The following is a 144,179-nucleotide window of genomic DNA, read 5'->3' as shown; positions in this document are numbered from 1 at the left end:
GATACTGCCTGATAAGAATGAAGCTATCCCCACTTACAAGTTTCTCCTCTCCTAAAATAAAGGAAAACAGTGGAGAGGAGCTTATGGCACCTGAAGTTTACTGATGACGACTCTGCTTTGAGAAAAGCTAGTTCTAATAAGGGATGGAAAAGAGGAAAAAATACAAATATTGCCAACCCAGGCACTGGGTGGTTAAATAATAAGAGGTCCACATTTGAACCTTCCCAACCTTTACCAACAGCCAATACTTGCAATATTTACTCATTTTTAAAGAAAAGTTGGTATAAAGTAAGGAAGTAGAAAATGATAAGATTTGAGCAGAAAGGAGAGGGCCAATAGAGAGAGATAGCAAAGTCTCATTGAATTCTTTAACAAAAAAATTTGACAGAAAATTGCGAAAATGTTGTAAGGTCAGAAATCCAACTTTTTTGTTCCTGAGATTAACTTTTGTCCAAAACAGCATTACAATAAGTGATACTTAGTGTTCCAATCCACATTCTAGCTATCCTCATTCTCTTCATTCTAATCAGAAAGAAAATAAAGCACTAGAAATGTAAGGGAAAAATACAAAACCCTCTCCTCCTCCACAGGTGCCCAGGAAGAGAACCCATGTGGGTTTTTCAGCAGGGGAGCTGCACACATTAATCTGACAGGAGCCAGCAGGAGACCCAGGGACGGTGTGTGTGATGTTGGCCTGTGACACCAGGAATCTTACCTCTCCAGAAAATAGCACAGCAATTACTGCAAATAATTACTTTCAGAAACAAAGCTTCTTCGCCAAGTCAGAGTTAATTTTTAAGTTTAAAAGTTTTTGCTGCCACAGTGCACATTACCAAAAATCATGAAGTAGAATGAAAATAAAATACTGGGTTGAATACAAAAGAACTTGAAAATTTCAGCTTCAAGAAATACTGAAGTCGTTCAGTATAAAGTTGCTGCTCTAATTAAACGCAGCTCTCAAATTACCATAAAGCAAGACACAAAATAGTATAATTTCTAAAATAAAATAAAAAAAGACAAGCCCAAAATACGTAAATTAGGTAATTCTCAGTATATAAACAATTATGTCACAAAGCACTTCCATATAAGTCTATAGCCCCATCTCCTCATAGGTAGAGTTCTTTTATCTTTTGATTCTGAACAACTGCTGAGTGGTTGTCCTGAGACACCCTTTCTATCATGTACATACAGAACTGGGTTGAGCAAAAAAAAAGTTCCTTGATAGTTCCTGAGTACATCCACGAACCTACCCACAGTGAAGCCCGGCTCTGCATCAATGCTGGGCATGGCTGCTACTATTGAGAGAGAAAGGCTTAGAATTAAGAAAGCAATTATCTCTTATAAATAATGGCACAGCTGGTGGCTAGATGTATTTTGAAATAATTCCAATACATTTAGGTACCTTACATGTTAAAGTTACTTGCAAGACTGGTCAGGGTACATCATAATCATTCCTTATGCCATTTGTATAGGAAATGTCTTCCAAGATATAGAGCAACTCACTTACAAATGATTTTTGGAATGGTACTCACTCATCGCTTGAGAAGAGTCTATTTAGATAATAACCGAATGGCTTGGAACAAAAGAAATGATTCAGGATGGTTCCCTGCTGGCAAAGAGTTATACTAATATATCTCGATCATTCTTCTTCATTTGAAATGTTCTAATTTCCTTTGAGGAAAAGTTTGACATAGTTTCTTTCTTTCTCCTTTAGTTCTAAATATGTACCAAGTTTGTTTTAAAAAATTTAATGACAGGTAAGCAAAGTGAGAGACAAAGCAAGTGGTATCATTGAGATGAATTTTCATAGTGCAGGGGGCTCTGCCCTAGAGACATCTCACTGGGCAAGTGTCGGGGCTTGATCCTCTTCATGTATTAGCTGAATCATATAAACATTACATTTTAAAAGTCAAAACTGATCAAATATTGGTCATTTTATTCATTTCTGCACTAATGAATTAAGATTTTATTAGAAAGACTCTATTATCCTTCCCAGCCCTGATAATCTGCAGTTCTGAGCCCATTCATGGTGAAATCTAAATAATTCTGAGAGCCATAGAGATTGTTTTGCACTTTCTGGGGAAGAGGGTTAATCAATGCACAAGCAACTTTTTCAGAATGCATTCTTTCCAATTGTTCTATACTTATTGATCTTCACTCATACTCAGGATAAGAAGATGAACCCCAGAAAAGGGATCTCTTAGCATGTATGATTCATACAGTAGTGTAACATGGACATTAATAAACCATCTGCTGTTGAAAAAAAAAAAGATAACTGGGCCATAGCTTCAGTAGATCTAGAAAACTGTGAAAGAAGGTACTAGAAGTAAGGTTATCATGGAACCCACGTAAATACATAAAAATTTAAACCCTGAACTAAGGCATGAATGCTTTATGATTAAAGGCAATAGGACTGCAATATTCCTACAACAATAAAGAAATAATAAGGCAGCTATTCTATTGCCAATTAGTAGGAAATACTGTAGATATCTTCTGAAGAAGAGTGAAGCAGGAACATTTTAACATAGGCCATATCTACAAGTGTGCCAAATCAAAAATTACAATGGTGCAGTTGTCACATTTTTTTACTCTCATATTGTCCAAGTGTGAAGCAATAGGTCATTTGCAGTTGAATTATTTTAGGTCATATTAATCATCAAATTAAAGCAATCATTAAAACAATAAAAATTAATAACTGGGCATTCAACATGAGCAATTGATTATCAGGATGCAGGCTCTAGTACAAAAAAAAGAAATAAAAGGGAGCAATGCCTATAAAATATAAATATTGGCCTTTTCATTTGGAAAAATCTACCAGAAAAATTACAGAATTGGATGATCACTCATAGGGGTAAGTGAAAGTCAAGGGGAGGCAAGTTTGTTAAGGATAAGTTAAAAATTAGCAGTAAAGTAGTAGTTCTAAAACAAATGATCCTCTGGAGTCTGTGCACTGCCAAATATCAAGGAATAAAATAAGTAAGAACAGAAAAGAAATAAGTAAAAAATAAAGTGAACCCAAATACCAGAGGGCAAGTATGGCCAAACCAAACCAAAGTCAGAAGTCAAGAGTTCAGGAGATGATCTTAAGCTGAAACAGAAAAACAGTTCAGGTTGGTGGTAACACCAATGTGATGGACTTTAATCATCACAGAGGGAGGCTTTTTTGCTCTCTATGAACCAAGCTGAACAATAATGGAGAATAGCACTGGAGAGGGAGATGGAAGAACCTAGAGTAAGACATTTCCTGATTGTATGCTTACTTAAGAATAACTCAAAGGAAATGTTGGGTGCACTCGTTTCTATTTAAAATGAAGTTTAGGCATTTGTAAAAAAGAAAGATATTACAAAGTTGATCTTAACATAAACTTGTTTTATTTATTTTAGAAATTAAATAACTGTTAGAATCACCAAACCAAGAATAATAGTGTGGGAGAATAAACACTTACAATGGGTACTCCAGGACCATCTCTCAAAGAACATACACTTTTCTGGTCAACCAAGATAGAGACCCTCAATAAATTTACAAACATGGATCCAGTGAAAACAGAAAGTGATTTAGGGATTAAAAAGGAGATATTCTGTTATTTTCAACTACAGGAATAAGCACTATTGCTACATAACAAACCTCTGCAAATCTCAATGGTTTAAAAGAGTATTTATTAATACACATATGTCTTTGTTGCTCTTTAACAGTATAACTGCTAGGACAGAAATAAACAAGTAGGAAAAACAGGACAAAGAAAAATAAATTGTGCTGTGTTCATGCAATGGAATCTGTGTACAGTGAAAATGAATGCACTATACCTACAAGTATTAATAAGAAAAAACCTTAAAAAATAATGTGAAAAAATTATTTCAAAGAAATAAATATATTGTTATTGTATTTATATGCTTTAACAACATAAAAAATATTATTTCAGAATATGCATATATGTGATAAAAGTATAAATATCATTTTGATAAATAACAAAGATGTCAGTTACTTTTAGAAGAAGAAGAAATTGGAAGAAGTAATAATTGAGCAGAGGGAGTTAAATGAATCTTTGTTTAATTAAAATATCACAAGTATATATGACAAAATATTATGACTGGACAAAGTTGGGTGGTGGTAGGTATTCATTATTATTTTCAGTATACTTTTCTCTATGCTTAAAACACTTCTTAATAAACAAGATGTAAAGTATACAGAAACATTTTTATTCAAAGAACAGTATTATTAACAGAATAAGAAACTTAATTAAATCTGTTAAAAGTGCTGTTAATGAAACTGGTATGTTTTTACTTAGACTGGCACTTCTCTTGATATAGGCGTAGCTATTGTTTTCTGTGAAAATCAAACATGTCGTAGAATTTTTTTTTTTTTTGAGAGAATTCTAAGATGTATAGAGAGCTTAAAATCAAGTACTGAAGATAATACATTCCAAGCTGCTGCAGATGTCCTCAGTTCGAATAACATTTTAATGAAAAATTGTGTGTTGGCTAGAGCCTGAAGCAAAAAAGGATGGAATGGATTTGCATCATGACTTTAAAATAAATAAATAAATCAATGCAGTGGTGTCTGTCCCTGTGCTTTTATTTTAACAGATATTTTAAATTTAATATAACTATAAATTAAACAGGATGCTTCAGATGAGGCAAAATTCTGTCATCTGTACAATTTAGTGTGAATATTGAGAAAATGCAATGGCTATCAGGCTATTAAAGAAACAAGGAAACAAGACTATTATTATTATTATTATTATTATTATTATTATTATTATTTTTCTAAGACAGAGTCTCTCTCTGTCACCCAGGCTGGAGTGCAGTGGTGCGATCTCAGCTCACTGCAACCACTGCCTCCTGGGTTCAAGAGAGTCTCCTGCCTCAGCCTCTAGAGTAGTTGGGATTACAGGCACCCAGCACTATGCCCGGCTAATTTTTTTTGTATTTTTAGTAGAGACTGGGTTTCACCATGTTGGTCAGGCTGGTCTCGAACTCCAGACCTGAAATGATCCGCCCATCTCGGCCTCCCAAAGTGCTAGTATCACAGACATGAGCCACTGTGCCTGGCCGAGATTTTGTTCTAAATGCTTAGCTTTGAGAAAACACCACATTCTAATATATTCTTTATGTTAAATAGAAACTTTAAATATAGTATACTCTACTTATTCTCAGAAGTGTTTGGATCTCTAAGGCAGGCCTTAAACATGAGTGAAATATCATAAATATGAGGCATAATATGAGCAGCACTCCCTGAAGAGGTCCTGTACTAAATATTCTCCTCTGTTGGCTGGTACCAGCTCTGAAAATCCCTTCAAGCTATCAGTACCTTTGGGATTGGTGGTGGTAGAGTGAGGAGACCCCTGAGAGGAAATCTGTGTTCTACAAAAAAAAAAAAAAAAAAAAAAAAGCGAAGTCTAATGGAAATAGGAAAAAGAGAAATACTTGGAAAGGGTGCTAGAGAAGGGGAATAAAAATAAAAGTGCCCTTGTAATGATGAGGTCTGAACATTTCAGAGGGGAAAGATAGCACAAGTATTTAACTCACTCAAGAAGCACAACAACCATCTATAGTTACTTCTGCCACTAAGGAAGAGGGTTAATTTCCTCCAGGATGGATGACCTTATATCCAGCAGAACAGGTTACTTTAAATGAGAAATTACAGGGTTTCAGCTGGAGATGTGAAACTTTCTAAATTGCTTTCCATAAGAAAAAATAAAACAATAAGGAATTTATGGGTGGAGAAAGTCTAGTCGAGACTGGAGTTCAGGGGTTAGGAGGCCCAGAGGCTTGCAGAATCATGAGGAACTTGGAAGCAAGATCTAAAATAGGACGATGAAAGCGCTTCATCTCATTATTTTGACACCAACAGGTTTGCCCTGGAGGAATTCTGACACTACTGTGTGTTTCATAAGAGCTATTTAGCCAGAGAAGTAGCAAGTCTTTATTCCTCAGTGATCCTGTTTCTGTACCTCCCTTTTTGTTCCCCAGCTGCTGGTTCTGTATCCATGTGTGCGCCTTCTCTTTCATTTGAAACCACAATAAACAGTAGGAATATTCCAGCCAAAGTCTTATATTATTTACATTTGTAAAACAGTAATGGTGTCAGTTATTAAAATTGATAACTATTTTAATGTTAAATGCAAGCCCTTACTCAAATTAAAATAAATATTCTGCATAAACAATCAATAAAAAGCTTGACAATGACCAACAGTGCATATATCAAAACATGTTATTCATTAAAAACTGTTGAAAAACTCAATTTTTGAACAAATTTAAATTTGGAAAATTTGGCTTGGGAAAATTGAAATTATTATTAAACATAAAGAGCCACAAAGGAAAAACAAGGAGCTGAATAAAAAAATGATCAAAATAGGCTGTATAGAAAAGAGATCATTTACAATTACATTTTATTAATTAATTTTCTCTATTTTACTGCAGAAAAATACTAAGTAAAAATCAATTAGCATTAAAATAATTCTGACAAAATAATTTTATTCAAAAGATTTTCAAAAACACTGAAGTCAAAATATTCTACGCCCAAAGGAAGCCATGAAGGAATGTTGCCAATTGGAAATTTCTGGGTGTTGGTGCAAAGAATGCAGTGATAAGAAAAGAACTTCAAAGATAGGCATATCTACCACTCACTTTTAAAATGAATTGCTATATATTACTGCAATGCACCCTCTACCATCCCTATCACTTTAAATCTTCAGTATAATCTACTATGTCTACAAATGCTTTCCATGAGTGGTATATGAGAGAACTTAAACACGTGGGGAATGTTCCTTATTTGAGTAGATTATGGAGAAAGAAGCTAGAAGTAACATACAGATAGGTTAAATTCAAAGTAAACCAGAAATTGAAATTAGAAGTGACTGTGAGAAGGAACACTCCGGGGAATTCACAGAAATGTTGGAGAAAGCATTGGATTTCTTATTGGACATAAAATAGGAGATGCAAATCAATTTTATATGCATCTCAAACGAGAGAGTAATCTCTAATGAAGTCATGATTGTAGTCTGGACCAAGAAAATCTATCTACTTCCCAAAGTAGACCTAATGGGCTCCAAAAATATAACTATAAAAATAAATAATAGTCCTATTTTGTAAATGTTACTTATAGCATAGCTACTTTTGGAAGGAAAAATTATAAGTTTCTCTACATAACCAAGTCTTTTTCCATATCCCAATAGGAAAACATCATAAATATGTAAGAGTTCTATGTTTCTGAAATAATTAAAACTTTACCACTGAGACTACAGCCCATATGAGGATCATAAATAAGCAAAGTAGCTATACAATCTTTGTGTTCAGGAAAAGAACTAAACCCAACAAAGGGTCTTATTAATTTGGTATTTCCTTTTAAACAAAAGAGCGACACTCAGTTTTATCAATACTCAATATCCAGTCCTTTAACAGTGTTATAAGAACACATTTTATGGAGAATGTCTCCTTTGATTTTAAGGTTGGAAGGCTGATATTTTAAGATTTACAAATCTTACATCATATTCTCAAATAAAAATGGTATTAGTTCTTAGGAAAGATCTCCCTTTGATCTGCTTAGGGGGTCACTTAATTGAACCCTTTAGTTTATACATATAGGTAAGAAATAACACTTTCAAATTTCTTTCATTGTTCTTGAAAAGAAAAATTGAAATAGAGGGACTTGGTCTTGGTCTATTAACTTAAGCAGATATCCTCAGCAGAACACTACCTGTAAATATTTCAAGAAATGTTTTTGTTGTTGTTTTTTTTTTTAACTTTTATTTTAGGTTCAGGGGTATATGTGCAGGTTTGTTATATATGTAAATTGTGTGTCACGATGGTTTGGTGTACAGATTATTTTGTCACCCAGGTAATAAGCATAGTACCCAATAGGTAGTTTTTGAATCCTCATCTTTCTTCCTTCCTCCACCCTCAAGTAGACCCAGTGTCTGTTGTTCCCCAAACTCAATGTTTAGCTCCCACTTTTAAGTTAGAACATGCAGTATTTACTTTTGTGTTCCTGTGTTACTTTGCTTAGGATAATAGACTCCAGCTCCATCCATGTTGCTACAAAGGACATGATCTCATTCTCTTTTGTGCCTACATAGTATTCCATGATCTATATATCACATTTCCTTTATCCAGTCTATCACTGATGTGCATTTAGGTTGAGTCCATGTCTTTGCTATTGCGAATAGTGCTGCAATGAACATACACATGCATGTATCTTTATAATAGAATGATTTCTATTCCTCTGGGTATATAACCTGTAATGAGATTGCTAGGTCTAATGATTATTCTGCTTTGAGTAATATGAAAAATCATGAAACTGCTTTCCACAATGGCTGAAGTAGTTACGCACCCACCAGCAGTATATAAGCATTCTCCTTCTTCCACAACCTAGTGAGCATCTATTGTTTTTCGACTTTTTAATAATAACCATTCTGACTGTCAGGAGATGGTATCTAACTGCAGTTTTGATTTGCATTTCTGTAATGATTAGTGGTGTTGAACATTTTTTCATATACTTGTTGGCCATGTGTATGTCTTCTTTTGAAAAGTGATTGCAACAAAAACAAAAATTGACAAATGGGACCTAATTAAACTAAAGAGTTTCCACACAGGAAAATAAACTATCATCAGAGTAAACAGACAACCTACAGAATGGGAGAAAATATTTGCAAACTATGTATCTAAAAAAGGTCTAATATCCAGAATCTATAAGGAACTTAAAAAGCAAAAAAACAATCCCATTAAAAAGTGGGCAAAATCCTGAGGCAAAACAAAATAGACAAGTTTTATTAAATTATTAATTTATTTTATGATTCCTTCTCAAATAAATCTGGATTCTGTAAAGCATCTCTACATGGGGCATATCTGTGTCTTTTGGAGGAAGAATATGTATGCATATTAGCACCCAAGATTAGGTTTTGTCCAAAGATATAATCGTGATGATACTTTCATCTCATGTAATGGAAAAAGTTGTGTGAAGGAATAGGCATGAGCTTGGCACAGATCCAAACTAGACTAAGACACAATGAATAACATAATTTAGGATTCTATAACTCAATTTTGCTAAATATACTATAGAAAAAGATGCTTAGTTTATCTGATGAATAAAACCCACTCCACATATTTGTATTAAAAGGCAATAAGAGGCATGAAGAAATTGGGGAAATTTCTCCAAGAGAATATGTCAGTTTCCTGTGACCGGAGAGGAAATGGAACTTAGACTAGAGGAGGAAAGAACTTCTGTGTTTCTCAGAAACACAGAAAACAAGCATATACAAGAACTGAGATGTGTGAGTCTCAGGAGATTCCCATTGTGGGGGTTGAGCTTGCTCCCACAAGCACAAGGAAACATTGTAAGAGCTGAGCAGAGATCCTGACAACAGATTTGAACAGGTGGGTTATTATGAGTAATTATGTCTAGGACAAATTTCAAGTTACTCTGTGCATTGTCCAGTACTGCAGCTTCAGTAGTCTTGTTGAAATTCTTATCCTAGTCACATCTGTGCTGTAGTTTAAAAGAAAGGGAATGAAATTCTCTTCCTTGAGATCAGGCAATGTCTGAGGTAAAGAGACAGGATTGAAGGAGTTGAATAACCCAGAAGGCTATCTCATATATCAAATTGGGTGGAACAGGTGAGGATAATGCAGATCGTAGGTCATGTATTGTCAAAGGCAGCATATCAGAATAACTACCAATGGTTTAGCTTTGCTCACACAAAAGCTTACTCACAGAATCAGCAGTAGTTGAAGCCATTGGTCAGTGACACAATTAGAAGATATAAGACCAGATCAGAGGAAATGGATGGTCTTTTTCAGAGCACAGTAGGGTCATTACTCCAGGAAACTTCTAGAAATAAAATAGCAATATCATTAAAAGGGTGCTACTTTCCCAGAACGAGATCAAGGATGAATCATTCCCTAACCATTTGGTGTAAAATAGAAACATAATCTCATTTTATAATACCAGGCTGGTGAAACAGAAGCAGATGGTTAAACAAGGAAAGGTGAGCACAAACCATCCCTGTTTGTGCATTTGCTTTGAATTGACACATTGCTCCCACAACAGGACTGAGTACTTCTACAACGAATGGTCACATTTTACTCTTATCTGACAACTCTCCATACCTCCCCCTTCCCTACCCTATGGGGAATCCTCCTGGATCAGGCATCCATCCCCAAGTGGCCCTTTGAACTCAAGACATGAGTTTACTTCTAGCTTTCTCGGTTTTCCAATTATGCTACTCCTTCCTGGGTATTCTTCCAGAGTGACTTCCCTTTACTTCAAACTCCAGGGATCCTTGGATGTAGATAATATCCCTAACAGTAGGGACCCAGCCCAAACAGAAGAACCCAAACCAAAATCATAACAGACCCATATCAGAGCTTTCCAAATAAAAAAATCTGTATAATTCTCATTTTTATTATAAATTCATTACTAAACAAATATAATGAATATAAATTCATTAATAAATACACTGATATAACTAGAATATGGAGTTTTCCATACAAATCAATTCCAGTGACTCTATCTTTAGGAGATCAGATAGAAAGAAAGGCAATAGGGCAGGAAGCCCATCAGCACACTGCCATCCATAAATCAGTCTCTTTAAATGATGATTTCACTCATGAAGAGTGGGTATTTCTACAACTTTTGACAGAAATCTCATTGAATCCCTGACTGAATTCTCAGATTAATTCTAATGCTTAACTTCATAAATATTCTGAAGCAAAGTTTTACTTTATATGTTTGTATTTAATTTTGGAGTAAAAAAAATCTGATATTTGTTCCTGAATATTGTTTGCACTGGTTTTGTTTTTAATCCTCTTTTCTTTAGCCTAAATGCTCTTGGCTTATTTCCCTCATCTTTATAGTTATGATTTTTAATGTTAAATCATCCTTATGTCTCTTTTTCTGTGCTCAAATACATTTAGCCACTTTTCCAAGGATGTTGACCATAATTAAATGTATTATTTTCTGTTAGATCAGTGATAAATAATCCTCACCTCAATTATTTAGTTAAGTTCTATCACTTAAAGGGTACAGCATTAAATCAATTTGGTCTTAGAATGAATTTTTTAAAGAAATCTACTGATATCTAGTAAACAAGAAATACTTTTATAGAATGCCACTTCTAAGAAAGTGTTAGCAACAAACACCAATGCCTTACTGTTTGACTTTATTTGTTCTTACTAAATCCATGTTGTTTCTTGGTTGACTTTTCAACACCATTAGATAATCAGAGATTTTCTCTTCTGTGCAGTCTGAATGGGATCCCAGGAGAGCCTCAAGAAGTGTATAAACTCATGGAAGGGAGCAGGAAGCAAGAGGAATTGTGCAAATAAACTATTGGTAAGAAAAGTAGGAGGAAACCTTCTGTCAAAGGGAATTTATTGAGCAATTTATCGGCAAGATTTGACTTGAGTCATTTAAGAGTTAGACCAAAAAAATGTTTTAGAGACAAAAACAATAAAGGTGAACAATATGAGGAGATAGCCAAACAAAAAATGTAACTCAATCTTAGGCTACACTAATTTAAGGACAGTGTCAAGTACAGAAAGTTAACAGCCCTAATGCCTTTTGCAACAGGTAGATCCTACTTGAAGTATCTTCAGTCCCAAGTCTCTAAGTCATTTTATAAGGGTGAGATAGGGTGGGGAAAGAATTAAAGTTTATTTCTTCTATGCATCAGGCACTAAGCTAGATATTTGCACAAACTACCACATGGAATATAATATTTATATTAACCATTTGACATAGAAATTACTTTTTAGGGTATAAGGAAATTCAAAGAGGTTAGGTACAGAGCTTGTAACTGAACTAAAATCTAATGATCAAATCCATGTTATTCCTTTTTTCTAGAAGTACAGGAAAATTAAAGCAACTCACATGTCCGAAAATGAATAAGTAAAACAATTATTATAAATGTGTGTAATAGACAAATTAACAGATCCTCCTTTTTAAGAATTACTCTTCTCTAATATCCACTACAAAACAAAAGCAAATTCTCATGTCCCTCTTGATTGGTGGACTTAGAAGTCATTGGGTGTCTTTGAGCAGTGGTTTGTAGTTCTCCTTGAAGAGGTCCTTCACATCCCTTGTAAGTTGGATTCCTAGGTATTTTATTCTCTTTGAAGCAATGGGAGTTCACTCATGATTTGGCTCTCTGTTTGTTATTGGTGTACAAGAATGCTTGTGATTTTTGCACATTGATTTTGTATCCTGAGACTTTGCTGAAGTTGCTTATCAGCTTAAGGAGATTTTGGGCTGAGACGATGGGATTTTCTAGATACACAATCATGTCATCTGCAAACAGGGACAGTTTGACTTCCTCTTTTCCTAATTGAATACCCTTTATTTCTTTCTCCTGCCTGATTGCCCTCACCAGAACTTCCAACACTATGTTGAATAGGAGTGGTGAGAGAGGGCATCCCTGTCTTGTGCCAGTTTTCAAAGGGAATGCTTCCAGTTTTTGTCCATTCAGTATGATATTGGCTGTGGGTTTGTCATAAATAGCTGTTATTATTTTGAGATACATCCCATCAATACCTAATTTATTGAGAGTTTTTAGCTTGAAGTGTTGCTGAATTTTGTCGAAGGCCTTTTCTGCATCTATTGAGATAATCATGTAAGAGGACACAAACAAATGGAAGAACATTCCATGCTCATGCGTAGGAACAATCAATATCATGCAAATAGCCATATTGCCCAAGGTAATTTATAGATTCAATGTCATCCCCATCAAGCTACAAATTACTTTCTTCACAGAATTGGAAAAAACTACTTTAAAGTTCATATGGAAACAAAAAAGAGCCTGCATTGCCAAGTCAATCCTAAGCCAAAAAAACAAAGCTGGAGGCATCATGCTACCTGACTTCAAACTACACTACAAGGCTACAGTAACCAAAACAGCATGGTACTGGTACCAAAACAGAGATATAGACCAATGGAACAGAACGGAGCCCTCAGAAATAATACCACACATCTACAACTATCTGATCTTTGACAAACCTGACAAAAACAAGAAATGGGGAAAGGATTCCCTATTTAATAAATGGTGCTGGGAAAACTGGCTAGCCATATGTAGAAAGCTGAAACTGGAACCCTTCCTTACACCTTATACAAAAATTAATTCAAGATGGATCAAAGACTTAAATGTTAGACCTAAAACCATAAAAACCCTAGAAGAAAACCTAGGCAATATCATTCAGGACATAGGCATGGGCAAGGACTTCATGTCTAAAACACCAAAAGCAATGACAACAAAAGCCAAAATTGACAAAGGGGATCTAATTAAACTAAAGAGCTCCTGCACAGCAAAAGAAACTACCATCAGAGTGAACAGGCAACCTACAGAATGGGAGAAAGTTTCTGCAATCTACTCATCTGACAAAGGGCTAATATCCAGAATCTACAATGAACTCAAACAAATTTACAAGAAAAAAAAACAACCCCATCAAAAAGTGGGTGAAGGATATGAACAGACATTTCTCAAAAGAAGACATTTATGCAGCCAAAAGACATATGAAAAAAATACTCATCATCACTGGCCATCAGAGAAATGCAAATCAAAACCACAATGAGATACCATCTCACACCAGTTAGAATGGCAATCATTAAAAAGTCAGGAAACAACAGGTGCTGGAGAGGATGTGGAGAAATAGGAACACTTTTACACTGTTGGTGGGACTGTAAACTAGTTCAACCATTGTGGAAGACAGTGTGGCGATTCCTCAAGGATCTAGAACTAGAAATACCATTTGACTCAGCCATCCCATTACTGTATATATACCCAAAGGATTATAAATCATGCTGCTTTAAAGACACATGTACACGTATGTTTATAGTGGCACTACTCACAACAGCAAAGACTTGGAACCAACCCAAATGTCCAACAATCATAAACTACACCATGGAATACTATGCAGCCATAAAAATTGATGAGTTCATTTCCTCTGTAGGGACATGGATGAAGCTGGAAACCCTCATTCTCAGCAAACTATCACAAGGACAAAAAAACAAACACCACATGTTCTCACTCATAGGTGGGAATTGAACAACGGGAACACTTGGACACAGGAAGGGGAACATCACACACCGGGGCCTATTGTGGGGTGGGGTAAGGGGGAGGGATAGCATTAGGAGATATACCTAATGTAAATGACAAGTTAATGGGTGCAGCACACCAATATGGCACATGTATACATATGTAACAAACCTGCACGTTGTGCACATATAACCTAGAACTCAAAGAATAATAAAAAATATATATATACATATATATTAAAAAAAGAAGTCACTGGGCGTCTTGATGGTACATCCTAGCACTGCAGCCACTTGCTGTGTGATAGTCAGCCACCAACCTGGTTCTTCTAAACTTCTACCTACTGGTCCTTTCCCCCAATGGGTAACAGCAAAGGATAGGTGAAGAGCAAGCTGCACAGTATTAAGAAGAAATGAGCCATTTTAATAAAAGATTCGGCAATGGAACTCTAAGAGGAAAACGTTAAAGGTAGTTGTTCAATATTACTATTTCTATATTATAAAGGAAAAGAACCTCCTAAGTTAAACATATTTCACTATACATTCAAGCATGAGCAACCCTTCCTGGGAAGGGTGTATGGGTACAAGAGCTAAACTTCAGAAATAAATTTATTTTGGCAGCTCAGTTGACTAATGTATTCTGGACACAATACAGTTTGTTATACTTCCATCATAGTAATAGTGAATAAAAGCTTGTGATATAAAGATTTCTAAGGTAGCCCTAAATATAATGAATATTTCTATTTAAATGTCTTTGGTAATCTGTTGTTAGCTTTAAAAAAGAAAGTGATTTCCAAAGAGGTCTTTTATTGAGGCAGGGAGCATTGAAATAATATTTTATACCATCTTTTTAAGTTCTTTTTTCCTTTAGATTTACTTTTTCTGAATTTATATTACTTCTCAGTTTTATAATTCATAAGACTTGATGATAGTTTATAAAAGTTCAATATTCTCTCTACTATAAATTACAACTGCTTCCATTTCTAATTATTCTTTATCAATTTCTATGGTTACCATATCCAATTTCATCTAAAAAGATCCATTTCATCTTTCTCGTATCTTGTTCCTCTTAAACTATTTTAAAACGCCCTTCATATTCTCTTTAACCTCTTTCCTGGCATTTTCTTTTTCCTACCAGCTATAAAGGATATCAGCTATTTTTAAATTACCTATGTAGCTTTACTATCTTCTGTCATCATCATTCAAGTTAATCTTTACATTTTTGTCAATGCAGATATTTATTCTCCTGTTGATTTCTGATAATTTCATGGTAGAGACGTATTGGAAGTTTTCGGCCCTTTATTGGCAGAATTGTAATCTGCTCTGCTTTCATTATGGTGTCCTTTAGCATACTCATGAATTTTAATATTTCTTCTCAGTGAAACATAATAACTTGATGCTTTAATTCCTGCAAATTTGATTTATTGGAAGCTAATGGCATTGAAAAGCTGTTGTATGTGATCTTATTATTTAATATCCGAAATTTTAATATCTTGTAGGCTCCAAGAGCAAAGCTTGCCTGATTGCAATAAAAGTATCCTGACGTGAGAGGCTTTAGAGGTCATCTGTTCTCTTTTCCTGCTTTGGTAGGATGATAATGATACCATACTGGACAAACAAAAGCTACCTTATCCCTTCAGCTCTCCAAAGGACATCCAAATTGTAACTGGGTGGTTTAAAATCTCTGTGTGTGCTAGTGAATTATTTAGAATTTGACACAATAATCCCTAAAACTCTTTCACACTAAAATATCTAGTTAATTCAGATGGCACCTTGTAATATCGATATTGACATTGTAAATAGAAAATAGCCAAGTCATGCACTTTTGCATTTATATCCGCTCGAATTTTCTTGTGTCTGTTCAATCCATATAAGTTGTATTTTTGTGTCTATATTATACATAATACGTGTCTTTCTCACTTCTGTTTGGTACATCTTGAAATCCTTCTGAAGTCCTCTGCCGAAGAAACATCAACATTAAAAATGAGTAAATACATATGTAACTAACCTGCACAATGTGCACATGTACCCTAAAACTTAAAGTATAATTAAAAAAAAAAAAGAAAGAAAGAAAGAAAAAAAAATAGTTAAACTGAAAAAAAAAAATGAGTAAAGTAGGATATTTACTTTCATTATATTGATGAACAGTATTTCTTCCTTCACTGCACCTCCAAAAGCTGATATATGATGTATTAATCAGGCTTCTCCAAAGAAACAGAACTAATAGGATGTGTGTATATGTATATAGGAGATTTATTATTAGGAATTGGCTCACGCAATTCTGGAAGCTAGCTAATTCAAATCTACAGTGTGGCCTAGCAGATTGGAGACCCAGGAGAGCCAATGGTGCAGATGAAGTCCAAAGGCAGTCTGCTGGATAGTCACCACTTGCCTGGAAAAAACAGTCTTTTTATTCTATTCAGGCTTTCAATTCATTGAATGAGGCCCATTTATATTTTGGAGGATAACCTGCATACTCAAAATTCTCCAATTTAAATGTTAATCTCATCCATAAACACAGGTCAACACATAAATTAGCCATCATACATACACTAAGATATTAATGACAGATGGTATCTATCTCAGATGTGATTTATCTCAATGTTATCTCAGATGATAAAGATAAAATTGCAGATATGATCTATAATTTTTCATCGTGGCATCATTTGTGGTAATCTGGGACGATTTCCCAGTCCAGACAATGTCATAGTATACAATCCAACCATTCTATCACATTATCATCAGTTCAGATTTCAGACTGACATTAGTGCCTTAATCCAGAAATGAGTAAAATTCATCAATATAGAACCTTGGAAAAAAGAATATTCTTAGAAACAGATACTTTTTAAATTAGTCTATAGAAAACTTTATTCTTCCTGTTAAAAATTGTTTATAATTTTTTTGTTATATCTGTAACAAATGTTACATCATATTTTACTTCATACTCAAGCCTGAATATTCACATTGCCTCATTTGGTTTTCACAGCAATTACATAAGGTAAGCAAGGAAAAAAAATGGGATTATCACTGCTTTAGTTTCTAGAAAATGGAAACATGAAAGTCTAATAATTTTGTCAATTTTATATATCTGGTGACAGAAGCATAACTAGAACCAAGGGTCTTGACTATTAGTTTAGTTATCCCTTTTGACTACATTATACAGAATGTCAACTGATCAGTTGAGTTTTAATACATTGGTCAGGTGGACTTGCTTTTTTACCCTGTACTCTATACGAAAAATAAGTGGTTTAAGAAATTGAGTTTCCATCTTACCTTCTAATCATCAATCAAAAACAATTTAATATATTCAGCATCTACCTTGCACAAAGCATTGGGTTATATCAACTATTTAATGGCCACCCCAAAATATTTTGAAGTTCTGATGAAATTCCAACAGTCAGGTCTCTACAGATAAACGGGAAACTAAATTGGGAATACAGAAGTGATTACCACCAGAAAGCGAGTCTGCTTGGCTCAGCTTTCTCAGAGTATTGTTCCAGAATTTTCAATGAAATGCTCAGTCAGAAGAATTTATCTACGGTAGCATATTTCATCGCAAATTTTAGAAAGTGATTTATTAATATAGTAATTGTATATGTATATCTGTGTTCCCACTGCATTTCACCCACCCACAAATTCCAACAAGTAGTCATATATTATATTTCCTGGCTTCAGGAAGTTTTTGAAGGACTGAAAAAGCAGAGGCTGTCTCATGGCAGAATTAATTTATGTATTTAGTTAAAGCCTATTCTCATTAAAAACAGGATGCCGGGTTTTGAGGAGGGGAGGAAAAAGTGAAAATTGTCTCTAAGGATAGCAATGTGGAAACAAGCCTTCCTAGAATGGAAATAAAGGAGGGAAATTCTCATCATAGTGAAGAACTCTCTATGTCAACTCCCTCAGAACGTGAGCAAACCTCCGCGAGAACTGAGTCCATAGTGGGGCAAGGGAGTTTGGAGCCTAAAAGTCTGATTTATCTGCTCTGTGCATATGAACAGCAGAAAAGCAAAAGCTGTTGAACTGTAAGGGACTCTGTGACCATGGACTGAGCTGCAGTTGATGTTACAGTGCATAGAGTAGATCATATAGACCGTACGAGCTCTCCATAATCAATTCCAAAGTTGAGAAAGAAAGGAGACCCGAATATTAACTGAGATGGAAGATGCATCCAGCATCGAATCAATTTAAACCAAATAAGTCTAAATTTCCTGCACATCTGAGTGGAACAGTTACAATTCAGTCCCATTCTCCAAATTGGACTCTGGGTAATATTGCAATTCCATAGAATGAGAATAAAAAACTTGGTGAGTGTCTCTAGTTTTCTTTATTTTTAGCTTAACTGTTTGAGAGTGGGAAATGAATATTAGGTTTCTGGACTTGTATTATGTATTTCACTCTTAGTTATCCCATTTGGTATACACAGAGGAACTTTGAGATGTCTGCTGGTGTTTCAGCTTTACAAATGAGGAGAGGGGCTTAGAGTAGATAATTAAGTCATAGAGCTTGTAAGTGACTGAGATGTGAGGTGAAGTCAGACCCAAGTATCTCTGGAGTCCAGATTCCCTTCATAAAGCTCTGCTGCCTCACTCCGAGACTTTTAAACAACCAGTGCCTGTGTTCCAACAAGGTCTGGCCTTGACTGAGGCTGAGCTTTCATGGTGTGGCTTGACAAGATCTCTTTTGATTCTTTTTAAATACCAAAATTTTCCAAGCACTGTGAATGCAGACCTCATGCCCATGAACACAGCTCCATACTATCTATCTGGCTATCTGCTTTGTAGACTATTTCTGCTTTTTTCATTTTCCTTCAAAATTTATGTCACTCACAATAGCATCTGTAAATAGAAAAGAATGACATTGTCTATCCACAGAGACAGAAATAACGAAGCTATTTGGTGAACCTGGATTAAATAGCCACTTTTTTACAATGTTTATTGATATATAATTCACATACAGTAAAACCTATTGTTATTTTCCAAAGTTTCAAAAAATCAATTTTGACCAATTTTGCTAGTGTCTTCATTGCTTTTATGGAGGCATGAATTTTTGGATATCCTTACTTTGCCACACCTGACACCTTGTTTTGAAATGGACAATTATAGGTATTTTCCTGTCTGCTTTTCCTTAGTAGGTTGGAGGGGAAAAAAAGCATTCCTAATCTCAAAGAGCTAATGAGACAACTTACTTTTTAATCACTAAGGAATGTAATATTTAAATTCCCTGAGACTCAGCTTGGAAAAGTATAGCACAAAATGTTGATAATTGTATAATTATAATATTATATGATTATAATACTGTAATTAATTTGTTATTCACTATATAGATGTGTAAATAACTTATCAAATAGTATTAATAATATAAAATGCCAAGTAGTGAAAAATGTAAAATCACTTTGTATAGCTTATTTTTTGAGCTTAAATTTACAAAATAGTTAAATTATACAATGGGCACATAAACTAAAATTTCTGGTTGCCTTGTCATGTTATTCTAATGTACTGTAAAGATAGTAAGTGTTGTAAGATGGCTGCCTTCTCTGAATCACACAGACAGACGGGATACCTTATTATGACCAATGAATGAGAACTGAAAACCTGTGGACCTAAACACAGCCTAGAAAAATTTTATCCTAATATCTTCTACATAAGTTAAAGTTATTAAAATCTCATTTTCCAAAATATTAATAAACAATTTGAAAAATTTGAATATTATTATCATTTAATAATTGAGTTCACCAAATATAATGGGATTAAAAATTGGAACAGTTTTAATCTTTTTTAATTTTTACTTTAGGTTGAGGGGTACATGTGCAGGTGTGTTATATAGATAAACTGCGGGGAACATTTCTTCGTTGTTTCTTTCCAATATCAGCAGCCCCAGGAAAATAAGCTCATAACAAAATCAGTAAAATTGTCAAATGCTAAATCCTAACATAAAACTAGGTAGCATTAAATCTTTTGATACAGAAGCTATAATGCGCTCAACAGGTTTTATTTTTGACTTCAAATATAACGTTTCTTACTTAAGGTTAAAATGAATATAGAGGTACCTCATTGTATTGTGCTTCATTTTATTACATACTTCCAGGTACTGCATTTTTTTTATTTTTATTTTTTTACAAATTAAAGGTTTCGAAGGTTTGTACCAACTTTTCATCAAGCAAGCCTATTAACGTCATTTTTCAACAGCATGTGCTCACTCATGTTTCTGTGTCACATTTTGGTAATTCTTGCAATATTTCAAATGTTTTTGTTATTAGATCTGTTATCGTGATATATGATCAGTGACCTTTGATGTTATTAATACTATTGTAATTGTTTTGGGGCACTACAAACCTCACCCATCTAAGATAGCAAACTTAATAAGTGCTGTGTGCATTCTCACTGATCCACTGACTGGTCTTTTCCCTATTTCTTTTCTTCTTCTAGGGCCTCCATATTTCCTAAAACACAACAATATTGAAGTTAGACCATTACAATACCATTTAGGACACAGGCATGGGCAAAGATTTCATGACAAAAATGCCAGAAGCAATTGGAACAAAAGCAAACTTGACCAATGATATCTAATCAAACTAAAGAGCTCCTGCACAGCAAAAGAAACTATCAGAGTGAACAAACAACCTACTGAATGGGAGAGAATTTTTGCAATCTAACCATCTGACAAAGGTCTAATATCCAGAGTCTACAAGCAACTTAAACAAATTTACAAGAAAAAAAAACATTAAAAAGTGGGCAAAGGGTATGAAAAGACACTTCTCAAAAGAAGACATTCATGCAGCCAACAAACATGAAAAAAGCTCAATATCACTGATCATTAGAGAAATGCAAATCAAAGTGACAATGAGATACCATCTCACACCAGTCAGAATGGCAATTACTAAAAAGTCAAGAAAAAACAGTTGCTGGCAAAGTTGCAGAAAAAAAGGAATGATTTTACAGTATTGGTGGGAATGTAAATTAGTTTAACCATTGTGGAAGACAGCGTGGTGATTCCTCAAAGAGTTGGAAGCAGAAATACCATCTGACCCAGCCACCCTACTACAGGGTATATACCCAAAGGAATACAAATCATTCTATTATAAAGGTACATGCACATGGATTTCACTGCAGCAGTATTCACAACAGTAAAGACATGGAATCAAACCAAATGCCCCTCAATGATAGACTGGATAAAGAAAATATGGCACTATACACCATGGAATACTATGCAGCCATAAAAATAAATGGAATAACGTCTTTTGCAGGGACAAGGATGGAGCTGGAAGCCATTATCCTTAGCAAACTAATGCAGGAAGAGAACACCAAACACTGCATATTCTCACTTATAAGTGGGAGCTGAATGATGAGAATATGTGGACACATGATGGGAAACTACACACTGGGGCCTATCAAGGGGAGAGGGTGAGGGAGAACATCGGGAAGAATAGTTAATGGATGTTGGGCTTAACACCTAGGTGATGGGTTGATCTATTGCAGCAAACCAACATAGCACACTTTTACCTATGTAACAAACCTGCATATCCTGCACACGTACCCCAGAATTTAAAATAAAAATGATGGAAAGTAAAAGACTGAGAAAGAATAAATAATATAAAGAATTCAAGGAAGGAGAAGATTCTCATAGGAATGCAGGTTTACAATGTATTAAACATTACAGAGCCTTAAGGGTATATAATTATTTTGTTTTAAGTTATTTCTAAATGCATTCTAATTTTATGTAAGAAGATGAGATGAAAAAGAATTATTATTTAAAACCAAAAAACAAAAAAGAGAAAGTAGGCCATTATTTAATAGCACTACAATGGCATCTAAGGGTTCAAGTGAAAGGAAGAGTCACAAGTGTCTCACTTTAAATCAAAAGCTAGAAATGATCAGGCTTAGTAAGGAAGGCATGCCAAAAGTCAAGAGAGACCAAAAGCTATGCCTCTTGCACCAAATAGCCAAGTTGTGAAAGCAAAGAAAAAGTTCTTAAAGGAAATTAAAAGTGCTACTCCAGTAAACAGACAAATAAGAAAGCAAAATAGCCTTAATACTGATGTAAATAAAGTTTTAGTATCTGGATAGCAGATCAAAGCAGCCACAACATTCCCTTAAGCCAAAGCCTAATCCAGAGCAAGATCCTAAATCCCTTCAATTCTATGAAGGCTAGGAGAGGTAAATAACAACAACAATAATAATAATAAGCTACAGAACAAAAATTTGAAGTTGGAAATTGGCAGGGATTGGTTCATGAGGCTTAAGGAAAGAAACCATCTCTATAATCTAAAAATACAAGATTAAGCGCAAGTGCCGATGTAGAAGTTGAAGCGAGTTTCCCAGAAAACCTAAGATTAAATGCTGAAATTGGCTACTACACAGCAGATTTTCAATGTAAGCAAAACAAAACAACGTTCTATTGAAAGAAGATGCCATTTAGGACTTTCAGAGCTGGGGTAAAGAAGTCAACGCCTGGCTTAAAAGCTTCAAAGGACAGCCTGGCTTTCTTGTTGGGGAGTGACACCTGGTGATTTTAGGTTCAAGTCAATGCACATTTGCCATTCGAAAAATCTTAAGAGTCCTCAAGAATTATAAGAAATCTACTCTTCCTTTGCTCTAGAAATAAAGCAACAAAGCCTGGATGACAACACATCTGTTTACACATGCTTTACTGAATATTTTAACCCCACTCTTGAGACCTGGTGCTCAGCAAAAAAGATTCCTTTCAAAATATTACTGCTCATGACAACGCATTTGGTTACACAAGAGCTCTGATGAAGATGTGCTAGGAAATTAACGTTCTTTTATGCCTACTAACACAGCATCCATTCTGCAGCCCACGGGTCAAGAAGTAATTTTGACTTTCAAGTTTTATTATTTAAGAAATACATTTTATAAGGGTATACCTGTCATAGATGGTGATTCCTCTAATAGATGTGGGCAAAGTCCATTGAAAACCTTCTAGAAAGAATTCACCACTCTAGATGCCATTAAGAACATGTGTGATTCAGGGGAGGAAGTCAAAATATCCACATTAACAGGAGTTTGGAAGAAATTGATTCCAACCCTCCTGAGTGATTTTGAGGGGTCTGAAACTTCAGCGGAGAAAGTAACTGTAGATGTGGTAGAGATTATAAGAAAATGGAATTAGAAGTGGGGCCTCAAAATGTGACTGAATTGCTGCATTCTCATGGCAAAACTTCAATGGATAAGGAGTAGCTTCTTAATGAGCAAAGATGGTGGTTTCTGGAGATAGAATCTTACTTCTGGTGAAGATGCTATAAACGTTCATAAGATGACAAGAAAAGATTTAGAATATTGCATAAACTTAGTTGATAAAGCAGCAGCAGGGTTACAGATGACTGACTCCAATTTTGAAAGAAGTTCTACTGTGGGTAACATGCTATCAAATAGCATCACATGCTACAGATAATTCTTTCATGAAAGGAGGAGTCAGTTGATAACACAAACTTCAATGTCGTCTTATTTTAAGAAATTGCCACCTCCATTCTAACCATCAGCAACCACCACGCCAATCAGTCAGCAGCCACAGACATTGAGGCAAGACCCTCTACCAGCTAAAATATTATGACTCGCTGAAAGTTAAGATGATAGTTAGCATTTTTTAGCAATATTTTAAATTAAGGATGGTATATTGGTATTTTTAGACATAATGCTATTGCCCACTTACTAGACTACAGTATAGTGTAAACACAACTTTTACATGCACCAGGAAACAAAAAAAATTTATGTGACTCACTTTACTGTGTTGGTCTGGTACCAACCCCACAATATCTCTGAGGTATACCTGTATAAGAGAATGTAAATTAGCTATGTAAATATAATATAGTCTCCCTACTCAAAGAAACTGGGGAAATCAACAAATATAATTTCACCCCGGCACCCTAATTTAGACTCAGTTTGTGCGAGTTATTTCTCATTTTCAATAACACAGAATTGCGAAGCTAAGATAATGGAAAGAAAATTGCTCTAATAGTAACAAAATATCTGTAAACTAAAAAACATTCATTTTGACTGCAGAAGAGACATTTAAATAACTTAACTTCTGTGAGTAAAATTGAAATAGGGCTGTAATTACTCAGATTTTCAACATCCCTTCCTTTATGAAGAGAAAGAACTGCTGCTGGTTTCCCCATCACAAATACTTCTATCCTGCCAAATACAAAGATTAGAAATATGTGCCAGCCATAGGGAGAGTGAGCCTGCAGCAAATTAACAAAATACAGGTGACACTTTTCCCAATCACTCTTTCTTATTAATGTGGTGTCTTGCAAATATGTATTTCATTAACTCTATAAGCATATACAGGAGGAATATATCAGCCTTAGGTGAAAGCTGGAAAACAGCTAATATTTTTCAATTTTGAGAATCCTTCTTCATTGGCTTGTTAGAAAATACTAAAAATAATTTTGAATCAACTCTACAAACACATGGTCCCAAAGTTACCTTACTAGTTTTCCTACTTTTCACTGAGACACCTCCCCAGTAATCTGGAAACCATGAATATCAAACTCAGGGTCAAGATAGGGAAACAAAGTGAATAATAATAATAACTATTATTATTTTTGAGACAGGGTCTCATTCTGTTGCCCAGGCTGGAGTGCAAAGGCATAATCTCTGCGTACTGTAGCCTCAACAACATGGGCTCAAGCAATTCTCCCACTTCAGCCTCCTGAGGAGCTGGGACCATAGGCATGTGCTACCACGACTGGCTAATTTTCATACTTTTTGTAGAGGCAGGGTTTTGCCATGTTGCCCAGGCTAATCTCAAACTCCTGAGCTCAAGCAATCCACCCACCTCGGCCTCCCAAAGTGCTAGGATTAAAGGCATAAGCCACCGCACTTAGCCAAATAATTTTAAATATCATTGTAATGCTTTTCTTCTGATATTTCCACTCTTCTGATCACAAAAAAGTTTTTTCCTTAAAATATGCTTTATATGAATGACTATTATCTTGTAGTCTTTATTCCTTATCCTTCCTCTAGCCATTGACATTTTCTTTCCCTTCTTCATGTTAAAGGCAAGTCTGTCTCCCAAATCTTTGCCACATGCAAGCAGCAAAGGATAACTGTTATTTTAATAGCCACTGATTTCTTCATTGTTTAATCTGATCTCTCTTAAATTCAGGTGGCTAACTTAAACCTCAGAAAGTTAAGAATGTATACATTACTCAGCCTCCCATAAATAGAATTACTGAGGGAATTCACCAAAGCTGATCCAAATCAGGAAAAATGTTTATCATCATCTACCCACGAGTTGGTGGGGTCCAGATGTCAGTCTTCCAGATATCAGACATGTCAGGGATAAAACTGGGAGATCCTGAGCTACACTCCACTAGCAACAATTTGTAACCTACAAGATCAATATGAATACCCTTAACTTATCAGTACATATAACTAGATTTCCAACTCAATTTTCCAAACCTGCTGCTGATACAGAACTGATTCTGATCCATTTTGCTGGTACCTGACCTCTAGCTCTTGCCAACTCCTCCTCCTAGGTGATCTATCCACTACTTTCCTCCCCTTAATCAAACACTGCCTTATGGAAACTCGTCATGCAGAATTAAAGGGCCAGAGCGGCTTCACTTAAAATAGCACATAAATTATTTGTCCTTCCCAGTATTCCACTCGTTTTTGGAGGAAATAAACACTTCCCTCTGATAAATGGCTTTTTCTGTTCTAATACAATTATGTGGTTCCAGTGGTGGCTTCCAATTATTATGTTTTTCTATGATGCAGCCATGATGTTCCTACATATCCCATGCTGACCTAATCATAATTACACTATCCCCAAGCCTACAGCATTAGTCAAATAGGTGAACACTTCCTTAAACTGATCCAATCAGAGCCATTTTCCAAGGTTTATTTTGTTTCAATATTTGTTGCGCTTGTTTTGTTTGTGTGAGTTTTGTGTTTTCGAAAAAAATCTTTGGGAAGGTCACTTAATCATAAAGCCATGAGATTTGAGCTCAGGAACCGCCAGCTGACACACTTCTGTTTTCTGTAGCTTAGTGTCAAGAGGTGTTGAAGCCACTAAGGAAAGAAAGAGAAAAGAGATAGAGGAGATACTGACTATTGTCCCTGAGGTCCTTAGATACATTATGGCACTTGCCTACCTTAAAAATATATGGAATGGTCACCTGTATTACTACAGCAGTGATGGTATACAATATTCAGTTTGGAGACAAATTGATCATTCCCAATATTCAAATAGGGCTAATACCAGGTACTGTTTGCTTTCAAGTACCAAAATTAGTCCAATTCAAATCATTGGTGTTAGTCATAAAACAATATTTAAATAATTAAAGCCATACTGAAAAATTATTAAACTTATATATATCATGCCTCAACTAGGGATTAAAAATCCATTGTCAACTCTGACTCATTCCTAAAACTGTTGTATAACGAGGGTTTCTATATGGTTAATTTATATTATGAGGCAGTCTTACTAATTTTATACAAATGAATCCATAGCTAACTTACTCTAAAACATAGTATTTCACCAATTATATCTTAGGCATAATTTAAGCCTTTCACAGTAAACTATGAGTGAGATAAAAAAAAAAAGAGCATTATCTTGCATTTTTCTTTGCTAGTTTCTGTAATAACTATTGCTTAAAGCCCCCACAACTAGCAAAGTCTTTTCAAGATATTTTGTTAGTGTTTATAATTTTAGATAAACAATACTAACTACCAAAATGTTTGCAAATAAAGGCTTTTTTTTGACAGCCTTAATGGCCTTCCCATAAGGATCTACATAAATGGCCAAGAAATTTTATTTTTATTTTATTTGGCATTTGTTTTAATTGTCTACATGTAATACCATGTATACTAAGTATTGCATAAATTCACAGAATCAGATGATTTCATGGAATAAGGGGAATGTTAAATTTGACATTTGCCACGTGGGTAGAATCCTGTTGGATATACTTTAGAAATGGCATGGACAAAGATACAAAAGCCAAGTTCAATGAATTGTAAGCACATGAGTTTGGTTGGAATGGATCAATTTGTTATATATGGACATACTGAAGAAATAAGGCTAAAAAGATGAGCACAATTCAAATTGTGCTGGGAGCAGAATACCAGATGTCAATCATTCTATTAGTCAATCAAAGTCAGTCTTCAACACATATCTACTGAGTATAACCATGTGCCAGGTGTTGTGTTTAACACTGATAATACAAAGCTAAATATGGTTTCTCACACTATTAGTAGAATTACAAGTAGCTATCATGTGATGAAGTATATTGAGGACTGGGAAGGTTTTCTGGAGGAAATAGTGACTGAGATGAGTATTGAAAAATGATAACAACCAAGTAAATAAGAGGCAAGATTAGAAGTGAGAGAGATGTGTATAATAATTGAGTATCAGGAAAAGGACAAAAGGAAAGACTCAGAGAGAACATGACATAAAAAGAAGTGCTAATAGTTCCATAAGCTTGAAGTTTAAGTGTAGAAACAAAATTCAAGAGCTACATTTAGAAATTAAATTATTATACACCACTATTAATAGCAAATGAAAACATAAATATCAGCTCACAATATTTTATTATTACAAAAATAGAAATCATTCTGTGAATTTTCTTTATGTAATTATTTTGCATAAACAACACATTTCTCATGATACTCTTGAGTCTAGTTCATAGTCACATTACCACAAGTTGTTAATTAACTTAGTTTATGTGGTACATAAGCATCAAGAGGGCAGGATCTTTATCTCTTCTGCTCACTAATGTATCTCAAGATCCTGGAACAGTACCTGGCACAGATACAGTATTTAGAAAATACTTATTAATAAAATTGATGATATATTAATATATTATCAGAAATAATTTTTTTACTTAATAAGTGCATAGAAATAAAAGAAAGCCTATCATTGATTTTCTAAGTTCTGAGATTCATAAGTTTGAACTCTGTGGGAGAATAATGGTTTCATATGTCCTTCTGAAATTACCTTTTGGAAATGATTCTAGGGAGCAAAACTCCTTCCCACTCTGATTGTTCCATATTGTCTGGGAAAGACTTCTCACAGAAACACACTGAATAAAAATCTGAATTGCATAAGAGCTCAGCCATCTCTCAGCTTTGAACACATTTAAATTAGTCAAACGCTTCCTCTAAAAAGCCCTTACGTGGGAGTACTCAACTTCTGATACATTTTGGTTGAGCACTATCAGCTGCTAGACTTTTGCTGCTAGTGATCCTTCGTTTTTCATAGGAATACAAGCTTAAAATTTGTAGACGTTCATATATCAAATTTCTGCCATTATCTTAACCTCAAACTCAATATATTTAAACTCTGAGAGTGGGGAAAATGAAACTATAATTTTGCATTTGTTCCTGAAAATTTAAAATCATCACAATATTTATGATGGGTGAGAGAGCTGTACAATGTGTAGAACTGCCAAACAACCAAAGTCCTATGGTATACATGGTAAAATTTTCTGAGAAATATAATGAACATGTTCAAGACTAAACTATCTGAAAGGTCAAAATAAACTTTACTGTAGCAAGGATATATCTTTTACAAGAAAAATCAATTTCTGTACTTCTTGTCCTCTTTTCTTTAGTTAACTAAAACACTTCAAGCACTTATTATGAGTAAAGTACTATTCATTTTCTCTTTCTCAAATATAGAAGAAATCCTTTCACAAATAACATGTCAATCAAGGGACACCCCTTTGAAGAATTGGTTGTCATAGCTGTTGTTTTCTATTTATTTTCTTTTTCCTAAATCAGTCAATAGAATCCAACCTATCCTCTGCCTCTATTTAACCTATGATTATATTATACTTGGTTTTTGATGTCCATTTGTTTATAATAACATAATTATGACTTAATACACTCTTTTTTTTTATTTTTGAGAGGGAGTCTCCTCTGTCGCCCAGGCTGGAGCGCAATAGCGCAATCTCGGCTCACTACAACCTCCGCTTCCTGGGTTCAAACGATTCTCCTGCCTCAGCCTCCCAAGTAGCTAGAATTACAGATGCCTGCCACCACGCCAAGCTAATTTTTGTATTTTTAGTAGAGACAGGGTTTCACCATGTTGGCCAGGCTGGTCTCAAACTCCTGACCTCAAGTGATCTGCCCACCTCGGCCTCCCAAAGTGCAGGGATTACAGGCATGAGCCACCACGCTCTTAGATGTAGGATCCATATATATACCTTCTCCACTGAGCCTTAATGGTCTCTAGGTAAGTACATTGATATTTACTGATTACCTACTATGTGATCCAAACTGGAAAATAGCATTTAATAACTGATTTATAAAGCCTCTGTGCATAGTTCCAAATTTTATAGGTGAGATGAGATAAGATGAAATGAGGAGATGAAATAAACTTCTTTTAATTGGGGAGCAATATTATGTTCTGATCAAACTAGATTGTGTGAGCTTGAATAACTCTTAGACTTACTGTCTGTCTTTGAACAAGTTTTTTAAATTTCTTAGAGTGTCCCAGTGTCTCAGCTTTCTCATCTGTAAAATGGAGCTAATAACAGTAAAGAGTTAATACATTAACCAGCTGATTTATTCAGTTTAGGCTTTTATAAGAAAATACTACATATTTAGTAATTTATCAACAATATAAATTTGTTCTCATAGTTCTGGAGACTGGGAAGTCCAAGGTCAAGGTATGGCATGTTCAATGCCTGGTAAGGGCTGTTCTGTACTTCCAAGGTGGCATATTGTAGCTGTATACTCCAGAGGAGAGTAAGCTATGTCTTCACATAGCAGAAAGGACAACAGGGCAAAAAGGGACCTATCTCATTCTCTCCAGACCTTTTACAAGTGACTAATCCCATCCATGAGGGTACAGCCCTCATGACCTCATCAACTCCTAAAGGCCCCACCTCTTAATACTATCACATTGGCAATTAAGTTTCAAGCCATGAATTTTGGAAGACAGTCAAACAAAAGCATTTCATCCCTGGACTTCAAAATGCATGTTCTTCTCACATTCAAAATACATTCAAGCCATCCCAACAGCCCCCCAAGTCTTAACTTGTTCCAGCGTCAACTCAAAATCTACAGTTCTGAGTCTTATCTAAATCAAATACGGGTGAGAGTCAAGGTATACTTCATCCTGAGATGAGTTCTCCTGCTGTGAGCTTATGTAATCAAACAAGTTATGTAATTTGAAAATACAATTGTGGTATAGGCATAGGATAGACTTCTCATTACAGGAAGGGAGAAATAGACAAGAGAAAAGAGGTAACAGGTCCCAAGTAAGTCCAAAACACAGGTCAAACAACATCAAATCTTTAAGTATGAGAATAATCTTCCATATCTGGCTTTTCATACACACTGGGTTGAGGGTTGGGCCCCCATCGCTTTGGGGGGCCCCACTTTCACAGCTTTACTGTGGGTACAGCTCACACAGCCACTCTTCAGGAGTTGCAGTTGAGTGCCTGTGGCTGTCCTGGGCTGGTGTTACACTACACACTGGTGGCTCTACAGGTCTAGGGTCTTGGAAGTTGCCCTCTCCCCATGGCTTCACTAAGTACTGTCCTAGTAGGGGCTCTCTGAGGTGGCCTGTCCTATGGCAGCTCTATGCCTGGACCTGGAGGCTATCCAGGACATCATTTGGAATCTGGGTGGATATAGCCATGCTTCCACAGCTTGTACACTCTGTATCCCTGCAGAGTTAGCAGGACATACCCAGGTTTTCCGGAATCCTCTCTGGAGTGGAGGCCTGAGCCATATCTGAGCCCAGCTGAGCCACAGCTGAGGTGACCAAGGAGCACTGCAGAGAGATGCAGGGAGTGGAAGCTCAAGGTGGCCCTTCCAAGAAGGTGCATTGCTGCTGCATCCTCCAGAGAGAACCAATAATATGCCCTCACATGGGAGAAGGGAAGAAAGGGGTGAACTCATCCCCTTCAAAGTCTTTTATAAGGTCACTAATCCTATTCAGAAGGGCTCCTTTCTCATGACTTAATCACATCCTAAAGACCCCACTTCTTAGTACTATTGATATGGACAGGAGACAGGTAAATACTGGGTAGAAGAGAGCAGTTCCACGGCAAAGGCCCCACCCTCAAGCATGGATACCCACAGCCCTAAATGGGAACAGGCATTCCTGTTTTCACACCCAGAAAGTTGCTTTTTGGCCCACCACGCCCACCTATCCTGTACCCATATAAACCCCAAATCCCCAGCTCCAGGTGAATAGAAGAGCATAAGAGTGGCAGAAAAGGAGAGAAAAGTAGAAATCTCAGGAGCAGTTCTGCTGGGGACCATTGGCAAATCGGCCGCTGGATGGCCAAACTCCAGGGGAAGATCATCTTACCACTCCATCCCCTTTCCAGCTCCCCATCCATCTCACTGAGAGCTAACTCACCACCCAATAAAACCCCTGCATTCACCATCCTTCAAGTTCGTGTGTGACCTGATTTTTCCAGGATGCTGGACAAGAGCTCGGGATACAGACAGCTGTCACATTGGCCCCCTGCCCTTGCAGAAAGGCAGAGGGTCCACTGAGGTGGTTAAGACTTAAGCCATCCATGCACATCAAGGCTAAAAGAGCACACTGTAACACATGCCTACTTGGGATCTGGGAGTCTCAGACTCCTACCACTGGATGTTGCTGTGGGGATGGAGCCCAGGGGTGCTCGCCCCAGCTCCTGCACCTGTTCATCTGCGTGTTACCCCTCCCATAAGGGGTTTGAGCAGCAGCAGCAACTGAACAGATGAGCCACACCCCTGTCACGTCCAGTGAGGGGGATAATCTCATTGGTGATTAAGTTTCAACACATGAATTTGGGGAGACTTTCAGACCATAGCACTTGCTTAGAACATTGCTGCCACATAGGAAGGAATTAATAAGAAGTAGCTACTATTAACAAGGTTATTCCCACTGAAAAAACCCAGAGCTCCTGATTGAACTTTGCTCATAGTACGTTACAAATATTTGGGGAAAAAAAATCAATCAATCCTTTCTCAGGTGATATAACTATCAGTTACACAATTCACAATTTTAAATAGCTATAATAAAGCAATTGCTCAGAATATGAACAATTGATCTTGGTGGTCAGATCAGATGACAATTTCTTTTAAGTCTCCTGATATTGTATGACCATTGTATGATGAAATAAGCAGTATTCTCCATAATAGCCAAATAAATACAATGACAGCTTCAATTCTCAGTATAGGATGATGGCATCATACCAGAACCCAATTCAGAGAAGCAATTCAGAAGAAGCAATTTTGCAAAGGGTGCTAATGATCTAGATGACCTGATTTCTGCTGCTCTGGCTTCTTCTAGGAACATAATTTATATTTTCTGTAAAAAGGAGAGGGAGTGCTTGACCTTAAGCAATCCTCCTTGAATATTCCTTCCTTCAAATTATATTTTGAAAAATGAGTGTCAGAATTCCATTTTACTCTTGGCAAAGAAACCTAGTGGGGAAGTATTCTGTATGGCCATATGAGCATAATTTTTTTTAACCAAACAAAACTGTGAAGTAAAATTATTTGGTAGAAACTAGGTTGTCTAATAGAGATAGCTACGTAAATATAAGGCCATCCCATCCTTATTCTGTTGTAATAATGACAAGGGTCCCCTACAGAAATGTAAATTAAATACAGCCCAATTCATAGGCAAATTGGAGGTCAAGTGTCCAAGATTCTACTCCATAAACATAAAGTAAGCTTTCTTAAAAAAATGAGGTAATTATAAACAGAGAACTGCCTCAGGCAAAGTAAACTCTCAGTAGTATATCCATAGAATGCCTGCTTTTGAGCAAAATCACTTTAGATAAACTGCTTATGAGAGAAAACCAAAGTAACCAAATGAGGCAATTTATTTTACAGCTTTGTCTTTTACAAACCTGTTAAAAGCAGGGGAAAGTCTATCAAAGGTAATTGGCTCTGTTTTAAAATCATTTGTGTGTTTTTCCTGAAAAAAAAAAAAAGAAGCAGGGTAGATTATTTCTGAACAAATAAAATTCAATCTGATAAAGTTATAATAGACATTTATGTGTCTACTAATCAAAAAGTGGTGTACAAAGAAACACAATTTTAAGAAGGGAGAACAGAACATATTTTTTACCCCTTTGAAAACTTAACTATTTTATAGGATATCAGAGGACTGGTTCCTATGATCTGTAACTATTGCATCACCCCTAAAGTACAACTTACCATAAGAAGCAATTAAGTCCGCAAGTATAACCGCAGCCAACCTACAACTAAGTGTTGGCTGCAGAGGTAAAGGTTTAAAACAAACAAAAAAAGATTTCATTTTCTGGCAGATGTTCCCATGAGGTGATAAGAAATGCAATGAGAGTAAAAGTTGTCACTAAAGCCTGCCTACTCCTTGGATAAATATTAACGTGAATATTTAAGATTAGACTAGTATTAAACAAGCAGAATCATCTGTTGGGGATATCCGATCAATTGCTGTGTACTTCATTTGGAGCAGAAGGCTGCCCTTTGAAGGACAGACTTTTTGAAATAACTGTACTCTTGAATGGTCAATCAGATTATTCCTGTTGAGTTAATAAATATAAAACAATTAATAATGACCTGCAAAATTATTTTTCAGTCATGTAGGGATAGAATGAGTTTTGCTTGGATGCTTTAGCCAGCCAAATATTTTAAGATCAGAACGAGGACGTTAATGGGATCCACTGGAAATTTCTATTGAATTTATGAAAATGTATACCCCTTTATCTTATTTTGTAAAACTATAAAAAGTCTTCATGGTATAATTAGAAATGTAAAATTCCATACTCTCAACTTCTAGTTTTAATGCCATGTTTAAAATCTCCAATCATATTATCCAAAAATAATTTGTTCTAGCTAAATTTTTGAAGCACTCTGATACATGCAATAAGTATTAAATGTTATAAGGCTACGTTTTAATTTTATTTTTTGCATGATGCTTTGCTAACCTCACTAAAATATTTTGGCCATCTGGTGGTCCTTGTCAAATTAAATATCCATTAAAGTCTTGAAGGAAAGCCTATGTATTGTTCAGTGTTTCATCTCCAACACATTGGCTAACAATAGTAGAGTCTCTATGTATCTATCCTTTAGGACCAAAAACTACGATAATGGGATTTATGCTTGTCCTGAACTTTTGGAATTAAGAATTGTTTCAGTGCATATGACATTCGAAGAAAAGAAACTTCATTGTCATGTCACCCAAATAGAGTTTTCCATGATCCTCAAACCAACAAAGCAGTCAGAAACCTGCAGGACATTATACCAAGTGAAATAAGCCAGTCACCAAAGGACAGACACTACATTATTCCACTTCCATAAAGAATCTATAATAGTCAATACAGCATAGAGCATAATAGTGGTTTCCAGGGCCTGAGACGCAAAGGAAATGGGAAGTTGTTTGATGGGTATAAAGTTTCACTTGTGCTAGATAAATATCTTCTAAAGATCTGCTATACAACATAATGTCTATAGTTAACAATACAGAATTTTGCACCACAAATTTTGTCAAGACAGTAGATCTCAAGTTAAGTGTTCTTATCAAAGAAAAGCCAAACATACAAACAAAGGGTCTTAGAGAAACTTTGGGAGATGTTGAATATGCCTATTACCTTGATTGGAATGATGGTATCACAGGTGCTTGCCTATGCTGAAACTCAGAATTGTACATGTTAGACATGTGCAGTCCGTTGTATATCAATCATTTCCCTTATATCTATCCTATAGAATATTTTATACCACTGCCAGTATCAATAAAAAATGAACTTGCCGAGAAATTTCCTATCGATAATAAATATATATGCTTCTCTGAATGTATACCTTACAGTGAAGCAATACTTCCATTCCTGCCCAAAGCGGAGCACTTTCAAACCTGACACCAATCCTGGTACTTAGAATGATACCTCAGTAAAGCTGTTTTCCAAAAAAAGAAAACACTGCTTGCTTCATTTGGCAGCAGATATACTGAAATTGGAAGGATACTGAGAAGATTAGCATGGTCCCTGTGCAAGGATGACAGGCAAATTCACAAAGCATTACATATAAAAATTTCTTATTTAAAAAAATGTAAAAAGAAAAATGATAATTGGAAAAATTATGACAATTCCATGACCTTTAAAATTTTTTGTCACAGTATTAAAAATTATCTTACTGTTGATTATAAATGTATATTAAATAAAAAATTAGTAAAACTAATATATATTTAATATGTTATAATTTAAAACATTATAAACATGAAAAGTTAATGTTTTACTTCTTTGTTTAAAAAAATAGTCCAGCCTGGGCAACATGGTGACACCCCATCTCTACAAAATACAAAAATTAGCTGGGTGTGGTGGCACATACCTCTAGTCCCAGCTACTCAGGAGGCTGAGGTGGGAGCATTGCTTGAGGCCAGGAGGTGAAGGTTGAAGTGAGCCAAGATCATGCCACTGCACTGCAGTCTGGGCAACAGGGGAAGACCCTGTCTCAAAATAAAAAAAAAACAGGAGTCACCAATAGAGGTGAATACTACTTCTAATTCTAATCATTACTTTAATCATTATTTTTCCTAGCTTCTATCATTTATTTATTTGTCCTGGTGGTACTCTGATATAGAAATGAGAAAGCTTAAAATAAGAGTAAAATAATCTTTTTAAAACTCAATACAATATGCCTTTTAAAAGTGGCATGGAGTAATAATGCACAGGATGGCTGTCTATAATATAATCTATAAGGCTGCCTTTCTAAATCAATACGTGGGTAACATTTCCCTTACATCTATCCTATAGAGTATTTTATACCACTGCCAGTACCAATAAAAAAAAAACTTGCTGAGAAGTTTCCTATTGATAATAATATATATGCTTCTCTGAATGTATGCTTTACAGTGAAGCAATACTTCCATTACTGCCCAAATCAGAGCACTTTCAAACCTGACACCAATCCTGGTACTTAGAAACCTATAAATGATTATCTCAGCCATGGGCTACATAAAATAAATTAAGTTTTAAAGATCATAAAAGTAAAACTATGTGTCTAAACATATGGCATGTTCATTGGCAGTGTGAATGCTCATTATATGAGAAATCTCATCCAGTTTGTCAGGAAACTGAATTAAATATTTCCTGCCGTGTAAGCCAAAGAGCTCAAAGCAGTCCCCCTAAGGCTTATGGTGAATTCACCTGCTGAAAATACTTAATGTTAAGGATAATACAGAGGTAAGAAGCTAAAACCACAAATGGGGAAAAGTAAAAATTCTAAAATCAGTATTTATAAGTCCAAACCTCAAATGGATGCTCTTACCCTACTAGGAAAAAAATTGAACAATCCTGGTAATTAGCAGGTTGGATGAAGACTAGAATAAAAATGGTGCCAGGCATTTAGCCACAGAATATCTGTACATCCTCCTATTAATGTTTCTTGGTTGTCTTAAAACCATCTCGTTCCACAGCTAGGTCAATCCAGGAGGGAAGAAGCTTGGACTTCTACTTGCCACTTCTAAAATGTTTCCACCCTAGAAGTGATACATCACATTTTCCATTTATATTTTATTACCCACGTCAAGTCACCTGTGATTATCATCTTCCCACATGTGTGAAGTAGAACAGAACTGGATATTGGTGCACAGTTTGATGCAACGACTAGATAGGACTTTGAGACAGTGGAATTAGATAAATCCACCTCCTCCCCGTAAAAGTACTTAGCTACACCCTTGATTTATAAGAAAGTGGAGTAGCCTCTTTGCGAAAATATTCAAACTATGTCCACAATTGTATACAAACTCAGTGGACTTAAAAAGACTTAAATTGTGTAGGTTGGGAAGGACTCAACTTGTGGTGAGGGACAATGAAAGGGGTATAAAGCACATGGCATGTTTGAGTAAATCTCAGCAGTCAGGCCTAAGGACTGGGGGCAAGTGATGGCTCCACAAATAGTTTATGGTTATCCAATAATGAACATGATTTTCTTCTATAATAAAAAAGGTTTTCTTTAAGTTTCCTAGTAGCATAAATTTCTGTGGAGACAAATATCCGTGTTTCCCATCCTTATATCAAGAAGTCTTTAAAGATACTGCCTTCTATAACTTCAGAGCAGTCAATAAGTATTTGCCCTTCCTTATCAAGAATTCAATATCAGCAGCTTATCAGTACTGATCTAGCATGCTCTCAAATACAAGAAAACATGTTAAAATCCCCTTCAGCTCATGTTCCTTCAAAATAGACACCAAGTTATCTTTATTTTTAATTTATTTATAGTTCTTTTCAAAATTGAAAACTAATGTAATTCTGAAAATAAAATAGAATATTATTTTTCTAAGTGTGAAAACCATGTTAAACTTAAAACACAGTAGAAGACTTATTTTCTCAAACTGCTCTGAAGTTCACATTACTGTTTTTTCTTTTAAAAGCCAATATAAGAATCCTAAAAGAATTAAAATAATCAAATGAGTAGATAAATATTATAATCCTCTTAGGGGAATTTTATGTCCAACCTTCTCTAAAATATAATTTCATGAGAAAATAGCTCAAATTCTAACCTACTACAAGAAAGTTGTAGCATAGCTGTTTACATCACAAGAAATCAACCTAATCAGTCTCAGAAGATAAGAAGATTTGTAAATCTCTTAGTTCCTGTTTAAAATTCCATCCCTCATATTTTAATGACCTTGAGTTTTCAAATGCAAAAGATAAAATTAAGCTGTTTGAAACTTCACACAAATAACTAACTAAATAAATAGAATAAACAATAAATGCTAAATTTCTGCAAAGTACTGCAGCCTTTAGGGTTGAATCTAAGTTCTCATCTCATAAAATTCAAGTAATGCAAGCAGAATTAAAATTATATCTCCCATGCATGCAATCATAAATAGCATGATAAATATGCTACTGTATTCCTTTTTTTTCTCTCTCTCTCTCTCTCTTTCTTAAAGACTTAGTTCAGAAAACAGTTGGGAACTGAAACAAATGATAGTGTCTCAGCAGGAAAAAGATGGAGAAAGGAAGAAAGGAAGGAAGATGGTAATAGCTAACAGTCCAGCACAGTGACTCTCAAATGGTCTCATTTATAATTCATTTAAGAAGATCATCTTGATAGCCATACTATGCTGAAACATGTATATTTGTTCTATTTTCCATGATGCTACCACCCTCAAAAATCTTTACTGCAGCCTTTAAAATTCTGTCCTTTTAAAAAATATGGTGGAGGTCCATAATTTAGTGGTACTTTTACAAAAAGAGTTAAAGATTGAACAGCGAAAAACTTCTATAGATTAAGATAAGAGAGGGATAGTTCCAGTTTGTGAATATTACTTGTCATTTGTTCTTCCTCGAAATTGTACTACTTTTTTTTATTAAAAGTCATTATAAAAAGTTATTTTCTCTATGTTCAAACTGGAACAAATGGGCTTACATTAAAGCTTATGGGATTTAAGTTAGATACCTGGAAGGAGCTGCTGACAAAGGAGTCTGTTAAGCCCTGAATTGTAAACTTGGAAAATCTTTTTATCTGCTAGCCTTTAAAAGAAATACAGGGTGGTTTTCTCAACTAAGTTTGTTGAAAGACAGAGAATCTAGGCTAGCTAACATTTCTTGGAACATTTTCAGCACTGATTTTCTCTGATTTGGTGATTATGTAATGAGATCCTCATCATAAATATTTCCTTTAGTGACCTTCCTATATTTTCACCCATCACCACCATTATTCCCCACCTCTGCCAAGTCTCAGATTTTTTTTTTCCAAAAACAGCTCCAGTGTAGAAAAGATGACAAATTTCAATTATTCTGATAGGGAATGTATTATATAAGGTATACATATTTTCAATAAGGGAAATTAATAAGATTTTCTATGACTATCAATATTTAGAGACATATAAATTAATAATCTCCAATGATTAAAATAATTGAGGAGCCTCATTCATTTTTTTGTAACTGTAGTTTTTTTTTTATTACTCTTTGCACCGCTTGGCCATCCTATCCATATTTTTTAAATAATATATGTATGAATTGGGAGATTTTGCTTTGCACTTCACAGCAACCGATTTCCAAACGCACCCGAGTGATTTTGTATACAAACAAAGTTGCTGCCTGTGTATTTCACTTGAGGAGTATTTTGGAAAATCTTTTGTAATGCTGAGTTGAGTTGGGCCTATTTAATTTGGTCTGGTCTCAGCTTTCATGAATTTTCTATTTGAGTCAGTGATTTTCAAAGCCCTTTTAGGGTTTGTGTAACCTTCTCATAAACCTTGGAAAGAAATCTTGTTTGCTAAAGCTTTATATATAACTTTATTTCACACTCAGATTGCTAAAGATTTTTACCAGGCAGAAAGATCAAACCTATAGTCACTCAGACTACATTTGATTTCAACAAGAAAAGAAATTTTAACTTTTATTTTGTATATGATTGACTAAGTGTAAATTATCTTTTCCAAAGAGTTCTCAGGTAGCCAGTTGCAATGCAGTTTGTAATGGGATGTTGTATTATTTTAAATATCCTTTATAATCCTTTAACATGATTAAGTGCTTATTTCTGATCTAGGTAAATAAATCTATTCCACAAATTTCTGCTGTAATCTAGAAGTTGGTGATATTTCCTTTTCTTCTAAAATTTGATAAAGCTGACACATCATATTTAAACTCAAAATCTACTTTCTTCTCTCACTCGATAAAATAATCATGCCCTCAAATGATATTTCTCAGTTTCTTTTTCATAATCCACAATGAATCTTTCTGTGTACTTCCTATTTAACAAGTTTTCAGCAAACAGGTTCAATTCATCATTATTTAAATCCAGTGAGCTGCATTTACACTTATGTGGATTTAACACACCTGCACTGACTATTCCCAGCCTGAATTCTACATCTATCTTTAATTCATTTTTAAACTTCAATTTTTGGTGTCCTTGTCGTAATTCTAAAAGTGAATGCTAGTTTTTGGTGCCTTGTTTACATTTAGGTTCATGCAATTTGTCAGTCATTGTATATTTTCATGTGTAAATTTGAACCCAAGCAAATCACAAAGCCTGGATGTCAGCTATAGAATGGTCCCCAAGCAGAAGGGGAAAATAAAGAATGGTGTATCTTTCACCTCTTTCTGAAAACCCTGTACATTGTCATCAAATGCAACTCTTCAGTCTAGAATGTTACTCCTGAGACCATATAGCCCTGATAATGATAGGGACAAATTGGATTGGAGAAGCCTAGAAAAGGAAGGGGAGAAGCCAAAGATACTGAGTCTGTTATAACATGCCTCCTTGGCTTCCTCTCCTGCCATGGACTTCAACTGGTATTTCATCAATTAGCCTAAGTACACAGAGGGAAAATATAAATCTGGGCATAGCAAAAAAAATGCAGTCATGGGGATAACTGAGTAATTCCCTGAGTGTCAAATGACTTTAGGCAACAGAGGAGGCTGTTAAAAGTAACTCTGCCCCACATCCTCTCCCAGGTCCTCTAGCTGTGGATGAAGTCTGCACTTAGTGCTACAACATAGTATCAGGTGCATTATGTGTGCTTCTACATTCCTTAGGACATCAGAAGAATCTTGACTCAATCCTAATCTCTAGTTTGTTAAAATAATTAATCTTTTTATTTATAGCAAACATATTCTGTGAATGTCAAAATAATAAATTGAATCACTGACTGGCTGGTAAAAATTTGAAATAGATTTTATAGTAAATTTTCTATTTGCTTGACCAGGTACTACCTGATGTTTTCAATTAATCAAACAAATTGCATACCTGCAGACACTATTAAAAAACAGAGAGCCTTGAATATTTCCCCAATACCCAATATCTATTAAATAATGCCTATGTGACTTTTGTTTGGTATAAGAAAGACGAAGGTATCTTGGTTATACTAGATATCTAATAGGAAAGGTTACAAATTTAATTACTTTATGGAACTAATGTACAGATATGTATTCATCTTCAGTTCATCATTTTGGTTTGGGCTACAAATGAAATAAATTTATTGCAACTCTAATTTGAATGGCTAATCTTAGCCAACCCAAAGAATCTGTTCTTTCCCTTAGCATCTGATTGTTAAGGAAAAAAAATTTTTATACCCAAGGTTGACAAACTTTTCCAGTAAAGAACCAGAGAGCACACATTTAACTGTATAGAACACCTGTAGATTCTATCAGTGATGCTGCTCATCTTCTTCATCTTCCTTCTTTTCCTCCTCCTCTTTCTTTTCTCAACAACTCTTTAAAAATGTAAAATCCACACTTAGCTTGCTAGCCATATGAAAACAAGACTCAGGCCACATTTGTCTTGCCAGTACAGCTGAAGCTTGTTGACCCCTGCGTCAGAACATGATTGTTTCTATTCAGCTTGCCTTCCTCCTTAAGAAGCTTATAGATACTTAACTGGAGAAGCTAATACTATTTCTTGTTATCCTAGAGTAAGTAATTTCTCATATTTTGGGAGAGCAGGAAAATATTTTTAACAGTTTTAACTCATGAATATGTCCAGAGAATGAACTGTTCCTTCCTCATTTACCACATAAAACATTCTTATGTTACTTCCCTGTTAATTAAGAATTCTATTAAAAACTTTTGTGTTAACTTGACCATTCCATAAAAAGCTTACATAAACTGACAAAGGGATTCGCAGACAAAAGGACTATGAAATATATTAGTTTCTAATATCTGATCCTTCACTCAGCACAGTGTAAGGTACTAGACAAATTAGAAAAAAATATAACCTAGTTTCTGCTTCAATAGAGTTAATAGGTCAGTAGAAAGGACAGGCAAGTAAATAATTTAAATATTTAAGCCAAAGAATTTAAAATTTGAGCAGGACTTGGATGCATTTCCAAGTCACAAATTTCAGAAAATAGAAACAGATAGTTGTCAAAGACCCAGGAAATAGATGTGGCCTGGAGAGATGTATTTGAGACTCATCAGTACATAAATGCACTGAAAATTTAGGTCTACACAAGACCTTTCAAAAACAGCACGAAGACAAAGAGTGGCTGGAAGAACAGCAGTAAAAGGAATAGAGAAAAAATATTGCAAAGAAATCATGATCCCAGACTGGCCAACATGGTGAAACCCCGTCTCCACTAAAAATACAAAAATCAGCCGGGTGTAGTGGCACGCACCTGTAGTCCCAGCTACTTCGGAAGCTGAGGCAGGAGAATCGGTTGAACCTGGGAGGCGGAAGTTGCAGTGAGCCAAGATCCTGCCACTGCACTCCAGCCTGGGGGACAGAGTGAGACTCTGTCAAAAAAAAAAAAAAAAAAAAAAGACAGAGAGAGAGAAAACATGGTCAACAAATTCAAAGGCTTCAGGGAACTCCGCTAAGATAAGCCTGAAAAGTAGCATTAGAATTTGCCAATTGGAAGCCGTTTAGTGAAAGAACTCAGAGAATTATGTTAGCTAGGAGGCACTGACAAAGATAGTGATTCTCATATGATAATCAGGTCAGAGGTATTTTTCAAAATTAAAGTACCTCTTTCCCAAAGGAAATGTCAAAGTAGATTATGGTAAAAGAAGTGTGTACTTTGAAATAAGGTTTTTGTTTTTCTAATACCTATCCTCCTCACAAGCTGAAAATTAATGGAAAGTGAAAGATTTGAGACAGCAAGGGTATTTTATTTTTCAAGAACAATGGTTTTGTTAGAAAGGAGAATAAAAAACATTATGAAAAAAAAGATGGGGTTTAGGAAGAGCTTGTTTTTGTTGTTGTTTAGGATAAGAAAAGATTGGAGAAAGTTATAGACCAACAGCTAATACAAGAACAGAAGCTAAAGATGATAGAGAAAAAAGACTGAATGTCTTGCCCTGTCCCAGGGGCAGTGAGATATGATAGGACCCAGAGAAAACATGGGAGAGCAAGTAAAGAGGTTTTCATAAGAGAAGGCAGTTTCTTAGGCAAGCAAAGTGGCCCAGACACCTCCTTCTTTTCTTTCCTTCCTTCCTTCCTTCCTTCCTTCCTTCCTTTCTTTTTTGTTTCTTTCCTTCCTTCCTTCCTTCTTTCTTTCTTTCCTTCTTTCTTTCTTCCTCTCTCTCGCTCTTTCTTTTTTTCTGAGACAGGATCTCACTCTACCTCTCAGGCTGGAGTACAATAGTGCAATCATGGCTCACTGCAGCCTCGCCCACTTCAGCTCAAGCAATGCTCCTACCCCAGCTTCCCAAGTAGTAGGGACCATAGGCATACATCACAGCACCCAACTAAATTTTTAAACTTTTTGTAGAAACAGGGTCTCACTATGTTTGCCAGGCTGGTCTTGGATGTTTGGGCTCATGGGAGCCTTCTGCCTCAGCCTCCCCACAGGCATGAGCCACCACACCCAGACCCAAACACCTTCTATACAGCTTCAATACTAACCAATTTCCTCCACTTTGTCATACCTGTACTTGAGGGAGAAAAATAAAAGGGAATGGTGGAAGGGACCAAAAGCTAATGACCAGTTGGTCTGTATAAAGGATTTCTACCCATTATTTTTCACTGAACAGCAGCCTTTTAGGATTATGAGATGCTATTATGATCCTAATTCTTGGTTGCATTTGAAAGCTGAAACAGAGAAAAGGCAGAGATGAAGTTCACAGTATGGATACCAATAATAAAATTGATAGGAATATCTCATGTGTACTCCAAATATTTAATTAACTAAATGAAAGGAAAGCTGCAAGTCCTGATGCAGCAGGCTTGGTGACAAGTGTGGCACTCTGCTGTGCCACTGAGGATGTATAAACAGGCAGATGCTGATTGATAGAAGTATTTCTAACCAAAGAAAATAGAATCATTTTTTGTCTGTTGTTTCATTTGTTTCTCATTGACTGAGAATCGAAACTTTACATGGAAAGTGGAATGGCAAGCGTTAACACTTAATAATTTTCTCATTCTAAATTTTTGTCCTTGGGAGAAAAATCTCACTTTAAATGAAATTCCAGGATCTGGCATATATTTGAGATACGTGTATTTCGCCTATCAATTGTCGATACACTTGAGAAAATGGTATACATGTTTTTGTGTCACCCACAAGTATATTCATGGAAAAAACAAGCCATTAATATCATGATCAAGAATGTAAAAGTGCCATCTAGAGGCTGGTGGAGCACCTTATAGGTCTATGATCCTTAAAATTCTTGTAGTTTGGAGTTATAGGGAAGATGTAAGAAGGGCCTCCACCTGATTTAAGTCATATGACATATATGCTTATTCAATGCTCCCACACTGCAATCCAACAAACTACTTGAAAGTAGAAATGCTACTCCAGTTCTACTTACTTTGAAACATTAACTCATGTTTTCAGCCAAGTGGCAGCACTGAATCTGCTTGTGATTATGGACATTCAACATTTTATGTGCCATTTAAGTACCTTCAGCATCAATTTTGCAGCTGGCAAACTATTGCTATTTATGTTTTCAGTGCATTTGAAATAATCTAGAAGTTATTTTACCACCATTAGACATTAAGAAAAGAACCAAATGTAAAATCATTACTTTGCCAATTTACTGTGAAACCCAAAGGAAATATCTCAAATGTATCATTTGTTAAATGTAAAAATGAAAATAAAAAGCAGTTCTTGGAACTTGTTAACAACATTTTGGTCAAGTAGATTTATCTAAAATATATTAAAGACTTTGAGACTTTTCCCATTTATATTGCTATAAAAATAATATAAAATAACTGATTAAATATCTCCTATATGGCAAATACTAGCAGTAATATTATATGCCTTTTAATTCTAAATACCCAGTAAGTTAATCATAAACTCTCTTTTACGCATAAGGAAACTAAGGCTGCAATTTTTTTTAAGTTACATGACTAGCTAATTAGTGATAGCCAGAATTCCAATACAGGAATGTCTTCATTCAAAGAGAGAATTCAGAGTCAATACTCTTATATTCTCAAATTATTGAGCCCTTTCAGAAATTCAGATATATATTTGTAAAACTCTGGAGCTAATAGATCTGTATATACAAACTATAATTATAAAATAGAGCTGCAATCCTCTAATTGAACTGCTAAATTTTCTTAATTCCTAATGTGTGAGGACCTGACAAAGAACAGTATGTAAAACTTCAGTACTCTGATTATCAGCATATTATAAGGTACTTAGGCCATTCATCAAAGCACTTCAAATCGGTTATCATCCCTCCATCTCTCCTGAGTGCTCTTTTCCTATTTTCTCCTTGAGCTGAGCATTGTTGAAGGAGTATTTTGAACCATGAAGATTTGACCCACTACACATTTATGCTATTATTATCAGGATTCTGAGTGTTATTAGTCATCCCCTTATGCATCCTTTTTAAAATTCTCCAAGCCCCCAAATGCTGTTGAAGACTACCTGCCACCTGGAGCCTCCCACCCCACACCTCTTCACCCTACACTGGCTCCTTCAGTGATGGGACATTCTGAGCTTCAACTTGTACCTTTACTTTCCATTTTAATAATTCAGTGTCTATGTTCTGCCTTCCTTCTTTCCATTGACAGAAAAGATGACCTACTGCTTCTGATTCAAGTTAATTTATCCTTCTTGACTGCTGAAGCAACTTGTTACTATACTTAAATTTCCCCTTTTCAGCAATTCAGTCTGTTTGTCTTTGCCAAATTCTTCTGCCTCAGTTTAGACACTGCTGTAGGTTTTGTTGCAGACAGAATAATGGCTTCTGTAAGATGTCCACATCTTAATCCCACAACCTGTTAGTGTTACCTTGCACAGCAGAAGGGACTTTATAGATGGGATTAAATTAAGAACCTTGAGATGAGAAATTTATCCTGGATCAAACAGGCAGTCCAGGTGTGCCCAACATAATCACAGGGGTCCTTAAAAGTGACAGAAGGAGATGGTAGAGGAGGCCCAGAGAAAAAGATGTGACAACACAAGCAAGGTCAGAGCAATACCACGTTAAAGAGACTTGACTTGCCTTTGCTAGCTCTGCAGATAAAGGAAGGGGGCCACAAGTGAGGAAATGCCAATGGCCTCTAGAACTGGAAAAGGCAAGGAAATTGATCCTTCCCAGAGCCTATAGAAAGGAATACAGCCTTGCCTACACTTTAATTTTAGCCCACTGGAATCCGTGTTAGACTTCTGACCTACAGACCTATTTTAAGTCACCAAGTTCATGGTAATTTGTTATGGCAGCAATAGAAAACATACAGTCTTTATCTGAGATTACTATTTTATTATTTTAAGGCTACTATTTTATTTCTCTAATTCATTTTGTATTTCAGAGTATCAAATTTGTAAGCTATATCTACTACTTCTATTAATTTTTCATTTATTTTCTCCCTTCTTAATGTGAACTTTTTATTTTCACACTCAATAAAAATCGTTCTCTTATAAGCCTTTAAGGACAGTTTTCTTACCAATCTGATGGAAGCTTCTCTCTCTTTATTCCTTTGACATCTTCAGAATATTTTATTCTGTTGACTTCCCCTTCTGTGTAGAAATTACTTCCATCCTTGGTTTCTCTGATCTTTCATAGGTTCCTCATTTTTCCCTTGCCTACTGAGGCTCACCCCATTTAGATTACTCAGGACACGTGTGGCCACCTTTGGCTGTTGCCTCAACAAAAGCCAACATACTCTGAGAAACGTCGAGACTAGCAGCTTCTTGTTTTTCTTATTATTATTATTATTTATTATTATTTTTATTTATTTATTTATTTATTTGAGATGGAGACTCGCTCTGTCACCCAGGCTGGAGTGCAATGGCGCGATCTCGGCTCACTGCAACCTCTGCCTCCCGGGTTCACGCCATTCTCCCGCCTCAGCCTCCCGAGTAGCTGGGATTACAGACGTCCGCCACCACGCCTGGCTAATTTTTTGTAGTTTTAGTAGAGACGGGGTTTCACTGTGTTAGCCAGGATGGTCTCGATCTCCTGACCTCGTGATCTGCCCACCTCGGCCTCCCAAAGTGCTGGGATTACAGGCATGAGCCACCACGCCCAGCCTGTTTTTCTTTCCAAGAACTGTTTCACTCTTCAGGAGGGTGAGATATGCTCTCCATCCTCTGTCTCCATGGCTTAATACCTTTGGCTTGCTGGCAGCTGATTTTCTCAGGTGGTTCCCATTTACTTCAAGACTTCTGGCTATAGCTGTAAACTGGGAAGACTCTACAATGAGCAAGAGTCTGAGAATTTAAGCATGGTTTCCTAAGTTAGTTGTGCTTTTCTAAAAAAAAAAAAAAAGAGAGAGAGAAGGAAGAAAGGAAGGAAGGAAGGTAGGAAGGAAGGTAGGAAGGAAGGAGAGAGAGAGAAAGGAAGGAAGGAAGGCAGGAAGGCAGGCAGGCAGGCAGGCAGGCAGGAAGAAAGGAAGCAAGCAAGCAAGCAAGCCGGCCGGGCATGGTGGCTCACGCCTGTAATCCTTTGGGAGCACTTTGGGAGGCTGAGGCCGGCAGATTACCTGAGGTCAGGTGTTGGAGACCAGCCCAGCCAATATGGAAAAACCCCATCTCTACTAAAAATACAAAAATTAGCAGGTGTGGTGGTGTGCACCTGTAATGTCAGCTACTCGGGAGGCCGAGGCAGGAGAATTGCTTGAACCCAGGAGGCAGAAGAGCCAAGATCACACCACTGCACTCCATCCTGGGTGACAGAGTGAGACTCTGTATGTCTGTAAATAAATAAATAAATAAAGTAAAATAGCTGAATCAGCTACATTATATATAAGAAGGAACTCTTACTGATTTAAATTAATCTTTGTCTTAACTATACTACTGAAGGTTGTAAAAAGCAGGCAAATTTCAAATGTTAAGAGTTCTGAATAATCCACAAACTAGATAACAACTCCTTGAATCTTTGCATTAATCAAATAGTCTTACTGGATTTTGTTGATAAGCATATAGTCAACAAAAACAATGTTTCTAAAGATTATAAAGCAATTGGAAGCATGCTAATGCCCTAATGCCAAGTGAAACAACAATATTGAAACTGTATGATTGCGATTTAAATAAGCCTAAAGTTACAAAAAGTTCTTAAAATAAATTGTCAGGTTCAGGGTTAGGTTCCAGGCCAAGCTGAGGGCTGAGGGGAATGGGTGGATGTGGGGCAGGGAGCTGGAAGAACACTTGAGAGACAGCAGGTAAATGAGACATGGCTTTAGTCAGCAGCCCCTCACAGGATCAGTGTTACATTTATAACCTACACAAAAAATAGTGACTGAGAGCCAGGTGGGGAGCTTCTCTATGTTGTGTCTACATGGCTATGATTACATAAGACACGGGACCGTGCGCCTTGCACCCCAATCCCGCTGAATCATCAAGGCTGTTTACCCTGGCCCATGCCTGCTGCCCAGCGCCTACTTGGCTTCAGCACAGCCATGTTCCTTACACCCTGCCCCCAGGCCGAGCGGATCCTCTTGGTGGGGACCCATGCACATACAGCAGCACCCTGGACCCATAAGCCATAGCAACAATGCAGAGAACAACAACCCACCACTAATACCCCTGCTATGCTACCTAAGATTATAAGAGCCCAACATAGGCCAGAGCCCAGAGATGCCCACCATCTCTGCGGGGGGGTCATCAGTAAGGTGTTCAATCACCTTAATCTCCTGTGACACCCCCTTGTAAAGCTGTCATTATATTCCCGTGGTTGTCAGGGGTAAACGTACAACACTGTCCCTTCAAGGGCACAGTTACCACCTTGGGCAGCTATGACTGTCTAAGGCCATCCAGTTTTGCAGCGCCACCTTCCTGATCTGGTCAACTTCATCAGTGAACAAAAGGAGAGCAACTCGAGTGTAATTCAGGGCCCAAGCTGCGTGCTCTGCAAAGGCTACAACCTGCTTTTACACAGTAATGACACCTGCTCCAGGGATAGTTATAGCTAAGGGATAAAACCACCAGGGGGCAAGCTGCACTCGCAAAAACCAGGAACGCAGTGCCCCCCAATTATGCAGGTGGCCAGGAAATGTGGGAAGCACAGTGGCAGCCACATAGGGCCACCTCCAGGTACAACGTCCAGTCCAATTGGCTGGCAGAGATGGCCATTCTGTGTCTCCACAGACCCATAAACTCCCAAGGGGCACAAAATCCATGGGGCCCCAGCCTTGGCAAGTCTGCTTGTTCCACCACACCCTTGTTGTGGTGACATGTGTTTTGTTTGCACAAACCTCAGCAGGCAACCATCTTACAGTGACTTTACCACAGTGCTGCTCTATACATTATGGTATCTGCAATGGGGGCACTACATGTTCTCCCATTAGCCAAGCTCATCCATCATGGACACTACAAGTCAGCCAGGGGGCAGGCTTGCCATGGGTTCTGCGACAACCCCTGTTCAAAGCTCACCGTATTGCATCCTACCTATTGTCTGCAGGACCCCGTCTCTAGCCATGTCCACTTCTGCACAGAAGCTGGATGCACGTGCCAGAACAAGCTGTCCCCAGCTGCTGCTGGAAGAGTTGTGCAGATCCAACAGTTGGAGACATTGGTCACCTCGGCGTAGGTGTAGGCCCCATCCATGATGCTGTTGGAGCATGCCAACCTACAGCTGGAATGACAAAGCAGGCACAGGTACTAACAAGGGCGAATCACATCCCTCAGGCAAAATACAGGCTAACTTTTCATCCCTGGATAACAATGCAGCTGCCAACAGCTTTTTCCCTGGGTGATGATACCACACATTCTCAGCTCCCTATGGTTCTTTTGGGTCTTGTACCCATTACAAAGTCACGGGAGAGCTTGTAATAATAGGCCACACAGACAGAACATATGTCCCCCAGAGGAGGGTTCCTTCCCTGGCCATTCCTCTATGAACGGTCAATCATGGAGGCCACGCATTAAATACCCAAGGAGTAACATGTAAGTCATACAGCAGGCCCTCCCCTCAGGAGGCTAAAATAGCCAACCATTGGCAATGAGGGGTTTGGAGGGTCTATGGCCAACACCAGGTTTTCTGTTCCCGTGCCTTCAGAGGCTTTGGGGCAGGCAACAATAGATTACTGTTTGTCCCCATACGTGATTGGAGGAGCTCATCCTTGGTGTGTATCTGCAGCTGGATGAGGGTGGAGGCCTAGTGTAACAAAGCCTCCACCAGGGCTGGGCCACCTTTCCATGGCTACTCATTCAAAATTTGAAGCACCAGGTCCAACCCAGAACTCCATCCCTGCCAAGATGGGGGAGTAACAAGCAACTGTGACCCATTCTTCAAGAATCCGTTATATCGCTCGATCATGCCAGCGGCTTGTGGGTTATAAAGAACATGAAATCCCCATCATATGTCCATCTGCTGTGCCCACTGTTGTACCTGCTATCCAGTGAAATGTGTTCCCCCATCACTTTCAACAGCCAGGGGATGGCCACATAAGGCACGTAAGTGTTGTAGGGCTCGAATGCTGTGTTGCTGGTTGACCACCCTGCAAGGGTAGGTGAACAACAAGCCAGTGGCTGTGTCTACAGCCGTCAGTGCATATGTGTAGCCCTGCGATTTTGGCAGTGGTTCAATGTAATCTATTTGCCATCTGGTAACACAGCAAATGGTAACCATCATTTGCTGTGTTACACTGGGCAGTTGTCTCCGTCTGGGGTATGCCTGAGCACATGGTGGGCACTTCCGGCAGGCCTCCAAAATGTCCTGTGAAGGCAAAGACAGACCCCAGGGCCTATTGACCTGCCTGTTGCATCAGCTTACTCCCTGCATGTCTCAGTTTCCTGTGTAGCCACAAAGCTACATCTTTTATAGGTGCCGACTCTAACCATCGGAACTTGGCTAAGGTATCTGCCTCATCATTACCGGGGGTGGCCAAAGGCACATGACCTGACACATGATAGACTGTTACATCTTTCTGGTGAACTATTTCCCAGAGGTCGTGCCACATGGTTTGGCCTACATGCCACTCCTGTAATTTCCAAGTAGTCAGCCACAAAGTTAAACCTCGATAGGCTGCCCAGCTATAGGTGTAAATTACCATAGGTGAGTCCTCCTTAGTAATCACCATCCACACCGCTCTAAGTTTAGCCCATTGGCTGCTTTGTCTGCACCCAGTAAGTGCTAGGCTGGACTGCTACAACAGTCCAGGCAACAGTAGCACCCTGGTTGGACCCATCTGTATACCATGCCCTATCAGGAATTGGAAGGTGCCCTTCTTTAAATGGTGATGGCTTCAGGCCCCATGGCCTTATCTTGCATTATAACTACAGGCCCTAAAACTTCTTGTAATTCTGCTGCTAAGGGGCTTGTACTCCGCATACTCCATTGTTCTAAGTAGGCACCCCACTTCACTAATGTGGATGTCTGTGCTGTCCCAGTCAGGGGGGTTGTTACCCATGAATGCACCCATCCTGCTATTGGGTAAGTTGTCCACACTATGACTGTAGCCTGTCCTGTCATACTCTCACAGGCCTGAAGAGCAGCAAATACAGCAGCTAATTGCCTCCCTATCAGTGAATACTGGAGCTCAGCTCCCAGTAGGACCAAAAGCCTGCTGGCATACTCAAGTGTTCTGTGCAATGCTATAGGCCCTAACTAAAACTATGTGTGGTCACATGCACGTCCAGTTTAAGTGAGCACCCCTGGTCAACTATCCATAGGGCTTGTGCCCATGGCATAGCCTGCTTGGCTACCAGAAAAGCTCTTTCAGCCTCCTTATCCCAATCCCAGGCAAGAGGGGCATTGCCACTTCTAAACCTGTAAGAGAATCAGAGGTTAACATAAAATCATCAACGTAATAAAACAGGTGGACCCCTTTTGGACATTCCCAGGCACCTAATTCCATGGCATCAAGACCATGACAAATGGTGGGGCTATGCATATAGCCCTGCAGCAACACTGTGAAAGTCCACTGTCGTCCTTCCCATGTGAAGGCGAACTGTTCATCGCTCTCTGGAGCAATGTTTATGGAGAAAAATGCATTAGCTAAGTCCACTACAAAGTGGTACTGTCCCAATTCCACTGTCAAACAGTCCATAAATCCGTGATGGAGGGTACAGCCACATGCAGAAGGGTGTCACTTTATTCAGTTCCCAATAATCCACTGTCATTCGCCAAGTTCCGTCAGGCTTTCTGACTGGCCCTATGGGGGAATTGGAGGGGCTATGGGTGCCATGCACTATTTGCACCTCTTCTCACTTCTTAATAGTCTCAGTTATCTCTGTATGCCCCACTGGCAAATGGTATTGATGACTGGAAGTAACCGGTCAGGGTTGTGACAGAACTTGGGGCTAGTGATGTGTATGTCCACGCAGTACCAGCTTTACTACATGAACCCAGAGTCTGAATTCTCCAGCCATGGTGTGCAAGTCCAGACCATACAAAATGTCCACCCCCAGAATATATTCAGATACAGGAGAAAGATACACTGTATACAGGTGGGGAGCCAAGCGGCCAATACCAAGATGCAGAGACACAGGTTTCACTTTCACCAACTGGCCCCCATAACCATCAATGAATGCAGCTTTGCCCAGAAATTTTTCCATGTTGCTATAAGCAAAACTGCTATTTTGCCCCATCTTGGAACTTCTGTTCCAAGGACAATTGGAATTGCTGCGTTCTCTGGAACTGCTGCTCCAGGGACAATTGCCTCTGCAGAGCCAACCAGTATCTACCAGTGCTAGGACCTGCTGTACATTGGTGGGAGACCAGTTGCCAGTTCCACATAAGGCCTCCAGTCATCCACCCCCCAGCCCCCAACCTGAGCCAGGCACCTCGGCCAGTTCCCTGATCAAACAGGAAGATCTCTTTGCCCATTTGCAAATAGTCCTTGAGCTGCAACATCTGGGCAGGGCTGGGTTGAGCAGCAGTATTTTGCCCCCTCTTGGACATTCTCTGGAATTGCTGCTCCAGGGACAGTTGCCTCCACAGAGCCAGCAGCATTCCACTGGGTTGCCTGTCAGTTTTCTCCTGAGCAATCCCAGCTGCAATTAAATCAATCCACATCTGCATGCAGGTCACCCACTGGGGCTCCTTTTTATCTCGTGGGGTGGTTACCAGCAGAAGGGGCACCTTCTTTTCTTTATGGCACGGATTCTCCAGTCCTGCTGATGGCCTTCTGTCTCCTCGAGGGCTGCCATAGCAGTAGTCACTTCATATATATGGCACCCCACATATGGGGTGAGAACAACAGCCAGAGAGCCAAAAGCAATTGGGGGCACTGGGCCCAGTGCAAGATCCCTCATGTGAGAGGTAAAACATTCATTATCTGGCCCCTGAGTATTCAGATTAAACATAGCCTGCTGCATACCCATCTCCCAGAGTACCTGCACCAAATCAGTATATGATTGCCATTTACTCACAATTTCTGGTATCTCTCCAACATCATTCCAAACAGTTAATATGGCTGTCATCAGCCACTTGGTTAACATGTGATCACCTTGCCCTTGTGCCAACCATTGGCACAGCTGCAGCTGCTGATGAAGGGAGGGGTGAGATGTGATAGAAGCCAGCTTCTCCATCACGGAGGCAGAGTAAGAAATGCTGTCAGTCCCCTCATCCCAAAGATGGAGTATCTAGGCTGGGAGGGCCTCCCATGGGTGCTGCCAACACTGTTTACTCAACTCCTGCAACTCAGTGAGGGTATAAGCACAATAAGAGGTGTGGTCCACCACTGTGGGTGGTCCCTGGGCTCTCCCATGGGGTCCCATCGGCTGCTCATGTTCTATCTTCCGATGGATCACAGGACGAGCCCATAGCAAAAGAGCCTCCTCCTCCTCAGGATCAGGCCACGCAGGAGTGTCCGGCCTGGAGGACAGGCTCAGGGTTGCACCAACAGCTGTTGCCAACTCCTGCTCCAGGATGTTTATCTGAGCCTGTAAGTGCCCTGCTTGTGACTGGAGGTCCTTCACCCCCAGGTTTTGCTCCAAGCTGTGCATTTGGGCCCCCAGGCACCCAACTTGCACCTGAAGCTCCCATACCTGCACTGCGTCCAGCAGGGACTGAGCATGTACTTCACGTAGCACAGTCAGAAACGCCCATCCGATTCTGCCGGCGAAGGTGAGGTCTTTCTTGGTGCTGTGAGCTTCCAGCTGCTTCAGTGCCTTCTCACACTCACAGGAGACCCATCCACTGCCTCCCACATTTCCACTGGGGCCCATTCAAGCAGCACCTCTGACACTAGGTACCACAGCCCATCTGCGGCCACATAGCCAACCTGAGAACCCCAAGGGCTGACAACCCACTCACCTCATCATGCCGACTACGCCAACTGTCAGGTTCAGGGTTAGGTTCCAGCCCAAGTTGAGGGCTGAGGGGAGTGGGTGGACATGAGACATGAGGCAGGGAGCTGGAAGAACACTCAAGAGACAGTAGGTAAATGAGACATGGCTTTATTTAGCAACCCCTCACAGGGTCAGTGTTACTTTAATACACTACACAAACAATAGTGGCTGGGAGCTGGGTGGGGAGCTTCTCTATGTTGTGTCTACACGGCTATGATTATATAAGACATGGGACTGTGCAGCTGTGCCCCAATCCCACTGAATCAACAAGGCTGTTTACCCTGGCCTATGCCTGCTGCCCAATGCCTGCTTGGCTGTAGCACAGCCATGTTCCTTACATAAATTTACCAAAATATTAGCAATTTATATTCTAATACAGTATGATAGTTTTCTTTAATATTTATGTGTTACTTTGGTTTAAAAAATTTTAAAAGGAAAGATTGGTTTTAGAACACAAGTAAAGTTTAAATGGAATCTACCATCAGATAACTTGCTCTCAGCTTGGAAAACCCTGGTGTTCCTTCTCCATGGCACCTAATATTGATCACGTGTCACTTATTTTATTCCATAAGCTAAGTTAAGAGGAATTCTGATCCTACATCATGGCTATCCCCATGTTATTTATACTTTAGGAAGCAAGGTACATGTGGAATTATTTTCAAACTAATGCAGACCAATTTTATGTGTTTTTAGGATATGCCAAGCACACCTTTATAAATGAGAATTTCTTATAATTAATGATTCAAACAACAATAAGACATCACCAATATGTAATAAAGTATGACTTGGCACTAGCTACATTTTTCTCCTTTGGAGACAGAAATGCATATTGACAGGTTCATCTTTTTTAAAAAGACCAGCATTTAAATATCTAAAGTCACCAAATAATCTCTACACAATAAAAAATAAGTTGTAAGAATTGCATGTGAAAGAAAGTCAACTTCTAAACAAAAAGCCCACCACTGTAACTGCCCAACAGCTTCACCTTGCTTAATGCCTAGACAGAGCCAGATTTATCAAGATGGGAATTCCAATAGGCAAAGAGTTATTTATGCAGAGCTGTCTGTGTGGGAGACCAGAGTATTATTATTACTCAAATCGATCTCTAAGAACTCAGGGATCAGAGTTTTTAAGGATAATTTGGTAGTTAGGGCACCAGTGATGTGGGAGTTTAATTGGTAAGGTTGAAGATGAACTTATAGGTAGTTGAAAGTGTCCTCTAGCGCTAAGTCAGTTCCTAGGTGGGGCCACAAGACCAGATGAATCAGTTTATCAGTCTGGGTGGTGCCAGCTGATCCATCAGGTGCAGGGTCTGCAAAATATCTCTAGCACTGATATTAGGTTTTACAATAGTGATGTTATCCCTGGGAGCAATTTGGGACATTTAGAATCTTGCAGCCTTCAGCTGCATGACTCTTAAACCATAATTTCTCATCTGGTGGCTAATCTGTTAGTCCTACAAAGGCAGTCTAATCCCCAGGCAAGAAGGGGTTCGTTTTGGGAAAGGGTTGTTATCTCTTTGTTTCAAACTATAAAGTAAGTTTCTCCCAAAATTAGTTTCACCTACACCCAGGAATAAACAAGAACAGCTTGGAGGTCAGAAGCAAGAGGGAGTTGGTTAGGTCAGATCTCTCTCACCGTCTCAGTTATAATTTTGCAATGGTGATTTCACAATCACCACTGAAATATCATGATTAAATATGTGCTAAATAGCAATGACAGATGCAGACACTTTCTAAAATAAAGCAAAACAAGGATTTCAGGAATGTATAATTTAATTTGCATCTTAGGGGGTATATTGTTATCTTCCTGTCAAGGAATTTACTTTCATAACTTGCCATGCACAATTACAATATAGAGAGGTCTTGGATGTTTTTGTTAGTATTTCTTTAAAAAAAAAACACAAAACATAGAACAATAGCTTCAGAATGCTGACCACAGTAAGCAAATCATTTGGAATGCCTCTCTTGTTATGTTAGCAAAGTAAATAGTGAATTTGCAAATTCCAGAGATTTCTGGGATTACAGTCGTACTAATGTTTTGGCCCAGGGTCCCTGCTGGCTCATACCTTTTCAAGTTAGTGTTTTTGTAGTCACTATTCCTTCCCACATAAATACTTGCACACAGTGAAACAATGAGACTCCTGGCATACCCATAGGCTTTCTTAATTCTGCTTTTTTTGTTCTGTTTCTGCTTTCCAGCTAAATGACCAAAAAGGGATGTTTTACTGTGGATTCTTGGCTTCCCTACCTTTTAAATAATTTTTTTCTTCTTTCTTCATTTTAACATAGATGTTTTTAAAGCTAAACATTTATCTTTTCTTTGAAATTGCCTTTTCAATTCATTACATTGCTGTATGTTGATTTCCATTCTCAAGTCTGTTTGCAGACTAAACATGGTACACAATGTTTTGCTAGAAGAGTGGGGTACAATATTATTCAAACTTTATCCTTCATCATTTATTATCACTAATGTACTGATTTCTTTAATTAAGCCCTCCCCAGTGGATCACCTTGTTCACAGTCTTCTAGAGCTGTACTGTTCAATATGGTAGCCACTAGCCCCGTGTGGCTTGTATCTAGATAATTTAAATTTAAAGTAATTACGTTACCAGAAAGGCGGTTCCAATCCAGACCCCAAGGAAGGCAGTTCTTAGATCTCATGCAAGAAAGAATTCTGAGTGAGTCCATAGAGTAAAGTGAAAGCAAGTTCGTTAAGAAAGTAAAGAGATAAAGAATAGCCACTACATAGGCAGAGCAGCCCTGAGGGCTGCTGGTTGCCCACTTTTATGGTTATTTCTTGAGCATATGCTAAACAAGGTGAGAGACAGGACTAGCTGGATTTCCTGGGCCGACTAAGAATCACCTTCCCTAGCTGGGAAGGTGACCACATCCACCTTTAAACACGGGGCTTGCAACTTAGCTCACACCTGACCAATCAGAGAGCTCACTAAAATGCTAATTAGGCAAAAACAGGAGGTAAAGAAATAGCCAATCATCTATTGCCTGAGAGCACAGCGGGAGGGGCAAGGATGGGGATATAAACCCAGGCATTTGAGCCAGCAACAGCAGCCCCTTTGGGTCCCCTCCCTTTGTATGGGAGCTCTGTTTTCACTCTACTTAATTCTATTAAATCTTGCAACTGCACTCTTCTGGTCTGTGTTTGTTATGGCTGGAGCTGAGCTTTCGCTCGCCGTCCACCACTGTTGTTTACTGCTGTCACAGACCCGCCGCTGACTTCCATCCCTCCGGATCCAGCAGGGTGTCCGCTGTGCTCCTGATCCAGCGAGGCGCCCATTGCCACTCCCGATGGGGCTAAAGGCTTGCCATTGTTCCTGCATGGCTAAGTGCCTGGGTTCATCCTAATCAAGCCGAACACTAGTCACTGGGTTCCACAGTTCTCTTCTGTGACCCACGGCTTCTAATAGAGCTATAACACTCACCACATGGCCCAAGATTCCATTCCTTGGAATCCGTGAAGCCAAGAACCTCAGGTCAGAGAACACGAGGCTTGCCACCATCTTTGAAGTGGCCCGCTGCCATTTTGGAAGCGCCCATCACCATCTTAGGAGCTCTGGAAGCAAGGACCCCCTGGTAACAAAGGGGTAGATTATTCATGGGTTTTCTGGTAGAGGGGTGGGCAATTCCAGGGGCTGAGGGTTCTTCCCCTTTTTAGACCATATAGGGTAACTACCAGACATTGCCATGGCATTTGTAAACTGTCACGGTGCTCATGCGTGTGTCTCTTAGTATGCTAATACCTCGTAATTAGCATATAAGGAGCTGTGAGGAAGACCAGAGTTCACTCTCCTCGCCATCTTGGTTTTGGTGGGATTTAGCCAGCTTCTTTACTGCATACTGTTTTATCAACAAGGTCTTTATGACGTTATTCTCGTGTCTATCTCCTATCTCATCCTGTGACTAAGAATGCCTAACTTAATGGGCTTGCAGCCCAGCCGGTCTCAGCCTTATTTTACCCAGCCCCTATTCAAGATGGAGGCACTCTTGTTCAAACGCCTCTGACAATTACATTTAAATAGAATTTAAAATTTAGTTTCACAGCCACACTAGCTACATTTGAAGAGCTCAGTCACTATATGTGGCTAGTGGCTATGATCTGAGGCAGCATAGACTATCTAGGAAATTCCCATCATTGCATAAAGGTCTATTGAATGGCACTTATTTAGATGAAGTCACATAGTCTGAGGAGCTGGAAATCTAATCTGCCTTCTTTAAATGTAACATGTAGAAGGTAATACAGTTCTCCCTCACTGTCAGCGAGGGATTGGTTTCAGGACCCCCATAGATACCCAAATTTGTGAATGCCAAAATTTAAGTCCCCTATATAAAATAGTGTAATATTTGCATACAACCTACGTACATCTTGTAGTGTACCTTAAATATATAATATAAATGCTATGTAAATAGTTGGTATAATGTTATACAGTGTACAAATTTATACTGTATACAAATTTTTTATTTGTATTATTTGTATTATTTTTTATTGGGTTTTTAAAAAATACTTTTGATCTTCAGTTGGTCAAATCCAAAGACGGGGAGCCTATGGATACTGAAGGCCAACTGTACTACAGGTCAGAAATTCTTTGTTCCTTAATCAATGTAGCAAATGTAAAATATATTAGGTAGAATGTGTTGATTAATGTGCAGGTGAAAACTAGAATAACATATTAAGATTATGCATCAATAAGACCACATTACACAAAAGGGAAAATAAAACATTTATGTGATATACTTACATTTCCTGCCTGTGATTAAAACTCTGCTTGTTTCTTGTAAACAATCCTGGGCACTACTGAAGCTCACTTAGTCCTAAATTTGTCACACACTGTGATGGTTTTGATATGATTTGGTTGTCCCCATCAAATCTTGTGTTAAAATTTGATCCCCAATGTGGTGTTGGAGGTGGGGCCTAGTGGGAGGTGTTTGGGTCTTAGGGGCAGAGCCCTCATGAATGGCTTGGTGCCTTTCTTGAGGTAGTGAGCTCTCACTGTCTTGACACTGGATTAGTTCCCCTGGCAATAAATTAGTTACTGAGTGAGTGGGTTGTTATAAAGCCAGGATGCCCTTCAGATTTGCTCTCTCCTCACACATGTTTTTCCCTTAATCTTCTCTGCCATATTTGGACACAGCACAAAAGCCTTATCCAGAAGCCAAGCAGATGCCAGTGCCATGCTTTCTGTACAGCCTGAAGCACCATGAACTAAATAATCCTCTTTTCTTTATAAATTACCCAGTCTCAGGGACTCCTTTATAGCAAAGCAAAACAGACACACACCCACTATGTGCAAGTTGATGATTTATACATTTGGTTGCAGGAGGGGTATTTTCAGGTTTTGTGAGGTCTTGAAACTTAGGCAATTTGCAAAGCGCTTAAAAAAAGAAAACCCAAATTGCAAGTATATAAAACAACGATTATATGAATACTTTGGCAAGACATCTTGCAGAATTTTGGGAGGAGCCTGTGCAAGCAAGGAGCCGTGAAGTTTTGTCTTATTTGATTTTTATGTTTTTTTTTCTGATGGTTCATCCTGAAAAGCCCTGAAGTTTAAGCTTTACTAGTTTACTGTAAAGCCATATATGAATACGAGACAGAATGTAACAAAGTGCTATGTTGATACAGCAGGAGGAAATAACAATTAGTGGAAGGACTGGAAATGGCATTTTCATAGAAAAAGGACTAGAAAGAAATACTTTATAATGTTAAAATAGTAGCACTTACTCCTTTTTTGTTGTTTTTTGAGACAAAGTCTTGTTCTATCACCTAGGCTACAGTGCATGGCATGATCAAAGCTCACTGCAGGCTTGAACTCCTGGGCTCAAGTGATCCTCCCACCTCAGCCTCCTGAGTAGCTGGGAGCCCAGTGGTAAGCTACCATGCCTGGCTAATTTTTTCTTTTTTTTTCTTTTTTTTTTTTTTTTAGTTTTTGGTAGAGACAGGGTCTCTCTGTGTTACCAGGCTGTTCTCAAACCCCTGGACTCAAGCAATCCTCCTACTTTGGTCTCCCAAAATGCTGGGATTACTGGTGTGAACCACCACACCTGGCCAATGTTTACTCTTTGTTTGTTTGTTTGCTTTTCTTTCTTTTTTCTTTTTCTTTCTTTTACTTTTATTCTCTTTTTTTTTTTTTTTTCTGAGACAGAATCTTGTTCTGTTGCCCAGGCTGGAGTGCAGTGGTCTGATCTCAACTTACAGTAACCTCAGCCTCCCAGGCTCAAGTGATCCCCCCACCTCAGCCTCCTAAGTAGCTAAGATTACAGCTGTGTGTCACTGTGTCCAGCTAATTTTTTAAGAAAAATTTTTGTAGAAACAGAGTCTCACTATGTTGCCCAGGCTGGTTTCAGACTCCAGGGCTCAAGTGATCCTCCTACCTTGGCATCCCAAAGTGCCAGGATTACTGGTGACCAGTGCTTACTCTTGACATGAGAAATTTGTTAGGGCAAGGAAGTTGTTTTCATATTTTACTTTCATATTTCTCACAACTTTTATAGTGAAAACATGTTGCATAACTTGTGTTTAAAAATAGTCTGCCTATTTTTTTAATACAACCTCATACACACAATGCAGGGGTGGGGAGTGGTGATGTTTGAACTAAACATTCAAGACTGGCTTGATAGTAAAAGATGGGAAAGTTTTTTAGTCAGTCTGAGATGCCGTAACAAAATACCATAGAATGGGTGATTTAAAATCAGACATTTGTTTTCCACAATTCTGAAAACTGGGAAGTGCAAGATCAGGGTGCCAGCCTGGTGGGTTTGTGGTGAGAGCTCTTCACCTGGTTTGCAGAGGGCTGCCTTCTGGCTGTATCCTCACTTGACTAGGGTAAGGAGCAAATTATCTGGTTTCTTTTTCTAGGGCACAAATCCCATCATGAGGATGGTACTTTTGTGGCCTCCTGTAAAGCTAATTACCTCCCATATACCCCATCTCTTAATACCATCACATTGGGGGTTATAGTCTCAACATGTGAATTTTAGGGGAAAAACAAACATTTAGTTCATAATAGTGAGGTCCAATCCTGAAGGGGAAAATAGAAGGTGCAACTATATGGAAGTGAAAGGTGAATCAAATGTTTGAGCATCTGTTATTGATAGAAGGCAGTCTGTTTTCATGTCTGAGTGGTTTCATATAACAACGCTTTCCACCCAGTATAATGTAACCCACATCTACAAGCTCATATCTTGGCATTCTATGAAGAAAAGAAGTTGTGATCGTCCAAAATATATTAAAACTTAAAATATAATTTAATAATTACTTATATAAAATGTAAAATGCAAGTCTTCACGCTGGAACCAAATAAAAGAAATTCACTGCGTGTTCTTATAGACATAGACTCCAGTCCCTGTGTCAGGGTGAAACCTTTTCAGGTGTTTATTTTTCTTTCATTAACATCAAATAAAGAAAGATAATAAAAAATGCAAGTTTTAGAGTTTAGGTGAATGGATATTTTGGATAGTGTTTATTGAGTATCTTTTGTTAAATTTATAGGACTCCTTCCGTATACCTTGTGAATTCTAAGGTTTTCTCTAGAGCTGTTTGCTTTGTAGTTTGCATGGTTCTAGAACCAAAACAAGCATTGTAAATCAAGCCAATGTATTTCAGCCTGACAGATCTTCCAGGGAGTTCCTGCTGAAAGAGCCTATCAATGAATAAATCAATATGCCACTGTAATCATAGGAATGGCCTCCCTGAGTCTCTTGATTAAAGGTTTCACAGCTTCAGTTGTCTTTGTTCTGGAACACTGATATTCCACAAGCAGAATCAAGATTTCAACTCTAAAAAGTCATTTTACTAACATTTAAAAAACATTTACTTTGTTAAAGATACTTTACTGCATTGATAATACAAAATAATAAAATACATCCTCCAACAACAGATTTCTCCAAGAAGTCAGTCTTAATTGAGAAACAGAATAAGTAGACAGTTATGGAATAGTATAAGAAGTTCTGTGGTAGAAATTAGCACTCTGTGTTTCTACAACCAGGTATACAAGTGAGCTTGTCAGGTAAAGGAATATGTAAAGTAAGAGTAAAAATCTAATGAGGAAATTAAAAATAATATGAGTTGACCATATTTTTAAAATATTACTCCTGACAATCATGGTTTTATGTAACATATTTATTGTGTATTCGTATTTTTGCAGGAAATTGTTCCCAGTTCAAAAAATAGAATTAACCTTTTTAACACATTTCAGTACTCACTAAAGAACATAGTGTTCCACTGAAAACGTCACTAACTCTAGCTGTTCCCACCAATTCTATTCAAACTGGAATTGTAAAACTCTTTTACTAACTCACAGGTTTCCAAAAAATGTATATATAATCCAAACAGCATATGTTTTGCTTTATGCTTTTCCCTGCTTCCATTAGAAATTCTTTTTCACAAAATAAATTATGATTTTTATCATTTTATTGAAAACAAATGACAAATCCCACAATCCATGAGCCACGATATTTCACTAAAAAAAATTCCACTGGGTATGAGTCTTCCCCTAAGACATTTATCTTGAGCACCAATCAGCATGACTCCACTTTCATCAAACCCACCATGCAGCAAAGCATAGTTCAATCTTACTCTTTTCTTTCTCCTTTTCCATACAAAGTAGGTTTCTTTTTATCCTGAAATGTAGAAGGCCAGAAAATAGAATACTTATTTATACCACAGAGAAAGCTTATTAAATATCTTCCCAAATATTATCTGTTAGGATAATAACTTCTTCCTATATCATTATATGATGAAGCCTAATTTAATTAAACTCTTGAAATATATAGAACTATATAACCCTATAGCTCTAATAGTATTAAAGGAAAGAAATAATAATAGCTAATAGTTAATGAATATTTATTATGGGCCAGGTATAATATTAATAGCTTTGTATATATATATATATATAATGCCATTTAGTCCTAAAAATAATCTTATGAGTTACATAAGAAGGTGGTGAAGATGAAATTTTACCAGAGGCTCCAGTTCCAAAGCACAATTAATTACTTTACTCAGCCAGTAACTGAACCCTCAGCTGTCTTCTAATTTAGTAGGTGATAGTAGCACAAATTTACATGGATTAACAAAGTAAATGTTTAATATCTAGCACTTCTACATAAGTTCTCTGCACCCTTGTACAGAAAAGTTGTTGAACTAGATAAGCAGTCGGGTTAGATAAGTACGAAAAAAGAAAACACGACAATTCATGTTATCTACAATATTTGTCATTAAAAGATAGTTTTTTTTTTCACTTCCTTATGCCATTTAACTAATATGTGACATCTTGCAATTAAGACAAGGACATGCTTTTAAATTGTCTTCTGTCTTTCAATTTCTGACATAATTCTTCACAAATGAAAAAATGTGTAACTATCAGAGAAGGAAAAGGATGGATGAAGACGAGTGGAGAGATGAAGACAATAGTGGAGTCAGGAGAAAGAAATAACAGTAAACATAAGCATAGTTATCATTTGTTCAACTATTTTCCTTAGACCATGCCCCTCCAGACCTTTATAATTTAGTCCCAGTCAAGCAAATCAGTGCTTACAATTTTCAAAAGAAGAAATAATAATGTCCAAAGGATATTTGGAAAAAAAAATGTTTTTCTCACTTGTAATCAAGGGAACAAAATAACACATGAGATCCATTTTATATGAATCAGATTGGCCAAAAAATTGATAAATATTTAATAAGGCAAGGGTGTGGAGAAAACAGAAATTCTTAAACATTGGTAGGAACATAAATTAACACACTTATTATGGAGAACAATTTATGATTATCTAAAATTGAAAAGGCATAAACCCTATGAGCCAACATTTCCATGTATAATATACTATTGAGCAACACTCCCACAAAGGAACAAAGCTATGTGTATGAAACATTTTTGAAAAAATTGTTAGTAATAGTAAAAAATTAAAAACAAAATAGTCAACAGTTGTTACCTTCGATTTAGCAAATAGATATATTGTTCCTATGTGCTGGCCGTATTCTGAAGTGTTGATAACTTCTTTGATCCTCATAGCAGCTCCATGATGTAAGTACAGTTGTCATCTCCATTTTATAGATGAGGAAACCGAGATGCAGAGAGGTTTCCTGAAGGTCCAACAGCAATAAATGCCATAGCAACAGCAAGGACGATGCTACGCTGCTTCCCATACATTAGAGAATTAAATAACTTGTAAGATATTATATATTATCAACAATAGATCTTGAAAACACTGAAGAGAGAAAAGGCAAGTGTATTAGTCCATTTTCATGCTGCTGATAAAGACGTATCCAAGACTGGGAAGGAAAAGAAGTTTAATTGGACTTACAGTACCACATGGCTGAGGAGGCCTCAGAATCATGGCAGGAGGCACAAGGCACTTCTTACATGGTGGCAGCAAGAGAAAAATAAGGAAGAAGCAAAAGTGGAAACCCCTGATAAACCCATCAGATCTCATGAGACTTATGCACTATCATGAGACTAGGATGGGAAAGACTGACCCCCATAATTCAATTACCTCCCACTGGGTCCCTCCCACAACATGTGGGAATTCTGAGAGTTACAATTCAAGTTGAGATTTGGGTGCGAACACAGCCAAACCATATCATTCCGTCCCTGGTCCCTCCCAAATCTCGTTTTCACATTTCAAAACCAATCATGCCTTCCCAACAGTCTCCCCAAATCTTAACTCATTTCAGTATTAACCCAAAGTCTACAGTCCATAGTCTCATCTGAGATAAGGCAAGTCCCTTCTGCCTATAAGCCTGTAAAATCAAAAGCAAGCTAGTAACTTCCTAGCTACAATGAGCGTATAGATATTGGGTAAATACAGCCATTCCAAATGGGAGAAATTGGCCAAAACAAAAGGGTTACAGAGTCCATGTAAGTCCAAAACCCAGCAAGGCAGTCAAATTTTAAAGCTCCAGAATGATCTCTTTTGACTCCAGGTCTCACATCCAGGTTACGCTGATACAAGAGGTGGGTTCCCATGGGCAGCTCCACCCCTGTGACTTTACAGGGTATAGCCCCCCTCCTGGCTGCTTTCATAGGCTGGCATTGAGTGTCTGCGGCTTTTCCTAGTGCATTGGAACAAACTGTAGGTGGATCTACCGTTCTGGGATCTGGAGGATGATAGCCCTCTTTTCACAGCTCCACTAGGTAGTGTCCCAGTGAGGACTCTGTGTGAGAGCTCTGACTCCACATTTCACTTCTGCACTGCCCTAGTAGAGGTTTTCCATGACGGCCCCGCCCTTCCAGCAAACCTTTGCCTGGGCATCCAGGTGTTTCTGTACATCTTCTGAAATCTAGGTGGAGGTTCGCAAACCTCAATTCTTGACTTCTGTGCACCCGAAGTCTCAACAGCACGTGAAAGCTGCCAAGGCTTGGGGCTCCCACCCTCTGAAGCCACAGCCCGAGCTGTACATTGGCTCATTTCAGCCACAGCTAGAGGGGCTGGGACACAGGGCACTAAGTCCCTAGGCTGCACACAGCACAGGGATGCTGGGCCCAGCCCACGAAATCACTTTTCCCTCTTGGGACTCTGGGCCTGTGAGGGAGGAGCTGCCATGAAGATCTCTGACATGACCTGGAGACATTTTCCCCGTGGTCTTGGCGGTTAACATTGGGCTCCTTGATACTTATGCAAATTTCCGCAGCCAGCTTTAATTTCTCCTCAGAAAATGGGTTTTTCTTTTCTATCACATTGTCAGGCTGCAAATTTTCCAAACTTTTATTCTCTGCTTCCCTTATAAAACTGAATGTCTTTAACAGTACCCAAGTTACCTCTTGAATGCTTTGCTGCTTAGAAATTTCTTCCACCAGATACCCTAAATCATCTCTCTCAGGTTCAAAGTTCCACAAATCTCTAGCGTGCAGGCAAAATGCCACCAGTCTCTTTGCTAACACCTAATAAGAGTCACTTTTGCTGCACTTCCCAACAAGTTCCTCATCTCCATCTGAGACCACCTCAGCCTTGTCTTTATTGTCCATATCGCTATAAGCATTTTGGGCAAAGCCATTCAACAAGTTTCTGGGAAGTTCCAAACTTTCCCACATTTTCCTGTCTTATTCTGAGCCCTCCAAACTGTTCCAACCTCTGAGTCACTTCTACATTTTCTGGTATCTTTTCACCAGTGCCCCACTCTACTGGTACCAATTTACTGTAGTCCATTTTCATGCTGCTGATAAAGACATATCCGAGACTGGGAAGAAAAAGGTTTAATTGGACTTATAGTTCCACACATCTGGGGAGGCTTCAGAATCGTGGCCCGAGGCAAAAGGCACTTTTTACATGGCAGCAGCAAGAGAAAAATGAGGAAGAATCAAAAGCAGAAGCCCCAGATAAGCCCATCAGATCTCATGAGACTTATTCACTATCATGAGAAAAGCACAGGAAAGACCAGCCCCCATAATTCAATTACTTCTCACTGGGTCCTTCCCACAACATGTGGGAATTCTGGGAGATGCAATTCAAGTTGAGATTTGAGGGGACATAACCAAATCATATCAGCAAGTTTCAGTATAACATATGCACTTTGATAACATCTGTGTAACAACTGTGTAAGTTTTAAAAAATTTTAGGTGCATAAAATATTTTGTTGACATGTACATTCATAGATATAACTGCAAGAATTCATATTAAATTCATTAAATGGCTGATTCTGAAGAGGTGGGAATGGAAATAAGATTGGGGTTAGAAGACTAAGAAGCTTTCAAGTTTATATTTAATGTTGCACTAAAGAAAATGTTTAATGATATGTATGTTCTTGTATACTCCAATTTATTGATGAATATGAGACTCAGAACTTGTGACTTGCTCAAATACATGGAGTTACAAAACAGTAGAACTAGAAATCAAACTCATATTCTAAAGTGTTTTATTTAACTTCGGCCAACCAAGAGTTTGCTATATAGATATAAGCTATGTAAAAGTAGTTAGAAAAGAAGATTAATAATATGAAAATATAATCTCCATTTACCTCAAAAACTTTCCCTATCAATTTATCTATTATGTCATGCAACAATATATATAGAACAATGATTTCATACCAGCTATTATGTTTAAATGCTAGAAGTAGGTTGAGACTCTAGTGAAGTCTGAGTTCATGACTCCTGGTTTACAAAACCAGGGCTCTAACCACCATCAGCAAAGGGAGCTTTTAAAGCTAACAAATTGTTCATTGTTTGAGCTTCTGGAAGAAAAGTTTTATAAATCTGACAAGAAATTATCTTTACACATATCATTCCTTTTAATAGTGTAATAATAATTTCAAGCATTATTATTGCTATTACTGTCTGTAATTATGTAATAATTGTGATGCCTCATTTCTAACTCTCCAGAGAGAAGGGAAAAAAAATCCACTGGGAAGATGATGAGGGAGATTAAACCAAATGGTCTTGATAAATTTTCTATTGTAATTTTAAACAAAGCCCTAGATGCCATCTGACTAATTGCAGATATTTCTGGAAAGCTTGAAGGTCTCCGAATAATTAGGTTGGGAAGAGGGAGGAAATCAGTTAGGAAGCTGATATCTCCCTGGACACTGTTAAAAACTGGCAACTGGCCTGCAGACCATGGTGGTGCTGACAGTGTGAGCACCAGGCAGCCCATCTTGGAGGCTAATTTCGTCTCAGAAGCAATGGTGTGTCCATTCCATTTGGTAAAGCATTTTGGCTGTGAGAAGCATTCTGAAATAAAAGGTTCATAGGGAGCGGAAAAAGGAAACTTGAAATTAAGTTTAAAATATATTTGTTATAATCTGTACAAACAACAGTTTTATGTGCACTAACCAAAATGCTCTGTCATTCTTCATCAGCAACCGTTACACTCAAATTCCATGCTAAAGAGTAAAAAAGTGTCTGGGGAATTGATAAATCTTTATTTGCCTCATTAAGTCTGCTCAAAACAAAACAAAACCAAAGTTGATAAAGGCATCCTAAGAAGATCTGGCTATCATTATGATTTTCATCCAACAAAACAAATCTGACATAGTAAAAGGAGCATTAATAGAAGTGTTTTTAAATTTAAGAAATTTAAAATGATGAGATGATAATATCTATATTGGCAGAAGGCAAGATATATTTTAGCTGTAAGATCTAACAGGAAAACTCTTCTCCATCACCAAAATGCTTCATTTCTTTATTTGAAATTCCGAATTTCTTGCTTGGATCTATTTTTTTATTCCTGATGAGAATATTGATATCAGCTTTTATAACAGCCATAGAAGAATGATATAAAAATCTGGCTTTTATACTCAAAGGTTTCAATATGTGCTTTAGCCTACATTCTAGATTCTTCATGTTTCAATGTAGATGTATTAATTTTCTAGAGCTGCCATAGCCAACAGTCACAAAATGGGTGGCTTAAAACAACAGAAATGTATTCTGTCACAATTCTGGGGCTAGATGTCTGAAATCGAGATGTCAGTAAGGCCTTACTTCCTCTGGAGTCTTTAGGATAGACCCCTCCAATGCCTTTCCCCAGCACCTGGTAGCTGCCAGTAATCTTCAGCATCCCTTGGCTTACTGTTATATCACCCCAGGCTCTGCCTCCAACCTGGCATGGCATTTCTACCTCTGTGTATTTCCAAGTCTCCCTATCCTCAGAAGGACACTAATCATTGGATTGAGAGCCCACCCTAATCCATTATAACCTCATTTTAATTTGATTACATCTGTAAATAACCCATTTCCAAATAAAGGCACATCCGCAACTACCAGGAGTTATGACTTGAATGTATCTTTTTAGGGGACGCAACTCAACCCATTATAGTAAATTAAGTGCACATCTGATTCTCTGAATCTAAGAGGCAGAAACAGATGGGAAATTAGCTGTCAGAACAATAGTTACCTATTCAACTTAAAAAATATAATAATAATAGGGTTACAAGGAAGAAAATCTTTCCATATGGTTACACAAAACAAGAACAGACATACAATCCCATGAATCCTTGCATCCTACCTATAATAAAGGTGAATAGAAGTATGTACATGCAGGTCAAGCAGCAAGGTCCTAGCAGGTCTGAAATAGTATACTTAGACTATGGAAATAAATGTGGGGTATGGCAGTGGGGAATAGGAAGGAGACTGGAAGCTTCTCTTCACCTCCATCTTTCTTAGTAACATCATCAAAGAGGATATAACATTAAATTGTCTTCCTGTCTTTGGAAGCCTATTCTCCCTCTGTCACTCTTCAATGTGTTCTTTTATAGAATCGTACCCACATTCACAGCTGGTGCAGTGAGAAAGCCCCTAGTCTTTCCTTCTGTCAGAGGAGGCAACTTGCTACTCACTTCTACCCAACCAGACCCACATCTATGCATACCCACAAATCTGTACCTTACAAAATTAAACTACTGCTAGTTTGAAATAACAGAGTATCTGGCTGTCTGCTCTAAGTCTTATAAAAAATTATTATTTTCTTTTTTCATTCTGTTTTTTCTTGCATTCAAAATTGTAGATCAAAAGAAAAAGACACTGGAAAGCTGCTTTGCCTAACTCTAGTGTCCTAAGGTTTGGCTCCACCAAAAGCTGAAGAAGCAATAACACCACTTGCCAATATTTACATAATGCTCATATGATGCTTGCAAACTTTACCAGGTACTCTTCTGAGTGTTTTAATATGTGGTAACTCACTTAGTCTGCTAAAATCTTTGAGGTGGATGCTCTATTATGCCCATTTCACAGAAAAAGAAACTGAGGAGCACAGAGGTTACATGTGCTGATCAAAGTCAAGCAACTAACAAGTGTCAGGATTGGGATTCCAGTTCTTTTTCTCTGGCTTCAGAATTCTTAAGTTCTTCTGAATTTTATTTTGTATTAAAGAAATAGTTCAGAGGAAATTCTTCAAATTCTGCATGGCAATACAATATCAGCTATCATTAATAAACTAATAAACATAACTGCCTCTGCCTGGATCTTTCCTGGGTGTTTATTTCCTCAGGAGATCTCATAGAAGATGCTATGGTAGCTGAAATTCAGTATTCCTGTTTCTGGATATTTCTCAACCTCTTTACATGAGTGACCCAGCCAATAAGCTCCTTCATGTCATGTTGTAAATATCTGGGCACAGTTCTGCTCCAGACAATCTTACTTACTTGCATTTCCCACAAAGCCCCAAGATCCACAGACTACTGTTCTTTGTCCAAGCTGTCCTCTTCCCTTATAAGGTTCATCACCCTTTTCTACTAAGCCTTCTTAGCTAACTCTTACTCAGAATTCCAAGCTACATCTAAAGTATTACTTCCATATAAATTCATTTCCTGACCCCTTTCACAAGACTCAGGTTCAGTATAATTCTTCTCTCCTGTGACTCTGTTTGGACCTACAGCAGCGGGCATTCTTACCAGCCAAACATTAATTCTTTCTAACAGAATCTGGAAATTATTAAAGTAACCAACTCTGTCCAAAAATCTAGATACACAGGGAAAACTAACCCACCTCCAGCTCAAGAGATGTACTTGATTTTTCTAGAGTCAATCGCAGTTCTGCAAAGTCTTGTGACTCAATTAAAGCCAACCAGATGTTAGAATAAATTTTCTGGGGTTTCTCCTATGAGTGCTTCTGGAACCAACATATCTTTTCTTCCTCTGGACATTGTTAGGCATAAAAGTAAATTCTAGAGCTAATGTAACCATTTCGTTACCAATTTAAAGATAGAGCTAAATCACAGAGGAGAAAAGAGACTGTAGAAATAGAGCTAAGGCCATTGATTAAGTCAACCCTGAAGCTGCTCAATTTCTGAACCTCCTACTATAAATGGCAATATATATTTTTTATTGCTTACTCCAGTTTTAAATGTGTTTTTCTTTTATTTCCATCTGAAAGCACTTGAAGGAGTACATTTACCAACCATTTTTTGCATACCTCTTTAAAATTACTTTTTAAATTGTTGAGCAATCAATCATGAGCTCCTTGAGATTAGGAATTATGTTTTTGTTCTTTCTGTATCCCCAGTACTTAATTCAGGTTTGGTACATGGTAAGAATTTAGTAAAAATTTAATAAATGAATGGCTAAGTGAAATTACCACTAACTATTCAATACATAAGAATTAACCTCAAAAGCATAGATAGCAAAACCAAAAATAGACCAATGAGACTATATTAAACTAAAATGCTTCTACACAGCAAAGGAAACAAATGAGTGAAGATACAACCTCTTAAATGGGAGAAAATATTCACAAATGATTAATCTGACAAGCGACTAATATCAAGAATATGCAAGGAACTTAAACAACTCAACAGTTAAAAACCAAAGAAAGAAACACATAATCCAATTAAAAAGGGTCAAAAGACATGAATAGACATTTCTCAAAAGAAGACATACGAATGGCCAAAAAATATATAGATGCTCAACATTACTAATCATCAGGGAAATGCAAATCAAAACCATGATGAGATATTAGTTTACCCCAATTAAAATAGTTATTATTAAAAATACAAAATATAACAGATGTCGGTGAGGATGAAAGAAAAGGGAATTCAAACGCTATTGGGAATGTAAACTGGTACAGCTACTATAAAAAACATTATGAAGATTTCTCAAAAAACTAAAAATGTAACTGTCACATAATCCGTCAATTTCACTACTATTTATCCAAAGGAAAAGAAGTTTGTGTATCAGAGGAACACTTGCACTTGCATATTTATTGCAGCACTGTTCACAATGACAAAGATGTAAAATCAATCTAAGTGTCCACAAAAGGATGAATGTACATTTTTTAAAATGTGGTATATATACACAATGTAATACTATTCAGCCAAAGAAAAGAATGAAACCTTGTCATTTGCAGCAGCATAGATGGAACTGGAGGTCATTATGTTAAATGAAATAAACCAAGAATAAAAAGATAAATATTGTATGTTCTCATCTATATATAGGAGCTTAAAAATTTGATCTTATGGAGGTAAATAGTGGAATGATGGATACAGAGGCCTAGAAGTGTGTGTGGGTGGTAGTAATGAATGAAATGAAGTTGGTTAATGGGTACAAACATACAGTTTGATAGGCTATAAATTCTAATGTACAATAGCAGAGTACAGTGAGTATAGTTAGGAACAATGTGTTGTATATTACAAAGTAGCTAGAAAAGAGGACTCAAAAATGTTCTCAACACATAAAAATGATAAATGCTGGAGGTGATGGATATACTAAATGCCCTGACTTAATCATTACACATTCTGCATGTAACACTCACATGTACCCTATCAATGTATAAAATACGATGTATCAATAAAAAAGAATGATTATAATGTATTCTGTAAGAAAAACAGAGCCAAATTGTAAGAAATAGTATGTTAATTAAATAATTTTGAAGACAGAGTTTTAAAAATAGGCCCTCTTCTACTTTAGTCATGGAAAATTCTACCTCTATCTCAGACCGCTGTTCTAGCAGTATGTTGAAAGGCACATAAGTTAGCTGTAATTGCAGGTGCAACTGATAAGACAACTGATAAAATAACAGATGTCCCACAATAAACTAAGGTGCAATACAAACATTTACAACTTACAAAAGCAAATTGTGGAAACAGTTTTGTGATCTTAGATGACCATTGCCTTAGCCTAAATGGAGATTGGAGAGAAAAGGAAACTAACTAGAAATTTCAGGAGAACTTTTCAAAAGAGTTGTTGGGGTATTATGAATCTCATTCTCTTCTAAGGGTAAAGATGATAGAGTGCATTTCATCCCTTTACCTACATTCTAGAGAGAGCTTTCAGGGGTATGGACAGTCAAGCTTATTATACTCTGCCTGCACTTTGGAAGACATTGAAGACCGGTGACGAGCTCATACTTTCCAGATCTGAGGAGTGAGATGCACTTGGCTAGCTAACTAGCTGAGTAAGGAGCAAAGAAGAGCTAGCTGCTGCAACTGAAATTAGTCTGCGCTTTCAGGGTTTATCCAGGCAAAGAATGAGCCACACCAGAGAAGGAAATTTACATGGGTCTGCCTGGAGAAGTAACTGGAATTCAAGGGTGAAATTCCCATTTCACCCAAAGTAAAAGCCAAAGTATTTACAATAGTATACATAATCTGGATTTTCCCTTCCACATCCGTCCCTTTTCTCCTTGTCATCCTACCCCTCTCCCTTCCTCAACCCTATAGTCTCCCTTGTGCTTTAGGGGATTTTCACAGGATATTTACTATTTCAGCCATCCACAGGGCACACACTGTGACTTCCTCCAAGCCTTTAAAAAATGTCAGTGTATCAGTTAGCTATGGATAACCACAAATTTTGGTGGTTTAAAGCACTGACAGTTTGTTTTTCATCATGATTATGTGGGTTGGCTACTTGTCTTCTTGTCCATGCCTGCTCAACTGAAGCTCGGTGGTCAACAATTACTCTTGGTTGGAAGTCTTTAGCCTCAGCTAGAACCTGAGCTGAAAGGGTTTGGAAAGCTGAAAGTTTTACCTCCAGCTGGGCTGTCATCTTCCAGAATGCAAAATGAGATTTCTTTACTTGGTGGCAGAGAATTCCCTAGCAGCAAGAGAGGATGAAACCCCAATACACAAGCAATTTTTATGCCTTTGCTTTGTTTTAATATTTCTTGTGTTTGTTTGTTTTTTGAGACGGAGTCTCACTCTGTTGCCCAGGCTGGAGTGCAGTGGCGCAATCTCGGCTCACTGCAAGCTCCACCTCCCGGGTTAACATAATTCTCCTGCCTCAGCCTCCCGAGTAACTGGGACTACAGGCGCCTGCCACCACGCCCGGCTAAGTTTTTGTATTTTTAGTAGATACAGGGTTTCACCATGTTAGCCAGGATGGTTGTTTTAATTTTTAATGTATATTACCCTAAGCGATCACATGTCCAAGCCCATATTCAAGGGAAGGAAAGTGAGTTTCCACCCTTTGAGCAGCAAACCCACATTGCAAAGGGTGAGCATGTAGGAATGGGAGAAGCTGCAACCTACCTTCTCAATAAGAACTACAGTGATCACCCCACTTAAAATTTTGACTTAGTCCCACAAAAGCATTCCCAATCCTCTTTAATCTGCTTTATTAATTCTTATTCCCAGAGTATATGTCACTTTCTAACATATTATGTTAGCTACTTATTAATTATGTCTATTGTTTATTGTTTTGTCTCCTCCTTTAAAATATATATTTCCAAATTGGAAATCTTTTTTCGCTAATCCACTTAGAAGAGTTTCTGACACATAATGGGTGCTCAATAAATATTATTTAAAAATATAAATGAAATATTCATCAACAATTTGAAGCCAATGAGAACCTCATATTCAGCCAGAGAAAGTACTTCATTCACATCAAAGAGACTGCAGATATAAAATTCCCAACAATGGGCCTGGGTGGGAATGGTTCCTGAAGAATCAATTAAAACTATTCTAAGAGATAAAATTGCATCCTAAAATAAGTAAAACAAAACAACAATAGTCTGTGAGTCAGGCACCAATTCATGATAGTATTAGTCACCTCTTCATTTTTCTGTCTCTAGGGTTAGAAGCATAAGTCAGTGGAAGACAGAAGAGGCCAATCTGCTTCTCCATCAACCCATTAGGCAATGACAAAACTGCAACAATACTGAGCTGAGAAAAGGGAAGTAGCTGCAACTTAAATAATCTTTGAACTTTTAATTCTTACATGAAATGAGACCTATGAACTGCTGACCAAAGTTGTGTTAAACCATTGTGTTAAAATGACAAGAAACACGGAGTTTTCCTTAAATTTCATCTAGGAGAAAGGGAAATACTGGTCCCATCGAATAAATTAAAAAAACAGCAGTGGGGGATGGGAATAAAGTGCAGCCCACAAGCCATACCAAACATCATAGTGATACTGCCTTTTCAAAAGTGATAGTTGCAGTTGCAAAATGAGTGACTCATTGTGTGTTCATAGGAACACCTTTTACATGGTGGAAAGGAATGTTTATCAGCAATATGAAAGAAAAGAGCTGAGGTTTAATGAATATATGTGAGGGGATGGGAGCAGTTAATGAATTATTTCATAAAATCTTTCCCAGATGCTATGAACTAAGTATGATTATCATTCTTTTATATATAAGGAAGTCAAAGCGCAAAGAAAATTAATGACTTGCTGCAGTTCAAATGGTTAGGAAGTGGCAGAGCTTGGCTTGAAACCGGGTTCTCACTGATTCTAAACTCCATACTCTTCTATTTTAAACCACTGCTTCCAGACTGAAGCGGGATCAGATATAAATCCTCTATTCAATTACTTTATAATTTTGCAATATCATAAGACCCTGGAGAGCATTCGTAAATCACTACAATACAAGGCCTTAAGTGCTTTAGGAGAGGCTCTGGAAAGTCAGAGGAGGAAGAAATTACTTCCAGCTGAGGATCAGGGAAAACTTCCCAGAGGAAATTGAATTTTAATTTAATCTCATAATTATGACAGAGCTTAAGCTCTGGTTGGTGTTCCTAGTCTTCTTTCCTATCTTTGAGAAATGAGTCATATTTACATTTTTTTAAATATTTAAATAATTGATAAGTGTTCAACTAAATCAAAAGTAACTCAAGTCTTCTTTGTCTTTCTCTTCCTAAATTTATCTTTCACACACAGAAAAAAAAAAAATGTAAGTGAAAAAAGAAGTAAGTAGACTCCCTACCCTCTATATGTTTGTATAGAAGACACATCCATTCTTAAAGCAGTTTGATCTCTCATTTACTATTGAACTTATCTAAAAATGAGCATGAGTACCTAAATCATTATAAATTTTCTTAATTCATGTTTACATATGTTTTGACAAATATATTTGTTATTTCTAGCATTTTCTTCATTCTAAATCTGTAAGCTGTTTAACATGCTAAATTGCCTATATTAATTATATTCTCACAAGCTAGAGAAAAAAGTAAATATCTAATAAACCTCACTACATATATCATAAACTATGATATTCAGAGTCCAAATGTCAAAAAGCATATAGTTAAGCATGAAACTTGAAATGATTAAAAATTATACAGTAAAACAAGCATTTTATTTTGCCTAAAAATACATATTTAATGATACAAATGACAATAATCATTTTTATAATTATATACTACAACATTATAAGTTAATACATAAGAATAATGGTGCAAATTTATGTCACATCAAAAATAACTTTGTAACTTGCATCACTTTTTATTAATCAAGAACCTCAGAGCCTGCTATGGAATACTAGATCAACTCTGTTCTATGTAAATTGATTAAACACGGAATCCAAAATTCTGTTTAGCCAACCTAACTCTCCTCAAGAGGCTAATGCATCTGGGTCTTAAATTGAGCCCAGCTGAGCAATGAGGATCAGATGAATTCAACACTTCAGCTTTGCCCAATTCGTATCCAGTCCATAAATGTGATTTATAAATCACATTAATGAAGATTTACTTCTTCAACCAGATTAATTAAGTAGAATAAGGAAAACATTTAACAGTTACTGTGTACAGATATTTTGCATATATTATTTCATTAAACTTATGCATGATAAAGCTGGGCTTTAAACATACATAGTCTGTCCTAGAGCTAAGCACTTAACTACCATCCTATGGGTCTATGATAGCTAAGCCTTTACATGAATTTAAAAAATGATTGATTCTACAATTTGCAAGATTTTGCAATTCTTATTTTAATATATGTAACATAGTTTGAAAATGTACAAAAAGTGATGGAGGATTTTGAACCAGAGCTAATGATTCACCCTGGATCCCTTTGAATTTCAACATTGCTTCATATTTAAGAGCCTTTCCAATAGTTTACATTAAACCTATTGCCTTAATTCATGTAGTGATAAAACCAGATTTTCTTTCTCACTTTCCCTTCTTTGTACTTTTATAGATCCACAATTGCCAATGCAAGACTGAGAACGATGTGATATTCAGAGTCCACAAAAAAGCATTACCCCACTCCAACCACAGGGCTCCTCCCAGCCTTGTCAATGTCCCATTCATGGCCCGTAATGACTTCCTCTCTCCATCTCCACCAGTACTTCTAGAGGTTCAACTTTCATCAACACCTGCAATGAGCCCCTTCCCCATATTACATGAGTCGCAATGACTGTTCAGTGATATCACTGTCCCTGTCACATGCAGTTTGTGGGCTGCTGCTGGAGTAATTTTGCTGCCACTTTGCTAACTTAACTCATCCATTCACCCAGTGTTTTACACCTCCAGTACACCCCAACTACTGTTTCAACAAACACTCTTATACTTACTCCTCTATCAACCTTTGTAGTAATTTCTTTGAGATGCAGACCCAGGAATGAAGTTGCAGGGCCATACTATATGTGCCTATATAATTTGACTAATTAAGCACTAGAATGCATCCCACAGTATATGTGCCTATATAATTTGACTAATGAAGCACTAGAATACAAGAAGTACATGAAAATTCTCACTGTCTATTTTTATTCTTGCTTCTAACTTAATATCTATACTTACTGGTTTCCCCGTATTTTTCATTGGTTTCTTAAATATAGCAATATTTGTACTTTGCAAGTTCACACTATTTTCTTTTTTTCTTTTTTTTTTTTAATTATACTTTAAGTTTTAGGGTACATGTGCACATTGTGCAGGTTAGTTACATATGTATACATGTGCCATGCTGGTGCGCTGCACCCACTAACTCGTCATCTAGCATTAGGTATATCTCCCAATGCTATCCCTCCCCCCTCCCCCCTCCCCACCACAGTCCCCAGAGTATGATATTCCCCTTCCTGTGTCCATGTGATCCCATTGTTCAATTCCCACCTATGAGTGAGAATATGCGGTGTTTGGTTTTTTGTTCTTGCGATAGTTTACTGAGAATGATGGTTTCCAATTTCATCCATGTCCCTACAAAGGACATGAACTCATCATTTTTTATGGCTGCATAGTATTCCATGGTGTATATGTGCCACATTTTCTTAATCCAGTCTATCATTGTTGGACATTTCGGTTGGTTCCAAGTCTTTGCTATTGAAGTTCACACTATTTTCATCTTTTGTTGTCTCCCAGCTTCAAAACAGTGTTGATGCTATTTAGAATTTACATATTTTGCTTCATCCATGCTTTGAAAAATTATTATAATATCCTCAAAATGTGGGGCCCAACATCATATATTCCTTATATATTTATGCATCTTCTTATTTCAGTACATTCTTCAAGAGTTTCTCAAAGTGATTCTTTATATGGTCAATATTCTGAAGGTTGATTGAATCTGACGTCCTTAGTTTTCAAATGTAATTACAATGTTAAGAAGCCTGGGATCAATCTAAATATTTTTCCTTGGTAGGTATGCTCATTCTCTGGAAGCATTTCCATTTCTCTTCATTGTTCTAGAATTTAATTGTAATATGTGTAAGTAATAATAATAGCTAATAATTAACAAGTGATTATGTGCAAGGCACTATTCTAGGGGTTTTACATATATTAACTTATTTTATCCTCTCAATAATATTTTAAGATAGACATTTTATTATCCCAATTTTAGTGATGAGTAAACTTTAGTCCCAAAAGTTTATCTTATGTGTCATTTCAAATAAGAGATCTGGTATTTTTCTTTATTTCTGGGATATTAATAATCTTTATTTTTTTAATATGTCTTTTCTTTGCCCCTTCTGCCCACCACCACCACCACAATCTTTTTTCTGAGAATCCAAGTAACTGGATGTTGGCATTTTTTATTTCTATTTTCCAAGTCTTTCAGTTTATTGTAATGTTTTCTCTAATTTTATGTTTTTCTGTTATCTTCTGAAAGTGTTCAATATAATCTTCTGACAAACTAATTCTTTCTTCAGCTGAATCTTTTGGGTCTTCAGATCTTTTTTTTTTTTTTAACTATTATAGTTCTCATACTTACTATCTCCACTTGATTCATTCTTATGACTTCTTCCACATTTTAACTTTTCTTTTTTTTTGAGATGGAGTCTCACTGTGCTGCCCAGGCTGGAGTACAGTGGTGTGATCTCAGCTCACTGCAACCTCAGCCTCCTGGGTTCAAGTGATTCTACTGCCTCAGCCTCCCAAGTAGCTGGGATTACAGGCGCACACGACTATGCCCGGCTAATTTTTGTATTTTTAGTTGAGACAGGGTTCTACCATGTTGGCCAGGCTGGTCTCAAACTCCAGACCTCAGGTGATCCATCCACCTTGGCCTCCGAAAGTGCTGGGATTACAGGTGTGAGCCACTGCACTCAGCCATTACCAACTTTCTTTTTCCTTAGAGTATTTCGGTTAAACTTATTTTAAATTCTTAGTCCATCTTTTCCAATAATTCTCTTTCATAAGATATTATTTTTAGCTTGCCACCTTCCTTTTAAAGATTATTGTCCCTAGTATCTAGAAGTTTTATCCCCCATGAGCTCATGACACTACCTGATAATATAAATTAGGGAAGAGCCTACATTGTATTTCTGCTTTTGAGTTTAATCACAAAGAGGATGAGACTAAATGCGGAGCCTTGAAGTACCAAAACCTGTCCCCATTACGTCTGTGCCACTCCACCAACAAATCTCCTGAATCATATTTTTCAAGATGGTGCAGTCTTTTTAAAACAAAATCTATTAGCTCTAGCATTTGAAGAGAATTTATAAGCTCCCTGATAGCTGGCATCTGTTTTATTAGTGTCCCACACTAGCAGAGACTTTGCAGACCCAAATATTACCTTCTGGCATTTCGAGGTCCAGGCTATTGCTACAGAATTCTGTGACAATTGTGAGGTAAGAACAGTCCCGAAGTGATGGACCAACGAGTAAGAGGCAAGATAACTGAAAGCCTCTGTCCCCACTGTCTTCTGAGAGCTGTGGTTTGACCAGGCAGCCCCCTATGCCTCTTCCAGACCCAGGCTTCTCTCTGCTTCTGCAGTTTCTCCAGGTAGATTTGAGGGGGCAGAGAGTTAGCGGTGAACTAGCAGCCTATTCTAGTTCACTCTCTTGTTTTAGCCTTCCAGCTTCCTGACTCCCTAATCAGTCAGCATTACCTTTCCACCTGTAACAGGCTTCATGACCTTCAAGCCCTTTTTCTCTAATCATTGAAACTTCTAGAACCGTAGACACTAATATACAGATACATTCTTTAAATTATTCTAAATAGATGGTTAAAACATTACAATCCGGAACTTAGATCCCAAATTTCCCATTTTTCAAGTTGTTTTAGGAGCTACTTTGGATCTGACATGCTTAACTGGTTCTTCAATAACAAGGCTCCATAGCTTATACAGTACCCCAAATAGTGTCCTAATATCTTTAAAATAAAACATAAATAAATAAAATAAAAAGCACCTTATACAATCTGCCAGACTCTTAAGGTTGCTTCTGATAGGCACAAAAGGAATTTCTCACATTTTAAATTTGTTTTGGGAAACTGCAAAATTCTTATCACAACTTTGGCTATTACGAGTTGGAGTTCAGAATAATCTAAATTCAGCAGTTCTTCCTTCAAAACAGTATTACTGTTAATGAATTATGTGGGTATTGTACCTTCTGTGCCTTTCTGTTCAAAAGGAACAAAGCTGTGCTTTTCATTTGGAGCAGAGTCTGTGATTATGGACCAACTAATTAACTTGTCTGATATAGGAGGGATGATGCAATTTTCACTTCTCGCTTTTCTCTCTTCCATATTGATGGGATTGCCGCTTATAAATGCTGTGATGACGGTTGTGCAAAAGCTTTTTCTAAGAACTTGCTTTAAGGACATTTTTATATCTATCATTAAGTTCCCTTAGCAACAGAGAAAATTTTAAAAGCTAGTCAAACTAAGGTTACCAAGTTGAATTTCCACATATTCTTATTTACAAAAGGCAAGATTTTCTCTCAGCATTTTCTGAGCTTCCTTTCAACCCTTAATATTTTAATAAAATATCACTGTTACTTAATAAAGAAATGACGACATGAGAAAGAGGTGCTACCTGTTCTTTCTTACCGCACCTGTGCATGGCACAACCACAGGAGAAAACTAAGTTCTCCAAAAGTCTCAGGTGCTGTAAGGGGATAGGGGGTAATTTACTTTGCCATTTTAGTTAATAGCTGATTTCTGTCTTGCAAAGGGAAAATTCCTAGTATTTTATTGATTAGGTATGTCCATTAGCCAAAGTATAAAATAAATTAAAATTAGAACTACTTAGTGACACTTGGTTTAAAAAAAAAAAATCTTAGTGATAAACATTCCAACATTTTACAGAGAAAGGAAAAGCCAGCAGTATGCTTCTCATTGATCTGAGAAAAACTTGTCCAAGTCAGATACGGATAGACGCACAAACTTCATCTAAAAAAAATAATGGCAATTACATTAATATTGATAAAAATAATAAATTGCTTTCCAAGGGGGAAAGCATAGCCTGCAAAAAGACATCTGTGATATATGGCTCACAAACTCAAAATTTAGATTCAGTACCCAAGGGCTGTCGGCTGATTTATAAAATGCCTTTACTACATTGGGTTCAAGTGCCAGTAAGTATTTTAGATCATCAATACCATCTTCCTTAATATATGCTTTTTAGAACATTTAAATAGTTGATGCAATATTTCATTTATGTCCATCCTGAGTAGGGTTGCTTTATAGAGTTTATAGACTCGAAGGAGGGAGGAAGTCTGCTTGGTTGGTTAAATTCATGTAGGAAATAGGCAGCGTTTCTGACAGTGCCTATACCTGTACTGTGACCTTGAGGAACTGTCATGAAATCCTAATACCTAGTATAGACCTTAGAAATGTCTAATTTAGTCCCCTCCAGAGTTATCCTCCCTCCACTAGGGAGGGAACAGTTGTAGGGCTTTGGCTTTTCTTTCAGGCTTGGCCAATAATTCTAATAGCCAACTTATTAAGTGCTTAGAGTGTGCCAAGAGCTGTCCTAAATGGTTTACGTGAATCCACTCATTTAATCTTCAACATAGTCCAATGAGGAAAGTACCATTTCTGTTCTTTCATAGATGAGAAAGTCAATTCCGAAATGTTTTAATTTAGTTACCCAAATTTACACCATAACTCCAAGGTTTGAACTTTAACTTTTTAACTCTACATTGGTATCATATCTAACTCTTTCCAAAAACTAAGTTCATTGAGGACCAATATTGCTTTTTACATTTTAAATACCCCATTGCACTTAACACGGGGTTAGGTAGGCATACAAAAATACTAGTTAATAAATTCATTTGTAAAATGTAAATGTACTAGGTATTCTCTCTGACCCAGATATTCTTTGACCTACCAGATTTTCTTTCTATCATTTTCCGCCCTGCTTTGGGCACCAGGAAGTGGATCCCTATATATTGTTTCATCCGGGTCCCTTGGGCCACTCTGACCCCTAATTGGGTTTGGCCAATGAAGAGAACAGGAGACTGAAGGGAGAGTGAAGAGAGAGATCTGGGTTATTTTCCCAGCTCCATCACTGGGGTTGAGGGTTGGCAGTGTCTCCGATGCCCAATGACAAGCTGCAGCTTCTGACTGGTCCCCATAGCTATAGCTCCAGCTCCAGCTCTTTTTGGGGTTCCAGTAAGGTACTCATTGCCCTGGCCCTTCAGACCGAGTGGTGATAATGGGGTTCAGCCCATACCTTCTTAGTTTTCTTCCATCTTGTTTAGGGTTACCATGAGAAGTTATTCTCCTATCCTCAGTGTGTTTAAATGATATATGAGAGAGTGTTAAGATGAAACAAAATATTGTCACATAATAATACAAAATCTATCCAGTCTGCATCTTTAACTTTATTCTGACACCCTTAAAGTAGTTCATCTCTGGCCTCCTTGTTTCTCCTGTAGAATAACAAGCATATCTCCTCCCAAGGTTTTTGTACCTGCTCATCCTTCTGCTTGAAACACACTTTTCCACATAGAGCTACAAGATTTATTCAGGTTTTGAATGTCATCTTAGAAGTTTTTAAAGTAACAGCTCCCATTGTGCTGTACACACAGCCTACTTTATATTTCTTCAAAATATGTATTATCTGACATGATATTATAAATATATTCTTATTTGTTTATTAATGTCATTTCTACAATACCTGCTCAAAGCTTGGGCATTCCTAATTTCAAAAATCTTCAAATCCAAAATGCTCCAAAATCCAAAACTGTTTGAGTGCTGACCTGACGTCACAAGTGGAAAATTCCACACCTGACCTCATGTGAGAGGTGGCAGTCAAAACATGGATGCAATACACACAGTTTATTTAACATATCCAAGGGAAAAAAAACCCTCCCAGCCCTCTTCATCTGTGATATATCTTTTCCACACAAGCCCATATTTCCCCACACAAGCATGCCCACAAAGGGTAATAAAATGGCATGTGTGCAGGCCAGATGCACCAACAGCAGGTTGCTCTACATGTTGCTCTACATGGGGCCAAGGCCTACATGCATTACTCCGTATGCTTTTTTTTTTTTCTCTCATTCTCTGTTCTATGGTATAAAGATATTGCTGGAAAATGTCACCAAAAAATTTCCTGTAAATATTCCCATGGCTAGCAGTGGAAAGAAAGAGGATGGTAAACTGGGCATGGTTATGGGCACCTGTAGTACTCAAGAGGCTGAGTTGGAGACTCAGTCTCAAGAAAAAAAAAAAAAAAAAGAAGTAGGAAGTATTTACATGGTGCTTGAGATAGCCATTCTCTTGCTTTCTGATGGTTCAATCTATGCAAACTTTGTATTTTACACAAATTATTTCTTAAATTGTATAAAATTACCTTCAGTCTATGTGTAAAAGGAATATATGAAGCATAAATGAGTGTTGTGTTTAGACTTGGGTCCCATCCCCAAGATATCTCCTTATGTGAATGCAAATATTCCAAAATCAGAAAAAATCAGAAATGTGAAACACACCCGGTCCAAAGCATTTTGGATAAGGGATATTCTACCTGTACATTGTAAGATCTGGGAGGTCATAACTTTTGTTGATTTTGCTTTTCATTATATTGTCTCTTCTGCACTAGTACCTGGAACATAGTGGGGACTCAGCAAATATTTGATGACTGACTTAGTGAAGGAATGATTCATAACTACCTTCCATTTTGAGAGTTCTGTGTCCCCAGGCTGGAGTGCAGTGGTGCAATCTCGGCTCACTGCAAGCTCTGCCTCTCGGGTTCAGGACATTCTCCTGCCTCAACCTCCTGAGTAGCTGGGACTACAGGCACCCGCCACGAGGCCAGCCTAATTTTTTTGTATTTTTAGCAGAGACGGGGTTTCACCGCATTAGACAGGATGGTCTCGATCTCCTGCCCTCGTGATCCGCCTGCCTCGGCCTCCCAAAGTGCTGGGATTACAGGTGTGAGCCACTGCGCCCGGCCTTATTCATTATCTTAACAGCATTGGGTAAAAGAATACCAATTTTATCCTTATATAAGGAATAATTCCCAGACATATAACAAGACAATGGACCAAATTCTTTATATCTCCCAGACCTCATCAGATCATTCAGTTCCTCTTAGATTACTAAAAAGGTGAGTCTTAGGCCGGGTGCGGTGGCTCACGCCTGTAATACCAGCACTTTGGGAGGCCGAGGCAGGTGGATCACAAGGTCAGGAGATTAAGACCATCCTGGCTAACAGGGTGAAACTCTATCTCTACTAAAAATACAAAAAATTAGCCTGGCGTGGTGGTGTACCCTTGTAATCCCAGCTAGTTGGGAGGCTGAGGCAGGAGAATAACTTGAACCCGGGAGGCAGAGGTTGCAGTGAGCTGATATCAGGCCACTGTACTCCAGCCTAGATGACAGAGCGAGACTCTGTCCACCCCCCCAAAAAAAAGAAAAAAAGGTGAGTCTTCGTATTGGGTGAGCTCTTAGATGAAAGAGAGCTATTTAATAGTGCAGAGGAAGATGCTTATGTGACTCTGTCTTCTTTCAGGACTCTTCATGTTCTCCCTCATTGACAAAGGGCAGTGGATTTCTGGAAATCTATTTTCAGTAGACTTCAGTAACTCAATTTTACCTATCCACACTGTGTGGTATAGTATCATCATGTAAAAATCAGAAGCATCAAAAATCAGACAAACCTGGACTCACTCCTCAATTCTTTTACCAGGTAACCTTGAGTTAATTACTATAAGTTTCAGCTTCTAAGAGTAGTATTGGAATTTATCAAAGGGTTATTATGAAGATTAAAGAGATAACATGTGAAGTGACAGACACATGGTAGGTACTCTAAAAACCTTTTTATTATTATTATTATTATCTCTTAGAAACCACCTGCTATGCATGCTCTAAATCAGTGATGCTCACACTGTGCACCACAAATCCCTCAGGTTCTGTGAAGGAGCCTAACTGTTTAAAGATGGGGAGAGGGGGTGAAGACGATACTAAGTGGGAATGGAGTGAGGATCAGTGCTGAGGAAGAGGCCCTGTGGATGGGGCCCTCAGTCAGAGCTACTCCAATGTTACAATTTGTTTTTTTTTTTTTATTTTTTATTTTGAAGTGCTGAATGTAATTCTCTTTTCACAAAGGAAACAGTTTAGATTTCTTTATCTGATTATAAAAAATGCATAATCATTTAAATACTCTTTAACCACCCATAAAAGCAGACCTGTACTTAACTCATTGAATGAACTCAGTTAATTCATTCAAAGAGCCAGACTCAGTGAAGTACAAACAGCATTGTTAGCAATTTTTTTTTTTTTTTTTTTTTTTTTTTTTTTTTTTTTTTTTTTTTTGAGACAGAGTCTTGCTCTGTCATCCAGGCTGGAGTGCAGTGGCATGATCTCGGCTCACTGCAACCTCAGCCCCCTGGGTTCAAGCAATTCTCCTGCTTCAGCCTCCTAAGTAGCTGGGCTTACAGGAACTCACCATACGCCTGGCTATTTTTTGTATTTTTAGTACAGACAAGGTTTCACCATGTTGGCCAGGCTGGTCTCTAACTCCTGACATCAAGTTATCCACCCACCTTGGCCTCCCAAAGTGCTGGGATTACAGATGTGAGCCACCACATCGGCCTGTTAGCACTTCTTTAAATATCCCTGTTTGTCTTGTTTTCCCCTATCTCTGAATGAGATTTCAAGTGGGGCCTATAATTTTCTTGGACATTTGCATGAATTAATAAATGATTTCCATATTCAGAGAAGAACTTTGTAGTGCAGTCTACTAACAGCATTTCAGCATCTCATTCAATTTAAGGCTTCTCTCTTCCAGGCTCAGGCTTGGAAGTCTGCTGTGGGAGAGGGAGTGGGTTTTGTCCATTTTTCTTACATTGTTTCTGTACAGAGTTGCAGGTGAGTGTGGTGGAACAGTAGTGAGGAGGAGTTGTTGGGAAGAGAGGAAGGTAAGAGAAAAAAGTCTCACATGACTAGCATAGTTGCAATTTGACATGATTACTCTCTTGCTGTGACAGATGTTCAATCTGACTTCTTTCTCTCAAGCAACACTTTTGATGGTTGTAGAAAGACACTTGATGCTGAAACTCCTTCATGATGTGGGCAATGCCTCCTCTGGTCATCAATTAGAAATATGACCCTTGAGACTAGCCTTCACTAGCATGTGCCATTCAGACACCCTCTGTCTTAGTCCATTGAGGCTTCTATAACAAACATACTATAGACTGGGTGACTTTCACAACAAACATATATTTTTCAACAGTTCTCTAGGCTGGGAAGTGCAAAATCAAGGTGCCAGAAGATTCAGTGTCTCGTGAGGGCTGGATCATTAATTCATAGATGGTGCTCTCTCCTGGTATCCTCACATAATACAAAGAATGAGGGAGCTCTCTCAGGTCTCTTTTATAAGGATACTAATTACATTCATGAGGGCTCCACCTTCATGACCTAATCACCTCACAAAGCCTCACTTCCTAATATCATCACACTAGAGGTTAGGATTTCAATGTATGAATTTTAGGGGAATGCAATTATCATCTGCAGCACCCTCCTTTGGGCTCAGTTGATCATCTGGGTGGAACTCTTGCACAAAGCACTCTTCCAGATGACCCCAGTCTGGATCCCTCAAGTGGAATCTACGTCTTACCCACCAGAAACATGCAGGCATCCTTTCTCCACCAAACTCCAGGAGCTGTTTCCAACGCAGCACAGCCTTTCCTGCAGAGACTGCCCTAGCAGGATTCTCATTTAAGATTTTTTATGAGTTCCCAATTCCCTTATACTGTGGAGGACTGAAGCATAGACACTTAATTGAAGAGTTGGGGAAAACCTGTTCTCTAAATGGGAAAGAGAAGGAATGCCTCAGTAATCTTATTTGTAGGGAAAAACAAAATTCCCACAGTATTCAAATCTTCTTTCAGGTAGCTCGGAACTATTTATAGTTACTTGACCCATCTTATTCCCAAAGTTAGGTTCTCAGCTATAGCTATAGGATATAAATCTCCTGAAAATTGGCCAGGCATGGTGTCTCATGCCAGCAATACCAGCACTTTGGGAGGCTGAGGCAGGCAAATCACTGGAGGCCAGGAGTTTGAGGCCAGCTGGGCAAAATGGTGAAACCTCTTCTCTACTAAAAATACAAGAATTAGCTGGGTGTTTGACAGGCACCTGTAATTCCAGCTATTTGGGAGGCTGAGGCATGAGAATCTCTTGAGCCCAAGTGGCAGAGCTTGCCGTGAGCCGAGATCATGCCACTGCTCCAGCCTGGGTGACAGAGGGAGACTCTGTCTCAAAAAATAAAACTAAAAATAAATCCCCTGAAATGTCACCGCTTTGAAATTTCCACAAGCAAAATGTTGGTAAATATTTGCATAATCGAGATGATAGCAAACACTGTTTTTATTATTGACTTCTTTCCATTTTCTTGTACACTTTTGCTTGTCTTCTCTTCTCCCTTTACCTGTACAACCAGTATTGACAATCTGGTGGGTGTCCTTTCATAACTTATAATTATGAATACATAACAATAAAAAGTTTCTTATTTTTATTTTTTAAATTTTCCCTTTTTTCTATTTTTTTCTTCCTTTTTATTCTCAAATCATGCAGAAGAGGTTGTTATTGTTTGTTTTACTAACAATGATTGGGGTCTATGTGCTTATCAGTCTTCTGTTTATATCATTTAATACTACATCTTGAAAATGTCTCCTAAGTCAACTGCCCCAGAGAAAATTTTACATTTTCCCTAGCTAAATTATTGCATGTTATGGATTAACACTAATTTATTCAAACATTCTCCTTTTGCTGGACATCCACTTTGTTTTCAGTTTTCATATGAGCTAGTGTTTTCTTTTTCCATAGAATAGATTCCCAGCTGAGGCTATGCTGAGTTGAAGAGTGTGTATATTTTAAATTTTAATAGCTGTTGCCAGATTTCTTTCTAAGAAAGCTTTAAAAAATATCATTTCTATGAACAAAATGTGAGCCTATCTTTTATTCTATGACCCCTACAAGAAGTGTTATTCCTTCTTATAATTTTTATTTCTAAGTGTAAGGTGTGTGTCATTTTTTAAAGCAAGCATTTCCCGATTACCAGTGAGACTGAGCTGCTGTCAGTATGCTTATTGGCTCGCTGAATTTATTCTTTTGTGAACTACCTATTCATGCACTTTGTTCATTTTTCTATTGTTTCTTTTTGTCATTTTCATATCAATTCATAACTAGTAGCTCATTTTATTCTATAATTGTTGATCTCTCATAAGCATTGTGAATATTTCTCTCAATCATTTGCTATCAACTTTGTGTGTATTATATTTTACCATAGAAATATTTTTTGTAAACATTTATATAGTCAAATGTAGTTTTTTTATTTGTTTTAGTTGGGATTTTTGTTTTTATAGCAGGGAATTTTGTCTTTATTACACAATCCATCCAAACTGCTGGATTATACATAGATTTTTATACATGTGTATTTGTAGTATGTATAATTTATATAGTTTTTTAAATTCAAATATTTAGTGCATCTATAGTTTAGTTTTTTTGTTGGTGGGGGGGTTGATTTTTTTTTTTTTCTTTGGGACAGAGTTTCACTCTTGTTACCCAGGCTAGAGTGCAATGGCACGATCTCGGCTCACTGCAACCTCCGCCTCCCAGGTTTAAGCAATTATCCTGCCTCAGCCTCCCGAGTAGCTGGGATTACAGGCATGTGCCACCACACCTGGCTAATTTTTTTTTTTTTTTTTTTAGTAGAGACAGGGTTTCTCCATGTTGGTCAGGCTGGTCTTGAACTCCTAACCTCAGGTGATCCGCCGGCCTCGGCCTCCCAAAGTGCTGGGATTACAGGCGTGAGCCACTGTGCCCGGCCTATAGTTTAGTTTTTAATGTGAAATAAAATCCAGGTTTATTTTCTTTCTGAAAGATTGACAATTGTGCTGATTAATTAAAAACCATTTTTTACCACTCCAGGTGAATGAAAAAGTGATTATTTTATAAAAGTAAGTCAATGGTTCCTACCTTGGGTGAAATGACCAGTAAGTAAACAGAATTTTTTAGAAGTACTATTGCATTTGTTTATTATAACTTATAAAGAAGATTTAAATCCTTGCATTTTATCAGTAATTTCACAAATACCTGTTTATTCTGATGTTTTTTTATCTGCTCAGAGTCTACTTTAGAAATTTAAGTTATTTTGGAAGCACTGATTGCTACTGAGCATGGGAACTGAGAAAGTATCTGAAGAACATAATTTCTATCCACTTCTAAAGATTTTCATTAAATACAAGTGTATATGTGTGTGTGGGTCTATATGTGTGTGCACATGTGTGTGATGGGGGTGGGAAGTGAGGAGTCAGTGGACCAAAAGAGAATGGAAGATTGAAGCAGAGGAAAAAACAGTTGCTCTTGGAAAGAAAATTGCCTTAATTTTCCTCCTCTATTTGCTTACATTCAACAGCTCTATGAACTTTATTTCAGTACATACAATTGACATTCCACTTTTACCTTTCCCCTTGCCATCGCTTGTTCATAAACATGTCCCTAAGCACTATAGAAGTGGTCTGTGAAGAAAAGCACTAAATGCTACTCCTTGACAATTTCTTGTTTTAGGAGTCTAATTCCTTGGAAACAACATCAAGACAAAGCCATTCAATTTTTAATCACGGGTGATATAAATCATTATGTCAGTTAACTCTAGGGTCCATAAATCTCTAGAATGCAAATTTGTGACATAGGGGTGCAATTTACCAGTATTGGCTTTTTAAATTCAATTAGCATGATGAGATATGATAGAACTGATCTTTGCAATGCTGCTTGCAACCATACCAAAAATAGAGGCTCTCAAGCTCACAGTCTGTTAGTATATTAAGTATCAGCTTCACGTTTTTCCTGTTCAGACTAATTGCTTCCTTAATCTGTGATTGCTGACACACGTGCAGTTGTGCAAGTTAATAGGAAGAAAGATGGTTCTGATACTCTTTGGTTTTATTATATTCTGTTTTTAATTGTCTTCACAACTAAAGTATCACCATTTTATTTGATGGTCTAATACATAGGAATTTCAACAATAAAACTTTATAAGATAGTTGTGGATAAACACTCAAAGTGTAACATACTCAAAGAGACCCAAGGCCAAATAGATTGATTTAAAATACAAATAATGTTGTGAGGGGTGGTAGAGATTCACCCCCATTGGAACTTGCTCTGGTTTGCTTTGCTTGTTGAGATCACCTATCATCATGAACTTTCAAAATCTGAGTTCTAAAGTTCCAATACACTTACCCTAATCTCATAGCAGGCACGCACACTGAGTCAAGTGCCCTGCAGCTGACTGATATGCTGATGCATTTTTAGAATGGAACAGGGTGAAGTTGAACCAATGCAGTGGCTAAAATAAGAAACCAATTAACTCCATTGTGAAGACAGCCACCCAAATCATTCCCCAAATAATTCAAAATGTTGGGCTGCAATACTGAAAACACATATTTGTTCTTTTTTTGGCATGCGTTTTTTATGTACATCTCAGTCTTTTCCTCCTACTCACAGAGGATCTCATCGTCCTCTTGTTCTGGAGGTTTCAGAGCTGTTATTATATCCACGCTCTCACATGATGCCTCTGTTAAGTTTGGTTCAGCATTTCCATTATAAAACCCATAAGCCTCCAGAACAAACTTATTATAACTGTCTATGCGGAAAAAAAATTGCTTCCAGGCAAACTTTGTATATATTATATTCATTTTCAGTCCAAAGGCACTCATCTTCTTTAACATATTATAAAATAAAACTTCATACCATTGCTTTTACTTTCCTTAGTTGCTTCTGTCAGTGTGATGACACGAAAAAATAAAATAGGGAAGCAAAGAACCACTCATTCCACATTTTGCCCATTTTTCTCCAAGACACTGTTCCATTTACATTTCCAGCCTGGAGTCAAAGTCTCAGGTCTGAACCACAATGATGTGAGTGTCCCTTTTACCAAAACTAGTTCTGGTCACTCTTAGATAGTCACATTTAGTCATGTCTAAGACTGACTCTTAGACAGTCACATATGGGCAATCAGGCTTCCACACAGGAGGGATTTTATTTTTCCATACTCAAGAGCAATCACGAATGAAAATACATAAAATGGAAAACACTGAGAACTTTCTAAAAATGACTTTAGAATAGATGGCTAAAAGAGATATTGTGCCAATTCAAGCTATCCCATTTTTGGATTGAATTTTTAAATTGTACGGAATATTTCTTCAAATTGTTGTACCACTTGATGTTAGAGGAAAAGAAAAGCTGACACAAGTCTGTAAAATGAGACTTTAACTACTGAATATTGATATAATTATCTTTCTTTAGTAATATAAAATTAGTAGTTAGGAAAACTATTTTTTTTTTTTTAGCACACATTGAATCTGAGAGATATTTTTCCATTGGTTGGGTAAACATTTGTATCTCTAGTACGTCTTCATAATTAACACAGAGCAATGGAATCAACGACAAATTCCCAACTCCTCTGACTGGGTCTGAAAAGGAAATAAGTGACTTCTGTAGATACCTTTAAGAGGTGAAATGCCAGGGAAGGCTTGTTCAGAAAAGCGGTTAGTGGGGAGTCAGGGACTAGTTGGAAAAACTATAAACCATTTGATCCCTGATTCCATACCTAAATTGCTATGTTTGGCTCCCGTCTTCTTCTCGTACAATCCTGAGGTCCATTCCTATTTCTATGACTCCTCACTGAACAGAGGGTCTGTAGAGGGTCCATGCAGGTGCTTCATATCCTAGAACTGCCTGTCGCTCTGCCTCTGCCATAAAGCCACTTTGATCCTGAGGCAAAAGGTGCTCTTTCTGTTGATATTCTCTTCTCTGCTCTTAACCCTTTGGCTGGGCGAAGGAGTTTTCTACCTGTAGCTCCTCCTTTGAGCTCATCCAGAAGTTTGTGTGTAAGAGAAGCCAACAGATAATCCAAGCATTTTCCTGGGAGAGGCAAGTTAACTCAAACACAAGTCCTGAAACCGCCTTTGTAAAGATCATGACAATGAGAGAAATTTAACATGGCTGACTCATCTTGCTTCTAGCCTCACAGGCTGACTGTCCTCACTCATTCCTGGGCATAGGCCAGGTTAACCACGGGAGGAATTTAGATTATAGTTTAACTTGAAAGCAAGGATGATAATAGTCCCCCACTAAAATTAACCCCCTGCTTACTCAGGGACCAAAAACTGCCTTTGTAAAATTAATGAAAGGCTGCAAGAGTAGGATTATAGAAGGGGCCTGAAATCTACTGAAATGTAGGTGTAGTTTTTATAAATTCTTATTGCTTAGGAGTCATGTGGCTGAGGACTTCTGTAGTTGTTTCTATAGATACCATCACTATTGTAGAACCTGGGATTAGTCTTTTAAAATGTTTTTCCGACTGACCCCATCCAGACTTGTGATTCATGACTTAACCATTCTCTGGCTCCCAGCCTAGCGGTGAATAAAGACCTTGTATTTTTTAATTTATTTATTGTTTTTTTAGAAGGAGTCTCACTCTGTTGCCCAGGCTGGAGTGCAGTAGCACAATCTCGGCACACTGTAACCTCTGCTTTCCAGGTTCAAGCGATTCTCCTGCCTCAGCCTCCCAAGTAGCTGGGACTACAGGCATGCACTACCAGGTCTGGCTAATTTTTGTGTTTTTAGGAGAGATGGGGTTTCATCCTATTGGCCAGGCTGGTCTGGAACTCCTGACCTCGTGATCCACCTGCCTTGGCCTCCCAAAGTGCTGAGATTACAGGTGTGAGCCACTGTGCCTTTTTTTTTTTTTTTTTTTTTTGAGATGGAGTCTTGCTTTGTTGCCCAAGCTGGGATGCAGTGGCATGATCTCAGCTCGCTGCAACCTGGGCCTCCCAGGTTCAAGTGATTTTCCTGCCTCAGCCTCCTGAGTAGTAGCTGGGACTACAGGCACATGCCACCATGCCCGGCTAATTTTTGGATTTTTTGTAGAGACAGGGTTTTGCCATATTGGCCAGGCTGGTCTCAAACTCTTAACCTCAGGTAGTCCACCCACCTCGGCCTCCCAAAGTGCTAGGATTACAAGCATAAGCCACCATGCCTTGCCCACAAGGACCATTTTACACACCCTTATGATTGCATCCCCAAACAATCAATAGCACCCATTCCCTAGTCCCCTCACCACCAAATTATCCTTGAAAAGCCCTAAACTCTAAGCCTTTGCAGAGATTGATTTGAGTGATAACTCTTTTCTCCCACATGGACGACCTCACATTAGTTAACTCTTTCTATACTGCAATACCAAGGTCTCAGTGAATTGGTTTTGTCTGTGCAGCAAGCAGGACGAACCCATTGGGTGATTACAGTCCCAAAGAAAAACACAGGCATCCCCAGCATCCTACAGTAAAATAAAATAAAGAGAGCTCATATTTCATTGTAGATATAAAAGAAGCTACATAAACGTCCTTATCTTTATGGATGTTCAAATGCTATTAGATGACATTTAGATATATCAGAAACTTTCTTTGAGAACCTACTTCAAGCCCAGCAGTGTGCTGAGAGTTGAGGATAGAAGTGTTACTAGAAAAAAGTAGAAGACAACGTTTTTGCCCTGATGCATTTAACAATCTTATTTGTCAATCAACAAGAGTGTCATGAGTCTCAACTTTGGAATTTACAAAGCCACTTTGTAAAACCTTAAGTGTTATGCATTGATTAGTATACACTAATGGATAACAGCTGAAATATGAATCATCAGAGTATTTTAATTTTTTGAGAAAATTACTAATCCCAAAAATAACATATCAGATTGACACTTTCTATGGAAGATGATATGTTTTCACAGAAAGAGAATGGACTTGATGCCAGAAAGACTTATCTCTGTGGTGGGGCTTAGAAACTGATACCCCAAGTGATGGTACTTTGACACGCTGAACTGAAGAAGCTTCAAAGTCTATCTGACCACCCACCCCATCTCCCACCATCTCTTAATTGTCTGTCTCCCCCAAACCACAGGATGAAGTTGTTCTCTGAAGTTCCTTTATCTGCCTAAAGTATGGACCCCCCAAAGAGAAGAATGTAACCACACCTGAAAAGACTCTTATAACATAATGCCTGTCTCTCAGGCTCATTCAAATTCCAAAGATAACTGTTTATAAGTTAATCTTTGTTCCCAGTTCCATTCGTTCTCCTTAGCCATTATTTATTGCCCCTCAACAAGATTCCTCTTCTCTTCTTACCATAGCCTGTTCTGCCACCATAACTTGTTTGCCAGGATCCAAGCCCCTATTCTTCCTGTAAGCTCATGAGGTTATATAAGGTTCTGAGCTCCACTGGAAGTGGTGGGTAATTGCTCTGTGGTTGTCCTCATGCACTTATGTTAATACATTTGTTTGCTTTTTCTTCAATTAATCTGCCTTTTGTGAGTCGATTTTTCAGTGAACCTTCAGAGAGAGGAGGGGAAGTTTTTCCCTTGGCCCCTACAGTTTTGACCCTAAGAGCGGAATACCAAGGCTCTACTCTTTTGGAAGCCAAAGTTAAGGGAACCCAGGACCTGACAAGCTGGCAGAAGGTTAAGAAACTCTTATCAGACAGGTTCCTAGCCTCTCTTTCTAGATGGAATCCAGTCAAGCAGATGGCAAAAATCACTGTTGACTTCTTTTTCCCCTCCAAAATTTTGATTAATGAGAGAAAAGAATTTGTGTTACTAGTCTTGGGGGTAGCAACTCTGGTGCACTTTTTAGTACTATTTGGTATGCATATTCATATTGTTGATCCCTTTACTCCTATAAATGGTCTTTTCCTTCATCATTGTCTTTCTTTGTGGTTCTATCATGAAGAAGGGTACCAGATAAAGTTCTCTCTCATCTTGTTTTATGTCTTTGAGAATTGTCACCAAGTGAGAGCATTCACTCTTGAGACTCCTCAATCCAAAGGGAGTGATTTTGGGGTCATTCAGGTGGCCAGTTTGAAAATGGCTGGTAACCCAATAATTTTTGTTGTGATTGTGTCAAGCTCTCAGGAAAGTTTCTCTTAATAAGTCCCATCCATAAGGGGCTTCTGTCATTTCAACCCCTGTTGCTTGGTTGGTGCTGGGAAAGTCCCATCCCAGAAGGGCCTATTAATTAATAAGTGTCACAAATTAATGGGTCTGAGGGTCCCTACAAATTCATGAGTAACCAAAGGCAAACACCACCTTTAACCATCTGTAACAACAAGATTCTTTTGCTATCTTAGCTTATTCCTGGAGGTGAATTTTGTGTGAGTACCTGGGCTTTGTATGAAGAGGCTATTGGATTGAGTCACTATCATAATTGAAAATTACAATATTGTAATGGAAAATTCTAATCAACGGGCGAAGATAGATCCTTTAAATTAAAAAGACCTCTAAATTTTTTTAATTGTAATTTTAGAGTACCTTATTCTAAACAATTGCCTTATTTGAATTTATGGAAAAAATCAAAATTTAAAAACAAAGACACATAATAGTGTCATGACTAGCCTTTAAAGTTCTCTTGACTAAATTAAAAGGCAAAAATTTAACCTAAAACAAATTTAAAATCTTTTCTATACTCAGACTGCCTTTCTTTAGATTCTCTGCAGGATTAACAATAAAGGCTGTAGTCTGAGGACTACAGTTCTGCAACTTATAGTCTGATAGTTAAAACTGTGCTTTCACTGTTGCAGCCAGGGTTTGACTCCCAGCCAGGAAATTGTAACTGCCCAACAGGGTCACCTTGCCCACAGCCTAGACAGAGCCGATTTATCAAGATAAGGGAGTTGCAATAGAGAAAGAGTTATTCACACAGAGCCAGGTGTGCAGGAGACCAGAGCTTTATTATTACTCAAATCAATATCCCCGAGAATTCAGGGATCTGAGTTTTTAAGGATATTTTGGTAAGTAGGGACCAGTAAGTTGGGAGTGCTGCTTGGTTAGGTTGGAGATCAGAGAGTTGAAGCTGTTCTCTTGTGCTGTTAGTTCCTAGGTGGGGCCCACAAGATCAGATGAACCAGTTTATGCATCTGAATGGTGCCAGTTGATCCATCAAGTGTAGGATCTGCAAAATATCTCAAGCACTGATCTTAGGTTTTACAATAATGATGTTATCCCCAGGAACAATTTGGGGAGAATCAGAATCTTGTAGCCTCCAGCTGCATGACTCCTAAACTATAATTTCTAATATTGTGACTAATTTGTCACAATATTTCCAACTTTTGATTTTTTTAACCAAAAGTACTCTCCCACTTCATAAGATTCAGAATACCACAACATCTCCTGAAATGAAACATGTCTCTTTAATGGGACCGGCCTATTCCTAGAAATGAAAGATGCTTTAAGGGGATACATTGCACTCAACTGTTAACTCAACTTTTCTTTTCACAGCTACCAACTCAGCTTTTAGTGTGTGAAACTTCTAGAAAAGTTCAGACAGAGGAATGTTAGGGATCACAAATGGGTAACCCAAAATGTGAAACTTTGACATGCAGAACTGAAGAAGCCTCTAAGGTCTCACTAACCTCCCTCTCTCCCACCATCACTCAATCCTCTGTCTTCCCTAAACTAAAGGATAAAGTCATTCTCTTAAGCCCTTTATCTGCCTAAAGTCTGGACCCACCAAAGACAAAAATGTAATCTGAACAGACCCTTTTATAAAATAATGTCTGTCTTTCAGGGTCATTCAAATTCCAAAGGGAACTATTTACAAGTTAATCTCTGTTCCCAGTTCCATTTATTCTCCCTAGAAATCATTTAACAGAATTCTCAACAGAATTCTTCTTCTCCTCCCTCCAGTAGCCCATTCTGTCACCATAACCTGTTTTGCCAGGATCCAAGCCTTTATTCTTTCTGTAAACTTAAAATTGTACATAAGGTTCTGAACTCCACTGAGGGGATAGGAAATCACTCTATGATTCTTTCTATGTACACATTAATAAACATGTATGAATTTTTTTAATGAATTTGCCTTTTGTGATTTGATTCTTTAGCAAATCTTCAGAGGGCAAAGATGGAATTTTCCTCTTGACGCCCACTTCTGATAATTTACTACTCATGTGAACCTGGCAGGCAATTTTGACCTTTTTGCCTTTAACCTTTCTAATCTATAAAAAAGGGGAAATAACTCCTTCTTCAGATAGATGCTATATGAATAATTAAGTGAACTAATACACAAAATGCCCAGTATGATAGTAGGCACTCCCTCTACCTACTTTTGAGAAGAGAACAAAAAGTTTCTCCACTCAGTTTTTATTTGCATTTTGGTGATGAGACTGATAGAGGCAGGAGGCAAACAAATGCCTAGGAAGATAAGGAAGGGTTCCTGGAGAATCTCCAGCCCCCCCAACAAGTGTTTACACCAGATATTTTTGTGCAGATTTGGGAGCCTGCACAGGGTCTTGCCTGGACATGCCCTCAATGAACTGGAGGCCCACATCCACTGGCGAAATGGTGTGAAGCCACCAGGAATTCATGCCTTTTGCAGGGGAGGAGCCTGGCATCTTTAGCTCATGTGTCGTGGCCTAGTATTTATCTGTGATGGGGAAGCCTGCTTGGAGAATCCCTCTCTTTGCTGAGAGCTTTCCTTTCGTCTAATAAATTCTGTCCTCCTCACCCTTCAATGTGACTATGTGCCTAAATTTTCCTGGTCATGGGACAAGAACTCAGATTTAGCTGAACTCAAGACTAGCAAACCAATATGATTATGTCATATTTTTGTTTGCTGAAAGGGAAACACATTCTTAAATTCACTTCTAAAACACCAACGTGTTGTATTTTCAGTCTTAAAAAAAAAACGCTGACTAAATATGAGACCCTAATATCTGAATAGAAAATTACAAAATTCTTTTAAAAGTCAGAAGTCATTAAAAATCCCATACTCCACTAGGAAGCTTACCTGTGACACTCTCATTCAGTTTCATTTTGCTCAATCCTGGTAAGAAATGCTCTGTGACCTTAACTTGAAAGTTGCTGATTTTATTATATTAAGTTCCCTGAAAACACAGGTCATGATCTTTCTTTTCCTCTCAGAACCACAGAATCACATCAGACCCAAACTCTAATACGTTACCTTTAGATTTCGATCCAAAACAAACCAGAAATGGTAAGAGCTGGCTGATTGCACCTGTGAAATGACCAACCTGCCCTCCAATTTAGCTCTCAGACCCTTCTCTTCAGCTTCACCAGTCGTTTGGCCTTTAATGGGTCTCTTTTGCTGTTTATCACTGTCTATCCCCATCAATTTTCATTGCTCTCTACAGCTTCTTTATCACTTTTTGTTGTCAAGAACATAACTACTTTTGGATCAGATGTTTGCCATAAATTCCTGAAATAGACATCTAGCCCATAAAGAATAGAAATGAATAGGCTAGTTTTAAATGTCACCGGTAGACAGTTCATCTCAGTAGGCGTGATTGTTAATACTTTCACATATCTAGTTCAAAATTGAAATTTTTCCAGTGCCCCAGGCATAATTATTTTCCTCCAAATGACTTGGAAGCCAGTATTACAGCATCCACCTACACATTGTATTTCACCAAAACACTGATATAAAGCAGAATCACAAAAATCTAATTATGTATGCTCCTTAGTGTTGGCAGCCTTGGTTTCTTAAAAAAGATTGTCTTATTGAGATGGAATAAAATTTGATAGCATCGGCAATTACTGACTTCTACTTTAGATTAATGTCCACATGTGAAAAAAATGTGGGGTTTTGCGATTCCAAATGTTTAAAAAAATGGCAATGACACTGGAAGTTTATATGGCATATTTCAGCTGACAGCACAATTTAGGAATGAGTTACACACTCTTAGAATGTAAACTTCCAATAGAAATGCTGACAGGCCCTTTACTTATAGGGATGTATTTGCCTTTAGAATAATAGCAATATATTATATTTAAATAGACCCTTTTATAAAGCACTTTAAAAACTGTCAACCTGTATCTCTACTTCCTATACACACATCTCTCATGAAAGTCAATAGTAAAGCTATATATCTATTATTTATTTAGTTAGTTATTATGTATTTATTATATTTATGAGATTTGCCCATCATTTATTAGCCTCTGGGCACCTTTGCAAGTTTCAGAGCTAAAAAAATAAGAAGACAGCCTACGTCATTATGATTTGCAAGTTATTCTAGACATCATGAAAGCAAGACATATTGCTTCCAGCTTTCTTGTCTTAGTAGATCAACACCCCTTCAAAAGCATACATTCATCAGAAGAAGAACACTTAGACTGATGCAGCTCAGAATTATTCCATAAGTTCAAGAACCAAGGAAGAAGCAATAAAATAGAATCAAAGGTGTTTGGTAGGTTATTGTTGTTGTTGCCTTATATTTATGTGTTATAAAGCATTGTTACATAGTGGAGGTTGGTAGATATGAGATACTATAAAGATACATTTGCATAAATAATTTATTTAATTTTGTCAAATTTACATTGCATCACTATTATGTGCTTAGCACTGTGCACAGGAATAAAACTTCAATCTTTATAAACTAAATATTGAGCTAACCTCTTTAGCAGACCTAGATAGGTAGAAAGAGTCCTCCAGCTCCAAGACTTTTGATAATCAAGTTAAAATCAAAGAGTATCATCAGAGAACATTGTGTTCTCCATATTAAATACTTTGATCCCAACAGAATACATGGATAGATTACATGGTTTAAAAATGATTAAAAAAAAAAAAAAGAACCCCAGACATTGCCTTTCACCTATAGCTCTCAGCATCTCTTTGCATATCCAGAAGAGATTCTGAGTTCTTACTCCAGTGTCTTCTTGGTTCTCTCATTGAGAAAATTCTAGGTTCTGGGTGCAGGGAGAATGGAATGGCAGTATTTTAGTCAATTTGGTCTGTAGAGTCTGTATATATATATATATATATATTCTCTATCATCTAGCTAGTTAGATAGCTGTCTACCTATAGGTCTGTATAGATATAGAGAGAGAGAGAGAGATAGCTAATTGTACATATACGGAGAGAGACTTCCACGCCCTGGACCTTCACATCAATACAGTGAGTGACCTTGAGTTAGTAATAAATCTAGTGAGTTAGTATCCTAATGTCTTTAGCACAGCAGTAGCCTCCTTCCAACTGATTACTATGCTTGGAATTATTTTGAGATGTTGAAAGGAAAAATGTTCTATAAATACAAAATACATGCATAGTATAAAAATCCACCCTATGTGTTTCTCTCTCTTTACTGATAGAGCTTGTTCACCAGGACCTACTTTAGCACCTATTGGGGTTCAGAAAATGATTTCCACAAATAACCATCAGAGTGCAAAGGAAAAGTTTTCCCTTCACCCTATACACCTTTGCTTTTCCATTGATATTCTGGAACTCTGTTGAGAAAAGCATGTTAATTGCCTAGTGCTTAAACCAACTAGTATATCCCAAACTAACCCTGGTAAAAGTTCCTGCACTTCTGACCACTAGCCAATTTCAAATGTAGCTCCTTAGGGTCAGAGAACCAAAGCATTAATTTACTCTACTCTTGAAAGTTCATATCAATTCCCTTGTTCAATTTCTTCAGCTTCAGTACAAAGGAACTCCTCCAGTATAAATTTATAAATGTATGTGCAACTAAACCTAGCCCAGAACATTTATGAAATACATTTATATATTTGATTTTTAGATGGTATAAAGACAGATAAGTGGGGGTAGTTACATAATATAAAATGAAATAACCTTTGGGAAACTAAAGAATTATCTTTTCTTGGATTTTTTCCACAAGTTCACATTGTGCGAAGATCAGGCACAAATGTAAAGGCATATTCAACTTTTAATATCTAAAGATGCAGGCTCACGCCTGTAATCCCAGCACTTTGGGAGGCCGAGGTGGGTGGATCATGAGGTCAGGAGATCGAGACCATCCTGGTTAACACAGTGAAACCACATCTCCACTAAAAATACAAAAAAATTGGCTGGGCATGGTGGTGCATGCCTGTAGTTCCAGCTACTCGGGAGGCTGAGGCAGGAGAATGGTGTGAACCCAGGAGGCGGAGGTTGCAGTGAGCCGAGATTGCATCATTGCACTCCAGCCTGGCAACAAAGCAAGACTCCATCTCAAAAAATAATCATAATGTCAATAAGTAAAAGATGTGTGCACATATGAGAGGTATTTCTAGAACTTTCTAGTGATTTGTTAAAAATGATACCTTGAGGACCATACAATAGTTCGTATTTATCTCTGAAATTCTATTCTAATTCAGAATAATTTATAAATAGCAACATTAAACATTTTTAGAGCACTGAAAATATACAAATACAAAAATATAGCTCTAACCACTCCCTCACCATCATCCCTACCTTGAATTAAAATTGGCTTCTGATTAACTCAGAAAATTTCAGTTCATGATCAGATCCCTTCAATTCTCAGACAAGGTAATTCACCTTTCTTTCTTCTCACATAGCATGTACCTTCAACCCTCTGATTTTTGAAGTCTGCAAGCATAGTACAGTGTAGTGATGTTAGAGGAGAGATTTACATATCTTCTTCTTTCCTCCCTTTTTAAAACATTCTTTCGCTTTATCAGTGTCAGTCATTCAGGCACCCCTTTGGCAAGGGACTTGAAGGAAGGTGACAGTACCAGAGTAGAAGATGTTACATCAAAAAAAGACTGATGTTTTATGAATACTTCCTGTGATTGCAGATGTTCATTTAAAAATAGAAGCGCAATAATTATTGGAGGGCTGTTTAAGTTACTTGAATTTTATTAGGGGAAAAATGATAAATAAAGCCTAAAAGCCAAGTGGGGAGGAAGAATGTAAAGGCTGGTAAAGGCAGGCCAGGTTGTTGTGGGATTTTATCCCTTAGGGGGCTTCATTTTGCACCACAGGTGGCCAAGAGGAATTTCATCCCATTACCTTACAACTGCAGAAAGCTTTGCATTTCGGCCCCCTAGGGTGCTCTCGCAGGCCTCCTGCTATTCCCCCTATTATTTTTGCAAGTCTTACTGCCAAAGATGCTATTATTCTGGTTTACAACAGTTGATCACTGCTGTGAATTTCAGGCTGTAGACAAAATGGATTATTGAAAAAAAAGAAAAAAGAAGAAAAAGAAAATAAAAGAAAGAAAAAAGAAAAGAAAAGGATAAGGGAGCCCAGCAGCCCTCACACGTACTTGCTCTCGGACAAGCTTTGTCAAATGCTCCACTTTAGAAGGTCATTAAGTCTTTCCGAATTTCCATTTCTATTATTGTTTACTGGTGATTACCAGGAATCATTAGTGGTTCCTGGTATCTAAACTGAGAACCTGTTTCCCTTTCTTTCTTTAGGGAATGCTAGTTAGCATTCCTGGGAGAAGTGAGTCTCTATGGCTTGCCCTTTTGAAACTGGTTTCCAAACAAAATGCATACTCATGAATATTTATTGATCATAAAAGTTTGGCAGATTAGAGCAGAAGAAGGGTAGCATGAGGAGTACCAACTCTTAAACCTGAGGTGAGTAGAGATGGTTCTCGTTCCCTTGATTTGTGTGTAGTGCCCATTCCTCATTATGCCAAAGCATTGTGGGATCCTTTCACTGCCAGACCCCATATGACCCATCAACCCCAGCCAGAGCATGCTTATCATGTTACTTATCAGACCATGTTCAATTGGTAGTGCTCATTTACTTATCTATCTTTTCTGCAAAACTATGAGATTGGGGGAGAATATATCAATCTTGCTGATTATTTTCTTGCCGTTGCCTAACAGAGGACCTGGTACAGGTGACAATAAATTCATTTTTGCTGTACAAATGAATAATGGACCTGTTTTTGTTGACATGATTGTCTTTGGTATATACCATTGAAATAGAACGATAACAAGAAAAATAAGTTGTCTACAATGCATAACAAAACAAAGGTTCAAGGCGTAGATCTAACTTAGTACCCATGAATCTGAAATTTTACCTGTGGAATTAAAATTCTTTCTCCTTTATTCTATGGTAAATATGATTGAAAAGCTAACAGACAGAGTTTGAAGAAGATTTTGTTAGTCATCATGTTCAGTTAGAGCAAGCATCTGCTGAAACCAAGGTGAATAAATTATAGGCATAGCTAATAAGGTCAGGAAGCTGCTAGTACCAAAATCCTGGGAATATACCTTCAGTCTTCAAATTACTCTTAAACAGATTAAGTAACTCCTTTAAAAAAGAATAGCAACCTATGAATAGTTATTTCAGAATAAGTATTTATTTTCCCCTCCGTGAATACAAGCTGTGATTTGTTTCTTGCCTTTCTTTATCCTCCTCTATAGGACTCATGTCTGCACTACACCTTATACAACAGTGTCTGTGAAATGGTTAAAGAGTAAAAACCCAATCTGTTGCAGCCAGAAAGGAGTACTCCGCCTATTACACAGCAAGGCCAATAGATTGCTTGTTATTTTAAGTGTTATTTAAATTATCTCCCTAGGGAAGATAATTTTCAGCTGCCTCTCCATCTTCTTAAAGAAGAGCAGAATTTAACACATCTCGTTGCCAATGCATTGTGAAAAACAAAGACACTGAAGCAATGGTCAGAAAGAAAAGGAATAAAGACAAAGTCAAGGAAAGAGCTATACAAGCACAGTTAGCATAAGATAGTTGTTCTCAATGTAGGCTATCCAGAACAGCACTGTCAACCTCACCGCGGAACTTGAAAGAAGTGCAAATCCTTGAGACTGACTCCAAGTCTACTGAATCAGAAATTCTGGGGGTGGAGTCCATCAATCTTTAGTTGAACAAAACACAACCAATCCCACATTTATGGAAGTTTCATATATGAAGTCATAAAAGTCACTAGAAAGGTATTAACTAAACAATTACAGTGTTTATAAATTTGAAAAGGACAGCTTTACTTTTCATAAACAATTGCAGCCTGCAGACTGACCATTCCACGGCCTGGGAACTGTAGCCTCCAGCAGATACTGGAAGCAGGTACTTTGAGGGAGGGAAGGATGAGACAGAAACTTATGGCAAATAGATTGGCTAAGTATATATATATATATATATATATTTCACAGATTATAGGAGGAGCTATAAATATCTATGACGGGGATGTCTGCATGCACAGTAAGTAGACATTCATGTTGCATACATCCTATGTTTACTTTGGAATGGAGAGTTAAGACTTAAATGTATTAAAATTAGGCTCTATATGTCAAAAGGTGAAACAGAGGACACAGAGGCATCCTGTGCACAGCCTCTATAAACCAGCCAGAACCAGTTGCTGGTCTGTGGTCTCTTATCGGAAAGGAATGCTGGTCAGTTACCTTGGAAATGCAAAAAGGAGGGGAGTCCGGCAGTGTCAGGTGGTCCATTGAACTCAGTGGTGGAACAAGTCTCTCCAAAGGGCTGGTTTCTGTTCAACCCTTAGGAAAGAAAATTGACTGGCAGCTAACAAGAAATGGTGTATATAACATGGCATGACTGACCTCCCATTCCATCATGATGAGGACCTCAGTTTTTAAGACTTCTCTGGGGTCCCCGTGGCCAAGAGGGGGTTCATTTAGTCCATGGGGGTACTTAGGATTTTACTTTATTTCTCAAAAGGCAGAAGGAGGAAATAATTTGATAAGTAGAACTTTGAAATACATTATATTTCATAATGGTGAAATAAAAATCTGTGTCACATCAGTAATAAAAATTAATGCCCGGGACCAGACACAATAGTTGAAGCCTATAATCCCAGCACTTTGGGAGGCAGTGGTTGGAGGATTTCTTGAGCCCAGGAGTTCAAGACTAGCCTGGGCAACATAGTGAGACATTATCTCTACAAAAAGTAAAAAACTTAGCCAGGCATGGTGGTTCATGCCTGTAGTCCCAGTAACTCAGGAGGCTGAGGTGGGAGGACCATTTGAGCTAGAAGGTTGAGGATGCAGTGAGCAATGATCATGCCACTGCACTCAAGCCTCGGTGACAGAGTGAGATCCTGCCTCAAAAACATAATAATAATAATAATAATACCAGGTATGTTGAGGCTTTAAAATGTAAAAAGCAAAACTTCAAAAAGAGCTTAAATAATTTTTTTTTTTACTTCAGGGTATAAGGGGAAAAATAAGTTTTTCTTAACACTTCTAAGTGCTCAGCTGGGGCCCCCTATAAGAAGAGACAGATTAACAGGAGAAAAACAAACAAATGTTTATTAACATGTATATATCATATATACATGGGAGAAAACTCAGGGAAAGATTAACTCTGCAAGAGGTGGCTTAGAATTCAGGCTTAAGTGCCATTGAGGGGAAAGAAATGTCTATTCTTTCCATCTTAGGTTCACAGCTGAGGCCCCTGTAACAAATGACATAGTAACAAGGGAAAAGCATACAAATTTATTATAACTTTTAAGTGTCCTGGGAGCCTTTGAAATGAAGATCCGAAGAAACAGGTAAACCCGTATGCTTTTAGGCTTAGATTTGATGAAGATGGACAGTTGTTGAGATATATGATTGGAGAACAAGAGTATGATCTAATGGCAATCAACCAGGGAAAACTGAGTAAGGCCTACTTGTTTAGCTTCTTCTTGATGTCTGTGTCTTCAGCTCCTTCTCTGTGGATGTAGGGAGGGTACTCCTCTAATGAGCATCTATGTATGACCTGCTTCAGGGGAGAAGGGCAAGGGGAAAGTGAGAATGGCCTTTCTGCTTCTGCTGCTTTCTCACATACCAAGTGGGCATATTTTGGGGCAGTTTATCCTCAGCCCCATCATTATCTTAATAGGGGAAGGAAACAGGGATATAGGCCGCTTTGGAGAGGGTATGTGATTTTCAGGGAAGATGGATGGGCTCACAGAAGAATAGATGGGAGAGAAGATAGTTTGTCTGGGTGTTGTGTCAACTTGGAGTCTCTTCTCCTGTGATAACAGTCAGTCTTCCCTGGTTGATGAAACTCCTGCGGAGGGGATTTATGACAATTAAGTTCATTTGGAATGACCAATCTTTGGGTAGATAAGGGGAGTTCAGAGAAATCCTCTCCCTGCATTTGCTGTTTTCCAAATGCCTTCAGCTCAAAATAGTCAATATATCAAAGTAGCATGATGGGGTGGCATATTTGTTTCCTTCCATGATAAGAAAACTTTACAAGGAACAAAAGTTACTAGCCAGAAAAAAAAGTTGAAAATTTTATGTGTTTTAAATAAATTCTCTTAACTAAAAGACATAATTTAAAAGAAAAAAAAAAACAAGACACACTTAAAGATGTTTATAACACATACAATTGACAAAGGATTAACTTCAAGAACATAAAAAGAACTACAAATCCCTTTAAATAAGAAGAACACAACTCAATAAAAACATTGGGCAAAACAGATGAAACCCTTTTGGCCAATAAATATATGAGGAAATAATCTCATTTGAAATTAAGAAAGTGTACATTAAGACTTCAATGAGATACCATTTTAACCCTGTTCAATTGGCTAAAGTTAAGAAGTTTGACAATATTTTGTGTTAAAGGAGAAAGAGACTAAGATAATCTTTTTATACAATGCTGATATGTGATAGTTCTTTGGAAAATAAGTTGAGATTATCTTTACAAGTTAAATAGTGACAAACCATGGCTCCATAATGTCACTTCTGAGAAAATACCCAAGAATAATTCTTACATATGAGTATCATGAGATAATGACAAAAATATTCACTGTATTACTGATTATAATTACTAAAAACTGGAAACAATACAAACTCCCATCAACAGGAAGATTAATAATTATATTGCAGCAATTTAACAAAATTAAATGCTGTAACATGGGATAATACGGAAAAATTTTAGTAAAAAGTTGAATAAAGTTCCAAAAAACTACAATAGAGTGAGACATTTCTTATGAAGTTCAACAATGAGTAAAACTAACAGTATATCCTTTATGAATACAAACATGTTCAAGTGGATGATGAACATTAAATGTAGGGATTTAGGGTAGTGGTGATCTATGTGAGGAAGTTGGGGGTTGGGATCGTGGATGAGGACAGGTTTTATATGAGTTATTGGTTTTGTTTTAGATAGTTGAACATTCATGATATTAGTATATTATTTAAAAATCAATAAAATAACAATATTAAAATAAGAGAATGCATATAAGAAAGATAAGGTTGCAGAATAAACTAAAGATCATGATTAATTCTAAATTTCTGTAGTCCTTAAATTAAAAAAAAATAAAAGAAGAAGAAGAAGAAAAGAAAAAAAAAAGAGAGAAAGGAAAGTGTAACTGCCCAACAGTTTCACCTTTCCCACTGCCTAGACAGAGCTGATTTATCAAGACAGGGGAATTGCAATAAAGAAAGGGTTATTCATGCAGAGCCAGGTATGCAGGAGGCCAGAGTTTTATTATTCCTCAAATCCATCTTCCTGAGAATTCAGGGATCTGAGTTTTTCAGGACAATTTAGTGGGTAGGGGTCAGTAAGTTGGGAGTGCTTCTTGGTTGGGTTGGAGATCAGAGAGTTGAAGCTGTTCTCTTGCACTGAGTTAGTTCCTAGGTGGGGCCACAAGATCAGATGAGACAGTTTATCCATTTGGGTGGTGCCTATTGATCCATCAAATGCAAGGTCTGCAAAATATCTCAAGTACTAATCTTAGGTTTTACAATGGTGATGTTATCCCCAGCAACAATTTGGGGAGGGTCAGAATCTTGTAGCCTCCACCCACTTGACTCCCAAACCATAATTTCTAACTTTGTGGCTAATTTGTTAGTCCTACAAAGGCAGTCTAGTCCCCAGGCAAGGAGGGGTCTTTGTTTTTGGAAAAGGCTGTTACTGTCTTTGTTTCAAATATAAATCATAAACTAAGTTCCTCCCAAAGTCAGTTTGGCCTATGTCCAAGAATCGACAAGGACAGGTAGGAGGTTATAAGCAAAATGGAGTTGCTTAGTTCAGATCTCCTTCACTGTAACAATTTTCTCCGTTATAATTTTGCAAGGGTGGTTTCAAAGGAAAGAAGGAAGGGTAGAGAAGTTTAAATTCTTCCCCTTAAGATTTAGTAATTTGAGTCTATAAAATAAACTGATACTAGATAGGGCAAAAAAAAAAACTGATACTAGCAGGACAAAAAAAAATTACGCTAATTTTATTAATGTGCATTCAGGCACAGGAGTCATGTAAATATTAAAAACTCAAAGAAATGGCCAGATAGTTGACGCTTTTATACCATCTTGAGGGAATAGAAGGAATAGGGGTTTGGAGCATGGCATGACAGGTTACAGTGCTAAGACAGGATATAAAAGGGAGAGAAGAGGAAAAGCATGGGGCAAATGTGGTCTTGTGACGCAGATGAAACCTCACAGGTATCACCCCCCAAAAGGAATAGCTGGTAGCCTATGGTAAATGTTTCTCCACCAGATTTTGCAAAGGTGTCAGATTCTCAGTTAATCTTTCTTACATCAGGATAGGGAGGGTAGCTTCTGAGAAAGCCAGGCTGTTTATTTTATTGATGCATATTTTTTTCTAAAAATGCAAGTCTACTCCACAAAAGGCAATTTTCAGGGTTATTTCTGTCTCCAGACCCTCTGATTAGCCATATCAACATAGGACAAAGAAGTATATTTTGGGGTAAAATATTTTTAGGGTTTATTTTAGAAAAATGGAGAGAGAAAGGAGAAAAATACATAAAGTGTCAAAATAAAAATGTAGTTTTTCCTGAATTTTCATAAACATCTTGTGTTAAGAGTATCTTAATTTCTAGACAAAAGTTGGAAATTTATATTAACACTTCACTCAATGTATTTTATCAGCTTACCTTAAATCTAGTCTATGTTAAATCTACAATAAACTACATATAAATTTCATTCATTAAAAATGTCAATTTGCCATTTTTAGGCAGATTTACCATAAAGCTACTAAAACTTCAATCTCAAGATTTATCACTTGCACAGGCTGCCAACAATGTGATCACATGATCAGATGTTGTTGTAAACTTTGCAAAACTAAGGTATTTAAACCATAGTCTGTTAAAGCATTTATTCTTTCCACTCTGAATTGCCCCTATCATATATCCCATTGAAATGGTTTGCAGCAGCTACACCCATTTGGGGATCCAGCAAAAGAGAAATCTGGTTGAGTTTATATTTAGTGTAAATTCAGAGGAATTTATTTATGTGGTTTCATAGTCATTTCCCTTCATGATAAGTTGTTGCTAGCTACCCCAGTGTGGGAATGGCTTCCAGGAACACTCTTATTACCTCTTGTATTGATTCCCTAGCACATACTGCTACATGAATGTTTTCCCCTGTGCTATGTACCAAAAATAAATGATGAGTATGAGAGAAAAAGTATTTGAAAGGTACTGTGTCAGCAGCTAGTGCATGGAAAATTTTTTCAATCATCAGAAATGTCAAATTATAAGCAAAAAACTCAGTTCTCATTAACCTCTAGTCAAAATGAAAGTTCTATTATGTTATGAATATATTTAATAATGCATTATATACAAGTACAAATGGGCAAAACATTTTAATGGGAGCCACATAAAATGAATTGTATAGAATCCTTGTGTTTGAAGTCACAAACCCATAACAGCATTATAAACTACAGCACATCTGTATGTGAAATTGCATGTTAGTGTGCCCCAAATATTAATTTAACAAGTTTTTATCAATAATGATAGAGGAAATATTAAATTTTCTTTTTAGTCTTGATTTTTTTAAAAGCAATATTGTAAAACCATTGTCATATAAAATGCTGTAGGGTCCAAGGGAAAAACCTCCCCTTTGTCTTTTAAACATTAGCTGAAAATCAACTGACAAAAGGCAGATTAATAGGAGAGAAAGTATACAAAATGTATTAATATGCATGTGTGCACATGAGGCACACAAAAATGAACTCAAAGAGGAGCCGGATGGTTGATGGTTAAGTAGTCTCTTCATAGGGGATAGATGCACAAAGGCAAAAGCAGACATTATGGAAAGGTGAGGAACAGAACTGCACAGGAGCAAAGGTTGTCTTATGCAGATAAAGTGCCCCAGGTAGTCTCTTGGAGCTGCAGAAGGAGAATAGAGAAAAAGTTTGTCTGGGTGTACTGATGACTCCCAGGCTCTTCTTTTCTCCAGTGGTTGACTTTTTTTCCTAGTTATTCAGTGAGATCGCTAGAGAGGACCTTCAAGACAATTGCATTTCTGTTGGAAAGAAGTTTTCTTAGTCAGATAAGGAAATTCCAAAGAGAGCTCCCCCCCACATTTGGCAAGGGGAAATGTGGAGGGTGGATAAAAAGATTGAAGGAACCTTGATTCTGAGGCAGCTTATAAGACTTCTCAGCACATTGAAGTACCAGTCTAGAGTTATGCCAATATACTCATTTATAAAAATTCGATTTTTGAGGGTTCTTTTTTAGGGGGGCAGGATTTGTGATGTTTGTGGTATTTCACAGCTTCTAAAAATCTATAATTTGTTTTTTCTCATTTTAAATAAATATATACTTTTTAATCTACTTTTTTATGCATACAAACTTTTTTGTATTTATTTTAAAAAGTTTAAAAAAATTGTTTACATTTCTTTTAAAAAGAGAACCCTCCAAAATGTATAAGCTTCAAGCCTTTCCAAATTTAGGCAAATCCCTTCCTGAGCCTCTAAAATATACGTGACATAATCCCTCTTTCCACTGATCCCAATCTAAAATCCCATGCTTTCCCTTCACCTCACCCTCTTTGACTCTCTGTTGGAGGCAGGACGAAGCCTCAGTGCATGAAAAATCTTAGGGGAAAAAAATGTAATAAGGAATAGGATGGGAGTAAAGAATAAATATGCACAATTATGTCCCAAAGAATATATTAGAGACTACATTGTATAGCATTTTATCCCTGAAGGAAACCAGAGTATGTCACCCCCGTAGGGGCCAAGAGAAAACTTCCCCTTTGCTCTCAGAAGGTTTGCTAAAAAAAAATAAACAGACAAAAGGCAGATTCATAGTAAAAATGGCAAACGAATTTATCAACATGCACAGGGGAGAATCCCAAAGTGATTGACTTATATTCCAGTGTCTATATAACATATGCCCTAAGTCTTAGAGGAAAGGGAGATGGAAAAATGTGGGTCATCTTAGGGGGATGGTAAATAATTTTTAGGGGAATTCAGTGGGCTTGAAGAACATACGATGGCCTGGGACAAACCCTGTTGGGCCTGCAGGGCAGGCAATGAATTATGACAAAAGTCTGTCCAGGTGTGTTGGCAAACTTCAGTCTTTCTTCTTCCTGCGATATGAGTTCAGTTTATGAAAACTCAGGGAAGGGACCAGAGGTAATGGTTTCATTTTTTGATGAGTCCAGACTTCCCGCCGATAAGGGAATTTCACCGAACAACTTCATCCTGTGCTTTGGAAAAGAGAGGACCAAGAGACAGGAAGCGGGAGAATGTCGGAGAGAATTGAAAGGTTTCTCAGTTTCGTATGTCAAAGTTCCACATTTAGGGTATAAGGTTCTGAGCTCCAACAACCCCAAAATATGCCTCTTGGACATAAAAATTATTTTTGAACTGAAGGCAGTTAGGAAATGGCAAAGGAAAATCTCCCCCTAACCTCCCATTCTCCTCACTTTCTGCCTAAAGACCAGATAGAAATTCTTTTTTGCCAGAGACAATACTGTCTCTTATTATCCCAGAGACAGTACCAGAGGAATCTGCAAACAAATCTTACTCCACTGGTTTCTTCCACTATATTTGCTGTTTAACCATTTTGTACCCTTGGAAGCTCAAAACTGTTTTCTTTTGTCCTGTCATTTCTTTTCAAATCTATTGCTGTCTATTTAAGAAGCTACATATGTGGAGTTCTAAGCCACCATTTTGAGTTACTTTTCATCAAAGCTTCTTCTGTGTCACACGTGCTGCCCACATTAATAAACTATTTTGTATTTTTTTTTATTAATCTGTCTTTTGCTACAGGGGTCTGTTACACCTAAGAGCTCATGGTCATTAAGGAAAAAACTGTTTTCCTCCCCTACAGACCTATAAACAATATTCTGTGCACCCAGTTTCACCTCATGATGGAACTCAGAACCCAGTGTCCCTTAGGAGTGTTGGCGCCACTGCACTCCAGCCTGGGCGACAGAGTGAGACTCTGTCTCAAAAAAAAAAAAAAAAAAAAAGATGACGTGTATGTATTCCACATTGGTCTTCATTAAGAGCTACATTCTGATATAAGCTATATAAAATAAAAATTTTTGAATGCTTTTCCCTAGGAACTCAACAGTTATGTATAACTTCACTTTTCTATGGAGAAATAAATTCTGAGATGCAAACAACAGATTTACAAAGGACTTTTCAGACAAAGCTTTTCCTTAATCAGAAGTTAAGTGTTGTATTGTACTTCTTAACTCTTTTGTTTGTAACTCACTTTCCTTGTCAGTAATAGAGAAATGACAATCCAACTTGTCTCCTGGGAAGAGGAGAAATGAATGGGATAATTAAGATCTAAAACTCTAAAACCTGCTCTTATTTTTTTCTGAGTGCTCAAGGCCATGAATGTGTGAGTAAAATCTTAGGGAGCAGAAATCATATCTTTTGGGTTGCTATCATACAGTGAGAAGCCACTTTAAAAAAATATTAAAAAGTCATTGGTCACTGAAGCTTAGACTTTGAATTTTAGACCTGGCTTTTTTCCTCACGAGTTCTGAGAGGTGGAGAAAGTCCCTCAACCTCTCCAGTCCACAAGACCAGGATCAAAATAATGGAAGTTTGGACAATGCGGTCTCCAAAATCCACCTTGGTTCTTACAATCTCTTCTTTCGTGACCAGAAAACACTCATTAAAAAACAAAACAAAAAAAAGATATTAAAGAAAATTCTTCTTTTGCCAACCTCAAAAAGCAAATTTCTGTGACATATTAGACTGTTTAAACCCAATTGTCCTTGGGAAAAGTATTTCCATATTATAGGGAGATCACTAAAAAATCCACCTTTAAAAGTTTCAGAATTTTTGAAAAACCAAAATGCCATTTCAGATATCCACCATTACATGATTATATGATGAAAAAAGGGGTAGATATTAATAACAAAGTAACTTTTTGTTGATATTATCTACTTTTTAAAAGTTAATATTAAGGAGAGGCACACAGAAAATAAATAAAAAAATTTGCAAAAGACTAGCTGTATTTTAAAAAACCAAATAAATAGAGAAACAATTATTAGAAAATTAAGCCTAATGAAAAAAAAGAAAGACACTGAAATAAACTTTTGAAAAAGGCCTAAGAGAAGGTTCATATTTCTGAGGGATGACTATTTGAATTTGAAATGTAGTTATTTTCCTGCTATCTGCACAAGTGTTTCATTTTCAGTGAGGGCAAGGAAAATTAAAAATATCCAGGCAGTATATATGTCATAAATGTAACTACTGTTTATTTTAAATTATTTCATTCCCTGTTCAGCTATTTTTTCAACAGCTGTTGCCATTGCTACATGTTTATTCCAATCAATCAACCCCTTGCTCCAACATTTGCAACAAATTCCAGAAACCAAAAATGCAATGTATCTATCAACTCATGTTGGCAGCAATCAAGAGAAAATCAAATAAAAAGCATTTTATGTTAAGAAGTAAAAGTTCCATCTACATTTACATTTATATTTAGCTGTATTGAGTTGGCAAACTCAAGTCTGGGGATGAAATAGGAGCAAAGTTTTCTGAAGAATTGGCCTGAGAGACAATTGAAACCCCTGTGGTTTCAGAAGTGCATAAAAACTGCAGCCCCATCATGCTTTGCCTATAAAGAAAATTGCCCATCAGCATTTTAGTTGAATTTTGAAAGGAAGGCTTATGCCAGCCTCCTTGTGGGAACTTCTTGTCACCCTGTGTAGCTAAGCAATGTACAGTATTTGATGCTTGATTGTGTCTCTGGATCCCAGAAGATTTTTAATAGTCTTAGGTAATCACCTTCCAAATTTAGATAGATAGATGATAGATAGATACATAGATAGATAGATTAGATAGATAGATAGATAGATAGATAGATAGACAGAGAGATAACAGACACATAGACAGATTGATAATAGATAAATAAGAGTCTCAATAGAAGCAAATGAGAATATAGATTATCTGATAGTCCACTAAATACATAGAATGTCAAAATGATTATTATTCTTCACTCAAAACATTATACCAAATATTTTTCAACACTTGGAGAAGGGAGTAGACAAATATCTATTTATTTATGTAAATTCTGTTTTCTGTTTTGATATTATGCTTAGTATAAAATGAGGTAGAGGAGTGGGGAAGATTTTGTCTTGGATGTAAGACCCTGAGTCTGTACTTCCCTTGGAAACTTGTATGTAGGCAGAGCTTGCTGTCTCCAATTACTCTCCACACTGATTCTCTTGGCTCTGTGGAGTAGCTCTCAATAACTTATAGAATATAGATATAAGAATTCTTTGTTCACAGAAGAAAGGATATGTCTTTTTCCCTAGCGATTAATGCTAAAGTAGTAAAATCCATAGTTCTAATCTGTAATTGTTATAAACTCACAAATATAATCTCCACGAGAGCGGGGACATTGTCCATCTGCCATTCTGCCCACCATATCTACAACACATCTGGCACTGAATAATCTTCCAGTAACTGATGTTGAATAAGTGTATGGAGAAAGTGTATGATTAGGAGATAGGTTGACATTTTCTTCTACCAAGTAAAGTTTATAAATAGTTGTTTGCAAGTGGTAAACATGTGTCTATCTACGCATTCATGACATACGTGAGTGAAAAGTGAGAAATGAGATCGTGTATGAATTAATAGGAGACCTTCATTAAATGTTAGTTTCCCCATTCCAGAGGGACAGGAAAACAACATTACACTGCCCCTAATTTTAAAATCCCTAAGTTCATATATAGCTTTCATTAAGACAAATCATCAAATGTACTATAAATCATATGAAGCTTGGGGCAATATCCATTTTTCTGTTTTGCTTTTGTTTTGTTTCCCCAGCCTTTAGCATAGTGCCTAGAATATAGAAGACAAATATTTGTGAAATAAATAAATAAAATATGTATAAATGAATGAACAAATGAATTACAAATGCATGAATGAATGATCATTCCAAATTATACATTAATCAATGGAAAATATTATTGAAATGTAATTTGTGTTTATTTGTCTCCTTCAAGGAAAACTATTTGCTTATGAATTACCAGTGCAGGATAAAGTAAATAATTTACAGAAAATTACAAAGTAGAATTTAACATATGAAATTCCTTTTTAAAAATGTTCCAAGGCAAGAAGAACCAGGGAGCTGACATGTTCCTAGATCCAGGAGCCACCCAGTGGATTGACGATTCTTATCATAATAAGACTTCCTTGAACCATCCCGCACCCAACCCTTTTCCAGAAAGAGTTGAAGACAAATCTACAGTGAATAGGAGGCTGAGGCCACCACAGTGAGTTCCAAGAGTATGCACCACAGTGCCCCCTCTTATTCAATCCCAATCATTGCTAAGCAACTAACTGGTTGTCAGTGGTGGCAGAGATAAAAAGCCCATTCTGCTTCGAGAAGAATCCCTTGGCAGAAGTTACTGTTCCCAAGCTCAAAAAATAAATCAGGAAATCTATATCTAACATATTAGAGAAGTATTAAACTTGATTTTTTTCTGCTAAATGAGAGAAGAAAGACGAGGGAAATACCCAACTAAAAAATATATAATAATGCAGTTTTAGGTTGACAATGAAGAACAATGAAGAGGTGCAAACAGAATCCAAACCTAGCTTATAATCTGCTTTGAAATGTTTAAATACGAGAGGTTATATTCCTGGAAAAAAAGCTAAAGTGTGAATTCTGGAACAAGGGTACCAGTCAATATCGATAGCAAGGTCTTCTGCACAACTGCAGTGGCTGGGGCGGGCAGAAGGGAAAGGGAACAGCGAGGGAAGGGTGGGACTGCCTTCGCCGTATGGATGCCATGCCCTTGGTGAGAGCAAGATTTGAATTCATTTAACCCGTTTACTTCACAGTATTCTCCATTCCTCTACTTTTTCGGAGTAAGAATTTAAGAGATCCTCTTTTTAATAAAATAGATTTTAACAAAATGTAAAGTTCTTCTCTCACTTACCAACTTTAAAAATCTCTAAGGAGGACTTTAGAAACTGAAGATCAATTCCTGATACCTCCATGTGAATAGCTTTGTAACTCAATGTGGTTTTTCGTTTTCTTGTTTTTTTTTTTTTTTTTTTTTTCCTGAAAACAAAATTCATGTCTTGAAAAGGAACACCAAAATTCCAACTCCACAACCTTTGGGAAGTCCCCCATGAGCTGCTTGTTCACGGATTAGCACCTAGCTGCAGCTGAGAGAGATTCTCACATGCAGGAGAATCAGACTTGTGTCCTGGACTTAGCAAAGCATGATCACACTCTTTGTCCTTATCTACCCAGCCACAGCTTCCAGTGCAAGTGTCCTTGTGCCCTGGTGCCTGATATCCAGCTCCGGCGGCCTAGAAAATCAGTTAGGCTTTTCAGTCACAGCACCCCCTGTGACAAACGTGTGGAGCACCGCATGACTTCTTCAACCAGCTGGTTTTTCTGGCATTTGAATAAAAGTAAAAATAGAAAACAAAGAGGGAGAAGAAAAGTGACAAGCTGAAACCTGCGAAGAGAAAGAGGACAAGGTACAGAAAATTGGCTCCAGGACGCCAGGGAGGGGGCGGGGTATGATGGGCTGCTACTGCCATCTAGTGGCTGCATGACACTCGGTGAAAACTAATAAATCAGGCTCCAAGCGGCTTTGATTTATTTTTTCAGTTCCAGGCGAAAAGAAAATGTCTTCATAAATGAGCTGGGACAGTGGTGAGGAGATTTTTTTTTTTTTTTTTTTTTTTTTGGCCCTAGTCAATGACTTCCACTTCGTTTGGTAAACTGGGGAAAGATAGAGGAAACCTTACCAGAGCTGCCTTAACAAGTGTGTCCCTCTGCTTTTCTATTTGAGACTTCAGCAGACACCTTCTTCAAACGACGGTTTCCTCTCACGCCTAGGTTGCCGATTAGGACAGAAATAATCATGATAAAATAAGTATTCCTCCAGTTAAATTTGAATTTCAGATAAACAACTAATAGATATTTTAGTATAAGTATGTCCCATGCCATATTTAGAGCATATCTACACTAAAAAACATTTATTATGTATCTGAAATTCAAATTTGTGGCCATTTGTATTTTATATGATAACCCTACCTCATCCCCCAGTAAAGATAATATTTAGCTAAAAATTTTGATAGTAAGTTTATTTTAGGACTGACCTGAAATATGGCTGTCCATGAGAAAAATATATTGCTTGCATCATTTCTGCTCACGACTATTATTACAGATGTTGGTATGAATAAACATCTTGAAAGGGATAATTCATAATAAAGGTAATATCTTAGACATTGAATTAAGTTCATTTTAATCTTTCATACTGAATTCCCGTTTGTTCTATGACATATATATCCGAGTTGGAAGCTTGTGGGAGGCAGATAGGTTTGAAGATCTAGTCACTAAAATCTACTTCAAATTAATAACCACTTATTGATTAGAAACCTGTATAAATGTGTTAACAGGACCTGAATGTTATTGGCTCAGAGCTTACGTTTAGGGGCACAAACTATTATGAAATGTGTATAAAAAGGACTCCTGTCTCAGAAAAACTCTCTCTTCTCGCCAGGGAAACAAGAGTCTAAAAAAAGACCCAAGCGTCTTAGCAGCTTTATTTTTCACCTTTAATACACTTGACAATTTGACAGATTGAATTTTGCTTTTTAGATTTTGACTTTTAATGAGAACATTCCTTTTATTTCACTTGGCTGAAGGACAAGATTTAAACACCCACTGAACAAGGATAGCTTATCAACTGCCACAAAGGTGCTGTGGCTTGAATGATCATGTGTATTTAGGACAACCTATTCAATTGATGGGTGAGGCTAAATCTTCCAGAATTTACTGCAAACATGTCTTAGATGTGGTACAATCATGGCCATTTTTCATGACTTGTGTGAGTCATTAATTATAATGGAAGAGCTCCCTAAAAGGGAAAATGATAATCTCATTTGGTGTTGAAATAGCCATAAACCCAAAGAGTACTTCTAAGTAAATGATCATGTAAGACCTGCAATAGAAACGTGAGCCATCCTTCCCTCAATCCTCACAATTCCACATAACCACACAATAGTAATACCCCTTCTTTGCTTGTTAACACTAGACAACCAACTTTCTGTGACTTAATTGTATTTTTCAAAGTAAGCTAAAATCTAACCTGCCTTGTCAAAATAAAAGAGCTGACTGATAGTAAGCAAATTGCTTTGAAATTCCTGGAGTAAATCATCCTCATTGGGATGTAACTTCTGCCAATTATTAAAGGATGCCTCGGCCCCAAACACAGCACACCTAGATGTTACGCACCTTAGAAACTGAGAATATAATACATTATGCACTTAATGGTATTCTGATACAGATATACACTACTTAACATAATAGGTATATTCCTAAATAGTGCATCAATTCAGATCATCTTTTTCTATTGAATTATAATATAATTTAGGAGGTGTATTGTTCTTATTTCTATTCCTCCATCAATTGCTAGTGATTGCTAGTACATATGCTTATACTTAACTTCTTTATTGCTGATCAAGTCGCTACTAAAAATAGAGAATATAAAATACTACTGGAGAAAAATTCTTTTTGTATTAATCCTTTATGCTATAAGAATTAAATCCCTTTAAACCTCAATTTGTATATTTGGGATTTTTCTTATATACCTATATATTTCATCAGCTAAACTATTTTCAGGCTATGGAAGCTATGTTAGTCTTATTTAGCCAACAGAACCATTTTATAGGTAGCGAAATCTGCAAAATGGAAAATCTATAAGACCTACCCTATTAATCTCACAGAATTTGTATAAGGGTCAAATGAGAGAGCATGGATTATAGGAAATAATACGTTGTTGGGAAACAGCTTTTTATGTCTCTCTTATGTGTGTATTCATGTTTTGTGAGCAGAGTTGATGACAGCTCTTATTCCAGACTGTCTTTTCAAAAAATGTATTTTCAAGACATTTTTTCAATAAATGATAGAAAGAGTGTCACCCTCCTGGGCAAAGGGCAGATTTGTTTGCCGACCAACATAATACAAATAAGAAAACACAGTGAGAGCTCCCTCTGGGCAAAGGTTGGCCAGGTTTGCTTGTAACCCTTTTACAGATTAGGATTTCTCAGCTGTGACACAAACACATTGCAGACACAGCATCCACCTGGGACTGTCTCCTGGTGATTCCCCATGAGATCTATGGGGAGAGGGGAACCAATGCAAACATAAATCTTATGCTGCCTGTTGTGCCATAAATAACCAAGTCTCTGACTCAGGAGTCTCATTTCTTCTTATGGTATTCATGAATCTAAAGCAAGCTCACTCTTCAGCTTATAAGCAGGGTAAGATCTCAAACTCTCAGAGTTCCTGACATGAACTTTTAAAAATTATTTGTGGTCCTTGCAATTCTGAGATAGTACTATTACACTGTAAAACTACCTTACATGTTGATAACGTATATGACTGTGGGTGCATTTTAATCTGTGTAGATCATGGGTAAGGGAAGATAGGTGAGTCAACATCTCCTGAAGATAATTTTCCTAATACAGACAATATTGTAGCATCTTTAAGTTGAGCTAGTACCTTGCTTCCCCAGTGCTACGATTTCTTTAGCATTCATAAAACTGTTGGAGAGAGAGTACAATATGGCGGTTCAAAATGTGGACTGAAGAGTCAGGTTGTGCTGTATTCCCAGTTCTACCACTTACTAGCTATGCGATCTTGAACGCATTACTTAAACTTTTGGGGAGTTAATAAAATATACTCCATAGGGTTGTTGTTTATACCAAGCAGTCAGTAATTGTTATTGTTTTCACTCTGAGAAATCAAGTAAATCAGGTAATTCAGCTTGTCTGATTTTGATGATTCACAGAGATTTGACATGGACTGTATTTGATAAATCTGGCTTAATACCTTAATTTTACAAAATTCAATATATGTTTATGTGTGTGTGTTGTTTTATTGTTGGGGTTTTTTGCGGGTTTTTGTGGGGTTTTTTTCTCTTCAATACTGCTTTCTTAGGTTAACACTGATCTTCACCACCATTAACTGATTATTAACGTCTTCCTCAAAATATCTACATAATCAACATAGTCAAATCAACAAAGAAATTTCTTAACAATCATTGACAACTCTCTCTTTATCCAACTTTTTATTTAACTTGTCATAAAATCTTTAAGTGTTTTACTCTCTATACTAAGGACACGTTTTTTCACATGGGGATATGTTGGTATTTAGTGTATATTGCCTCTTCTGCAAAAATCTGTGAGCTACATTCCTAAGAAACCTCAAATTAACAAAAAGCCCTTTATGAAAACAATGATTATAATGGTGGTAAATAGAGTTTTATACACTTTCGTGCTGTAATCAGAGTTTTAGACTCACAATATCAAACATTTATTCTGAAGGAATTTTAATACTAAAATTAGTTTTTATGGTTAATGTTTCTCCTTTATTGCAAACTAAGAATCATTAATTTCTTGATTAAAGCTGAAAATAAATGACTAACCAATTATCTGATTGCCTTTCAATCCACATATGTGAGAATCTTACAAATGTTAGCACCCATTGTAAAAATATGCAAAGCACAAAATTGAAGTGAGGTTTTTTTAAAAAAAAATTACAAAATAACAATAAATCATAGTACAGTTTATAACCACCATCAGTAAAGAAAAAAATATGATGGCAATCCAGTAGCTATAAACTCAAAAAAGTAGCTGAGTGAATTTATGCTGTCTATATAATCTTTTTTTCCTTTCAAGGTCACTCCAATTTCCCTGTACAAGAGCCATTGAACTATACAATGATGTGCTAATTATTGTCTTTTTAAAAATGATTAAAATGAGGATAAGTCAGTGACACTCTCCATATCCACCAAAAAGCCCAATCCAGTCTGATAAGTGATAAGAACTCTTCAGGAAAAAAATTCATTGGAACATTTAGTCTATTAATCAAGGAAACAAAATATAATCTGTTTTATATAATGATCTTCCCTTATGCTCTTTTTTTCCTCTTTACCCCTCACGCCTCATGCCTATCAATTTTCTGAAGAACCTGTATGTACCCAGTGGTGTGGATAAATCGTTATGTATCTGCCTACGCATTGTCAGAAATACAGCAGCCTAAGTAGCCATTCAAGGAATTTAGAGTAAAGTACCGTGGTCAGAATTCAAGATATAGCCACTACAGGATCTGAAATGCCATCTGTTCCAACCGCATGACATCCCCATTCAGCAGGCTCACAAGGCTGGCATAGACAGGAAGAGGGACCCCTCTGTTTTCCTCTACTCTCTTCTTCAACTGAGCAATGAGCAGAAGCTTTAAGTTTGGGATTTTTTCACTATTTTTCCCAAACGCATGAACAGGTTCTTCTCAAACTGCAAGAGTCAATTCAAAATCCAGACAGCTTTCACCACCCAAGGATTCAGGGAAGTGTTTATTTCTTTGTCTCAGAATCTCTTTAAACATGGTAAGGACAAAGTCATAAGAAGTGTGCATGGTATAGAATCAAAGTACCTTTGGCAGTGATATAGGTCTGTTCTGAAATACAGACTCCTGTGCCCATGGCCACTCTGGGAACTCACGTTGTGTGTTCAGGCTAAGGACATATTAATATACACTGCTTTTCTAGCAGCCAACAATGCAGCTGGGAGAAAAACAAATCACTCATTACTGCAAAAAATGTTATTGCCAAATGAAGCATTTCAAGGTTTTACTCTTAAAATGTCCTTTTAAAGCAGAATCTTAGAAAGGACTGCTCAGTTCTACTCCTAGGGAGGGAGACTGAGGCATGGGGAGGTTAAGTGAGTTGCCCAAGGTCACCCAGGAAGTCAGTGAATTAACCAGAAATAGCACCCGGGACTCCTGCCTCCTTCACCACAGCTACCACCACTGGACCACGTTTCCTGATGGCAACAAAGCTTCAGACCACAGCGGTTTGCCAGTAACATCAAATAGCATTTTGCCAGTGTAATTTACCTCTTTCGGAATTAAATAATAATACCATTTTACCTTAATCTATCACCTTTTGTCCCAGAGGAGCCTAAAGTGCTAAGTGCTTTAGTTATGAGTTTTAGAAGCTTACATATAAATCACTTCACACACCATTAAAATGCAGCTGTCCTTGGAGTCAATGTTGCAGCTGTTAAACATAAGTATCCCAACTGTTAAACATTTATTGAGCACCAACAATGTGCTAAATGTTAGAGAGGAGGCAGAATTTGAATTTCAGGAGTTTTGGGGGACTAAGAAATACAGGAAAACTACCTAAAATGTTGATGATGTATAAATAGACATCCGACTATTACTAAAACACACTTCTGTTGCTAGTGAATATAATCATGGGGTCTGAAAAATTGCCTTTGGTTATAGCAAGGACCCTTAGATAAATGCTTTAAAAATGTGAAACATATAGTTCAGACCACAGGCAAAGCTGTTCCAGATTCATTCCAAGGCATGTCACTAATCTTTCCTGATTCCTTATTTTCATTTCTCCTTCCTTGTGTGTTCAGGCACCTACAATGACAAATTGTAAATAGCCACGTCCAATAAGTTTATGTGTAACCTTACCTGACTTTTCCATGGAACTCCATTGTATAACTGGAAGCATTTCTCCATAAGCGGAAAAAAAATGGAACCAGAAGAGAAACAAAGCACATTTGAGCATACAATAAATAATGATATGGTTAGTGTAAAGATAATAATTTTATGGTAAATGGTCAAAATCGATTTATATGTTATACTTTGACAACAGTTCCCACACTATACCCTTTAAAATATGACCTGCCTTAATAAATTCCATGCACCTAGTAGATGCGCAATAGAAATTATGAATGACATTAATCAGGATTACTTTCATTTGCCTGTTTTACACACCAAATGAAAAGTCAAAGGGAAATAAAGGACATTTGAAAGGAATAGAAAATCACAGATGGGGAACTGAGTTTCCACTGTATCTGTCCAGTATTCTATGGCTGAGAAATACTTGAGTTGCTCATACATCGTTTTGTAACACTTTGTACCAAATGATTGCTTTCAGAAATGAACAAGTTGATCTGGTCTCGAGGGAGGAGGAGGCACAGGAACACAGTAAAGGAACCTATCTGAGGAGCTGCAGACATGAACCAACAAAGGTATCACATCATCCAAAATGCATGGTGTGGGAATAGGAACAAGTATATCTTTCTTCCCCCACAGTCCTCTCTATTCTCAAACTAAAACAAAAGCAACGAACAAACAAACAAACAAACCCTGCTTCACTTTGTTGTTTTTGTTGACTCCCAGGTTCACAATGGGGGGATTTCAGGAAGTTTTATATAAACAGCTGCCACCAAACCAAACTGGGGTCTTCTTACCCAGTGCAGGAAAGCCAGACACTGACATCAAGATTTGCAGTTAAAGAAAACGACATTTATTGCATGGTGCCAACCAACCAAGGAGGACGGGCAGCTAATGCTTAAGACCCAAACTCCCAGATGGCTTATAAGCAAGGGTTTTTCAAGGTAAGGATACATTCCAGGAGAGCAGAAGTTGTAGGAAAAATCATAAATCAATACATGGAGGTTAGACATTGGTTTGGCCCAAGGGTGTGATTCTCTCCAGGCCCCTCAGGAAGAAATGCAGAATGAAGAACAGAGACCAGAGTTCAGTCCCCAGGTCTTCCTTCTCCGAGGTCTATGTGATAGCAGTTGGCATTTTCCATTTGGTGGGGATTTCTGAAAAACAACCCAAGAACATATGTTAAGATTTTAACTTTTTGTTTCCAGAGGAACCAAAACAGCTTTTGACGTTGGCTTGCTTAGGAGACTATTGTTAATATCCTCTTGCTTATGTGTTTGCTCACTTACTTTTCAAGGCTAGCTAGGTGCCTAGAATTTACCTTGAAGGGACTCAAGATTTTTTTCTTTATTTCCATGCTTGTGGGGACCTAGCAGGCCCCTAAGAAGGGTCCCTGATCCATCTTACAGCTGATAAAATCTCCCTAGAGGAGGGTAATTTGAAGGGGTAAAAAGACTGGCTAAAATAAATGAAATGTTAATTGTTTTCAAATACTTATACTGTGAGTTAATATAAGGTCTACTCTGAATTTGTAAATAGATTAAAATAATTTGGAATTACTTTTCATTAAGATACACTTTTCAGATGTTAACTTTTCAACACATATGTGTAGTTAAAATACATATAATAGGTATAAGTATAATGGAGAAAACCCAGGTGAGCTGAGCAAAAGTGAAAAGCTCTCAGAAATGTAAATTGGCAAAGTGTTCAACATGGTGCAACTATATGATACCACTACTAGGAAGGCTGAAGGGAGTCTTAGGCTGCATTCACTTATTTGTTTATTCAACATCATTCATGAAGTCTCCAGCTTGTGCCAGGCATAAAGACATAAGGGGAATCTAGTGATGCATAACACATTGTCCTTGTTTCAAGAGCTTAGCATTTTCTGGGAAAAACAGATATAAAATTAAGTAATTAATTTACCATTCAATAGGACACATACCAAAATAAAGATGCATATATACAGTGACATTTCAGAAAAGAGGAAGGGAAAGAGGAGAGGTATTGAAAAAGATGGCCTAAATTCTAAAGAGTGAATAGGATTCCTTCAGGAAAAAGAGGCTCAGAGGTGGGAGGAGTGGATTTTAGAAGCACGGTTTCCCAAAAGAAGGATGATGATTCTTCTGTTCAATTTGGTGTAGGTCAAACCCCACCTGGAAAATGAATTGTGTCCAAATGAGACCCCTTTAATGACAGGATTTGAAACAATCTCATTATGAAACAATTGCAGTCAATGGGAATCCTGAGTCTTCAAGGAAGAAAAAAGAAAAAAAAAATCTCTGTTATCCTCACATATTTAAAGATTCTCATATAAAAGCTTCTCTGAAGAGAACAGCTTGTCCTGTTTAGCTTCAAAGAAGAGAATGAGGAGGAAGGTTGAGGGAAAATTACAGAAAAGCAGACTTTGACTTGACACGTGGAAGGACTTCTCACTAATGCTATTCCCAAATACAATGAGTTGTTTCCATGATTGGAGGACTTGAGGATGTATAAGTTATCCACAGGGATGTTGCAGAGGAAATTTGACCATCATATGGGTGAATTAACTGATATCTATGATCTTTATTTCTCCTGAGAGTCCATAAAAGGTAGTGTAAAACCAGCCCAAATAGTGGTTTACAAGTGCACTGGGTATGTTATGTAAGATTTCTGCTTTCCTGATGAGGCCCCAAAGCTGAGAGCAATGAATAATACAACAAACACAGCATCCCCACAGAATTTTCTAAGAGGTAGACAAAATTGGCTCTGCAACCTTTAGCCTATGGTCCACCACTGCCCTATGTAAGGAAAGGTAAGAAATTCAAGAGAGATTAATCAGAGAGGGAAGGAAATTAGTAGAAATAAGGAGTACTGTGGCATTTCTCTTCCCTTTGTATAATGAAAGAGAGGAGAATGTATCTTCTCCCAAATTCCAAGCTAAGTGAGAGAGGGCAGAAAACCACCTTCTGAGAAAGAAACTGATGATCCGTCACAGGGAAGAGATATCGACCTCCTTACTTAATATTTTTGAACTTGATTAGAGGATGATGCATTAGATGCCATTATAGGACAAATGTTTTATGCAGTGAGATAATTGTTTGGAAATTTGATGTATACCTCTTGGAATCTGAGGAGCATGAAGATCAGTGTATGACTCTTGCCTGAAATCAAGGAGAAAGGAAAACCCTGTCAATGGCACAAATTTTCAAAGTTTGGTATGACAAGGACATGTGAGTTTTTCTGTAAGCCAAATAGAAACTATAGAAGGGAAATGGGCTACAGCCATTATGCAAATGAGATAGGAGAGTTCCCTTGACCCCCTTGTGGGACCTGCAGCAGGGGTGGCTCATTTGCTTGACCACCCACTCAAACCCCTTGCAGAAGAGGGAGCATGCCAGTGAGCAAGTGGAGGAGCCGAGGTGAATGCCTTTGGGAACTGACAGGAACAAACCCTGTACCAACCCGTGGCAGCATCTAGGGGTTGCCCGTGACCTCTGGAGCCCCACAGGGCATGTGTTACAAACAATGCTCTTCTAGCATTTGCCGTCTGCAGATGGCTAAGTGTTAAACCAGCTCAGTGGAGGGTCACGATAACAGCCTTTTACACCCTGCCCTATTGGTACCTGGGTTCTTGTCTGGCATCCAGGAAGAATCAGGTCACATGGACTTGAAGGATGGTAAATTTGGAGATTTTATTGAGCAGTGGAAGTAGCTCTCAGCAGGATGGGGAGCTGGAAAGGGGATAGAATGGAAAGATAATCTTCCCCTGGAGTTTGGCCATCCCCAGCCAAACTCCTCTCCATAGTCTCTGATGTCCAGCTGCCTCTTCTTCTCTCGACATTCAGACACTTCTCTCTTTCTCTGCCAAGCCACTCTGTTCCTCTGCCAGTGGAGTTTGGGGTTTTTATGGACACAGGACAGGGGGTGTCATGGGCCAAAAGGTAACATTCAGGTGGGAAAATGGGGATGTGAAATTCTCATTTAGGGCCATGGGTCCAGGCTCTAGGGTAGAACCCTTGCCAGAGACCCTGCCCTTTTCTACCTAGTATTTCCCTGCCTCCTCTCCATAGCAAAAATGTTTTGCCTTTAAGGGCTTCTTCCTGGCATGAGAAGACCCCAGAATAAGACTCTGAGCAGGAGTTGGGGAAGAACTCTGAGTTCCGGGATAGAGGTCTTCAACATAGGTGCAAGAGACTGAGAGTAGGGAGTGTTTCTTAAAGACACACAAGTTTTCCATGAGAGAGCACTGTATAGCAGAGACCACTAAAAGAGCACTGAAGAATAATAAACAGCCAAGAAACTAATATTTTGCCTTTCCCCTGATTTCCCTATTCTTCTTAGCCAGAAGAGCCTGAAGCAATACTGCAAGTGGGTGCTTTGGTACTGCTTTGAAGCATCTTTCCAGACTCTGCAGTAGCCAAGGCCTGTGACTCCAGTCCCTGAGAAAGTACCATCAGGAGCAATACGTAAGCTTTTCAGGGACAAAGAACCTTGTCCTCTTAATCTGGATTCACAATTCACAATTATACCCCTAGCCTGCCCAACGCCTTTTTCTCAGTCTCTGAGAAGTATTGACTCTCTTTTACCTAAGAGCAGGCATCTGAAAACTACAGCCTATGGGCCAAATCTCTTCTGTTGTGTCCCACAAGGTAACAGTCGCAGTTATATTTTTAATTGGTTAAAAAAATCAATCAAAAGAACAACACTATTTTATAAGATGAGAAAGATATTTAAAATTCAAATATAAATGCCGATGAATAAAATTTTATTGGGACATAGCTATGCTCATTCACTTATGTATTATCTATGACTGGTTTCACATGGCAGAGTTGAGCAGCTGTGAAAGAGCCTATTCTTAGGCAAAGCCTGCAATACTTGTTATCTGAACTTTTACAAAAAATGTTCTCAATCCCTGCCCAGGAAGATTGCCTGAGTCTGTCATCTTACCCCAGCAGCATCCATCCCTTTGTAAATAAGACTTTTGGTAGAAATGGAAACAATTAAAAATATTTATATGCTTTAAAATAATACATTTAATAAAAGGTATCTAAATCCTTGCATATATGACTGTAATACTCCAGTGTGATATTAATTGCTGGTTGTTTAATTCCCTCATTTTAAATGACAGCACAGAGTTTAATCATGGGCATATTCTCAAAAAGCATTCAGAAATAAAGTCCTTATGGGTGTTGCCCCTAACTATACCACAACTCTGAAAGCCACATGGTGGATTTATTTAACCTCCAATTTTTGGGAACACTTAGTAGCATACGTGGGCTAATATTTGTTATGGCTCAATTTACTTTCTCTCTTTTATCCTGGGGAAAGGAATACTTTGCTCCCACACTGTGAGGTTTCTGAGAAAGGGTGAAAAAACTATAATCATTCACTTCTCTTGGGCAAGGCAGGAGTGAAAGAATAACCAATAAACAAATTTATCAAGTGCCCATCTGTGCAGAGTGCTGCATGCTTAATTTAGTTAAATATACACATACATAAAAGGCACAGCCATTATTCCATCGGAGCCTGAGCCTGAAATCAGAATATGAAGGTCAAACTGGGGTGTATTTCTGATTACAGAATGAAATCCTCAGACCAGCTGCTCTGTGTGTCCCACTGGGCTCAGTCTTTCTCTCTAGTCCATCTTTGCTTCCATGTGCTACTGGTTCTGGAGTGCTATGGGGGCCCTCAGAGCATCATTCTTGCCTCCAAACCTTTGTTCGCTCTGAACCATCACCTGAGGTCCATTATCTGCTACATTCCTCTTAAACAAATTTTATCCCACACTCAAATGCTCAGAACAATTCCTACTTCTTTAAAAATATCTCTGCTTGGAGTATTCCGTAGACTCCTCCTTGAATTTCATATTAGCATTTCAACCGTTGAGTTTAGTCTTCTTGTATATCAAGTTTGCATTTTCCTTGAATATTTTATTTGTACTAGTCATAAATTTTCAATTAAATGGGAGCTCTTCATGTTAAAGGCTGCATCTTTATTTCTAGTTAAAAAGTCATACACACACAAACACATAGTTAATTTTCATTATTCACAGATTTCATATTTGTGAATTTGCCTGTTTACTAAAATTTATTTGTAACCCCCAAAACAATACTCATGATACCTTCACTGTCATTCGTGATCATGCTCGAAATAGTGAAAAATTTGAGTCACCCGATACACACATTCTCTGTTTTCTTGTTTCAGCTCTGTAAACAAGTTCTTGTTTCATACTGTAAACAACTGTATTTTTTGTGGTCTATTCAATGGCATGGTTTTGGCTTTTTAGTGCCTTTTGTTAATGATTTCACTGTTTAAAATGCCGCTAAGAATCAGGCTGAAGAGCTGTGTAGCATTCCTAAATACAAGAAGACTGTGATGTGACTTATGCAGAAAATATGTGTTAGATAAGTTTGTTCTGGCATAAATTAGTGGCTGTTGGTTGTGAGTTCAATGTTAATGAATCAACAGTGTATATTAAGTAAGAAATTTTTAAACATAAATCAACCTAAATCAATGTTATTGATTGGTCAAGAAAAATGTGTGACTAGAGGCTCACAGGAACCTAACCCTGTATTTGCCCTAGGAGCAAGTGTTCAGTATTCACCAATTCAGTGTTTGCAGTGATATTATAGAATATAGCTGCTGTGAATAATGAGAATCAACAATATATACATTCCCACCCTCCACTTCAAGAAAAGTGGAGCTGGTGGTGGCTTCTTGGGCATTTGTCTGTACACCTTATGGACTCATGTACTTACAACGAGTAAGTCTTCAGTTGCTCATTCCCCCATTCTAGGAGTCCTGTCCATCTCTGAAAACATGCTGCTGATGTTGGATTAATAGTTAGACAAACAACTAAGAAGATCAGAAGTAACATGCTCCTTGGGTGTTGCAAAATGACTGGACGCTACCTGTCATCAAACCATAGTTTTCTCTCCACTTCAACATAAATCAATAGCCTGCTTTTACCTCAATGATCAGTTGCTGCAGGGGAAAAAAGTAAGCTTCAATTTAGACGCTGTCAAATATATGGCCAACTTGCCACCTCTCTCTTCTCCTTGTTCCTGGAACATGTTGCTAATTGCTATGGTGTTCCTGCCACACTCTGATGTGATTATGGAATCAGCCTCAGCACAATGCTATAGGCAGCCACTAATAAGGGATTGGAGTGGGGAGGCTGATTGAAATTGTTCCCCAAGACAGTAAGCATAATATGTTCTCATCTGCTTTGATAGACTCTAAATTGTATACACAGTGTGGATTTTGTGATACTCAATAAAAAGCTTCTAGGAAAGAGTCCTGAATGGGTTGTATATTACCAAGACATCACATGTAATACAAGATAGTGGCATAAACATGTATTGGCTCCTACTGTGGTTAGGCAGTCTTCACAGTGTATACAGGGAATGTGCTCGCAATAACCTGTACCACCAGTCAACGTTTTCAAGAATGAAAGTTCATCCTGCTGCTTTTCATTGCAAAGAATAGTGAAGTTAGATCACTGTAATTACTATGCCCTATTTGTCCTCTCTCATTTCTCTCCCCTAAACCTGGTTCCTATCATTGCTGTGTGGTATCTCCATTTATAAGGAAGCTCAAAATGCAAACATTGATGCATTTCTTTTATTATATTATAACATCTAATTTAGAATTTACTTAAAATTGTTAGAAAATCTGTTGGACAATGCCAGAAGATATAGTGATACTCTGAATAAATGAATAAATGAGTGAAGGATGCCTTTAAATAAATATGTAGATCAGATTTTTATGAGATATGTTTATTTTGACAGTCCTTTAAATGAATTGAATTTAAAGACTGTTCGGGAAGAAGTTTTTCTTTTATCCACTGTTGCCTTTAACAAATTATGTTGAGTCTTCCTTTTCCATCTGTTGAGGCTATCTTGAGCAGATGACATAAGTTTCCTGGTATTAGGATACTATCTGTATCAGATTTAAGTAGTCCAGTTCAATCTAAAATATAAATAAAATGAAATTCTGTCCTCTATACAGTTTAAAGTTCTGCCTCTCTCATATTGAGCCTGGACCAAGACATCTCAGACAAGTAATGGGAAAAGGGGATGGGCCTGCAGTGGTTGTTCTTGCCTGTAATTCCAGCAGTTTGGAAGGCCAAAGCAGGAAGATCACTTGAGCCCAGGAGTCCACGATGAGCCTGGGCAACATAATGGGACTCTGTCTATATAAAATATTTAAAACATTAGACAAGCATGGTGGCATACACCTGTAGTCCCATCTACTGGAGAGGCTGAAGTGAGAGGATTGCTTCAGTCTGGGAGGTTGAGGCTGCAGTGAGACGTGATCATGCCGCTGCACTCCAGCTCTGGTGCCACTGCACTCCAGCCTTGGTGACAGAGCAATCTCTGTCTCAAAAAAAAAAAAAAAAAGAAAGAAAAGAAAAAAAAGGAAAGGAAAGGGGGATAGCCTCAGTTCTTTCAGTATTCCTTACTTCAATTCCTTATCCACTGGCTCTTTTGCTTCAGGCTCTTCTGGGTACAAGGAGAAGTAAAACTAGAGGAAAAGGCAAAACATTACTTGCCTAGCTATTTATTATTCTTCATTGCTTGTTTAATGGTCTCTGTTACGCAGTGCTCTCTCAGGAAAGGCTTCTGTGTATTCTCAAGAAATACTTCTGTACTAGTCCATTTTCATGTTGCTGATAAAGACATATCCAAGACTGGGCAATTTACAAAAGAAAGAGGTTTATTGGACTTATGGTTCCACATGGCTGGGGAGGCCTCACAATCATGGCAGAAGGCAAGGAGGAGCAAGTCACATCTTACGTGGATGGCAGCAGGCAAAGAGAAAACCTGTGCAGAGAAACCCCGTTTTTAAAACCATCAGATCTCGTGAGACCCATTCCCTATCACAAGTACAGCATGAGAAAGACCCACCTCCATGATTCAACTATCCCTCACTGGGTCCCTTCCACAACACATGGGAATTATTGGAGCTACCAGATGAGATACGGGTGGAGACACAGAGTTAAACCATGTCAATTTCCCCCTTTAGTCTCTTGCATCCATGGCTGAACACCTCTATCCCAGAAATTAGAGTTCTCCCTCAACTTCTGCCCAGAGATTTACTCTGGGGTCCTCACATCCTAGGAAGAAGCCTTTGAAGGCAGGATCTTTTTATATAGAATCTAATTCTCTTCTGCAGTCTCTATTATTTTTACAGGGAAGCTCATGTGTTTTTGTCCTACCAAACTCTGGAAATGTGTGTCATTCACACAGCTTTCCACTCTCCTTGATTTTAGACAACAGTTATACATTGGTTTTCATGCTCCCCAATTTCCAAAAGAATTCCCCAAAAGGCACTGATATGGTTTGGCTCTGTGTCCCCACTCAAATCTCATCTTGAACTGTTAATTCCCATAATCCCCATGAGTCCAGGGAGGAACCAGAAGGGAGGTGATTGGATCATGGGAGCAGTTTCCTCTATGCTATTCTCATGATAGTGAATGAGTTCTCATGAGATCTGTTGGTTTCTTGAGGAGCTCTTCCCACTTCACTCTTTTCTTTTCTCTCTCCTGCCACCTTGTGAGAGGTGCCTGCTTCCCCTTCTGCCATGATTGTAAGTTTCATGAGGCCTCCCCAGCCATGCCGAACTGTGAGTTAATTAAACCTCCTCTGTTTATAAATTACCCAGTCTTGGGTAGTATCTTTATAGCAGTGTGAAAATGGTCTAATAGAGTGTGAAAATGGTCTAATACAGTGTAAAAATGGTCTAATACAGGCACAATCTCTAGGGACTGGAGTCACAGGCTTTGGCTATTTTAGTAGCCAGAAAAGTCCCAAAATAGTACCAAAATTATCGTTCCATCAAAAACTGGAAAGCTAATGCTGCCTTTTAAACCAGTACCCCTCAGGCTTACATTCTTAATTCTGGCCTATAAATTCATAATTTAGTTAAATTATTCTCATTGGCCCTTGACAGACTCAGTCACTGTAAAACTTTCTTCTGAAAAGGGCAATAATTTTGGATAAAGGGCAGGGGGAGGAGACTGTAGAAGTTGGAGCATGGTGTCTGGACCCCTGGTCATCAGATCATCCCTAGAATAATAATCTAAGGAGTAGGCAGAGATTTTTATTACAAGAATTCTAGCAATAAAGACAGGCAAAGCTGAAAAAAGTGACTTTTGCATATGGTAAACAATATGGTTTTGTTTTGCAAAGATAAACTCTGTAAACCAATCTATTTTACCCATTGTGTTATATGAAGTCTTTTTCTTCAAGAGATGTGATGGACTTGGGTTGTGGCCTCATATAAGAGCAAACAGTCTTTCTATAGTGACTCAAGTAACTAACAAGTTTTAAGCCCCTATTATGCACCAAGAATTCCACATAGAGTATTAGATTTATACCACACAAGACCTTTAATACTGACCAACATTTATGACTGGTTTATAGATGACTAAAATGAGGCTCAAACGTGCTGTGTGACTTGTTCAAGCTAGCAAGTGACAAAAGCAAGAGTCAAACCCTGTCTACCTGGCCACCTTACATTATGCTGACTCCTTGCTGACTTATAACCCAAAGACATTAGTAAGTTACACCACTCTCTGAGAGTATGAGGACATAAAGTTTCCAGGATCCAACTGAGAACCAAAGTAAATTTCAAAAAACCTCCAAATAGTTCCAATAAATGAATAAATGCAAATGTCAAGGAATTCAGTACCTTGCACTTTCCTAATGGAAAATTTCACCAGTCATGAAGCAGAGGTGCCCCCCACTTTGATTAGACATCATTTTAATCAATTTGGCTATCTGGTTTTCTAATTCCAAGCAACATATTATAAAAGAAGTCAGGGAGATCCTGGAGAATAGCTGATTTGATAGCTTAACAACTGGAAAGGAAGCAGAAAATAATTATGACATAAGGATGCAAACTATATAGCTGTCTGGGACCATTTAGTGCAGTGACTATACTCTGTTTTATATTGTGGTATAGTAGTTAATTTTGAAAATTAAAATGAGTCATCAAGAAATGCTTAAGTGTTGCTTATCATACTCTGCTTTTTAAAAGCAAGAAAGTTTGTGAAACGCTTTTGAATTTTTTAAATCAAAACTAGTTTAAAATGTTAAAGAAAGTTTGCAATCTTAAAAATGATATATGTCAATTATGGGTAAGTCTTATTCTACCACCTAGCAACACCAGGCACTTTTTCATATGGGTGAGTTCAGGCCAGGTGACCTTGGTAACTATCTCAATAAGTGCTCAAAGTAACTATAAGGCTGCCTATAAGGGCACTGTATATGCATGGAAAGCCCTAGAACTGAGCCAAAAACTCCTTACCAAAGGATTAATGCTTGGAGACACTATAACAAAAGAAAAATGTGAAATCGGAAGCCAGGAAACAGAGTACAAAGTCAGCAATCATTGCTTAAAGTTGAGAAGTTGAGGCAGGAGAAATGTGAACTAGACAATGGGAAAAATCAAGATAAGTCCCAAAGATACAAAAGGATATTAAAAAGAGAATTTTGCACATTAGAGTGTTTCACTGTTATATGAAAGCCAGAATGGTGCTTTTCCCTAGTAGTAGACTCCACTGGTCTTCATGTCTGCTCAAACCCCATATATAATGAGCAACTCTGGAAGCATCTCCAATCTACTCCAGTGCCTTTGTTTTTCAGACTCCTGGGTTTAACTCTTTCCTTTTACTTTCTTATTTTGTGTGGGGGTGCTGGACAAGATGGCCCCAAACAATTTGGCTCAGACTATACAGTTTATCTTTTGATAATGTGTATTCTAATATGACTTTGTCTCTAATCCAAGCTTCTGCCTCACTATTCTACACAAATGTTTAAAGTTAAATTGTGACATTATAAGAATTATAAAAAAAGATACAGATATTATATTAGACTTTGCAATATATTTCTCAGGTCAAAAATTCTCTCATGTCTCCATAAAAACATTATCTCAGAAATACCAATATCTCAAATATGTAAAAAGTGCACTGTGGGTAAGAACCAAGCCTAATCTAGCCTAATTGATTTTCTGCCTTGGTGATTAAATATGTTTGATTGCCATAAATTAAAGCCACACCCCAATGTTTCTATACTCCAGTTAAAAGGTAATGATGGCTCAACTATAGACTCCCCAACTATTTATTCTTGTCTTGAACTTACATTGCTAAAAATGTAATTGGTAAAGAAAACAATTACTCAACAACCTTTAACTTTATTTCCAATGTATTTCTAGTTAATTTTTTCTAACTACTTTTAGAGCCCTTTTCCGTGAGACCATCTGTAGCCCCTTCTCTACCTCTGTGTTCTTAACCTTCTAAAGTCCTGAAGAAATGGTCATTTCCAGTTTATTACCACACTTTTCTGCTCTTGATTGGGTTGCAAAGCCAGAAAAAAACGAACACTACAACTTCAAACAACCTTTGTGTTTGGTTCAATTACTCATTTAGAAATATAATAATAAGATCACTAATACATGGGAAGTCACCATATTGGCTTTTACTAATTCACCAGTCTACTTTATTGAGCAAATAAAATGTGAGTTCTGTGAAAGCTGAGACTACGTCTTTCTTGTTCATTGTGATTTTAACACCCTTTACAACGTGGAATTAATGAATAGATCAATAAAGTAAATGAAAGACTAAACCTTGTTAACACCATACCCCATCACACAATGCCACTCCAGCACCATACATATATGATGGTTAAATATATTAAGATCTAGTAAATACGTATGACACCAGAAATATAAAGCTTTCTTCCTATTTTCTTCTCCTCTTTATAGATAGAACAATGGCAAAATCCTCTAAATGCTCTAGAATAATTGTTAAAATTATATTAACTTGAAAATTAAAAAAAATACTTCAACAGGAATCATAAAAACAAAGAGCCAGTGATAATTCTATATAAAAACCTGGTTTTCTAATCTCTTTAATAATCCTACTACCCAGTTTTACCAAGAGGCGGTAGAGCATAGAGGGCAGTGGTATGGACTCTGGAGTCAGATGTCTGTTGCTCATCTCCACTAATATCTGTTGGCCTTAGACAGCTCACCTAAAATGTCTGGCCCTTGGTTTATTCATTTGAACATAAAATAATCATAGAATTCACCTCATAGGATTATGTGACTGTGCTTGTTATTTGTTTATTGTGTCTCAGCCCCAATACTCTCTTCTATCCTCTGCTCTATAGTACTCTGGGGAAGAGTGCTACAAATGACACTTCTCATCCTCCTCTGTCAGTGGTCATCTTATTAGGCCCTACCAATAAGAGACACAAGAGGGATGTTAGAAGATAGAGGGAGAGAGAAAATACTTCTTTTTGATTTTGGCTAGTTTGTCAGCATTCTTCATTGCCATTTCTTCAAGCTTCTAGCTTATTTCAACACACTTGCCCCCTTAGAGATAAAAGCAATAACCTGTCCATGCCATTAACTCAGAGAATGATCTCTATGGAGCTGTTTCTGAAATTCATAAGATGTGGTTGCAGCCAAGAGATTCCTCTCATCAAAAGGCTGAGCACCCTCCTGTGATCTACCAGATTCTAGTAACCCCAATGTCCATTGTTCTCCTGAATGTGAGGGGAGGGATTCCTCTAGCTGCTTTTTGTAGTTATTATCTCTACTGTGTAATGGATTTTCTATATAAAATAGACCCTACTCAAATGCAGAATGTGATTACTATTCTCCTGACTGGACCCTGACATGCAATAAGTAGATATCTGTAAAATTCTTTGAACAGTGCCTGGCACATAGTAAGTGCTTCTTATAGCATTGTTATCAGTGTATTGCTGACTTATTTATCAGGACAACAGCACCTCATTCTTAGTTTCTGCAGTTGGGAGAACAGTAGCTGAATTTAGGAGAAAAGCTGAAAGTTATTATCTCAGTAATCAATGTGAATGAAACACACAACTTTATAACCAGAAAATAGCATGCAGTTACATTTGCTAAAGAAAATAAATTGTGGCTTCTCTAGCTCTCTGTGAGGACAAACCTTTTTTTTTTTTTTTAACATTTCTAACCCATCACAGACTGGTGTATAGTTCCCTGAGCATGATCAAAATACAGCTTGTGTTATCCATGACACAGCACAAGAGGTCAACACATTAAACTATTGTATGCCCTGTTCAACAAAACAAGTCCACCAATCATGGACTTCTTTTGTTGTCTTGATTTATTTGTGCTACTACAACAAAATATCTAAGACTAGGTAATTTATAATCAAGGGACACGTATTCCTCATGGTTCTGGAGCCTGGGAAGTTCAAGACCAAGGCACTAGTAGGATTGGTATCTGGTAAAAGCCAGGTCTTCACTTCCAAAATGGTGCCTTGTTGTTGCATCCTCTGGAGGGGACAAACACTGTGTTCACACATGGAAGAAAGAACAGAAGGGCAAGAGAGTGCCCCCCTTCAACCTCAAGCCTGCTTATAAATGTGCTAATCCCATTAATGAGGGCTCTGCCCTTGTGACTTAATCACTTCCCAAAGACCATACCTCTTAATACTGTTGCATTGGGAATTAAGTTTCAAAATGAATTTTGGAGGGAACATCATCATTCAAATCATAGCAGAGGTGTGGCAATTTTATATTGCCATAAAAGTTTTTAAATTCTTACTCTCATATTCTATGCCTATCTTCTGTGGACCGGTTCCCAACAGTTTGAAGTGGCCCAGAATGCACTTTTAGCCACACTGCTTTGTAGTAATTTGTAGCTGTCTATTCCTTTTATTAGCAAATTCCCCCAGAAGAGAATTCCAAATAAAAAAAAATTTAGCCAGCCATGGTGGCATGCTCCTGTAGTCCCAGCTACTCAAGAGGCTGAGACAGAAGGATTGCTCGAGCCAAGGAGTTTGAGGCTGCAGTGAGCTACGATTATACCACTGCACTCCAGCTGAGTAGACAGAGCAAGACCCCATCTCCAAAAACAAAAAGAGAAAAGAAAATTCCAATTTCGCGGGAGGCTTTAGTCTTTCCTGATATGACTGTGAATCCCCTTTAATTATAGGGTTTTCAAACTACACAGAGAGAAGAAAAGCTTGGACTACCTTAGAAAACATGTAATTTGTGGGCTTCCGTTTCAGAAAGGAAAGCACACAAACAACTATTAGTATATTTTATGTCTGGGGTTAAAAAAGTGCTTCACCTCACTTTCCTTTTCCCGAACAGGAACTACTACCCATTTCATACACTTTCTAATCTTTATACTTTTGACATAGGATACTTTGTCCTATAATGCTGCCCTGTGTTCCCCACATAGTTATCCTTCTAAGCCCAAAACAAAAGCCATCTATTTCATGAAGTCCTCTCTGAACCCCAATAATAGCACGTATATTTATACCCATATACTTGACACATACTGTCTGATACCATAGGTTTGTTGTTATGATACTGTTTTGTTTGTTTTTTAATTTATGGCTTATCTTCTTTAAAGGTTGTTAGCTCCTTGGGGCAAGGTCTCTAATGAAACTTTGTGTCCTCCTAAGAAACTGCATGTAAGGTTCCCCATAACGGTGTTCTCTAAATGCAATATTACAAGAACATAGAGTACACAGAGATGCCCATATTCATTGAGGAAGGCACTGGGAGAAGGAAGCATAATAAACCCCTAAATTTCAGCATACTTTCCAGATTTTTGTAACCAAACTATATTAAGACCAATGCTTATAAAGCATTCAGAAATCCTTGGATGAAAGACATTTTATGAAAAGTAGAATACAGTGAAAAAGTTCCAATTAGGAAAAAAAGAGGAATCATGAGGTAAGAATTTATTGATATTCTAAATTCTACAATTAAAAAATTACATTTTTTATTTTTAAAGTATAATAATAACCAAAAATCTTAAAACTACAATTTGTGTTAGGGAATATAATAAAATGATCGAGTTCCAGACTTCACATCAAGAATTTTTACATATTTCAATTTTCTTCATCCAAAATTAGTGGATAAAAACTTCAGATTTCTCTATTTATAAATAAATAATTTGCCAGACAACATGAAGGATACTTCAGTATCTATCCAAATTATTTAAAATATTTTAATCTTAATTAATGATTTGTCTTTTTAATGTGAAAACATCTAAGGAATAGAAAAAAATAGCTCCATTCAGAGAATATGATAAAAAAAAGTGTGTATGTATATATATATATGTACACACATACATATATATATACACACATACATATATATGTTTTGAGTTGTGGCCCTATAACTAACCAACTTTAAAATTCTCATAAATTTGTTTAAGTTCTTTGTAGATTCTGGATATTAGCCCTTTGTCAGACATTCTGAGCAAACTATCGCAAGGACAGAAAACTAAACACCACATGTTCTCACTCATAGGTGGGAACTGAACAATGAGAACACTCAGACACAGGGTGGGGAACATCACACACCGAGGCCTGTCATGGGGGGTCAGGGGGAGCATTAGGAGAAATACTTAATGCAAATGACGAGTTGATGGGTGCAGCACACCAACATGGCACATGTATACCTATGTAACAAACCTGCACGTTGTGCACATGTACCCTAGAACTTAAAGTATAATAAAATAAATAAATAAATAAAATAATAAATAAATATTCTCTGCATATCTATATGCTTATCTAAAAACTATATGCTTATCTAAAAACTAAAAATGAGATTTAAAAATACATGCTATATATAAAAATACATGATATATATGTTTCTTTTCATTAGAAATCTTAAAAAAGTGTTTTTCAAATGAAAATATTTTCCTAAGACGAGAAGCATCAGTGATTGCTGATCTACAACAATGAACAATTTGACATTACCCCAATAGTTTTTGGACTAAATCACATCTTTTAAACTTTTAAAGGTGATAGGAAGGTAAAGACTCAAGCTAACCATTACAAAATCTGCTTGGCTACTGCCATGTTTGGCAGAATTATTCTAACTCTAACCCTATCAGAATGCTCTTTTCTACAAAGTGTATTTCTTTGCAATTGAATCTTCCTCTATAAGCTCTTTGTAAGCCGTATGTATCTCAAAAATATATTTTGACCTTGACTTCAATTTGAGAAACATATTTCATGCTGTGGTCCATTTGCTTGCAGTAGAGCCTATGATAGTAGAAGCTTTTGCATAGTTAATTTCTGGCTATTGCTTCATAAATTACTTAGACTGCCCCTTTTCTAGGAATGAAAAGAAAGTTACATCCATTAAAGTTTCTCAGAGACTACACTAGCAATCCACCTTGGTCTGTGTATTTCCTGCCTCTTTGTAGGTATTTTAATGCCTCATTTACTATGAATATTCCTCTAGTCCTTCAGAATTATAAAGTCCATGTAAATTAGAAATCAAATAATAAGATTCCCATTCAAATGTGATTAATCCTGTGTAAATATTGCTAAGGATAACGGTGACAAACCATCTTTTGTTTGGGCCTTCCTCATGGCAGGGATGTGAATGAGTATCAGCAGATGGTATATTCATCATACGATTAAGGAAATTAAAACCTATGCCCATCCTGACACTGATTTCAGAGGAGGTACATGCTGTTAGCACACTTTCCTGTTTGCTTATTTTGCTTGATCTTAATATCAGGAATTACATAGAGTTACCATGAGTATCTAGGTGAGCTCCTATAATAACAACGGTTATTATTACAACTTCTAGAGAAGGAGAAGCTATAGAAGGTGTTCCCAGGCCCACTGAACTGCCAGAAGTATATTTGTAAAGGTGGGCAAGGAAAGCTTTACCAGAGCTGTGAGCTTACCAACAAATCTCTATCACAAAGGTGGGAGGTGGGAAAATTGCATGAACAACATTATTTAGTCATAGGTAACAGACTGACAACATCTGAGCCTCTGGGACCCTTCTGTTCTAGTAACTTTAACTGCAAAAATTGTCTTTTGCCAAAGGTGTGTGTGATGGTTAATACTGAGTGTCAACTTGATTGGATTGAAAGATGCAAAGTATTGTTCCTGGGTGTGTCTGTGAGGGTGTTGCCAAAGGAGATTAACATTTGACTCAGCGGACTGGGAAAGGCGGACCCACCCTCAATCTGGGTGGGTACCATCTAATCAGCTGCCAGCATGGCCAGAACAAAAGCAGGCAGAAGAAAGTAGAAAGATTAGACTGGTTTAGTCTTCTGGCCTACATCTTTCTCCTGTGCTGGATGCTTCCTGCCCTCGAACATTGGTCTCCATTCTTCAGCACTGGGACTTGGACTGGATTCCTTGCTCCTCAGCTTGCAGACGGCCTATTGTGAGACCTCACCTTGTGATTGCGTGAGTCAATACTCCTTAACAAACTCCCCTTTATATATGCATCTACCCTATTAGATCTGTCCCTCTAGACAACCCTAATACAGTGTGGTAGATAATGCATATATAATATACTTTATCTCTAACTGTATGATAGCAGTTACAGCAATTTGCTTTGTATTCCAATTTTTTTTTTCATTTAGTAGAAATACTAGGTGCCAAGAATAAAATGGTAGCCCAGTAGAAGAATCAAAAAGCTATATGAATGTTTCAAATGACAGCCAGAAATTATCTTAATAGAGATATGTGCAATGTACACTAGTAGCACAAAGGAAGGAACAACCAACTTTCCTTAGCACGGAAGGAACTTCTCAGGAGAAGAGGATATAGTTGGGAAAGTTCTTTGAGATGAATAGAAAATTCCCAACCAGACATTTGAGTAAAGATTGATTAAAAAAAAAAGCATTCTAGTTAGAGGGAACAGAATGCCCAAAAGCAAAGAGGCATGAAATAGCATAAAAGGTCAAGATCAGAGAACTACAGGGGAAAAAATAGAGGGCCAATAATGGTATTCAGTAATTTGGTGATTTATGCTCTTGGCAATAGGAAGACTCAAATGCTTCCTTAAAGCAATGGAACAGTATGATCATATTTGCCTCTTGGTGAGATTACTCTGGCCAAAACATGTACAATGGTTAAGTGAAACCATATTAAAGATAAAATGAGTGGCTTGGAGACTTGTAATAATTGAAGCCTGATCCAAAGAGGGAGAAAAGGATGAAAGGAAGGGACTAATTTGAGAGACCTGTAGGAGGAAAAATGGACAAATAACAATGAGGCTAAATCAGATGGATTTATTTATTTGTTTTGCACTTGGCCTGGGCACTTTCCAAGTCCCTCAGGATTGTTAAGGCAGACTTTATACAGGAACCTCACAATAGGTATAGGAACCACAGCAATGGAATTTTGCACTGAGAGAGAGAGAGACCAGACTCAACTTCAAATACAGCACAGTCAAGTTGGAATTTGTAGCCAAGTAGCAGGGTGGGGGTTAGTGGATGTGAAATTACTAAGAGGAAACATCAGAGGCAAGGGAGATTCTGGCTAAACCAACCTAACAGGATTCTTGATGAAGACAGACCAGGATGATCCATTGGGTGATGGGGGAGGATAAAGAATTTGATTAGACATCGAGTGTGATCAGATAATCGGGGATAAAGGATTCTAACTAAACTAACCAAAGTTATTTGCTAAAACTAGATTTTTTAAGGAAATGCACAGGTGGGCTTAGGAGAAGATTCAGGTGCCTGACTAAAGTTTGACCAAGCAAAGAATCCTTGTCAGGATACAACTAAATTGAACAGACACGGAACTTAGGGTCTAGCAGGATAGACTAAACATTAAACAAGCTTTTACTATGAAATGCAAGTACTATTATAGGGTAATATGGGTTGCTACTGCAGCAGACTACAGAGTCTCCAATCCTAGAAGGGAGTTCAGGGAATATTTTCCAGGGAAAAGAAAATCTAAACTGAGACTTAAGAAAGGCTGCAGTGAAGAGGGGTATAGGGGAGACTTGCAGAAAGAGAGGAGAGCACTTGAAAAGACCTTGATGTGAGAAATTGCTCAATAAGAGAGAGAACCTAAAAGAAAAGTGTGCAGAGATAAGGACAGGCAAGAGAGGTAAGCATATGCATCAATTTAAAAAACAATAAAAAATTCATTAAAAAGTCAGGAAACAACAGGTGCTGGAGAGGATGTGGAGAAATAGGAACACTTTTACGCTGTTGGTGGGACTGTAAACTAGTTCAGCCATTGTGGAAGTCAGTGTGGCGATTCTTCAGGGATCTAGAACTAGAAATACCATTTGACCCAGCCATCCCATTACTGGGTATATACCCAAAGGACTATAAATCATGCTGCTATAAAGACACATGCACACGTATGTTTATTGCGGCACTATTCACAATAGCAAAGACTTGGAACCAACCCAAATGTCCAATAATGATAGACTGGATTAAGAAAATGTGACACATATACACCATGGAATACTATGCAGCCATAAAAAATGAACAGTTCGTGTCCTTTGTAGGGACATGGATGAAACTGGAAACCATCATTCTCAGCAAACTATCACAAGGACAAAAAACCAAACACCGCATGTTCTCACTCATAGTTGGGAATTGAACAGTGAGAACACATGGACACAGGAAGGGGAACATCACACTCTGGGGACTGTTGTGGGGTGGGGGGAGGGGGGAGGGATAGCATTAGGAGATATACCTAATGCTAAATGACAAGTTAATGGGTGCAGCACACCAACATGGCACATGTATACATATGTAAAAAATCTGCACATTGTGCACATGTACCCTAAAACTTAAAGTATAATAATAATAAAATAAAATATATATCTAACATAAATTAATGTATTTAATATATTACATTAATTTTATAATATGTAATAAATATACATTAATAAAAAAATTAAAAATGAATTGCATCATCTCTCCGAGAGAGAGAGAGAGAGAGGTCAGTAGAGGCCAGAACATGGAGGGTCTCAAGGCAATGTTAAGAAGTTCTGCATTCATCTGAAGGGCAATGCTGAGCCACTGAAACATTTGTAAGCACAGGAATGGTATGTATATTGGTATTTTTAGGAAATCATCCTTGATGTGAGAACTCATTGCAGGAAGGGGCCAGCTCTAGTGTTTACTATGTCATGGTACTCATCACATTTTGCTCAGTTGTATCAAAAACTGTTCCTCCAACTATACTAGATACTTCGTTAAGGCAGAAAAATGTCTTTATTGTTTATTATTGTATTCCTAGGCAGATGCTTAATAATTATTAAATGAAATTAAATGAAATTTAAAAGAATAATAAATTTAATAATAAATTTAAAAATAAATTTAATAAGAGTAATAAATTTAAAAATAAATTTAATAAGAACAATAAATTTAAAAGAATAAATGAATGAGGTGCAATTAGTATGGCATTATAGGAGACCACAAAGATAATGTGGATTTCTTGACAGGAGTAGGCGTAGCAGAAATAAAGATAACTGAACACATTCAAGAGATATTTAGAAGTAAAATTGACAGGTCATTGAAAGAGATGGGAATAAATTTATGAAAAGGCAAGAATAGTTTCTAGCTTCCTGCCTCATAAAATTAGGATGATAACAATACCATTGTCAATTGTCTCTCCTTAGCCATCTAACTTTATTTCTCATACTGCT

At 37.5% G+C, this 144,179-nt stretch overlaps 2 long non-coding RNA genes and 1 other non-coding gene across 3 annotated transcripts; all 3 read left to right on the top strand.

Annotated features, from left to right (window-relative positions):
* Positions 1-34,899: 34,899 nt before the first annotated feature.
* Positions 34,900-35,006, top strand: LOC112208740 (U6 spliceosomal RNA). Its single transcript, XR_002943316.1, has one exon. It is a non-coding gene; the product is annotated as a U6 spliceosomal RNA (small nuclear RNA).
* Positions 35,007-57,418: 22,412 nt separating this feature from the next.
* On the top strand, positions 57,419-74,587 carry LOC129143517 (uncharacterized). Its single transcript, XR_008547043.2, has 3 exons — positions 57,419-57,639; positions 58,582-58,637; positions 74,487-74,587. It is a non-coding gene; the product is annotated as an uncharacterized LOC129143517 (long non-coding RNA).
* A 5,106-nt stretch (positions 74,588-79,693) lies between these two features.
* Positions 79,694-130,028, top strand: LOC107970711 (uncharacterized). The gene is made up of 12 exons (XR_010155669.1): positions 79,694-79,839; positions 84,797-84,973; positions 86,147-86,204; positions 89,218-89,246; positions 99,304-99,534; positions 102,242-102,392; positions 102,506-102,670; positions 103,469-103,999; positions 122,700-122,872; positions 123,227-123,320; positions 127,069-127,193; positions 129,524-130,028. It is a non-coding gene; the product is annotated as an uncharacterized LOC107970711 (long non-coding RNA).
* The last annotated feature ends 14,151 nt before the right edge of the window (positions 130,029-144,179 follow it).

Source organism: Pan troglodytes, chromosome 2, assembly GCF_028858775.2.
Source record: "Pan troglodytes isolate AG18354 chromosome 2, NHGRI_mPanTro3-v2.0_pri, whole genome shotgun sequence".
Lineage (NCBI taxonomy): Eukaryota > Metazoa > Chordata > Mammalia > Primates > Hominidae > Pan > Pan troglodytes.
The sequence above is the reverse complement of the archived record's forward strand: the minus strand, read 5'-3'. Positions and strand labels throughout refer to the sequence as shown.